The 121,896-nt window shown below is 42.1% G+C and overlaps 3 protein-coding genes across 3 annotated transcripts; all 3 read left to right on the forward strand.

Moving 5' to 3' along the window:
• The first annotated feature begins 7,767 nt into the window (after window positions 1-7,767).
• Window positions 7,768-11,089, forward strand: tnfrsf11b (tumor necrosis factor receptor superfamily, member 11b). Its single transcript, XM_083778486.1, has 4 exons — window positions 7,768-7,876; window positions 8,048-8,414; window positions 10,141-10,323; window positions 10,741-11,089. Exons 1-4 carry the CDS (start codon window positions 7,874-7,876, stop codon window positions 11,058-11,060), a joined length of 873 nt encoding a protein of 290 aa, XP_083634612.1. The 5' UTR covers window positions 7,768-7,873; the 3' UTR covers window positions 11,061-11,089.
• A 30,989-nt stretch (window positions 11,090-42,078) lies between these two features.
• Window positions 42,079-110,986, forward strand: carmil1 (capping protein regulator and myosin 1 linker 1). Its single transcript, XM_083780291.1, has 39 exons — window positions 42,079-42,415; window positions 49,393-49,490; window positions 58,428-58,478; window positions 65,207-65,266; window positions 68,035-68,156; window positions 68,703-68,800; window positions 68,983-69,053; window positions 69,259-69,332; window positions 70,969-71,044; window positions 72,018-72,106; window positions 75,128-75,222; window positions 75,969-76,055; window positions 76,728-76,831; window positions 77,539-77,616; window positions 77,705-77,784; window positions 78,728-78,832; window positions 83,105-83,174; window positions 83,478-83,559; window positions 83,667-83,766; window positions 83,876-83,930; window positions 84,767-84,939; window positions 86,372-86,440; window positions 87,203-87,296; window positions 87,712-87,810; window positions 88,374-88,502; window positions 90,846-90,968; window positions 91,338-91,513; window positions 91,990-92,077; window positions 92,233-92,391; window positions 93,371-93,437; window positions 96,196-96,455; window positions 98,537-98,655; window positions 100,870-101,317; window positions 101,671-101,713; window positions 102,192-102,359; window positions 104,225-104,362; window positions 106,246-106,398; window positions 107,604-107,746; window positions 110,660-110,986. The coding sequence occupies exons 1-38, from the start codon at window positions 42,376-42,378 to the stop codon at window positions 107,723-107,725; spliced, it is 4,263 nt and encodes a 1,420-aa protein (XP_083636417.1). The 5' UTR covers window positions 42,079-42,375; the 3' UTR covers window positions 107,726-107,746; window positions 110,660-110,986.
• A 1,253-nt stretch (window positions 110,987-112,239) lies between these two features.
• Window positions 112,240-120,876, forward strand: LOC310864709 (secretagogin). The gene is made up of 11 exons (XM_083773416.1): window positions 112,240-112,347; window positions 112,574-112,644; window positions 112,753-112,848; window positions 113,981-114,070; window positions 114,382-114,438; window positions 115,367-115,444; window positions 117,637-117,692; window positions 118,349-118,394; window positions 118,511-118,570; window positions 119,355-119,423; window positions 120,378-120,876. Exons 1-11 carry the CDS (start codon window positions 112,278-112,280, stop codon window positions 120,501-120,503), a joined length of 819 nt encoding a protein of 272 aa, XP_083629542.1. The 5' UTR covers window positions 112,240-112,277; the 3' UTR covers window positions 120,504-120,876.
• The last annotated feature ends 1,020 nt before the right edge of the window (window positions 120,877-121,896 follow it).

The following is a 121,896-nucleotide window of genomic DNA, read 5'->3' on the forward strand; positions in this document are numbered from 1 at the left end:
TGACAGAAAGAGAAGATGGGTCTGGCCACATTCATTAATATTTTATATTATGCACATGCCATGATCACATAACCATTATATGTAGAGTGCATGCTTTGATGGTTACAGTTTTATAATCAGTTTTGATGAGTAAACCTTTGTGAAGATCTTCTCAGTTCTCATTGTATGCTAGTTACTGCCATTCAGGATGGAAAATGAAATCCATTTGGATTTGGGGAGAAGTAGTTTCATAAGGGGCTGGTATGAAGTACTTGATATAAAGAGAACATGTTCAGTTCACTAGTCTACACTCTACACCTGCCTTCATCGGATTGTCTGTGTGGCAGGCACTTAACAAGCGATCGTTAACTGTGTCTGTTAGAGAGAGGGGCAGAGAAGAGTGGCTTTGCTCAACTTGATTTATACTTATATTCTCCACTCTGATGAAGGTACATGTTCGATAGATCATGCAGCCTTACTTATTAGCCTATATTTTAGCTATAAAAAAAAAAGGCAGGCGGGCCGCATAAGACGACGTCGCGGGCCGCATGCTAAAGGATGCTCGTTTAACAGATTAAATGTAATCAGCAGGGCGCAGCAGGGAATCGAACCCCATCCCAGTAAACCAGGAGCTCCATGCCTGTGCCAAAGTGCTTCGTTTGCGATGCAACGCAAAAACCTACCCTAGGAGCCCTACCCTACCAGCCCTACCCTACCAGCAACAAAGAATACAAAAACAGATCCTTACCGTGAACCATCACGTTCTTCTGCAAATGACAGGCGGTGTCCACAAGTTAGGGGAAATGGGGAAATGACGGAACCGGACGAAATTGTGGCAGTCGACGCAAAAGACACAACGCAAACGAGCGCAACAGCAGGCAGCCCGACGCAACCGCAGGAAGCCGGAACGCAAACGAGAGAAACACCATCAGTACCCTGCAGAACCACACCAGCGACAGCAAAGGACAATAAACAAGATTTGTACTCACTGCGCAGCAAGCAGCTCTTCCCAGCAGCAGCTATAGCGTACAGTTCCTACCTCAATGTCTTGTGCAGGGAGGGGGGCATCGAACTGGGAAACTTTACATGGGCTCCAGGGTAGGGGTCCTCGGAAGACTAAATTGGTGGGACTGCGGGGCCCGCGGAGACGGCTCGTCTCAGGGCCCAGGGCTACCTACACCACTGGTCTCGTGACTCTGAAGAGAAAAGATAAGTGTCATTAGTGTTATGTAGGCCTACATCACATTAGAAACACATGTGGCTGTATAGCCTTGTCAGCCCCCACAACCCACATTTTACAACTTAACATCCCTCCCCCAAGATTACTTTAATATACATTTTCCCCCAACTTTTAAAATATGTTTTTCCTTCAGCTTTGAATTAACTTTAAGCCCAACATTGTATTGTGAGTTTGTGACAATACCAATTTTACCCTGACAGGTCTGTAACTCTGACATGTTTAAACAAATGAACCCTTACAGCTCTGAGAGTGTACAAATGGAACCAAATGGACCCTGTCCATTTGTACACTGTCTCAAGAGGTAAGGGGAGATCTTGAAATGCAAGAGTTTGAAAGCCATTGTGAAAAAGACACTATGAGCCATATTGGAACAGTTACCTTAACTCTTGTTATAAAACATAACTCCTCAGTGGCATTCATTCACAGATGAAGTTCCCCAAACAGAATCATTTCAAACAAAGCTAAAGGTTTAAGTTTAACATTTAGTTACCTTCTTGCTACAGACAGACGCTGTGTAACTTGTTGCTACAGACAGTCAGACGGTGTGTAACTTGTTGCTACAGACAGACCAAACACACACCAGGAAGAATACATCAGAATGCTGCTTCCACACAGCTTTATATAGTTGAGGCCATCACAGGAGCCAATCAGCAGCCTGGCTCCTCCTAAACGTTAGGCCAATCACACGCAGTCACCACACTTTTTTTTCAATTCAAAGGAGCTTTATTGGCATTGAGAAAACAGACGTTTACATTGCCAAGGCAAAAAGCACAATACAACAAATCAAAACTAAATGTATACATGTACATTTGAATTGAAAGTCAGAATATTCAATAAATCACACACACACACACACACACACACACACACACACACACACACACACACACACACACACACACACACACACACACACACACACACACACACACACACACACACACACACACACACACACACACCAACAGACAGACAGCATATAAGCTCTGCTATATATTTTCACAGAATGTGTCCATAATGGAGATGCTAGAGTTCAAGTGGTTAAAATGTGATTTCTTTTTTATATTTTGACAGAGTTACCATGTCGGGGTCCCTCTAGTCTACTGTACTGTACTGTACTGTACTGTACTGTACTGTACTGTACTGTACTGTACTGTACTGTACTGTACTGTACTGTACTGTACTGTACTGTCACTGTACTATACTGGCACACCCGAAATCATCATATATAATATATAACCTAGCTTGAATCCCTTCAGGAAATGTGCCCAGTACAGTACATTTAAACCAATAGTTTCGACGGTCCTATATGCGTACGGTATGACCATATATGGGCATAGCGGAACTTTGATGACACTTGATGACTTTATCATCATACATGTTCGTCAGCTCACTTCACACAAGTGTGATTTGTTTTATAGTTATGTCTGAGTCATATAGTGACGGGCCACGGTGCACCGGTCCCTCTGCCGCCGACCCATTGGCCAATTTCAATATAGGATACTGTTTATTCATAAGCTGGTCCACCTGGCTCTCATTGACTACAATGCATTACATCGAACGACTGGCTGCTGTTTTCCTCCCAATGATGAATATGAATGAATCTGCCAGATGGAATTGCTGGACAGATGACCTTACTCCTTTTATAAAACACCTTGGAATCAGCTGGGAAGTGTCAGAGTCCTCCAGCAGGTGTCCCCACTTGATTAATTAAGACCTGTCACAAGCCTACCACAGCACATCCCTTGAATTCTTTTGTGGCAGAATAAGATGGACAAATGAACTCTGAGGATTTTAATGTGCATGCTGCTTAGGATGAGAGAGGTAAGAATGTAAATAATACCAAACTAGAACTGCACTCTGTCAAGTGCCTACTTGCTTGTTGCACGCAAGTACTGTCGACCGCTATAGTACAAACTGTCAAATCTCAGCTTCTCTGTGAAAGAACGTTTGAAATATTGAATTATTAGGTTTAGCTATTTGCTACGTACCTAGTTTTTGGAGGTAAAAAAAGTAGTATTGTATGGTAAAAGTTTCTAACTATAAAAGAAATGCAGTTCTATCGATTTAGAAGTGTCCTGGATCCCTTTTTAGTTTACTTCGATCTCTCTATAACCTCTTTGAGATCTTCTAGAATTTTCCAGTGAATACGTGTTTGGGAATAATAAGATCTGCAATCTTCCTCTTCTTTCTGTCTCTTTCAACAACAATTTCTTGCGTGTGTGTGTGTGTGTGTGTGTGTGTGACTGTGTGTGTGTGTGTGTGTGTGTGTGTGTGTGTGTGTGTGTGTGTGTGTGTGTGTGTGTGTGTGTGTGTGTGTGTGTGTGTGTGTGTGTGTGATGCGACATGGAGAGCGCCACCATGACGCTGATTTGAAAACTGTCAAGTGGCATTTCTTCCTCAGTGTAGTGGGAATATGCATGCACAGTTTCACCACAATGTGAAATTGTGTGACGGTATTCGACGGTCAAAGAGCCAGACAAAACATTCAGAAACACCACAGCCACAATGACTGTACCTTCATAAACAAGGGAACCGGGACCTAAACCTGTGGGAAACTTTCAATATTGTGGTTTCCCGTAAAAGGCAATACCGTAATGCATGACAAAGTAATCCCTATGCCTACAGTGCGGTTCAAAATGGGTCATTGGCTTGTTTATTCAGGTGAAGTCAGGGAAATACCACTTCATTATAGAAAACCTCTGAGCTCCCTCTTAGAAAGTCAGTCATGCGCACACTGCTTTCTCTGATTAGTGAATGACTGGAATACCTAACAGCATTACTACTTTCAATTATATTTCCCGGTTAAGTCATGCCAAAGACTCTGGAACTATAGTACATCATGTCCAAGGGTACATGTATATCAAGCTGCCACATGCTTCAGAAACAGAAGATAGGATCCTGCCCGTCAGTAGGAATCAAGACATTGTTTTGTTTGATATCAACTATGTGTTACTCCGCTTCTTGGATAATGTGACTCCCAACCAAAACTATAACTACTTAAAGTAGCTACCTCACGAGTTGATGCAAACTAAAATAACTGTTTTCATTCAAAAACATACGAACTCAATACTAGGATATGCATGTACATGTGAGATCTTTAGTTATTATTTTTGCAGTGATTATACTCTAATTGACACATTTAGTATGAAACCATTATATTATGGTTCTTTATTTAGCTCTTAACATTTCCTTTTCACATCAAAGGTTTACAGGTGAAAGAGATTAAATTAGTATATTCCACTATATTGTCAAGCTTGCTGGTCATACTTTCAGGTGATGCTCAATGTTAATCCTCCTCGATTGTAGCTCTGCTTTGACATGTACATAATAAACTGTTCCGGTACTCAGCAGCACCAATACATTTGAGTAACTTACCACAGGTTTGTCATGACGTAAATGAACATTTCCCCATGTTTTGTGTATCTCTTTTGCTGAAAGGAGGGTTTCATCAGTTTAAGATGCTTTGATTTTCTCTTCTTTTTCTAAGAGAATTTGAGAGCTTTTCTGCCTTTTATTGATAGGACACGCTCCCACATGTGCCCAATGTGGGCTGAGTGGGGGCCCCAACTTTGGCCTTTGATTTTAAACCAAAATGGACACACTTTATCTAAAGAGATGCAATGTAAACCAACCAACCTTGTGTTTACATTGTGGGGCTGAATGGAGTGGAATAAAACTAACACACAGATTTATGAGCAGTTAACCTCCGTTCACACTCACAGAAGGAACTGTGAAGCTGTATTTTTGGTTACTGAGATGCAGTCAAGGCTGAAACACCCTTTGTTCAATTGGACATTTACATCAACAGTATTATTCGGTCTCTTCTTGGGAAGATACGTAAACAACTGTTAGGTTACTTCCACCACACAGAGATGTTTACCACAGCTGAGATGTTTAGATGGTAATGACTTTGCTGCTGTGAGTGAATTCTTTAACCACAAAAAACATGTTGACCAGGCATCTATTCTTTCCCCCTCCTATTTTCCGCTCAAATCATGTCATGGTATAGCTTGTAGAGCTCATACCATGACATACCATGAAATATGAGAACATGACATGGTATGTTCTCATAAAATGAGAACATATCTCCTGAATACGGTTTAAAGAATTGATACCAACATACAATGAATGATTGCATCATCATGGCTCCCTTACTCTCCACTTCTCATTATTGTTTTGCTTTTAATAGAGGATAAGCAAGTGTAACGAGGGCCACCCATCACCATCTTCATTCTACAAATATAACTGACAATCAACTTAGAGGGCATAGTACTTAATGGCAAACAACGTTATGTTAAAATAATGACTGTGGTTGTGGAGATGGAACAAAGGTTTTCTCATGCCCAAACATAGCATGGAACAATTTAGTGAACGTAAAAGAATAACTCGCCCTCAAAGCAAACAAAAAAGGCCTGAGTTACAACTGTATTTGGACCACTTTTTTTTCCTCCATCCTCAGCGGATCTCTGACCTCAGTTTGAACCATAGCACCCAACTAAAGGGCCTGAAGGTGGTGAAAAACAGCCATGCTGTTTTCATGCTCAGAGTGGTTGCACCACTCATAAAATAAACATTGGGGATTATATCTTTCATGTACCAGTAGAGGGCACTTAGGCCTCACTCACACTGTTGCAACATTTGTCTTGTGTCTTGTCCGTGTTTAATGGCCTCCCCAATGCATTTCCAATGAGTCACATGGTTTGACAAAACATTTTTGTTTGATGGCTGTGTTGTGGAGGGGGGGCACAACAGACTTGTAGAATGAGAGAAGCTCAACTTCGTCATACAGGTTATGTTTTTCCTTCCTCCCATTTAGCCTATTATTCTGCTCCTCCTCAAGTGTTTCCTGCTTCTCTGTTCGATTAAAATGACCTAAGCTATACAGTATAATGAGTATAGGCTATATACTGCATACCTGAATGTATAATGAGCATAGTAGCCTAAACTTACCTCTCACAATCTCAGTGGGGATTCTACAGAGGGTGCAAAGGGGGATTGAATTGCAGTTCCTTTTTGTGTTCTTTTCTATGCACCTGGCACATAGTTGATACAAATGTCATGTTTCCTACAGACTAGGGGGCAGTCAATGAACCATGCCTCTGTCTAAAGCTACGAAGCGAAAGAGAAATAGGACTGTCTAAAACTAGTAATACTGTCAGTAATTCAAGTCATTATCCACAGAGAGTGCATTGTGTGCATGCCTTTAACAGAGGGGATATACTGTATGGGACTATTTGAGTGGTGTTTCCCTATAGCCTCGGAAACCCAGACGTTTTATTTCCTGGAAAGTGTTTCCCTGGTCCTGAATACACAAGCCAATAATGAACCAGACAGTATATTACTTTGTCATACAGTGTATGATACCAATACAATTGCTGAAACACATTTGTTTCATAAGGATCAAAATGTGATGCCATTTGGCATAGTAGTACTGTCACAGATGACTGAGATCAACGTGGATCATGCCGCACTGTTATTATAACCTGTCTTTTTCTATTGTCCAGATTTCTGTAATCATCATCATCATCATCATCATACTATCATACTATAATTCTAACAATGTCTGTCTGTCTGTGTGTGTGTGTGTGTGTCTGTCAGAAACAACGCCGTAGCTCCTCAATGCCTACACCAATCACTCCCACTTTTTTTTTTTTTAAGATATTTTTTTGCGGCTTACGCCTTTATTGATTTTTTAAGGGATAGAAAGTAGGCTGACAGGAAACGGGAGAGAGATGGGGGGATGACATGCGGTAAAGGCCGTGTCGGGTCCGGGAGTCGAACCCGCGGCACACCGTGACTGGATCACCAGTCCGGTGCCCAGACCGTTACGCTACGGCCTGGGCCATCACTCCCACTTTTCACACAGGCATTGACCATATGAATATCGATTTGACACATTAATGATTATTAATGAATTGATTAGTCAATTACAAACGCACCCGGGCGCAGTACCCCCCACGTCCACAAGGGGGGGCAAATATCTCACAACGGGTAAGGGCTAGTGACTATAATTAATGGTTGTATAGGCCTAAACTAAGTTCAATCCAGCACCATGGACAGCTCATTATATGTTTACTTGTAATGCAGAAATAAACATCCATGTAAAATAGATGAAATATAGAATAAACCAATAATTTATCAATTTACAAATTGGACCAGAGTTTGGGGAAATATTATTATGGCATCCCGGAACCCAAATCATCAGCAGATCCATTTCAATTTTGTCCATAAAACATATTTTATATTTTTTCAGAAAGCTTTTAAAGAATGAGCAAATAAAAGTGGTACTTTTATACATATATCCTACTACAGCATCTCTACAACGTCGATTCACGCTGTATACTTGGGCATTTTGCCACGGAGGAGACTCAGGAGAGGCAAACGCCGCCCTGTACACTGTGTACATGTACAGGCACGTCACTGCCTGGTGTGACAACATGGAAATGGAATGGTAGCCTAGTGTGTCGTGGTGTGGTGATGCTATTAATTTGGTTATTGCGTAGGCTACATCGATGACGATAACTATTTGTATTCGTTACGCCGATAAATAGAGCGAGCACTACCCCGACCATCCTTTAAAGTTAAACAACCAACGGATGCTACAGAAGGGTATAGGCTACCTCATTGGAGCTCCAGTGAACGCACTCTAATATGGTAGGTGAATCAGAATCGATCCACTCGCCTCGTATCCCTGTTTGAGATATTAGTGGAACACTCGCGAGATGTAGCCTATATAGATTTACCAAACAAAGTAACCCATATAGGTGCACCGCCACCAAATAAGTTTGAAAACGAACAGACTTGTGTTTGTCTCTTACTTTTTAGTTGTTGGTGTTGTTAGTGATGCTGTTGAAGGCGACGTGCAGCGTCGAGAGCCGCATGACCTTCCAGAACAAAGGGCTCATGGTGTGCGACCAGTGTCCCCCGGGGACATACCTCCGGGCATCCTGCACGGCCACCAAGAAGAGCGACTGCGCGCGGTGCCCGCCGGGCTCCTTCACGGAGCTGTGGAACCACATCGACAAGTGTCTCCGCTGCGGCATGTGCGAACACAACCAGGAGGTGAAGCTGCAGTGCACCGCCGATCGCAATTGCGAATGCCAGTGCAAAGAGGGTTACTTCTTGAAGAAGAAATATGACATCTGCGTCCGGCACAGCGATTGCCTCACTGGACATGGAGTGTTGTCTAAAGGTATGGCCTGCACGTTTGGCAACTCATCGTCAGTCCATTTTTAATGATCTTTGCCATGCCATATATACAAATGAACTATGAAGGCTTTTTCACTTGGACCCCCTTTTCATGTTTGAACCCTCGCCAACGAGCACCATGTTTTCAGTTCACAACAAATGAGTCGGACCGATCTATTCATCATCGTAGCCTACAGTACTTTCTTTGTTCATATTCTTTTTTTTTAATGAGATATGTGCTCAAGCCTATACACGTCTTGGACAGGTGCGTGTGCGCAATTACGCATGCCAAACTAGAACGGAATCCTATAAATGCAGGCTTTCACTGATTCAGTTATGCATGGCGGTCCCTGTTGTAAACGAGTGTAATGCTTAATCATGGTGTCGTCAATCAAAAGTCTAGGTGTTAAAGGAGAATTCCATGCTAGAATGCTTTCTTACCTTTCTTTGTAGTTGTTGCGTCCCCACCAAAGAGGTCCAGGTGTTTTTTTGTGCAAAAACTCCTTATTGGCTATTTTCCCTACCATAAACCCTAAATGAATTGCATTGCATTGAATGGGAATTGAATGGGGCTATGGGGTGTTATGCTAATTTGCTTATTTCCATCGAAAGAAGTAGTAAAGTGTGCCGCTTGGGATATTATTTACATTATGAAGAGAGGATATAGACAAAGAAATTATAATTTTGAGCGATGGTAATAAGCGAATTAGCACAACACCCCATAGCCCCATTCAATTCCCATTCAATTCAATGCAATTCATTGAGGGCTTATGGTAGGGGAAATAGCCAATAAGGAGCTTTTGCACAAAATAACACCTGGACCTCTTTGGTGGGGACGTAACAACTACAAAGAAAGGTAAGAAAGCCTTCTAGTATGGAATTCTCCTTTAACACACGTTGCCAGAAGAAAAAGCAAGGGAGAGCCATTCATATTTATTTTCATATATATACATTATAGGACTAAAGGATCAAGTTAGTCAGGAGTATAAATCAGGCTTAAAAAATATAATAGAATATAGGCATTTAAATTACATTAAAAAAATATATATATATTTGCGCATATACTGTAGCCTATAATATCAAAATTAACAATAACCATGGTGCTCTCAAATGAGACTTGTTGGACAGATATGATGGGGGGTTTCAAATTATGTGTCTGTCTGTCTGTCTGTCTGTCTGTCTGTCTGTCTGTCTGTGTCACACAACAAATTGTCTGTACAAGTAAAAGAGAATAGACAAATGTGTAATCAGAGCTGTGTTGCAACTAGCAACTTTGAAAAATGTGCTTACAAACCACAAGCATTGTCACAAATGGTTATAAATGTAGGTAATGTTGGCACATTGTTGTCATGTTTTCAAACTCTGCTTGGGTAGTAATCTGGGGGCAGTATCTGTGTCTGATGTGTTGGTATAGTGGGCAAGTATGGAAGTGTAGCTTGGTTTTCATCTCTTTCTCTTTCTCTTTATAGTGGGCAAGTATGGAAGTGTAGCTCGGTTTTCATCTCTTTCTCTTTCTCTTTCTCTTTCTCTTTCTCTTTCTCTTTCTCTTTCTCTTTCTCTTTCTCTTTCTCTTTCTCTTTCTCTTTCTCTTTCTCTTCTCTCTCTCTCTCTCTCTCTCTCTCTCTCTCTCTCTCTCTCTCTCTCTCTCTCCACAAACACTTTGCAATGTTTTGTTACAGTTGGGCTCATTAACACTAACGGATCAACCCATGCTAAATTGAAAATTCCAGGTACCTCTGGACAGGACACTGTGTGTGAAGTATGTTCCAGTGGGTTCTACTCAGACAGCGTCTCTGCCCGTCATAACTGCTCAGCCCATACAGACTGTGATGCCAGTGGACAGCGTCTGGTACTGAAAGGCTCCACTTGGCACGACAATGTGTGCACAACGTGTGAGGAGCTCAACACTCAAGGTAAAACAATGAATACATAATAATATAATTTAAAAATAAAAATATTAAAAAAGCCTTATGGACTATAGGGGAAACAGTATTTGATGGACTTATTTAGTTGGCAAAGGTTTTCTTGTTGCTCCTCAATACACCTCTTTGCCTTTTAAAGTCTTAACTGTAAACAAGTAAATCCATGGCTATGTTGAGTGTCCTGCCTTTCTTTCTTTTTGACCTGGCATTTGGTGCCCCCCCCCCCCCCAGCTTAGTGCAGGCTGTGCAGCCCCTCAGTCTAGAGCCTGTGCATCCATAGCCCAGTGTCTTTTGAATCTTCACTTTTTTGCATAATTTGAAAAAATATGTGGCCAAAGGAAATGTATGGTTTTTGTTTGTACAATTCCAGACCAGCACTGATTATTTCTGTCTATTCTCTTCTAATAGATGGAGCTGACTACCTCAGAAAATTCCTCCCCACCTTTTTCCTCCACCAGAACATGCAAGTCAAGCGACTTCGCCGGCTGGCCTTGAAGCTCACGGCCAAAGACGGCAAAGAACAGTTGCGTGAAAACGTCATGAGGACTCACCGCAGTGATCTTTATGAGCTGATAAATAGTTGGGTCCATAATGCAGGTACATATGAACTTCGACAGCTCTCCGAAAAACTCAGAACCATAGGCGCAGCTATACCTGCCACCAAACTGGAGAGAAAACTGACACGAATAGATGCTGCAAAGACCCTGTGTCATCAACACTCTAGTTAAGTTTACTTGAACCTTGTAGGTTGGCTATTTTTTGGCAAAAGGATTTGGAGTAGAATCTGTAGATGGAAAAAGCAGTCCAAGTACAGCTCTGTTTTACTATAAGACTAGAGGGTTTAAGTGGTTAAAGCCAGTTGCTTGCCTTGAATAATCAGTGGTGTAATTTAATTAGACTGTAATTAGTCCTTCTCCTGTAGCCAATCTCTCTGCCCTTGGTTTCCTGTGTCTCTACACCCCCCTGTCTGAAATAAAGAGTAGAACATGCCAAAAATGAATAAATATGCTGCCCTATTTCAAGATGCACTATTTCACAAGGGCTTTCCTGACGCTCCATTTAGCAAGAAAGAAATCATACATGAAGTTTGATACATTTCATACACACATTCAATATTGTGTCCATCCACACTGTGAAAGAATTGACATACAAAATACATTTTACATACATTTTGTAGTCTTCAACTGCTGGATATGTCCTTTTGGAGCGAAACTTGTTTCTAACTCTTCCTCAGTGATTTCATTTATAATTTATACATTTCCTGTTACGCATATTTATTATTTAGCCAATTACATTTAAGGTGTATGTTTGACAAATCTTGTGAAGTCATTTTGTTATGTTGTCATTATAGGTACATTTTTCTAATTAAAACAATATTTTTGAGAAAAGGAATATTTTTCACAATCGTCATTTCCACACACATGTGTTGTCTGGCGGTGACCACTTCTCAAAATACTACAACATATAATTTTAGTGTTTGCTCCTACACTTGGAATTGGAACAGTTCTACAGGTATGTGTAATGAAGTCTGACCATCTATGTACCTAAAATGCTTCAAAAGCAAGTTATTTTTTGCAGTATGACTTAAAAGCTTGTGTGCCGGAAATGTGATAGTGGCTGCTTTGGGATGTGGTAACATGGTGCAGCTGTCATTATAAGAGTCCCTTTTTAGAGGATGCTTTTATCCAAATAATTTTATATGGCAAACGTGTTTGCCATATGTACTGTATATAACTTTGAGCTTTACTGCCAAAGGAAATGTTAATGTTATGATGTCTCCACACTGACATTCACAAAACGTCCAGTTATTGTATTTCAAACACTTAACTGTAGTGTAGCACTGTAATGTAATGTAATTCAATAAAGTATTTATTGAATTGTCGTTAGTTGAGCAAGTTATATAACTCTAAGATCAGTGGTGGAAAGTAACTAAGTACATTTACTCAAGTACCGAGTACATAACGTAAATAAGCACTTTTTACTTTACTGGAGTAATTCCAATTCCTAATACATCTCGGATACAAATATTATACTTTTACTCCACTACATACATTAACCACTTCATTTTGGCCATTTGAAAATAGACGATCTACATTGTAGATTATACAAGCTCTGAATGCGTTGTGATGAGACGCACTGTGAGCTTGTAGATCGTCTATTTTCAATCATAAAATACAATTCATTATAAAATTTGAAATGGGACATTCTGCATAAATAGTACTTTTGCTTTTGGCACTTTAAGTACATTTTCATGCCAATACTTTTGTACTTTTACACAAGTACATTTTGAATTCCAGACTTCTACTTGTAACAGTATTTCTACATTGCAGAATTGATACTTTTACATAATTAAATATTGTGAGTACTTTCCACCACTGTCAAAGATCCATGCAAGCTGTTCAATGAATGCCTTATTGGAACATACATTATCTGCATTATCTGAATAATACACATTTTAAACCCAATCTTGTTTTCAATACGTACTTGCATATTGTTGTGACAAACATGAAGCACTTTATTTTAAATAAAACATGAATGCATTATACATCATCATCATCATCATCATGACCCAGTATAGCCTAAGATCATCTCTGAATGTGTGTGCAACGTAGCCCATGTTCAACTCCAGAGGGCCATTTGCTGTCAGCAACTGCAGGCAGATGAACCTCGCAATGAGGCACCCTGTGTACCTGTAATCAAATCTGACTTTCCACCATAAAATATCAACTCCTCTAGAAGGGAAGCTGAGCCATTGGATTTTGTGGCCTTTCAAGGTCCTTATACAGTAGGTTGAACGTTAACCTATACCAAACTCCAGCTGTCCAATTTAGTATTTCCAGTGGTGGACAGTTACTAAGTACTTTTACTTGAGTGCCACTGCTACCCTTAAGGGGGTCCGTACCAAATACGTGCAAGAAGCAACCTTTGTTTGCTCCAGTCCAAGGCATGCACTTGATGTTGATTCCCTTCCCTATTCACACATACTCGAGCGTGAATGTCACGTTAACTAAAAGAATAGCATTTTTTCTCATTGCTGAGCTCTGCTCTATATTTTGACGTTTTGCCACTCTGTCTGCACGCACACTGTGGAGTCACATGTCCCCCGTTCTTCAATACCTTCATCATTTATCTATAGGGAGGCAGGGGTGGACTTAGGACGTAACGGGCATATTCCCGGTGGGCCGCGACCGTAGGGGGCCGCTCAAGTTCTGATATTTTTTGGACAGGCAGGCAGACCAATAGGCGGCAGGCCACCGGGAAAGGTCCGGGCCTGCTGCCATTCTGCCAGTGCCTGGCTGGAGTGCCATAATGATCATTTCGGGCCGAAACACGGTATTCTTCCCTTTTACCTTTTTGGGAACCCTATAGACTCTCCCCTTTGCTTTGTTGTGTGCGACTTTGAATCAATTCAAAACAACACCATGGCTTATGCTATCACACTGTGAGCGCTCCCACTGTCTGCTTGCTGCCCTCTATTTATTTGTTCCTTATTTATTCATGCTTTATTTTCATTTACCCTTTATTTAACCAGGAAATCCCTTGAGATTAAAATGTATTTTTGAGGGAGATCAGGAAAACCTTCTAATTAATATCCTCAGGATTCACATAACTGTGGTTATAGCAGGAACAGTAACAGTGTTGTACTGCACAGTAGCTGTCTCAACATCCGTCCATCCAGACTGTTCAATGTCACCCACTGACACTGTGCTTATTCATTTCGCTAACAGTATCTGTGTGTGTCCACCCAGGCAGACAAGAACACAGCTGAATTGACACACTGTACACACACACACACACACACACACACACACACACACACACACACACACACACACACACACACACACACACACACACACACACACACACACACACACACACACACACACACACACACACACACACACACACACACACACACACACACGCGCATACCTCATACCAGGCACATGCACATACTGTACGCATATAGAGCAGGAAATTCATTTTGACTTTCCGGACATAACGCAAATGATGTCCAGTGAAATTTGATTAGCTGGTTTCACAATGACATAAGTATTTAGCCCTGAGGCGGGGGCACTGTTAAGGAGTATATAGGCCATGGTTTGCTGGTTAAACAACAGAAGGGTCATAAATTATGGGGGAAGAAATCACATTAACATTTTTCTGAGGTTGAAAATCAAAAGTATGTGGAGGTCGTTGGATGTTTTGTTTTTGTGTCTTTAAGTTAGTTATATGTAGGTGGTGATTTTCACTGCCCTGTGGTATATTTGTAGGCTACTCTCAAATGTAATATTTTATCTACAGAGATGATGCCTCTTTACCAACATACAATGCAAATAGCAGGCCATCTCATAGGAATGTAACCAATGTTCCTGACTTTTTGGAACCATTCAACCAATGTATCATGTTAATCAGGTCACTGAGGTAAACTGGCATAATCATTTTGACATGGTTTCGTTTCTATACTGTCCTGAAACTCAACTGAAACTCAAGCAAGGATGATTTCAGAATGACTTTTCACATCTGCTCAGTCACCTGGAATGTTGGCACTGGAGGAGAAAAACAAGGTTATGTTGCATACACAGATTTGTTTATAAAAACCATTGCAAGATATTTACTCATGGTGAATGAATAAGCCATCATTATGAAACCTGTGGGCCTGAATTAACCTTTTCGTGCGTCAAAAAGCACATGTCCGACTGATTCAAAACAAGAAGTTAACTCATGCACTTAGTTTGATTTAATACCGACGTCCACTAAAAGCTGAGCCTTTCCCGCCAAATGTAACTGTTTTGGTTGCAATGAATGATCCTACATGCTTTGATGTAAAGTGTTTTCACTGAAATCTCTGTTTTGTTCTAGTAGAGGCAGGCAGGACTGTTTAACTTAATTCCTTCCAAGAATCATAATATTATATATATATTACTTATAATCTCTTATCCACCCTGCTGCCGATCCACCTAATTTGATCAGACCTCCCTGCTAAATATGACCTTCCACACACATGCTATACTCCACGTACTGAACACACCCTTTGTTGTTACACCAAGATCTGAAGGCCGATTCTACAAATGTCTTCTAGGACATGGCTGGTGCATGTGGTAGCATGTCCTGTACCTCCAGACTCAGTTATAGTTAGTTGACTTATAACAAGATTAGTTCCAATGTATTTGCAAATATGGAAATGCCATGGCAAGTATCAGGAAATGTTTGTGATGTTTTCTTAGACAGCACTGCTGCACTGAACCAGCAATAGGGTATTTTAGTAGGGTATTTTTTTGAAACTCTGGCCCCAAACAAAATAAATTAAGAAATGTGTCCTGCTCAGTTCTACACGTGTCTAACACATGGCCTGCAATAATTTGAATAATAAATGATAAATGTTTGCACATTCATTTGCATTTTGTTTGTTCATTCTCTTTTGAATTTGATTAAAGTCGTCAGGCAGAACAAATTCAGTCACGTTGATTCCAAAGAAGTCAATGATCCTACGTCATGTCACAAGGGAAGTAGGCCATCCAATTCAATTTGGATTACACACATCGGGATCACATCATCAGCCATCATTAACTCTACACAAGTAATTACTTCAACTTTAAAATTAATTATTTAACACGTTAACAAAATAGCAGTGGTGGAAAAAGTAATTTAAAAAAAAGTAATTGTTTTACTTAAGTAAAAGTACCAATACTGCAATTTAGAACTATACTTCGTTACAAGTGAAAGTACGGAATTGAAAAAGTACACAAGTATCGGCATTAAAATGTACTAAAAAGTACTAAAAGTAAAAGTATTCATATTGCAGAATGTCCCATTTCACAAGTTCAAAATGTGTAGAAAATCTATTGAAAATAGCCAAAATGTATAGGGTTGAAGTGGTTAATGTATGTTTTCTAATCAAAATTAGTGGAGTAGAAGTAAAAGTACTGGAAATTGGAAATACTCAAGTAAAGTAAATACCTCTAAATTGTAATTCAAGCTACAAGAATCATTTGAGAAAAAATCTGATCCTACTAACGTTACTTGGATGTTTAAACAAATTAGCTGTCATTAACTCTCAAGACAAATGCTTTTAGTAGAGGTGATCCTAAAAGCATTTTATGATCATGCACAACAGTTTAATTTTGAACAGCAAAACGCTGTTCATATCAAAGTCCACAAGGTGGCGCCTTTGTCATAGTTATAGTCATCAAAGCCATAGGGATTATCCATTCCATATACACTTTATGGTAGAACAGTCACAATCACAATCTATATTATGCAAAGAGGGTTTTTCATTTTGTGAGTCTTAAATGCTTTCATCCATTAATTGTTCAAAGGTTCAAGAGTTAAAGTCTTTAATGTCCTGCAGGGGAAATTTAGTTTTCAGCTCAAATTCAGAACTATATACCTGCTCAGGAAACATGCTAGTCGGGAATGATGCAACTTGGGAATGCAAGCCCCACGAGTTGACTTTATCGCCTCTGCTTGATGGAAACCTCATATGTCCAAAACTGTTATTTTTCTGGATTCAAAAGTATAAAAAAATAGTAGCCGTTAGAAATGTGGCGTGCTTGCAGATTTGCTACTTTTGATGCTGTAGTGTAGTATGATCAATTAGGTCGTTATTTTACGTGGTGCAGCCGAACAAGTGTGACCCAAAGCTAGCTTGGTCAACCTGTGAAGCCCATGGGTCGCATTGGCCAATCAGGGAAGTACTGTAAATGGCGTCTACAGCCACAAAACACACAGAGATTCTGTGCGAGTGTGCGTCCTACACAATCTGTGGACCATTATCTGAAATCCCGGTTGAAGAGAAGTTTGTACGTGAAAACATGAACAGTGAACACACTGTCGTAATCGACAATGATACCAAAACCAGGACACACATAATTGTTATCAATAACACTGAATGATTTTACTGTTTACAATGCAACAACTGATTGTGTCCATGTAGCTCATTTAGTAGAGCTCTTGCCCTTGGATCACAAGGTCGTGTGTTCAAATCCGGGTACCGACAACTCAACCCATGAGTCTTATTTGTGCATATTGTTCTTATTGCGTATTGTCTTCTTTCTTGGTCCCGCCTTATCGCTACTTGCAGCTATATTCTTAATTAATTTCATTAGACCTTTTTGAGTGGTGCAGACACTCCAATGAACAGCAATGTGTCTGTCTGTCCCTATTGACCATTTGCAGACCGCGGCCAGATCTTGCCACATTTTACAAGAAATGCTTGAACACAAACAATAGTGGATGCGCAAACTTAGAAAACTCAGCTTCAGGATACAGGTCACGGGTACAGAAAGCATTGGCTTCTCCATATATGGCGAGTGGCGACTGCCAATTATTGCAGACACTGAACAGAATTTTGCCGATGCCTTAGCTCTCGGCTTGGGCATGCCTGCAATCTGCACGATTTATGGACATTACAGAGGCTTCCAATTATGAACACAAGTAGTTTACATATTTGTAGCCAAGCTACATCCTCCTACAAGCTCCATCCTTAAGACGCTGGTACTTAATCACCTTGGTAAGGAATGCCTCTTCCAGACTGTGGTCAAATGTACATTCCACTTCCAAAATGGTCACTCTACTGATCCTCATGAACAATATCTGGTGTATTAGCTGTGACATCTGAAAAGGCATCATTTTCATTATTGTGCATGAACATGGCAGTTGAAACACGTGAGTGCTTATACATTTTGGCAGATGATGAAACATATGAACTTATGTCCTTAGCTAATATAGGTCAACAATTCTGAATGTCGGAATCCTCTATGCTTCACCCGCCTCGCTGTGCCACTTTCCTACAGTGGTTTATTTAACTTTCTTACACCTTCCTGGTAAAAACAAAAAAGTGACCACCATTTTGACCGAAATTAATGTGTAAGTAAAACTATATCCATTCTACTGTATGAATAACTCTCTCTCTCTCTCTCTCTCTCTCTCTCTCTCTCTCTCTCTCTCTTGTTCTCAACATTATGTCTATCTATTTTAACCAGGGGGGCAGTCAGACAGATATTTTGTGAAGCCTGAAACTCCTGAAAGTTCATATAATGGCCTGTTGTGGCGCTGTCACTGGACCCAAAAAACCAATAGCCCCATAGAAGTCCATGTATTTGGGCCCAACTTCACCTAGACTGTATTACCTTAATAAACATGGTCATGAATACTTTCTGCTTCCAGTCACTAGTTTAAAGTCTCATTTCTAATGTCATAATATTCTTTTTGGAAAATGATGGTCCCATTTATAAAATAAATGACCATAAAGTCGCGTATGTTCTGAGGGGCGTGGCTACCGTTACAGTCTATGATCGGAAGTCCCCACCCACTCGAGTCAAAATAAAAACCAACGGAGAAGAAGGAGGGAAGTCCCGCCTCGTTGTCTGGGCAGCCAATGGCCAGCTGGGCCCAAACGGAGCCAGCCAATGGCCAGCTGGGCCCAAACGGATCTAGAAAGATGGCGACTTACAGTGCAGGAATAACAGGCTTCATTTTACGTCCATGTTAGACCCGATTTTTTACAGTCTATGATTTTAACATAATGAAGTGAAGTTAAAGTAACCAACATAGGCTACTATACATAAATGCAGTGAATGCCTGCACATACGAACACGAACACACACACACGCATGGACACACACACGCACGCACGCACACGCACACACACACACGCACACGCACACACACACACACACACACACACACACACACACACACACACACACACACACACACACACACACACACACACACACCATGCCCCCCGCCATCCCCACCCAGAAACAGCCACAGCCGAGTATTATCATCTTACTTGAAATGTGATGTGATGTCTTCTTACCCCCCCCCCCCCCCCCCCCCTCTCCACCCCCCCTATCCTTCTTCTTCCTCTTTTTCTTTCTTTTTTTCTATGATGCAAGAAAGATGTATTTGGTATGGACTAGGGCTACGCTTGCATGCGGGCCCTTTGTCTAAGACAAATTTCTTCCTCGGGAGACTAATAATGTATATCTCTATATCTCTATCTCACACACACACACACACACACACACACACACACACACACACACACACACACACACACACACACACACACACACACACACACACACACACACACACACACACACACACACACACACACACACACACACACACACCTGGACCCGGAATAGAGCACAGGTGTGAAATGTGTCAATTGGGCTGGCAGTATAGTTTCAGTCAGATATATTGGGAAATGAACTTGTACTTGTGTTGTGTGACCTTTTGACCAATAGATCACGAGTTGCTAAAGTTAAAAACAAGCTATGAAAGTGGATTCCGCTTCTTGTGGGCGCTTCTTGTATTCTTCTATTACTTTCATAGCTTGTTTTTATTTTTAGGCCTATTGAGAATAAGGTTAGACATACGTTTAAGGTTATATAGCCCGGGCATAGTTTTACTGGGGTTAAGTTTAGGAACAGGGTTAGGTTTTGGCACCGTTTTGCTGAGGTTATACGGTTAGGAATAAGGTTAGGTTACCGTTTAACCATTTAAGTATAGTTCCAGGGTGAGCCAGCACGACAGCTGAGCACAGCAGTTCTGCCGGTGACAACAACTGTTCTCATTCTGAGAGCACAGCAGCTCCTGTAATGATGAAATACAGAGCAGATCTCCAGCAGATCTCCAGTCCTCACTAGCTGAGTGATGTGTTTTTAACCACTTATACATAAACATTTACAAAACCAAGGAGGTATCTAACATCAGACCACTGTGCACGGCTCAAAAGGGAGCCTATTCAGCTGCCGAGGGAGTAAGTAAGTAGTCTTGGGAACCAATGGTTCCCGGACCTATAGGTCAAGATCCTATCTTTTGTTTCTTTATCTTGAGACAGCTTGATTATTCCCTATTTCTGCACGGTGCACAGCGCTCCAATAACTTTGTGTGTCTGTCTATCTCGCCAATGACTAACTTCGTGTCTGTCTGTCTGTCTGTCTGTCTGTGTCGCAGTTGAGCTTAATTCACACTGAGCACTGTAACTATAACAATAAACGTGTCACAGTACAGTACAGAGTACAGTACAGTATTAATGATTTTGCACAACATTTTCAGAATCCGACCAGTCCTTTCCACCCCTAACCTTCATAACATTGTCAACGCACTCATTTCATCCCATTTGGACTATTGTAACGCCCTCTATTCAACACTCAGCAAAGGATCCATACACCGCCTATACAGTTAGTACAGAACGCAGCTGCAAGACTAGATCACTGGAACAAGAAAATCTGAACACATCACCTCGGTACTGGCCTCACTGCACTGGCTCCCTGTACATTTTTTCATGATTTTAATACTGACTTTTAAAGCTCGAAATGGCCTTCCACCGCAATACCTAGCGGATCGACTTGAACCCCACGTGCCTGTTTGCCAATTAAGGTCCTCAAATGTAGCCCTATACTTGAGGTTCCAAAAACAAACCGGGTGACAAAGGGGGATAGGGCCTTTGCAAGTAGGGCTCCCAGGCTTTGGAACAGCCTGCCATCAGACCTGAGATTTGTTAGCTCCTTGGCTATTTTTAAAACTAAATTAAAGACCCACTTTTATAGGAAAGCCTTTTTAAACCCATAGACAATGTATGCTTTTAATTGATACTGATTGATTCTATTCTGCCTTGTTGTAAATTGATTATGTAACACTGTTGTTTTTATATTGTTAAGCACTTTGTAACATTGTCTATATAAATAAAAGTTTATTATTATTATTATCTATTATTAGTACAGTACAGTACAGTACAGTACAGTACAGTACAGTACAGTACAGTACAGTACAGTACAGTACAGTACAGTACAGTACAGTATGCGTACATATTCGGTTAAGTACACTACACTTACAGTACAGTATGAGTACATACTCATACTGTACACTGTACAGTACGAGTACTCTGTACTGTACGGTACAGTACAGAGTATAGTTGGTCACCCACAACTCTGGGGTGAGCGAAATTTAATTCAAACTGAGGAGTGCCAGACCAATCTCCCAGGGATTTCAGGAGTTCAGTACAGTACAGTAACTATAACAATTACAGTATAGTTGCATCACTCAGTTCACTGCACGGATGTGATTTTACTCTTCCTTTAACCATAGCTGCAACAAAATAGTACTATGCTTTTATGCATTTTACTTTGTGTTCATCTATTTAATTTTCTCTTCCATATTTTTACTCTTCATTTAAAGGCAACAAAGTCTTATGCACACCTGTATGCTCTGAGGCGGGTGCGTAGGCAGGGCTCAATGTATTCAGAAGAATGCACATAAAGTGCACAAAGACCCGCACAACATCTGCACTTGCATTACGAACTTTAGAGATGCCTGAAGAAGGTCTTTGACCGAAACGTTGCCTATAAATAAAGTTCGTATCAGATAATCAGACGGTGTGCGGGTCTACTGTGCACTTTATGTGCATTTGTCTGAATACTCTTCATTTAAACACATGAACCTTATCCTCCCTATTCTGGCTCTAACGTAATAATAGGCGAACATTCTGTGAAATGAACAGATCAGCTACTTTTGGTGAAGAGATTTAGATGATGGAGTAGGGGAGAAAAGGGACCTCGGTCAACACTGCAATGTTGAGAGCTTGCACCCATTATTACTTTGTGTGACAATAAAGTTTGATTGATTGATTGATCGATTGATTGATTGACTTTTATAATAGAAGTTAATGTGACCAAATTGTGGCACAGATTTTGTGATGGTCAAATAGGCCATGCATGGGCCAATTATGCAACCCTATTGTCTTTACTTCAGCGGTGGTGGCGGTGGCCAGGGAGGCGGGGGATTGAATAATAAACTTCGATCGGTATTTGTGATGACGCAAGTCATGTCACCATGCGGGTGAATTTACATTGTGATTCTAATGTGTTTGTTACCGCCTGTCTGCTGCCTGGGTCTGGGAGCCATGCAGCCTGACAGGAGGTATGAGCTGCGAGGGGGAGGGGGAGGGGGTCAGGGTCATTAGGCTGATGACCTGATCAACTAAATCAAAATGGATAAGAAAAAAACCCCAAAACTGTCTATAAGCCATCAGATGCCCAGTTTAGAAGAAAGAATGGTGAGGTGAGAAATGTGCAAAAGATAAAGGAATGCGAGCTTTGCAGCTACATGGCAGTGGTATTTGGTAGCTGTAAGGGCCTAGCCTAGATGTCTCCACTAAACCTAATAGCTTATGTTACAGCCTATCTTGTTATGGTTTAGTTTGTCCCTGAGGCAGCTAGACTGCTAGAGTATATAACTATGATTTATGCCCTGTGCTCTTGGCAGAACTACCATACCACCACCCGAGTGTTATTCTCCCCATGATATCATGTTACATAAAGCATAACTGGCATCACCATCTGAGAATATTGTCTCGACTCCTACATTGCCTGATTGATCCAGACTTCCACCACAGTTCTTGGCTGTTGCTACAGTATTCTTCAGGGCTGGCGTGTGTAGTGCTGTAGGTTATAGAGGCCAGCCAATGTGTGCTAATTTATACAGTTACCGTAACCCATCTCTGCTTATTCTTGTTTGGAATGAAGAAGAAAAAAGTGTCTGAGGAGCAGAGGAGGATGTCCAAATTAGGATTGGGAACATCTCAACAGTAGCTTCAAAACCGCTCTCAAAGGACACATACGGATGGCTAAACAATAAACCTGAATCCCCCCTTTCCCCTTACTCTATATGTTTCCTTTCCCTTTTTACCTCCTTACATGATTTCCTGTTTTTTATATAGAAGTGTATATTTGTTCGTCTCTAAATGTTCTGATGAATTGAAAATGGTGGACCCTGTTGTAAACGGTAACAAGACGACTCGCCCCGTTTCTGTTTTCCTCCCAGAATTTTCCCCAGTGAGGGGTGGGAGAGGCTGGACAGCAGACGGCTGGACTTTGAATTTCTCTAACTATAAACTTTCATGACAGCAGAACAGCCTAAGTACAAATATAATTTATGAAAAGCTACTACAGTGAAGTCTGTTCACAGAAGTTGTTGTAGGATATGTGGGGATTCGAGGTACCATTTGAGGGGGCAAATCCTTACATATACTAAATATTACTAAATTGTTTATAGGTTCAATATAAGTCAAATAATATAGCCTTTCCACAGGAGTATCTTTTTATATTTTTCCAAAAAGAATACAAACAGCCAATAGCATAATAAGTTATCCCCCTCACTCTGGAAAATTCCGGGAGGAAAAACAGGCAAGCACCGGGGAGAGTAGTCCAGTATTCGTTGTAAACAAGTGTAATGCTGCAGTGTGTCGTCCACAGTAACAGCCTTTGCATTGAGTTGTGCTTTCATGTGAAATGTACCCATTCTGCAAACTGTTAATAAATACTTCAATCAATCAATCAAGTACATGTGTAGGCCTACTTGCTGGTGAACTGATTTGATTTAATTCTGCCAAACAAATGAAACAAACATCATAGATACACCATTAATGTATCATATGTGATTGGCATCATTGAACCCACATATGGATATGGGTTCATGTGGGTTAAACTTCAAGAGAAGACCCACATGAAGCCATGCTGTTATATTGCCCAGTCTTGTTTTTATCATTTTTGGTATGACTTTGAATCTTTCCTTTGAACTGTAACAGGAAATGTTCACATGAAACTACAGAGTGAAAGCAGAGCTTGTGTTATGACAAGGCACTTTGACTGGGCCTGGTCTAAATGCAGGAGGAACACGTTTATACTCAGCAAGGATCGAGGGGAGGAGTTAGTTTAATATTGCATCACCGGATCACCCCATGGATAGTTCTGGATAGTTCTCCTTTGATTCTCCTTTATGAATAATTAAGAGGCCATGATAGAGTTCAGATCATGTTTTTTTTATAATAATAAAAAAAACTTTCTTTGTTCATGATTTGCACAGATATTGTTTTAGGGCCGCTAGCCCTTCCTATATACAGGTTTAATGTTTGTTTTTAGTTCAATGTTTGTTTTAAAAACGCCATTGACAATGAAGAGTTTAATGATTGTTTTTTGTGATTTTTTTCTTTAGCACTATATGACAACATGCGATACTGCGTTGGTGATACTGAGTTTCCCAGATTCTCTGGCAACATTGATGATGAAGCACCTTTTCCTGCATGCCTCTGGCTGCATCATGGTCTAAATACAGAATACGCACCTTTATATGTAATGAGGAGTAAGGACTGAGGGGGAGGAGTTCGCCCCTACAGCATTAAATCACCTCATTGTGGACGAGCCAATCACTGAAGAATCTATGATATGTGATGATGACAGACCTCTGTCTAGAGCCCTGCAAGCCCGTCGGGTTTGATTGATTGATTGAAATATTTATTAACAGTTTGTAGAATTTACAGTACATTTTAAGCACAAACTCAATACAAAGACTGTCAACTGTGAGTGGACGACCCAATTAAGCATTACACTTGTTTACAACAGGGTCCACATTGTTCAATTCATCAAAACATTTAAAGACATACAAACATTTAGAGACATACAAATAGACATTTCTATGTAGCTAAATTCATCATATGGGAAGCAAAAAAGGGAAAAGATACAATATACAGTGAGGGAAAATGGGGTGGGGGGGGTGGGGGGGGATTCAGATTTTACAGAGGCCAGTTTCGAATTGCAGCCATCCGTAGGTGCCCTTTGAGAGCGGTTTTGAAGGAGTCAAGGGATTCACATGTCTTAATGACTGTTGGTAGGGCGTTCCACATTTTGGTGGCATAGGAGCGAAAAGAATTTAGTCCCTTGTTTGTGCCGAATCTGGGTTGTACATGGTTTGTTGTACTCCCTCTGGTGTTGTGGGTGTGGACTTCGTTTACACTAAGGAAGTATTTAGACAGGTACATGGGTATCTTGGTGGTGTATCGAATCTTGTGGACCAGACCCATTGCAAGATGCTGTACTCTGTCGTCGACCCTAAGCCATCCCAGCCTGTCAAAGTGGGCAGGGGTGAGGTGGGTTCGGGGGGTGAGGCCAAGTAGGAGCCTGACCAGTTTGTTTTGGGAGGTCTGGAGCCTTGTTTTAAGGGCCAACCGACGGGGTACCGACGGGGTACCGACGGGGCCCGGCCCGGCCCACCAAAACGGGCCGGGCCCGGGCCGACTTTGTCACTGCCAAACGGGCCGTGGGCCGGGCGGGCTCACGCGCCGTTATATTAATTTTCCGATGTGAATTTCACCCATGCAGACTGGACTTGCTTCCGCAGCGCGGCAGCATGCTGCTGTCTGCTCCATAGTGACGACGTGACAATAACCCCTCCACAGTGTCCACACACACGCACACACACACAAGCACACTAAAATCTGCATGGTCAAAACTATAAAGACTTTGAAACAACGTGTTTTACATTCTATCTCTCTCGCTCCGCGCCTAAACTCTCGTCCTCTCTCTCTCCTAATTATTATGCAGCGCAGCTGTACACACACACACACTGACACACACACACACACACACACACACACACACACAGTCACACACCGAGTACTAAGTAAGTGTAGGTCTAGGCTACGGCTCTCTGACAGAATTCATTTCAGGAGATTCGCAGTCCGCACTCCGCAATAAAAACAAATTAAATACTGCGGGAGCATTATTACCACACAAAGTTGGATTTGTACATTGCAGAAACTGCAGATACATAACGTAAGTGTTCTTATTATTGTCCGTCTACTCTGGGTTTTATAATGCAGCTAGCCCCTTTCGGGACCCTACGTAAAACTTTTTTGATATTTTGTTGAGTTTCACGTTGGGTCCCTGCTCGCTAGTGTATTTTCGTATGGAAATTCCTAAATGCGGATGTGGAGATTCTCTCTAAAATAGGCCCCGCGGCATGTGACGCCATTATTTTCCTTGAGTTATTCTGAATTCGGTAACTTTAAGTAGCTATACATCCCGGTGCGAATATCTCCTGTGGCGCGGAAGCCGTTAAGTATTTTTAATCTTTGTTTGACCGATTTGGTCGCTTTATTTCTTCTTGTTTGTTTACCGTTTATTGTACCGCCTCCCGGTGTGCGGTTGGCTTGTGAGGCTACGTCCCTGCCTCTGATCTGCTGTGTCATAGCTATAGCGCCACTAGCTAGCCAGATAGGCGGTACAATGAGGTGTCAATAAACAAGAAGAATCCAAGCTTCCAAATCGGGCAAACATATATTAAAAATACTTAACGGCTTCCGCGCCACAGGAGATATTCGCAAAGGTATGTATGTGTACTTATACTTTACATATTCAGAAAGCCTCATACTGAAGAATATCGTCAAACAGCGCGGGGAGGCGTTTTAACATGTAAACACGAGCCAGTAAATGTTTTAATCAGGTGGCATGGACGACGAGGAACAGGACCCAATGCACTGGGTCGAACAAATGTCAGAAACTTCAGTAGCATTTGGGTTCTGCTTGGAGGGCTATAATGCAGCGTGAGTCCGCGATAGCCGATCTGCAAGCTCACAACGTGTTGCGCTGATTGACAGTGCACGTGCAGCAGCTACTATATAAAACTATAATTAAGTAGGCTACTTTTTAGTGTGATGTCTGTGTGTTATTGACTTCTTGTTCCTTAATGTGGGTTTATCAGAGCGATATAGTGCAGCTGTGAGTCAGTAGCTGCTGCTGCGTCCGTGCAACAAATGTGCACCAATAAAGCGGCCGCGGCGCGCATGCTATAGAAATAGCGTAATAAAAAAATAAAAAATGTCGGGCTTTTGGGCCGGGCCCGGGCCTATTCTGGACTTGACCAACGGGCTTAGGGCCGGGCGGGGCCTTAACTCCACGGGCCCGGGCCGGGCACGGGCCCATATTTTAGGCCCGTGCAGGGCTCTACCTCTGTCACCTCGATACACACAATGCAACAGGTGTTTTTACATCATTAGACTTTATTATTATGATTATGATTATTATGGTTATTCTTCTTATTATTATTATTATTGTATAACTGTAAAATATCCAATTCGTTATTTTATTTGTATTTATTTATTTTACTTTATTTTATAAACACACACCAGGAACAAAAAGGTGGGCAGGGCAGCCTGCATAAGGTAGTTTTTGCCTTGAATTTAATATGGAATCCCATGTTAAATTAAATGCATTAAATGACACGGCGGCAAGACTAACCATAGATAGATAATCCTCCCTGCTACAGGGTTACAAGGTAAAACAAGCTCCCACTGAGTAGGCCTACCACGTTGTTGTACTAGTCAAGTACTCACGTGACGTCTAGACTCTAGAGGACAACCTCCCCATGCAGTTTTACATGCAGCGCTGTGAGGAATCCCCAGAGGTAACCTTAGTTATTGTACACTGTCTAGTGTCTAGTATAATATTAAGCCTGGTGACGTGAGGTTAAGTAGCCTATATATAGTTAAGAGCACTATGGACCACCACACCGGCACACCACAACAACCAAGATTGCGGTTGCAAGATGACACGGGCCAGCAGTCTGCAAATGGTAAACCGACTTTTGCCTATAGCTATAGTTTAAATTAGAATGTTGTGCATCGACAAGATGACAATTCTTAATCAATTAAATATATTTGATATGTCTCCATTCTCCATGCACCATTGGGACAATGCAAACATATATTTTAATTTTATTTTTAGGAATTTATTTGTTAGATAAACATCCAAATTGATCCAATCAATAAATCATTTAATGCATTGAATTTTCAGATTTCCATTGGGTTGCTCTGCATCATCTTCAGTGGCCAGTCTTGTGGTAAACGATGTGTCACTCGGAAGAGGCTGGAACTGGAGGCTGCAATGTTTTTGACAGACCACTGGGAAGTGAGTACGTATGACCGTCCGAAAGGCACGAGGGAGATGGAGATGCAGCCGCAAACCTGCGCCAACTTCATCACAGCCCACACCTGGAACGAGGACCATAGCCACCGTTCTCTCTCCCCCTGGCGGTACAGGTAAGGCTGCCTTTATATAGTCACTGTTGTTTTTGGCAGCAACATTTCTATTTTAGTTTAATCATAGTCTTTGGAATTAAACTTAATTTAGTTTTAGTCACATTTTAGTCACCTGGAATGTTTTAGTATAAGTCTAGTTTTAGTCGACTAAATATCATAAGATTAAAATGTGTTTTGACGGGCCTTGATGCCGTCATAATGGCAGATTTTACACTTGCTGAAAATAGCCGATTTACAAGCTCACAACGCGTCGCGCTGCAACGCGTTGCGAGCTTGTAGATCAGCTATTTTCAGCATGCAACCATTAGTCCCTTATAACATTTTGTCTAGTTTTTATTTGTTGACGAAATTGTCAGTAGGCTATATTCAGTCTTAGTTTTAGTCATCATAGCTTAGTTTTCATTTAGTTTTCGTCATTGGAAAAAGGTAGTCGACGAACATAGTTTTATGTTTTATTCGTCGAAATCAACACTGGTAGGGCCTAGTGTTTAATGCATGCTCTATTGAGACATTTAGATCGTGTCAAAGGTCAATATTAAATGTATCCCCTGAATAAGCAGGCCAGTCGCCACTTTCAGCACAGGAAACCGGTTCAAATCTGGAGTAGAAGATCAAAGTTATATGGTGCTCCTACATCCAAAGTGCTTTTAAAATACTTTAAAGTAAAATAAATATAGGCCTAAGTAAAAGTAAATGTATTTATTTTTAAATATCAATGCAGTTAATAATTATGCAAAGACTAAGCACCTCTAAAAACAGAAATGCAATGCAATGCAAAATAAATAATAACACAGAGAAGTATCATGGTCAGTATCATGTCAGTATCATGGTCAGTATCATTGCCAGTATCATGTCAGTATCATGGTCCGTATCATGGTCAGTATCATGTCAGTATCATAGTCAGTGTCATGTCAGTAGATCAGTATCATGCCAGTATCATGGCTGTATCATGGTCAGTATCATGGCTGTGTCATGGTCAGTATCATGTCAGTATCATGGTCAGTATCATGGTCAGTATCATGGCAGTATCATGGTCAGTATCATGGCCAGTATCATGTCAGTATCATGGTCCGTATCATGGTCAGTATCATGTCAGTATCATGGTCAGTATCATGTCAGTATAATGTCAGTATCATGGTCAGTATCATGTCAGTATCATGGTCAGTATCATGTCAGTATTATGGTCAGTATCATGTTAGTATCATGGTCAGTATCATGTCAGTATTATGGTCAGTATCATGTTAGTATCATGGTCAGTATCATGTCAGTATTATGGTCAGTATCATGTTAGTATCATGGTCAGTATCATGTCAGTATCATGGTCAGTATCATGTCAGTATAATGTCAGTATCATGGTCAGTATCATGTCAGTATCATGGTCAGTATCATGTCAGTATTATGGTCAGTATCATGTTAGTATCATGGTCAGTATAATGTCAGTATCATGGTCAGTATCATGTCAGTATCATGGTCAGTATCATGTTAGTATCATGGTCAGTATCATGTCAGTATTATGGTCAGTATCATGTTAGTATCATGGTCAGTATCATGTTAGTATCATGTCAGTATCATGTTAGTATCATGGTCAGTATCATGTCAGTATTATGGTCAGTATCATGTTAGTATCATGGTCAGTATCATGTTAGTATCATGTCAGTATCATGGTAGTATCATGGTCAGTTTAAAAGAATAAAAGTCTGCAGCACAACACCATTGCTCCTCAGTGTTTTGTTTACTTAAAACAGTTATGACAGGTGAGCGTACACAGCGTCTCAGCATCAGGTGACATTATTTGGGACTCACCTCCCTTATAGTGGCCACAACATGGTGACGTATAGTGCAACAGTAGATTTAGACCCACCTCCCTTATAGTGGCCACAACATGGTGACGTATAGTGCAACAGTAGATTTAGACCCACCTCCCTTATAGTGGCCACAACATGGTGACGTATAGAGCGTTGCAGTCCCTCCCCCTTTCAGAACGACGAGTGGCCCAGGAAATGAATCCCAATCCATTTTTCCCATAGGCTTTTCTAGTATTTCTAGTAGTATTTATTAAGTATTTATTTAAAGACGGTTACGCCGCGGACAAAGCCAACTCGGATCGTGACAAATCATGACAATGAACACAATGTTTTGGGCCGATCAAATAATTTTAAAGAAGAAAAACAAAACAAATAGTGTTGTCTCCTGCCTTTATTTTCTTCTTTCTAATGATTTGATCTGCCCAAAATATTGTGTTCATTGTCATGATTTGTCACGATCCGAGTTGGCTTTGTCCGCGGCGTAACCGTCTTTAAATAAATACTTTAAGAAAAGCCTATGGGAAAAATGCATTGGGATTCATTTCCTGGGCCACTCGTCGTTCTGAAAGGGGGTGGGACTGTGACGCTCTATTGTGCAAAAGTAGATTTAGACCCACCTCCCTTATAGTGGCCACAACATGGTGACGTATAGTGCAACAGTAGATTTAGACCCACCTCCCTTATGGTGGCCACAACATGGTGACGTATAGTGCAACAGTAGATTTAGTAGATTTGAACACCAATCTGTGAATGAATGACTAAATAATTACTATTGTGGATATCCCACCACAGGATGTACAGTACAAGTATAAAGACATGTTAGCTAGACATTGTTTAAGACCACTTTTATTAGTTATTTCATTATATTAATATTTTCTGTAATCTAAATGTTGCATTAAAATGCATGAAATCCATTAAATCAATGGACGAAGTAACTGATTGGAAGATGAAGTTATGAAATAACATTGCAACATTTCTGTTCCAGATGCTCTTTTTTTTATTCCAACATATTTGTGACTGTGATTTTGTCTGTGTGTTTCAGAATAGATAAACAGGAGAACAGAATTCCACAAGAAATTGCCGTAGCTGAGTGCTTATGCAAGGGCTGCATCATCAACCGGCGCGAGGAAAAAGGGTACAATTCCGTGCCTGTGTATGTCGAATCAAGATTCCTGAACAAGACCAAATGCCCAACTGATCCGGACCGATATTCAATCAAGGTGTTTACTGTTAAAATCCCTGTGGCCTGCACTTGTGTTGTGCCCAGATAAGACGTAAGTTTGTAAGTTGACAAAACAGGGAATTCAATTATTATGATGCAATTATAGCATCGGCTTAAAGTCATTCTCTGTAACTCTTTAAATTAAATAAGCTATTTTTTAATATAACCTTTCACATAACTTTCACAATAACCATTCCTCATACATTTTTATGACTGTTTTGCGAGCCTTTGCCCCCCCCCCCCCCACTCCATTTATTTATTTATTGTCTCTGGACTCTCCGCCAGGCCGAAGGCATAGCCGAGCCTATGTTTTGCACCCCGTCCGTCCATCCGTCCGTTTGTGTTTGTGTGTGTGTGTGTGTGTGTGTGTGTGTGTGTGTGTGTGTGTGTGTGTATTTATCCGTCCGTCTGTCTGTTAGAAGCAAATTTCCGGCATCGCTGGAAACTGTGTGTGCACACACTCCCTGGATAGAGCCTCTGCCCCAAATTTCCATTTATAGCACCACCAGGAGGCCATTTTTTGCAAAACACATTTTTTTGACATTACTCCTACAGTCATCATGCAAATCAGTACATAGTATCTCTATATTCATTCAACCAAAAACCAAACGCACATTCCCACTAGGCAGAGGAAAACAAGCCATAATTTTCACATTTTCATTGTCCTCTTATAGCATTGTCCTGTTGGTAAACAAAATGTTTTGATATTGCTCCTACAGATGTTCTCCAAACATCATGTAAATCGGTACACATTATCTCTATAGTTATGTGATCAAGTTGGATCTGTCCGATATTTTATATTCCATCCTGATTGGTGACTTTAGAACATTGCTGGCCCACAATAACCTACGTGACCTGGCGGAGACCTGTGCTTTTGTTTTTATTTATTTATTTATTTCGTTATTTTTAAATGCATTTTATTTAGTTGTATTTTATTTTATTTTATTTCCCACAAAGTTGTTATTGTTCTTTCTAAATATCCTCAGGGCTAGGACCGTGCAGCATTTGTTTTAGAATGGTACTAACTGACCAGTAATATTTGGACTGTCACACATTATTTATAATAATGCTTTGATTTAAGCTATATGCTACATTAGGCATTGTGCCGGCTTTACACTTTTGTCAACCTGAACAATTTGGAGAATCTAGTGCAACAGCACTTTATGCTTTTCCTATGTGGTTTCACAGAACTCAGGTTAGTAGCCAATAAGCTAAAAGAGTCACAGCCCAGGAAGGAAAGAGCCTTGTGTGCTCCATTTAGGAGAAACAGGTGGCCTAGAGCAGGGGTTCTCAACGTTTTGGGGCTGGGGACCCCCAGGAAATGCTTTGGGGCCCAGGTTGAGAACCCCTGGCCTAGAACAGTGGCTCTCAAATGCCTATATAATATGTTATTATAATATTTGTGTTCCAGCTTGGATCAATGGAGCTAACATTAAGTTCCTGTTTATCTGTATCATTTTTGAAAAGAAAATTGAAAAGAAAAAATTAGCATGACCATTTTCTTCAACATATATATTTTTGTCAAACATGAACGTTATCATTATGTTATCATTTAAATATCAGTGTTTTTCCTATAACTTTATAATTGGTCCACATGCAATACCCTACTCTGAGAGTGTACAAATGGAACCAAATGGGTCAATTTGGTTCCATTTGTACACTCTCAGAGTTAGATTAACATTGATTTTACAATATATATTGGGGTCCCAGAGATAGAAATGCCATTGGGCATATGCAATACCCTATTGAATACCTATTGCATATCAATATTTCCCTGGGGGAAATTAAACGGGTTGAGAATCACTGCTAGAGCCGTACAATTCTCTTATGAGGGGTCCCTGGCATGTCTCTTCAAATGGGGGTTTGCGTAGGGGGTCCTTGACGTGAAAAGGTTTGGGAACCACTGGTTTAAATTATTGTGATGTTATATTAACAAATGTTGCTGAGGATCATAATGTGTTATTTATAATGCGTGAGAGGAAAAAATAGAGTCCGCAACATCGGTATGAAAAAAAATCAGCTCCACTGCTGAAGAAGATCCTAGTGACCAGTACTTCTGGTTGCTGTGGAATCTGAGAGTGGGATTTGCTTTATTTCCTCATTTCCTCCTTTTCTATGATTTTCCATGATGTTCATCACTTCATTATGAACAACATTTCAATTTTATTTTTATGGACGTATCGATATATATTGCAATATCGATGTTTCAGCACACCCCTAATAAGCAACCAGGCAGCTATTTAGCCCTTCTCCAGTTGCTTTGGCAAAATCTTTACGGATATGAATAACTTTATATTTGTTTAGTTTCTTTTATATATATTTCAATTTATTTTTATCATTGTTGTAGGCCAGGTTAAGTTATTCTTACAGTCTCCATTTGTTAAAATGTGTAGCCTATATATAGGCTACACCAAATATAGGCTGTTGCAGACCTATTAATAATAATGTTGATAGGCACATTTAAACTTATTAAGATGTGTTGTAAACCTTCATAAGGTACTAAAGTGTCTCTGTTTTAGGTATATTGTACACCGCTCTGCTGCTCACTTGTGGTTATTAAAGGTTTCAGGACATGAGAATACTCCTTAAAAAAGAGGGGGAAGTGCTAGTCAGATGTTTGTCACTGCAGGAATGAGGACTTTTAAAGCACTTCTAAGAAATGTTATGTTCAAGTTCATGCATGCCTATTGCCTGGATGTATGTGAAAACAGCATCATTATGGTGCTCTGTTCACACTACACATCCTGGCTTCTGCCTGTGAATTAAGTCTTATGTATTTACCTTTTTATGATATGATCCTATCTTGTATTCTTTTCTATGGACCTGAGTGTCTGCTAATAAAGATTGAATTGAATTCAAAATAAGGCTTGACAGATTCCATTTTTATTTTGTGGCCAAAATGGCTCTTTTGACCGTAAAAGGTCGTAAAGATCAGTTTTATGCCTGTGGGTGTTAACAGCCTCATCACATTTTGTCTTCACTCCACACTACACTCTGGCTCATAGTAGGGTGAAAAGGTCTTCACTCCACACTACACTCTGGCTCATAGTAGGGTGAATAGGTCTTCACTCCACACTACGCTCTGGCTCATAGTAGGGTGAATAGGTCTTCACTCCACACTACGCTCTGACTCATAGTAGGGTGAAAAGGTCTTCTCTCCACACTACACTCTGGCTCATAGTAGGGTGAAAAGGTCTTCTCTCCACACTACACTCTGGCTCATAGTAGGGTGAAAAGGTCTTCTCTCCACACTACACTCTGGCTCATAGTAGGGTGAAAAGGTCTTCACTCCACACTACACTCTGGCTCATAGTAGGGTGAAAAGGTCTTCACTCCACACTACGCTCTGGCTCATAGTAGGGTGAAAAGGTCTTCACTCCACACTACGCTCTGACTCATAGTAGGGTGAAAAGGTCTTCACTCCACACTACACTCTGACTCATAGTAGGGTGAAAAGGTCTTCTCTCCACACTACACTCTGGTTCATAGTAGGGTGAAAAGGTCTTCACTCCAGTCCACACTACACTCTGGTTCATAGTAGGGTGAAAAGGTCTTCAGTCCACACTACACTCTGGTTCATAGTAGGGTGAAAAGGTCTTCACTCCAGTCCACACTACACTCTGGTTCATAGTAGGGTGAAAAGGTCTTCACTCCACACTACACTCTGGCTCATAGTAGGGTGAAAAGGTCTGTGATGTATGAAGGGGCTAGCTCAGGAGTGCCCAAAAGGTAGATCGTGTCACAAAGGCTGTGCAGGTAGATCACATGACATGTCCCTAAAATATATATAATCTATCACTTGAATTAAGGTGACCTTGATTGATTGACATTGAAAAGGGCCTGTGAATTAAGTCTTATGTATTTACCTTTTTATGATATGATCCTATCTTGTATTCTTTTATGTATTTCTATGGACCTGAGTGTCTGCTAATAAAGATTTAATTGAATTCAAAATAAGGCTTGACAGATTCAATTTTTATTTTGTGGCCAAAATGGCTCTTTTGACCGTAAAAGGTCGTAAAGATCAGTTTTATGCCTGTGGGTGTTAACAGCCTCATCACATTTTGTCTTCACTCCACACTACACTCTGGCTCATAGTAGGGTGAAAAGGTCTTCTCTCCACACTACACTCTGGCTCATACTAGGGTGAAAAGGTCTTCTCTCCACACTACACTCTGGCTCATAGTAGGGTGAAAAGGTCTTCACTCCACACTACACTCTGGCTCATAGTAGGGTGAAAAGGTCTTCACTCCAGTCCACACTACACTCTGGCTCATAGTAGGGTGAAAAGGTCTTCACTCCACACTACACTCTGGCTCATAGTAGGGTGAAAAGGTCTTCACTCCAGTCCACACTACACTCTGGTTCATAGTAGGGTGAAAAGGTCTTCACTCCACACTACACTCTGGCTCATAGTAGGGTGAAAAGGTCTGTGATGTATGAAGGGGCTAGCTCAGGAGTGCCCAAAAGGTAGATCGTGTCACAAAGGCTGTGCAGGTAGATCACATGACATGTCCCTAAAATATATATAATCTATCACTTGAATTAAGGTGACCTTGATTGATTGACATTAAAAAGGGCCTGTCAGCTCAAACGCACAAAGCAATACATTGTTTCAAGAGTGTTGCACTGTTGCACACAAACGTCAGTATAACATTACAAAGTCAAATCTTTGCTTCTGGGAGGTCACTGGAACAACATATTTTCAGATGGGGGTCGGCGGCCAATTACATATATTTTGAGGGTACTTGACTATACTAGGGTACGTAAGTACTAGGGTACTTGAAATGCTTGAGCACCATTGATTAGAAACATGAGGTTTTTCAGAAAACTCAGGATTTAGAAGGCATTTGTAGAATAGTGGATTCCAGGGACCCCCAGGGGTCCTTGAGGGTGTTCCAGTGAGTCGCCAGCAATGTTAGTTAATACAACATCAAAGTCGGTTGAACCACTTCAACCTTGTACTGTACAGTCATAGACTATTTGAAAATAGACGATCTACAAGCTACAACACATTGCATCAAAGACATCTTGGAATATGGTTTTATTTGTCCAACAAGGTCCACGGCCAAATACATATTTATTTGCGGTCCGTTGAGAACCACTGCGCCTCGACCATTGCGAGGGGGGGGGGGGGGGGGGGGGGGAGATGAAGAGGCCATGGATAGACACATGAGGGACTCCGTTCAATGATGTATAGGGTTAAATTTAAATTGGTTAATTGACCTTTTCTGGGACTGATAATGTCATCGGAATCTGAAGCTTCACATGAGGGACTCCGTTCAATGATGTATAGGGTTAAATTGGTTAATTGACCTTTTCTGGGACTGATAATGTCATCGGAATCTGTTCAATGATGTATAGGGTAAAATTGGTTAATTGACCTTTTCTGGGACTGATAATGTCATCGGAATCTGTTCAATGATGTATAGGGTTAAATTGGTTAATTGACCTTTTCTGGGACTGATAATGTCATCGGAATCTGAAGCTTCAGAGCCGAAATTAGGTTCTGAGAACCCTATATCTGAACTGGGCCCAGCCAAAAAACGTTATTTTTTATATCAACAGTAGTGCCATTAGATAACATAATGTGGATGCAATCACTGCATTCAATTTAGCAAAAGTATGGAAGTGGGTGTATTATTATTATTATTATTAATAATCTTTTCCTATTTGGATCCGTAGCCACTGCCACTGGCAGTGGCACTGCATAGTTTGTCCATCTGTATTCTGTACCTGCATATATTGATGGTCATGCCTGCCTGATGCCTGTCATCTTGTTTCTAGATTTAAATATAAATGAGGCTTCTCGTAACAGAACCTAACAGTAGCCTAAATGTTAGCCTCACAATGTCAAACATCTCTATTGCAAAATGTTTGGAAAGAAAGGAAGTCCTCAGTCCCTAGAGGAGCTAGCCAGCTATACTGTACAAGTTGTACAGTACAACAGTTGCATCCTGAGGACTTTCATAATGGGCAACAATAGCCAGTGTCTGCTGTCCGCCGACATCAAAGGTCATAATAATTGTATTTTTTGCCGAATGGATTTTCATTGATTGTGCCCCATGTAGTCTGCTACTAATTTGTAATTTGGAAGTGAGTTGAAAGAAACTAGCTGTTGTTTTGCACTCTGCAGGCTTCAATACTGTGTGTGTGTGTGTGTGTGTGTGTGTGTGTGTGTGTGTGTGTGTGTGTGTGTGTGTGTGTGTGTGTGTGTGTGTGTGTGTGTGTGTGTGTGTGTGTGTGTGTGTGTGTGTGTGTGTGTGTGTGTGTGTGTGTGTGTGTGCGTGTGTGCGCGTGTGCATGTGTGGGTGGGTGGGTGCACTGCACTGCACTCACTTTTACACAGTATTATGGATTGGTAATGGTGCTAGTAGGCTGCCTGGGATAGTATTAAGGATAACCTTTTAATTGCACAAGCTCACCACACATTGCAACACGATGCATGGTGAGCTTGTAGACAGTTAAGGATCCCTGGCTATTGAGACAAATATTCCTTAAAACATTATACTTGTCCTCTATACCTAACATTTAAAGATAAAAACACCTTAAAGGACAACTTTAGTTTTTTTCAACCAAGGTTCCTGTTTTAGGTTGTTATTAGAGAAAGTAAAAGATGAGTGTTCATTTTTGAGTGGTGCAACCACTCCAAGGAACAGCAATGTCCGTGTTCCCGTGTTCACCTATGCGTTCACCTATGTTTTCATTAAGGAGCACCATAATGAGTACCAGTAGGGGCGCTGTTTGCCAGAAACAGAGAGCGGGATAGTGCTGCACTGTTGCCTGCTAATGAGAGAGAGATAGGTGGGGGGGGGGGGGGGGGGGAGGGGGGAGCCTATGACAGACAGTGTGGCTTCCCCCCAGTAGGCCCCCAGTAAGTAATGCCCCCGCCCCCTGTCAAAAACATCAAAAATCCCTAAAACGAAAGAAAAACTCCATGTGTGGTCCAGCCCTATATGGAATGCATCAGAGCCTTATATGGCTCTGGAATGCATGTGCTAGCCTGAGCTAACGCGTTAGGTTTCTGGTCTAGAGGGGCGGGTCGCGGCTGAGATTTGCGCACGCCCTGATTGGATCTCATCGATCTGTCCGTCACCCCTGGCCCCTCCTCTCCCCCCTAGTGCAGCGCTACGTCACATCATTTGGAGCGACGCCCACCCGGAAGGGTTGACTCCCACTTTTAGACCAGAGCGGCCAATGCGCTCCTCCAGGCTTTCAATTTTTGCACCAACAAAAATGAAAGCCTGGTACCGAGGCTATGCATGTGCTAATAAAAAGTATTTCAAATATTGCTTTGATGCTCATATTTACCTTAGGAAGTATTAAGTTGTGTTTTATTAGCATGCATTCCATACATTCCAAAGGGCTAGACCATATTGTATATGGTATGTGCATTCCATGCATTCCATACATTCCATGCATTCCATACATTCCATAGGGCTAGAGTAGACCATATATATTGTATAATTGTATACACATTTTTGTTATAGAGAGCAAGTATAATGTTTTACGGGACATTTGTCTTATTAGCCAGGGTTCCTTTTAAGTTCTTCACCTTCCACTGGTAGTATCCTATACCAGTTTCATTTAGTTTTAGTCACATTTTAGTCATTGATTGATTGAATACTTTATTGAAAAAAATATTTTCAAAAGGATAGAGTCACAAGAAAGCCGTTAGGCTTGTTTCCGCTGTGGTCCTCTTGGGGAAAGGGGAAGGGGAGCAACAGACAATAACCAAAATACCTTTTGTATTTTGCCAGAAGGCAAAAAACAAACACAAAAACAGGACAAATTCGTAAAACTGACCAATAAAACTGGATTTCTTTTCTTTTTTTCCCTTTCCCTTTTTTTTCTCCATTTGTGCTATTTATCTATTCTACACTATAAAAGTCAGTATACTAAAATAAAAATTAGGACATGTTATCGGCCAACCATCTTTTAATGTGGATTTAAAGTTTTCAAGGGAACTGATCACCTTGAGGCTGGAAGGCAAGCCATTCCACTGAACTGCTGCCGAGTATAGGAATGATTTTCCCATAATGTTGTGAAAAGGGCAGGGTTTGAAATCAGTAGGGCTCCCTCTGGTGTAGTGCCTGTGAGTATCACTAACCCTTGAAAAGTAATCACTGAAATATGTGGGTGCTACATTATTTCTAATCCTGTGAACTAGACACATTTTAAATTGGGATACTCTCTCCTCCACTTTAAGCCATCCCAGACTGGTGAAGTGGGCAGGGAGAAGGTGAGTTCTAGGACGCAACTTCAGGATCACTCTAACCAATTTATTTTGAGAGGTCTGGAGTTTCTTCTTGAGGGTCATAGAAATGCCAGTATACCAAGATGTACAGGCATAGTCAAATTGACATTGTACAAAAGCCCCAGCCAGGATCTTTAGGGTGTTTGTATCTAAAAGGCTGGATATTCTAGCTAAAGAAAATTGTTCTTTGGCTTACCTTTGAAACTACTTTTTGTGCCATATTTTCTCCTGAAAGCTTGTTGTCCAAAATGCACCCCAGGTAAGTAATGGATTCCTTGGCTGTCACTTCAAAGTCCCCCACCACTATTTTAAACCCAGGAGACTTCTTCAGTTTGTAATTTGACCCAAAGAGAATGGACTCATAGTCACCTGGGATGTTATACTATTAGTCTAGTTTTAGTCAACTAAATGTCATGAGATTTTAAGTCGACAAAATCTACGGTTGATTTAGTCAACTAAAGTGTATCTCGGTGGGCCTTGATGGTAAATGGACCTGCCGACCCGGAAGGGTCCATTTGGTTTCATTTTACACTCTCAACAGTGAGTAACTGTTAGCTATTGAACAAGTTCCATCTTACAAATATCTGGGGGTGATGATAGACGCCACCTTATCATGGTCATCTCATATTGACTATATTTGTAAGAGGATACAGCAGCGTATGTACTCCCTGGCCTACGTCGACTTAGATCGTTTGGTGCTCTTTTCTATACGTTTGTTGTTCAAATAGTGATGTTGTACTGTAGCACAGCCTGGTTTAACGGCATATCAATGGTATATAAGAACAAACTGTATAGCCAAATTAAGATCTGCGCTAAAATTGTTGGTAGGCCAGTTGAGGTCGTGTTACGTTCCTTTAAAGAGGCCCAGACCAAGAGCATGCTTAGACTTGCGAAGAGTATCTCTTCTGACCCCTTACATGAACAAGAAAAGGGAAACATTCAGATTGGGTGAAAAGGATGGCATAACTGCCTGGCAACAAAGACAAGGCTTTGTTTCATATTGGCTGTCCGTCTGTGCCAACTATCCGCGGCCGGCCCTCTGGGGACCCCCGTTTATAATGTAATCAATCCATCAATGATAATGTAACTGACAGTGTACAAATGGAACCAATTGGTTTAATTTATTTGGTTCCGTTTAATTTCAAGGACCCCCAGTTTGACATGCATTAGTCTACGGACCCCCATTTAATGGCATTTCTATCTCTGGGACCCCCAATTTATATGGTAAAACCAACCAATTTAACTCATGAGAGTGAACTCATGGTTGGTTCCAGACCATTTGTACACTCTCTGAGTTACAGACACATAAGGGTCCATTTGGTTACAAACTATCATTTACCCTCTGACACCCTCTGAATTTTCATTTTGTTTCACTTCATTATATCGCCAGAACATATTTTCTTAATGGGCGTGGCTAGCGGTTCAGGGCTGGAGCCAGGCTACCACCGAAACGCTTCCGGTCAGCCGATGGAAGCGTTTCGGTGGCCCAAACTGAATGCGGAAATGTTGGCTGCATATAGCCCATTTAGCTGGGGACCCCCTGGAACTCCCTCAAGGACCCCTGGGGGAACCACTGCATTATTATACCATATGAAACGGAACCATGGTGAAACGTTTAGCAGTTTCGGCCGGAACGTCGTGACTTTGACGTCACTTCCTCTATGCCTACGTCAGTTCCTGTACGGCAGCAGCAGTATGTTGATCCTTCCTCATCCATCCTTCCTCTTCAACGTCTCCCTTTTGATACCTGTCCATTTAAACTCTAGAGGGGCCTGCCCCAAAGTTATTAGTGCAGCCGGCGAAAAGTAGAGTTCTCAACAGGCCCGAAAATTAAGGCCCGGCCCTACCTGGGCCCTCATCAAACCCTGTACACTCAAGACACTGCCCCTGCTGCCACCCTTAGATCTCCATATATGGAGCTGACCAGGTTCTGACATTCCATATGTTCATCAAACCCTGTACACTCAAGACACGCTCCATATATGGCCAGTACAGAATTCATTCGATTATGTTGATCTGACCCCCGGCCCCCATCATGTCCATGCCAAAGTGCCAGCACTCGCTGCTCGCCTAGCAGTCTGCCATCACCCTGGCGGATGTGTGCACGCGGACTCGCCCTTTAGGACGAGGTCGCTTCTCGTAATTCGTAACATTGTTTGTTTGATTACCCCAGTGGATTTCAACCATTTTCATATCAAGGACCATTATTTATTCTGAGCCACGTACCACCATTTAGCCTCTCAGACCTAAAACTAAAGAATATTTTGTTGGATATTGATGTTTTCCACAATTCCATGCTGTATTGATGTTGGTACCAGTAGGACTCAGGAGAGATAACAGGCAAACGCGATAACAATTCTTCTACATTAAATTAAGTAATGCATAGATATGCCTATGTTTAACATAATGTAACTCTTGAGTGTGTAAAAACTTCTACCACCAGGTGTCACCCTTTCCATACTAACACCAGACCAACTTTCTTCCTTGTGTCCCTGAGAAAGGAAGGATCGTCGCTAGGGTTGAGCCCGAAGTGTGGCTTAATTCTTGCCCTGGCACTCAGCAGCACCGCAGCAGCAGCGAATGAAAACCAAAGTCACACCGAAGCAGAGACTTATGAGGAGTTTTGACTTTATTTCTCGTTTTTTTCCCCCCTAGTTGCCAGTCGGCAGTCGGGAAATGTTTGTTTGCGTAAACATGCGTAAACATGCGCCGGCGGCGGGCAGAAGAAGAGAGAATGGATGCACAGTGTAGACGAGAAGTAGCCAGGTAGTGAGAAAACTGGATTACACCTTCTTGTGGTCAGCGGAAAGGAGAGCTGCTGCTGGGTTTATCTATTTATTCTGACATCCACACTCACTGTGCAAATATGGCTGAGGATAAAACCGATATTCCCAAGGAATTGCTTGGTAAGATAATATAACTTCTCCAGTGTGTGTGTGTGTGTGTGTGTGTGCGCGCGCGCGCGCGCCAGTCATGTTATGTTTTGTTTGCGTTTGTTTCATAGTACAAGTACACTATGTGTTTTGTAACTTTTGTTTACCATAAGAATCCAGTGCAGCCTGCAGTGAAAGTGAAACTTAATTACTCTTTAATACTTGTCTCCCTGAGAAAGGAGAATTTATAGACCTAACGTGTTAGTAATATTTTCACTATCAATAATATGCCTAGAGTTGTAAGTGGTTTAGTAGAGCATATTGGTATTTCCATGCCCTGGGGCGTAGGTCGGCTACCTGAGAGTTCTTTCAGTCACTTCCTTATCTGATGTGGGGGATAGAGAAGGCTTTGGGCAGGGCTACAGCCTGTGCCTTGTTTTGAAATTCCTTGGAATTGTGTGATAATATCAACATCATACCGTCCTTAATGTTGAGGAGCTTTCATATTAGTCTGACTTGATCATGGCAGTGCTAATGGGGATCGTTTTGATCTAGTTGATTGATGATGGGTAGAGCATGTCACTGACAAGTTTACATGTTTGATGTCACAATCCCACTGGAACCATTTTTTAAGGTGTGTGTGTGTGTGTGTGTGTGTGTGTGTGTGTGTGTGTGCGTGCATGTGCGCGCTGCGCGTGCGTGTGTCTGATATTATTTTGTGCGTGTGTCTGATATTATTTTATTAACATTTTATAAAAAAAAGTTACAGCACTATTGTTGTTCGGTCGGTCACACCTCCATATATGGTCACACCTTGTGATATCATGCCTCCATATATGGTCACGCCTCATGACACGTCACGCCAACATATATGGCCGGCTCCATATATGAAGATCACGACACTGACCTCATCAAACCCTGGATTGCCAAACATGGAAAAGACACCTAGATCTGCATATATGGAGCCGGCCAGCAACTCTACATCTGACCCCCCCATGCCAAATGTCCAGCGTTCGCCCAGCAGTCTGCCGTCACCCAGGTGGATGCGTGCACCTGACCCGGCCTCGCTCTTTAGGGCGTCCCACTGGTGATGGTTGCAACCATAGGTTGAATTTCCTGAAAACCTGCATCTCCCGTCTGTCAGTCACCCACACCTCCATATATGGTCACGCCTCGTGACATCTCGTGACATCATGGAGACCCTTAGATCTCCATGACGTCACGCCTCATGACACATATACGGCCATCTGCATAATATGAAGATCAGGAGCTGACCTGTTCTGACATGTCAGAACAGGTCCCTCCCCGCCCGTCCTTCCTGTTCTGACATTCCATATGTTGATCTGACCTCATCAAACCCTGTACACTCAAGACACGCTCCATATGGCCAGCGCAGAATTCATTCCATATGTTGATGTTGATCTGACCACCCATGCCAAAGCGCCAGCGCTCGCCCAGCAGTCTGCCGTCTGCCGTCACCCAGGCGCAGAGACGAAGAGTTCTTATAATTGTCACGGGGGCCCGCCCCACTCATCTTACTGGTAACCAAGTGTGTCTCCCCATCTCTCCAGCTTTTTATTCTTAAATGTTATTTTTTGCGGCTTTCGCCTTTATATTATTTTTTATATTTTTTATGGAGGGACAGACAGTAAGCTGACAGGAAATGGGGAGAGAGAGATGGGGGGGGGATGACATGCAGTAAAGGCCGTCGGGATCAGGAGTCGAACCCGCGGCACACTGCCAGACTCGGGCTACTGGCCAAGGTGCCTGGACCGCTGAGCCACGGCCCATCTCCAGCTCTTTGTTAAACAGAAATTTCATTTTCAGGCGGGTTACAAATGTCACCCAATCAGGGGAGAAAACATCAGGTTCAATTTTATAGTGTTCCAAACTTCCAGACCAGTTCAATTTGTCTGCTCAAGCTTCTCTGTGTCATCGCGACCGCATGGTGGTCATGCGGAGGCTTTTTGCATGTCAGCTGCCCAGGGGCCCATTATCTCATGGTCTGCGTATGTCACTTAATGCACCTTTAATACTAGATATTACAATAGTGTTTGTTCAATAACATGGGTCTTCCTGTCTCTCCAGCTCTTTAGTAAACAGAAAATAAATTTTCAGGTCCGGATGCAATTTGATCCAATTAGGAGAGCGGACTAATGCAGGATACAAGTTATAAACAAGTGAAATTGAAAGCGATGGAAAAACAAATAAATGAGCAGACAAAATTGGAACTGGACCACAATTGTCTTTGACAGATAGACCCCCGTTACTTAACAAACACTATAGCAATGATTTATTATCGGAATATAAAGCCTTAACCTTTTAACAAACAATTACACTTGAGAGTGTACAAAATGGGACCAAATGGACCGCTGTGGGTCCATTTGAGATACAAATGTATATTAGCCCAAACACAAACAGTGAGGATTTTTGACTGTCTGCTAAACATGTATTCACCCCATCCGTGTTATAAATGCATCTCTGTTTATTATTTTTAGGAGAAAGAGAGCACAATGGATGTGGTTTTTATTTAGCATTTCCTTTAAAAGATCCCCTTTTCCCCCATGAGCACCAATAAGTGTAGTCTAGTCTTTTATGTAAGCATTGTTCGTCATCGCCAGGCTGAGTAGACACACAGACAACACAATCACCAGTCATATGCCCTGGCTGGTGAGGTTGACTCATGGACCTTGTGCTTTCTCTACAATGCTGGTGTGCTCTGGTGGTCACCAGTATCTTATAGTGTACGTATGTATACATACAGATGTGCCATTCCAACTCTACACGCTTTCCTGATCTTTTCCTGAAGGCTTTCTGAAAATGCATGTTTTCCCTGCAGATTTTATTCACTGATTAGCCTGGCCATTTCTACTGCTTGGCTACTGAAAATAAGTGTCCAGCAGAGGAACTCGTATACTTTCAGGGAATCGGAATAGAATGAACATATATAACACCTTGGAAAATGCCTCCCTTTCTCACTGACGACATTCTGTTTCTGACAATGTACTGAATGTGAAGTTCTCAAATTGAAATGGCACATGCCGTGTGGAATTGATCAGTGAATATACCGCTTGGTTGTTGTATGGTGGGTGACTTATTTTACATTTAACCCAATCAAGGTGGTATTATTGGGTTTTTAGTTAAAATGGTCAAGTTTATATTCTGCTAGTAGTCATTGTTATCCACGAGTTTCGAGTGTCCCATATGCTACTTTAGTGTCGTTCTTCTTCAGCCTGTGCAGAAAAGAGAACTTGAAATTTAGTATGCTTACAAATACAAAACCTGTTTTGGCTTTGATTAATGCCTTGGGCAAGAAAGGACAGTCCATTTGAATTTCAATACATTCAAATGTCTTTGATCATCAGCCAGTGTGCTGACATGACCTACAAAATGTAGATTATACTACTACTGTAGATTATATATGTAGTGATAATCCCAAAACTAAAAAATGAAATAAAATAAAACACAAACTAAAGCGTTAAGGCTCATTTATAGTCTGGATTTTCGGTGGTGAGGTGACCACCGAACCACAACATGACGTCACTGAGCCACGGTGAAGAGCAAACCACCGCTCTCCCCAGCCCTTCTCTCTGTTTTTACTCACCACCGCTCAACGTTATTTCAGCTCCGGTGGTCAGCTCACCACCGGAGCAGTGGTCACCTCACCACCGAAAATCCAGACTATGAATGAGCCTTTATTCATAGTCTGGATTTTCTTCCGGTGGTTAGGTGAACACCGAACTACAACATGACGTCACTGAGCCGCGGTGAAGAGCAAACCACCGCCACCGCCCCAGCCCTTCTATCTGTTTTTACTCACCACCGCTCAACATAATTTCAGTTCCGGTGGTCACCTCACCACAGAAAATCCAGATTATGAATGAGCCTTAAAGTTTAATAAAAATGTCTTGCTTCGCTGAAAATAGCTGATCTACAAGCTTGCAAATGTGATGCAAGTGCGAGTGTGTCGAGAGATGGGGAGTGACACGCGGCAAAGGCCGCCGGGCTCGGGAGTCGAACCCGCGGCACGCCGTGCCCAGATGGTTGAGCTAACCGTCCGACTCCGGGCCCACATTTATTTATATTGACACATCGCAGGTTTACAGGTGTAAAACAGTGGGTGAAATCCGTACCCCAGAATAGGAACGGAATGGTTAAATGTCGTTAACTTGAAGGCGGGACCAAAAAACAGAGGAAGCACACAAAAAAAGACAAGTGAGCTGGATTGACAACTGGATAGTAGGAAGCCCCCCGGCCCCCCCCAACCATTAAAAGAGCCATGTGTTTGTGATCAGGCTGCACTGCACTACGCTGTGTGTGTGTGTGTGTGTGTGTGTGTGTGCGCGCGCGCGCGCGTGTGTGTGCGCGCGTGTGTGTGTGTGTGTGTGTGTGTGTGTGTGTGTTATCCCGTACACAGTATGTTGTAATGTTTTGATCCTGCCTCATGAGCTCATGTCGGTCCAGGCTCACGGAGACAAGGAGGAGTATTCCACTATGATGTCATTGAACCTCCCGCCTCAGTGTGCGTGTGTGTGTGTCTCTGATGTTCTTCTACTACTGTTATTGCAGCCCTCACCATTTCTGACTTTTTTGTGGTGGATCCTCCCACTCACTCTTTCTCTGTCTCTGCTTTTCTTCTACTGTGTTTTGTTTATCAAAATGTCCTATCTATTTGTTGTTCTTTCTTTCTATTCACAATCTCTTGTTCTTTCTGTTTCTATTTCTCTCTCTCTCTCTCTCTCTCTCTCTCTCACATGCGCTCTGTAAGTCTTGTTTTTCCCCACTGTAACTCCACTGCCTGCCAAAGGTTTAAAAAACCCTTGCGTCTGCCTCGCTGAACTAATCCCAGGGTCATGCCTACAGTGCACCCTTCATCACCCTTCATCTCCTCCTGCTCCTCCTCCTCCTCTCTGCCCCTCTCACTGTCTCCCAGGGATAGAACACAGTTCGGGTTCAGAGCAATCTGCAAAAACAGAACATTATTGAACACTTAAGGTGTCCATTTGTTATGTGCACAATTGCACATACAATACTGCTAATGCATTGCAAGCAGTAAAATTGTCATACTGCAAGGCGTGCAAGCCCTGCTCAGCACTGTGTGAAATGGGGACACGATGGAAAGAATTCAAATAAAAAGAGTTCAAGAGAACACAGAATATATGGTGATAATGCAGTATAATTGCCGACGCATGCCACAGATGTATCAAAACACATTTTTAGTTAACCTGCCGGCTTGATGTAACCCTAACCTCACAATACCTATCCCTAACCTGAACCACTTCCCTCACATTTACCTTAACAATCCGTGAATACATAACTCCAATCCCCAACCTTTAGAATGCTTCAAAAATAAAAAATAAAGTAGACAACCCGTTTACATGGAGTACTATGCCCGCGGGCGGGCGGGCGCACACACACACACACACACACACACACACACACACACACACACACACACACACACATGCACATCATGTGGAGACTGGAGAATTAGCTAGCTGCTGCTCGTAATTCTGGACTGCAGAAGTTCAGTATGATGTGAAGAATTTGTGGAATTTCATGTCTACATGCAATCGGTTGGTTCACCGTGGCTCACTGTCTAGTGTCTACTGGAATATGATCCCGAAATATGATCCCATGATGAGTCAGTCAGGAAGAGCAAGACACAGCTGCACCTGTCCTGATTTGTCCTTTAATAGTGGGTTTTAATTTAGTTGCTGAGTTGCTGATTCTTGTAGCCGGGGAACTGGACTTTGTCATTTTGAGCTAGCAGTGTGTTGCTACGTGTACATAGGAATATTAGGGATTTGAAAGAAGGATAGGAAGTGAATCCATGCTATTTGCTATACATTTTCAAATGGCTTTCTGCAGGTATGGAAAACTTTGATTGGGGATCAAATATACGTATACTGTATATCAGGCACAGTAGACATTTATAAATTTTTTAAATTAGTCTTTATTGCCCAGGCCATAGCGTAACGGTCTGGGCACCGGACTGGTAATCCAGTCGCAGTGTGCAGCGGGTTCGACTCCCGGACCCGACACGGCCTTTACTGCATGTCATCCCCCCATCTCTCTCCCGTTTCCTGTCAGCCTACTGTCTGTCCCTTCAAAAATCAATAAAAGGCGTAAGCCGCAAAAAATATCTTAAAAAAAAAAAAAAAAAAAAGTCTTTATTTCTTTAAATATGTCGAATGTAGACGTGCTACTACCTTTAAACAGTGTTCAGTACTGTGTGTCGTTGGTTAGTCAACAAAACATGCCTCATGTGTGTTTGTTTTCTTAACCCCAGTGAAATTCACATTATCTAACATCCAACATCTCTCTCATCATCCAATCACCCAAACCTGGCCTTGCCTCCACATAGTCAGTGGCTTAATTGGAAAAGTTAGGAAATGTGACAAGAATCAGATGTCTGGGTGGGAACCCTGCATTGTAAACGAGTAGTTCTGTAAAAGTATCACTACTGTCTGCAATGTAGAAATACTCTGGTACGTAAAAGTCCGGAGTTAAAAATGCACTTGAGTAAAAGTACAAAAGTATTGGTATAAAAATGTACTCAAAGTACCAAATGTAGAAAGTACCCATTATGCAGAATGTCCCTTTTCAAATGTATTAAAAAGCATAAAATAAAAAGAAATTGCAAACGCATGCGCTGAGGAAGGAACACAGGAAGAATCCACTCTTAGGTGCAATTGGTCAGCTGATTGCCACATCAGCGAATGACAAGTGGGTCTTGCATAACATTGAATGAGCCCCTCGAGTATATCTGACTGAACTCCACAAGCTACGTGTCGTAAATACTCCAGTAAAGTAAAATACAATACCTCAGTCAAAAGCACTTGAGCAAATTTACTTAGTTACTTTACAAAGTTTACGCCACTTCAAAACACCAATCATCACACGTGATATTAAGTATACAATGTGAATACCTTTGTCCACCGCTGCTTATCCGTAACCTCCCCTCTGACCCATAAAGACCCTGTGACCTTTGACCTTTGTGCCCGCAGAGAGTGTACGGGAGGCGGTGGGCCGAAGGGTGAAGCTGACCCTGAGGAGGAAGGTGCAGCTGGAGACCAAAGGAGACAGGGTGGAGAACCGAGTCCTGGTAAGATCACACATCACCCTGGTGTCAGACATATTGGCCACTGGTACTAGTACCATTGGTGGTACACAGAGGAGTCGCCCAAAAAAGACAGACCAGTCTGAAGTGAGTGGTACTGTACTGTACTGTACTGTACTGTACTGTACTGTACTGTACTGTACTGTACTGTACTGTACTGTACTGTACTGTACTGTACTGTACTGTACTGTACTGTACTGTACTGTACTGTACTGTACTGTACTGTACTGTACTGTACAAGCCCTCCTCCCTGGCCTGTGTGTGTCTGTGTGTTAGGCTGTGCAACAGTGACACTTGGTTGTGAACAAACGCAATTTTCGTGCTCGGACAGACGGATCCAGGGACAGACCCAGGGACACACATAGCTGTCTATAGGAGTGGTTGCACCACTCAACAAAAAGACAAAGTGGAATGAAATATTTATATTACTACAGGTAGTTCTGGTTGAAATAGGCTATGCTGAACCTGTGTTCCAATAGAGGGTATGCGCACGACATCATCATCATACCCGGAAGTTATGCGGGAATGCCTACTGTACTGAGTGGCAAAAAAACTACTTTCTGGCCTTGACAGCCCATACAACCAAGCAGAAAAGTCCTTTCTGATTGCATTAAACGATGTTTGCCACTCACTTTCCCACTCACTTTATGCATGTGCATAAAACCACACATTGGACACACTTGGACCACTTTAACTTTAAAAAATTGCACATCTTCAAGCTCACAACTGTGCTGTGAGCTTTGTATATGTCGTTTTTGCTGCTACTTTTGTGTGACACGGTAGTGTAGTGTGACGGCAGCCTTTGCCCCTGCTAATATCCGACGCTGGTAGCAACACAGATGTACTGCAGTAGCATTACCAGGATTTCAAACATGCAGTAATCTACATAGTATATTGTACGTAGCTTCAACATGACAGAACTGAACAGAAACTGAATGTAATTTTGAGGTGACGGGTCATTTTTATCTTGCATGCGTAATAATAAGGAACAGTGGAGTGCATCTGCACTGTCCATATGAACTAATGATGACAATATGGTGTTTTACCAAGATCAAGATGTGAAAATTCTAGCAATGATCACATGATTTTATTGTTGTTTTTTATGTTTTAGATTTTCTTTATTTGTTTTGCAAAGCACGTTGCGCTGCGTTTTTGTCATGAAAGGGGCTCTATAAATAAAGATTAGTATTAGTATTAGTATTATTATGCTTTTCTGAAAGGTTGCTAGTTTCCTTTCCTTATTTTTCTCCTTCAGAGAGGTTTCAGCTGTGTCAACTCAACATATCTCCTCCACATTGCTGAGTAATGGCTCACTCACAAGACCATTGGTTGTGGTTGACTGCACGGCGCGTGCGCGCGCGCGTGTGTGCGTGCATGCATGTGTGCGTGCATCCGTGCGTGCGTGCGTGCATGTACGGTGGAGTGGAGGGAGTGGGGAGGTCAGATGTGGTCACTGCTGTTTTATAGCAATGTACGTTCTGCTTTATGAGACAATGGACTCCTCAGTGCTAATGTATCAATTTGTAACAGTCCGTTGTGTGGTTAGTATTTGATACAGTAGCGTTTTTACGACATTTCCAGACCTGTGCTTCCCTGAAAACTAGCCCCCAAATAGTTATGTGTACCCCTGATTCTACACTACAGTATACCTATCAGGTTGGGCAACCTTCTTAATTAATTCATTTCTATTCAATTCCGTTCCCTCCCATTACTTCCTGTTGCACATCCTGTTCTTGTCAAATATTCTCCATGTCGGAAAACCCGTCGGATTAATTAATTTATTACATTCTGGATACAGTAGCTGAGTAGCCTATATTCTCAGAGCACCCAGTGAGTCATAGTGTGATAACTGATAACTACAGACCGTAAATATCATTCAGCTTCCCTGTTTCTGACTGCAGCTCCCCTAAAGAAGCTTCTCTAGACACCTTCCTCTTTTTTTCCTCCATATTCTTACCATGTACAGTACAGTATTTAAGACTTATGTTTAACACCAGAATAATAGTGTTGGAAGGCACAAGAAAGGTTCTACTTCCTAGCCTGGCAAACCAGAAGACACATGACAATGTGATTGAACCCGACCGGGATGGTTCACCAGGCTACTTGCTGCAATCAATTTCTAGATCTTTGGAATGTTGTCTCCCATCATTGCTTCATTATGTGGGATATTATTGGTACAGTACAGAGTACTACAGAATACATACCTGTAATCAACACTTAACTGTAGACATTATATTCAGCACAGGGTTCTGAATTCAGGATGACGGTTAATGAAACCCTCTATACTTAGTCAAATGGACCCGAGTTGCTCTGCGCCCAATCTACAAGCTCACATATCTGCGAGTTGGGGCGAATGTTCCTCCGTCCAGAGTAGGGATGCTGGTGCTCAAGTGGTTAAGGAGAAGAGAACAATGACAGAACGGAGAGAGAAAGAGATTTGGAGGGGTGTGCTGTGCAGTGGTGGTGAGAGCGTATCTGGTTTCAAGTAACTGCTTGTCTGTCAACGTGCCGTGTGTGTGTGCGCGCGTGTGTGCGTGTGCGTGTGCGTGCGCGCAAAACCTCCACCTACCCCATTTAAGGTAATATAGGCTATGGAGCCCTGTACTTCCTGGTTGCAGATACTCTCTGTAACCACCAGTCTGTTTTATTCCAGATGTGAAAGTTGAATCGCTGCAAGCATACCACTGTGCTGTGGAAGGTGACTTTGCCTGTCAGGACTTGACTAAACAGCCCACTGTAGCTCTGTGACACACACACACACACACACACACACACACACACACACACACACAGGTATTTACACATAGTAGTAAGTACTCTATAGACTAGAGCGTTGCAGTCCCTCCCCCTTTCAGAACGACGAGTGGCCCAGGAAATGAATCGCAATGAATTTTGCCCATAGGCTTTTCTTAAAGTATTTATTTAAAGACGGTTACGCCGCGGACAAAGCCAACTCGGATCGTGACAAATCATGACAATGAACACAATATTTTGGGCCGATCAAATCATTAGAAAGAAGAAAATAAAGGCAGGAGACAACACTATTTGTTTTGTTTTTCTTCTTATAAATTATCGGCCCAAAACATAGTGTTCATTGTCATGATTTGTCACGATCCGAGTTGGCTTTGTCCGCGGCGTAACCGTCTTTAAATAAATACTTCATTTCCTGGGCCACTCGTCGTTCTGAAAGGGGGAGGGACTGCGACACTCTATAGCGTCTTCTTTCTGACCTGACGAAAAGGTTTGGGTGCTGGCGGTTTAACCAGTTTAAGCCATACTTTTTGTGTAGAAAATAGCTGATTACAGCTTGTATATGGAGATTGTGATGCCAGGCCAGGGTTAAAATGGTTAAACAAAATGTACCCACTTACCACTGAAAGGAACTTGTAGGTGAAACCTCAACACACACACACGCACGCATGCGTATACTGTATGTGTTGACCTGCTTGTCTGAACTAGTGATATTTTCTAGTAAAGCTTAGCCAAAGTCACTCAAAGTTAGCCTGGCTCCAGCCCTGAATCGCTAGCCACGCCCATTAAGAAAATATGTCTCTGGCGATTCAGGTCTGGAGTCTCTGCCTACGGCGGCGTTAGTGTCGTTCGGAAATCCGATCACAGCAGCTGATTGGCCATCAGCCCTGTCACTCGACAGCGTCAGACAACAAACATCACCGAAGACTGCCGCTTTGACAACGCCCATCCCATAAACTGCTGCCGTGGGGAGGGCTTTGAAGTCTGAATAATGAAGTGAAACGAAATGAAAGTGTCAGGCTAACCCAAAGTGTCCACTGCATCGGTGTCCACTGCATTGATGTGCAGTGGATGTATTAGCCCATATGCTGTGCCACATGTGTAAACCATTCACTGAACACACCATCCAAACCTGTGATGTGTTCTAGTAGGCTAACGCTTACCCGAACCCGCCCATCCGGCACATCACTATTTCCAATTTTCAATACTTTTACTCCACTACAATCATTTGAAGATTTTAGTTACTAGTTACTTTTTAGATTTACAGTTGTATTACTAAACATACCTTAACCACTTAAGCGCTATATATCTTTTGGCTATTTGAAATTTAAATAGCTGATCTACAAGCTCACAACGGGTTGCGAAAACCTGGCGATGCGACGCGTTGTGAAAACTGGATTTACATTTTGAAAACTTGAAATGTGACATTCTGCATGAGGAATGCTTTTACGTTTAGTGCTTTAAGTACATTGTGATGCCAATTGCTTTTGTACTTTAACTTAAGTAAATTCTGAAACCAGACTTTTACTTGTAACAGAGTAGATACTTTTGCTCAGGTAAAAACTCCCTAAATGAACTCGCCCCCCAGCTGCAGCCCCAAACACCTGTGGGCCGAACATTTTAAACTGAAAACACATTGCCCAGATTGTTCTGCTCTCAGCTATGTGTCTAGCCTCACTGGCCCCATCCTGCAGGAGATCCAGTATCTCATTGGTTTAGAGTCCCATCCATCAGGAGCAACTGACGCACGCACGCACGCACGCACGCACGCACGCACGCACGCACGCACGCACGCACGCACGCACGCACGCACGCACGCACGCACGCACGCACGCACGCACACACACACACACACACACACACACACACACACACACACACACACACACACACACACACACACACACACACACACACACACACACACACACACACACACACACACACACACACACACACACACAGACTGGCAGTTGTGATTGCATGTGGCCTGGAATGACCTCTCTCTCTCCCCTGTAGAAGGTTACATACCACAGCTGGCACAGCCTCCCGTCTCCTGCTGCTGCTCTCTCTGTCGGCCTCTCTCTCATATGTGTCTGCATCACTGGGCCTCATTCACTAACCTGGCAGTAAACAACGTCTATAATCCTGCTCGTAAATTTAGGTTGTAAAACTGTGCATTGGGATAAGCAATTCTGACGTTTCTCAGACGTGATTCACAGGTGTATCTAATTTTGTCTGAAAGTCACGAGTGCGCTCCCGTATAGATCATTTGCATTGTTCCATGCCCCATTTAACACCATAAATGGCAACAAAAAGAAAACGGGGAAAAAGAAGAAGAAAAGAAAACAGATCTGCAAGTGAGTCACACCGCATTGAAAACTTGTGCATCTGTTCTGTTGGGAAGCAAGTCCCTCGATCGCACGATGGATCTCCTGAACATTAATATAGTAATGTTCTCATGTCTAATAAATAATAAGAACCGTGGACCAAATAATAGGCTAATAAAGCGTGGATTGAATATTATTGAAACCTTTCTATTAAAGTTATTACCATTGTAATTGTTTTTGTATGAATAATAAGGCATTCTAATAACATATTCGAAAGGTTTGAGGCATAGAAGTCTGTTCCTGAGCAGACCTGAGTACAGTATGTCTGCCCAAAAATCACAGACAACAAAGATTGATGAATCAGACTCTTAACGTGGAAACCCGAGCTTTGTGAATGAGGCCAATTGTCTCTCTCCCTACATGGTTGTCTCAGTCTGTTGGTCTCTCTGTCACGTCTGTGGTTGTCTTGCTCTGTTCCTCACTTTCAGTTTGACTATTCACTTTGAGTCCAGTTTCGTATTACATTCTTGGGTGAACTCAAGGTGATATGCCTCGGGCCACACAGAATTCCCCCTGGCTTCCTCTCCGTCTTCACCTCCTCTTCCTCTCCGCCGTCCTCTTCAATGTCCCTTCTTTTCTTCCTCCTCCCCTCACTTCCAGAACCCCCAGAACCATAGTAGAACAGTGAAGCGGCCGTCAGCTGGTCATTTGACCAGGCTATAGCTATCTATTAGCTATATCTATTCAATAATTGTCCTCAATATTGAGACTGATCCCTTATTTTGGGTACTACTGTAGCTGGGTGCGGGGCAACTGCCCTCTCTCGTCCAGCTTCTCCTCCTTTCCTCCACTCATCGTTCCACTTCCTCTGCCCCTGCATGCTTCCTTCTCTCCTTCTCTCCTCTCTCTGATTGATTGATTGATTTATTAACAGTTTGCAGAATTACAGTACATTTCAAGTACAACCCAATACAAAAAAAACTGTTAACCCCCTTGTGGCCAAGACTACGTCAAGCCCATAGACTGCCATGTTAATTGACGTAGTAAATCAACAAATCCCTCCAAGCCAATGACGTTATCTGCGTAGTAGACGTACTGCCCTGTCAGTACGTCTTTTTATAACAAAATATTGCAATTGTTTGACATATTTTTAATTATTTTTATGTAATCTACCAAAAACCGGCCGAAACCCGCGCGATCGTGCACTATCGTGCACGCGCGCACGTCTATGTGATCCGCAGCAAAAAATGTGATATTTTGGGATGTTCCTGGCCGTTTTTAAGCTTAATCTGACTAAGTTATGACAAAGCTAATGTTAGTTTAGCAATCCGGACGGCCAAGCTATAAGCTAGGGGTCAAATTAGCTTCCTTTGTTTACCTCGTTTGACAGGAAGTGATTTAGCCAGATTTAACACTTTTGTCAAAATCAGAATAATGGAACGTTCCTGCCATCAGGTGGAACTTCTGGGTATTACTTTGAAATCGAAAGTAAAACTTGATGTATTGTATTTAGATCGCTGATCCCTCTTATTGCATTAAAATGACGAATTAAGAAATGGGGCATTGGCCAGCATTGGCCAGATTTGGCGACTTTTTGAATGGCAATCGAAAAATGTGAGATATGACCACAATGTCACGAAATGTCTCATTTTATAGCTCCAAGTCACTACTTTACAATGAAAAAATAATTATGATTATAGCTTGTTCCATCGTTTACTTATAAGCTTTTTAGTAGACCTTGGTTTCAGTGATAAGTCAAACCAAGGTGTACTAAAGTGCTTATAAGTAAACGAAGGAACATGCTAGGAACATATTTTTTTTTTCGGTGTAAACTAGAGATGTGCAGCTTTAAAATTAGATATTTCGTGACATTGTGGTCATATCGCACATTATTCTATTGTCATTCAAAAAGTCAGCCAAAGCTGGCCTAAGGCACAATAAGATGTTATTAAGGTTGGCAACTTGGCCATTAGAGGGTTTTAACTGTGAGTGGACGACACCATAAAGCATTACACTTGTTTACCATTTTCAATTCATCAAAAACATGTAGAGACGTACGAATATACACGACTACAGCATATACGGTAGTCAAAACAGGAAATCATCATAGAGGAAGTAAAAAGGGAAAAGAAACGTATACAGTGAGGGGGGGAAAGGGGTGGGTGGGGGATTTAGATTTGACGGGGGCCAGTTTTGAATTGCAGCCGTCCGTAGGAGAGGTTTTGAAGGCGTCAAGGGATTCGCAATTTCGCATGTCTTAATGACTGTTGGTAGGGCGTTCCACATTTTGGTGGCATAGGAGCGAAATTAATTTAGTCCCTTGTTTGTGCCGAATCTGGGTTTCACATGGTTTGTTGAACTCCCTCTGGTGTTGTGGGTGTGGACTTCATTGACATTAAGGAAGTATTTTGACACGTACATGGGTATCTTGTTGCTGTAGAGAATCTTGTGGACCAGACCCATTGCAAGATGCTGTACTCTTTCATCAACCCCAAGCCATTCCAGCCTGTCAAAATGGGCAGGCGTGAGGTGGGTTCGGGAAGTGAGGCCAAGTAGTAGCCTGACCAGTTTATTTTGGGAAGTCTGGAGCCTTGTTTTAAGGGCCTTACAGGTGCTGTGGTACTAGGAGGTGCATGCATAGTCGAAGAAACCTTGTACGATAGATAGATAGATAGATACTTTATTGAGCCCGAAGGAAATTTGTTTTGTCCAACAGGGTCTTCAGCTGTTTTTGTTGACCAGTGAGGAGATCCTGTATAGGAATCTTGTTCTTTGGTTGACTTTTTTGATTACGTTGGTAGCCATTTTATCACCGGAAAGATTTGCCTCCAGGATGGAACCTTTCATCTTTTCGTGTGATAATATTGTCACCCACTCTAACCAAGAAGCCATCTGCCTTGCTGAGATTGCTATTTGATCCTCAACCCTTTCTTTGTCCAGGAAGAGTTGACTGAGTTAAACCTGATGTTTTTCAGCACTGCCCTGCGTCAACGTTTATATGTTAAGAGACGCTTTCACACCTGACTCCTGTCAACTTGTCAAGTAGCGCCAGCTCAGTGTGCTTCTGCTGCTGGACTGACCACTAAACAGTAACATCTGAGGCATTTGGGCCAAAGACGAAAGACTTTCCACACCAGTGCATCTACCTCAAAGAACTCGAAGCCTCCGCTCCTCCAACACCCATCTTCTCCCCGTCCCCCACACCAACCTCCGCACCATGGGCGACCGGGCCTTCTGCCACACAGCCCCATGTCTGTGGAAAGACCCACCTTTTTAAGAAAATGTTCCTTAAACATGTTTTACCTAGTTTTTTAGCTTAGCCATGTTGGGTACCATGATGTTATTGATCACGCTTCGTTATGCCTACGCTTCTTTTATTGTATTTTATTTTTTGCCATGCTTTTAATCTTTGTAGCACTTTGAGATTCGTGAGAATGTAAAGCACTTTATAAATAAAATGTATTATTATTATTATTATTTCCTCAATTCCCGTCCCGTATTTTCCGGCTGCTCTTGGGGAATTTGAACCAGCAACCTATTGTCTTGAATCAACCTTTTAGGCTACTGCCTAAACCAGTGTGTCTTCAGATATACAGTACACTGTACTGTATATGTACTGTACTGAGTACAGCATAGCGGTGAAAATGTTCATGTCCAGTGGGGGATTAGTCAGTAATACACAGCTGCTGTTGTTGTGTTTTTGTTTATTTTCTTCAAACATGTATAACTATGTATTTCTACTATTTCATGAAAACTAGCTTTTTGTTGAGTACCTTTTAATGTCGATCCTATACCGTTTTTTGTATCTATCAATGCTGATCTCTTTCTGTTCTCTCTTCAGGCCTTGGCAGCACATAGAGCCTTTCTACTGACTGCACGGGTTCCCTCAAAGGTAAGAGAGAGAGTGTGTGAGAGTGAGAGTGAATGTGTGTGCAATGGCGTGCAGTGCGTAAGTTAGAATGTGTTTTGATATACTTGATGCCGTGGGATGGCCCTGCTCTGCAGCCTCTCCCAGTGATGTAGTAACCAGTGATCTAATGTCGTAATAACAGGCTGCGAAGGGATTTCTCTGAAATACTTTGAGTGCAGCCCTGAGCATAAATCAGATGACATTATGTCTGTCTGTTTGTCTGCTCATCAGTCTACCCTTCCTGTCCAGTGTCCACCCATCTACCGTGTGTGTGTGTGTGTGTGTGTGTGTGTGTGTGTGTACCCGTCTGTCTGTCGTGTCTGTTTTTGTCCATACACATTTTGTTGGTTGATGTGCACCGCATGCGTGTAATATTATGCATGTTCATCATGTCTGCCTGGAGGTAATTAAACACTGCATGTTTGGCCCTGCCCATTAACACAGCCCAACTTGAGTCAGTCCGGTTCAGCCCAGCCCAGTCCACTTTGATCTGGGTCCAAAATATGACAGCCAAGTTAGTTCCAGCCCCAACATGCCTGCGTTTCCTGGGATTCTGTACACAGCATACATGTGCTGGGCATGTGTGTGCATGTGCCGCGTTTCAAGCTTGTGGATCTGCTACTTTTGATGCTTTCGTGTGACGCTGTAGTATGAATGAATATAGGGCATTAATTTACTAAAAGCACAAAATGTTGGAATATTGAGGTTTCTTCCCAACAGAAATGCTATTTTACGTTGGATCTTTGTCGGTCATGTTCAGTTTGCCAGGTTTATCCTCTGCATCTACTATGCAGGAAGACATTTCAGTTTTCATCAGAATCGGTTTTATTTGTCACATCACAGTTTGCAGGTGTATTGACTAATTGATTGAATGCTTGGAACAGAAATGTGAACATCACATGGTACAGTAAGACATTAAGGCTAAAAGGATAACACAAAAAAGTCCTGGGGACTCGTTTCCATTGTGGTCATTATGTGTTCAATTCATCAATGAAATAATAACACAATAACACAACATCTCGTCATCAACGAGGAAAAAGCTAAAGTGGGCGGCAGTGAATGACACCTCCTTTCTATGGGAATTTACATTTATCTCCCCTTGTGGTAAGCCTGTTTTGAAAGAAACCTTGTGATTTACATATCTTAATGGATGGTGTCTACTGTCTGGGCATTCCACATTTTGGTGGCAGAGGAGTAGAATGAGAATGTTCCCATGTTTGTCGTGTAAAGCAGTGGGTGGATTTCTTTTCCTTCTTTTTCCCATGCAGCACTCCATCGTTTTGTAGCATCCAGTGAGAAGACAGAGGCAGACTGAGAGCAAAGGGAAAGAGATAACAAATAAAGATATATACAGTAAAAGCGAGAAACAGCCAAATCGAGGAAAAACGGGGCGAGGGGCGCCCAGTGGTATTTTCTATCATTAGTGAGGACCAATTATGAACGTAGGTTGGTAACAGTAACAGTTGGACATGGTAGGTTTCCACCCAACAGAGATGATATAGACAGTGTATGCTGTGAAAGCAGATATACTGTATAATCTACACATAGTATATTCATATTTAGCTTTTCTGTGTCTCCTCGAGTTGCCAAACATCCATGGTAATTTATTTGTTACAAACAACTGGAACAAGCTGTGTGTGTGTGTGTGTGTGTGTGTGTGTGTGTGTGTGTGTGTGTGTGTGTGTGTGTGTGTGTGTGTGTGTGTGTGTGTGTGTGTGTGTGTGTGTGTGGGGTGTGTACTCCTCTCTTCCGCCTCTCCCAACTTCTTCCTCTTCCTTCTTTTTCGTATCCCTCCTTGCCCCTCTCTCTCTCTCTCTCTCTCTCTCTCTCTCTCTCTCTCTCTCTCTCTCTCTCCTTCCTTCTTCCTCCTTTTCCCCAGCCTCTTCTTCCATGGGAATGTTTGCTCAGTCGTGCCCCAGCTTGTTCTTCTGGAGTCTCTCTCTCTCTTTCTGTCTATCTCGTGGAATTCTCTTCCCATGGTTCACAGTGGGTCAGCCCACAGAGCCTGTCCCTACACGCTCCCCATGGAGGGACGTCTTATGACTTCGACTTGTACGTTCTAACTTTATTTTCTTCTTTTTTTTGTCATTCCTTCAGCTACGTTCCTCTCCTCTCTTCCCCCCCGAACACACATGTTGTAGAGCAGTGGTTCTCAACCTGGGGGTCGGGACCCTCCCCACATGGGGGGGACATTTTTGGCTGGGTGACAGTAAAGTGACTTAAAAAATAAATGACATTAAAAAAGTCCATTACTGCATCAAAAGTATAAAATCTGGTCAAACAATGGCCAAATGGTCAAAAAATATAAAACAGAGACAAACCTTGTGAAGCTCGTGAGCTTGTAGATCAGCTATTCTCACAATATTTATCTGTGGAACCATGAGTCAAACTAAATGTAATGCCTCAACTCCTACAATTTTAAGTCCTATGGCCAGTTCAAATATGATTATTTTGTGGGGTCGCAGCCTGAAAAGGTTGAGAACCACGTTATAGATTGTCAGTCCTGTGTGTCTGTCATGGAGAAGAGCTAGTTGGGTTTAATAGGTCAAAGGTCAAGGTCTCAATTAACTACACAGCCCTATTCTTGGCATGTCAATAACAGGTTTACAAGCTCACAATGTGCAACGTTGTGAGCTTGTAGATGTATATATATTCTTTCATTTTTTACCATGTGATTGTGAACTTTTATAAAAATAAATTACCTTGCTGCAGTCTTTGAAACATTGAAACGACACCTTTAAGAAGCATTGTACCTGCTGCTACCCAAAGATCTGGTCTGGTCTGTCTCTCCTGCTGTCCCTCATCCAGTCTCTCCTCATGAATGTGCTCTCCTCTGATTGTCGTTCAGTCTCTCTGTGGCTATAGACAGGGATGTCACCATCATGACATTATACTTGACGATGAAGTTGTTGTGATTAACGTTTTAATTGTGTTTGTGGCTTTGAACATTGGAACGTGTCTGTTTGGCTTTAAGGCTTCATTCAAATCACAGGGCAGATGTGACGAGTGTCTGTCCTGAGATTTGGAAGTCTTCTTGGGTTCGATCTCCCTGCTTGGGGCTCAGCATCATAAGTCCCAGCTGGCCTGTGACATACTAGAGTCATGTCCAGGGGGTGAGGTGAACTTGTAAATCAAGCTGCCTCAGGCTACAGAAACAGGAGATGGGCTTACTTATTATATTATTAGTAAGCTTGTAGATTGTCCACTTCCACAATGTTTGGGAAAATGTTTGAAAATACATGAACGATTATGCAAAATAATTGTGATTCCTGTTTCTTTCCCTGGGTTTATAGAGCGAACATAAGACATCAAAAGTTAGTGTCTGTCTGTCTCTGTCTCTCTCTCTCTCTCTCTCTCTCTCTCTCTCTCTCTCTCTCTCTCTCCTCTCTTCACCTCCAGGTTGAACGTTTTGCTACTTGCTGTTGTTCTTTCCCACAGGCTGTGTTCACACAGCTGCATTATGGGTAGTGCTATCAGATGTCTCTCCATATGGTGGTGGGACTAGCTGCTCTCTCTCATAAGTGAGGGGGAGGGTTGAGCGAGACAGAAGTGAATTTGAGTGCAATAACCTGCAAAATTAACAAATCTAAAGGAGAAATGAAACACTCTTTCAGATGATCTACCATTGGAAAAAAGGAAAAACTTACTATCAGATAATTGAGCACAATATAAAAGCCAAATTACTGTGAATATGTTGGATAACAAGTGTTTTAGAATAGGCCTCTTTGTAACCTCTCCTTTTAATTATTCCCAAAGTAATATTCGATTACAGAGCCGTTCACAGATGCAAAGAGAACTGAACTGTGTTCTTTAATTTCCAATCTAAAAACATTTGGGCTACTTCCTCTTTCAGACTCTATTTTAACGTCTCTCTGGTGGCCTTTGGCTAATCGTGTGAATCATGCCAGAAATAGTATAAATGGCAATGCAATGCATTAGGGCCTAAGAGGCAAAGATGGATTTAACCACTAGAACCCTAGAATCCCTATTCTGGGCATGTCGTAAAGGGGCGAAAATTGGCAAACTTCCATCTGCAATAACAGATCTACAACCTCACAACGTGCCACAGAGTGATGAGTTGTGAGCTTTTAGATAGGATATATTCTTTTCACAGAGATTTGGAGAGGGAAGGAAGGGACTAAATATAGACCCCTGCGGGACCCCTATCAGCGAGGTGTGTGTATAGCGTTTATGTGGTTAAAATGAAAGCTGCACTACGTGATTCACATACAGGCGTTTATCACTGCATAGATATTAGTCTGGAATCTCTGTGTGGAACCTGCATTTCCAAGGGGTGGTTTAAAAGAAATGCCTCAAATTTGCATACTGGTTCCTCATTGGTTCCTCAATAGTACTACTTCGGAGGGAGTGAAATGCAATCACAACTGAACAGTGCCAGACCAAATCTGAGGGGCACTAGCCCATCCTATGCCCAGCTTCGTGTGTCTGTGTGTGCCCCATAGTGACGATTAGATTGGCTGAGGGCTTAAAAATTGAGGACAGAAAAGTGAGGACGCCAAAAGTGATTGGCCGGAATGTGATGATGTATGATGATAAGAGTGCCCCTCACTTCACACGAGTGTGATATTTTTTCTTTTGCCTGCCTGGTGGCTTAGCAAGTTAGTGCACAGACCATCTCGTGACTGTTGTGTATGATCACGTAGGCCGTGGGGCGCTCATTTACGAAAAATACAAAAAGTGAAACATTTTAGGAGGTTCATTCGAGGTTTCTGCCCGACAGCAACAGAGTAGAGTGCGAGAATCCGGGACCCCCCTTGTATTTCCTTGCATGTCTCTGTCTCCACTATCTGCCCTTGATTTCCTGTCTCTCCAGTCTCCACTCTCTCCTGTCTGAAATAAAGTATACAAACAAATGCCAAAAACTCTTTAATAGAAATGTACATTTTGTACGTTCAATACAAAATCCATTGGAAAGACATTATAAACGTAACCCTTGAAAGACATTCTCGGCGTAATACGGACAGCTTTTATTTGCATTGCTTTCCTAAAACAACAAAAATAATGCAATGGTACAGCGTTGCCTTTCGGACAAACAAACAAACAACAGCAACTGAAGCCCAACAGGGGTAGCAGCCAGGGCTACAGCTGAATAAAACAAACAAATACGGTACAACAGGAAGTTCTCTCAGTCAGCACAGAGTCCCCAACTGGTTGACCTTCACTGTGTATGTAGCTGTAACGGGGCTGGTTGTGTGTGTGGTGTGTGTGTGTGTGTGTGTGTGTGTGTGTGTGTGTGTGTGTGTATGTGAGAGAGAGAGAGAGATTGAGAGTGAGAGAGAGAGAGAGAGAGAGAGAGAGAGAGACACAGAGGGCCGTTTGTTCCACTGTGTGTACGGTCCCAGTGGAGAAGAGAGAGAGACAATACAGGAATTGAACAGCTGGAGAGGAGGGGTTACTTACTCTCTCTTTCTCTCTCTCTCTCTCTCTCTCTCTCTCTCTGTCTCATTCTTCATTTTATTCTGCCTCTCTTGTTCTGACCTCCTCACCCTCTTATCCTCCCACACTAGTTTTCTTTACCTCACCCACTCTGTTTGTCTACTCTCCCACCCACCCAACATCTCTCTGTCACCCATCCAGCTGTGCCTAGTAAGAAGCTGTGCGTGCGTGCATGCATGCGTGCGTGCGTGCGTGCGTGCGTGTTTTTGCAGAGAGAGGAGTCGCACTGTTCCAAACAGTTGTGCTCCTGGCTATTTGTGGCCTGTGCTTCTAGAAGCTGCATCCTGCAAATAGCTCCTAATCTACAATCTGGCCTAAAAGCATGAGACATTTTCTCTGAAATCAAGTCCAGAGACATCTAAAATTAACATTGAATCCAATCCATCCTGACAAATAATTGGAAGATCTTCTTCACGATGCTCAAACGGATGAATCTAATTGTTCTTCTCTGTTCCTGGCAAGTGATGTTTCCGGCAATCAGTTACACCACATAACATTAATTAAATGTCTGCAAAGTTTGTGGTCGGGTACATTGATACACTCCGGGTTTTACTTTGTAGTTTGCACTGTATCTTGCTCTCCTGCAAAAGAACTATAATGTGTCATCCTTATAATCCTTCACATACAAATGAGTTTACCCTCTTCTTTCCTTTTATGATTGTACCCTTTATTATTGTGTATCATCTCAAACGTCTACTCTTTCACTTTTGCCTATAATTCATCTATACACCTTGTGCTGTGTACTCATACAAGCACCTTGTATGAGTACACAGCATGTTGTATACTACAACACCTTGCTTTAGGGAGACAGTACAGTGCTGTACTATGTTTGTCTTGATGCATGAAACAAAAAACCCATGCATAAAGTCAGTATCACTTGATTTGCATCTAGTCGTACATATTGGCGACAGTGTAATATAGTGTACAGTGTAAAACCGGGAAAGCATCATTTGTGTAATTTTTTATTTTAGACGTTGGCTATTTAAAATGAACAGACTCGCCGCGTTTCACTTCCTGCTTAGTTTGTACATGAAAGTGTTTGAATTTTTTTTTAATAACTTTGAATTACGAAAAGTTCTGAGAACAGCAGATTTAAAAGGCATCTGTAGAATCGACTTCAGGTCTTAATGGGGTTCAAAACCATTGTTTTCCAGCTGGTTGTCACTTCAACCCTGTGTGGTGGTGAATTGCACCATGTCTCCACTGCTTACTTCAAATCTCTGTGTTTATATGGGATTTACCTGTGGTTTTAGGTGGAGCATTCCTTCAGTTACCTGGATCTTCAGGGGATCAGCAGCAACAAGTCCACTCAGGTACACACACACACACACACACACACACACACACACACACACACACACACACACACACACACACACACACACACACACACACACACACAGGCAGTGGTTGAGAAACCTTAGCATATTATTACACGACATCCATGACATTGCAAACACACTTGTCCACACATGGGGCAATAATAGTATTGCAAGTGGATGCAAAACACAAATCCCAACATAATAAACCACGGTTTAGAAACCTTATAATCAGAGGAATGTCCGCCAGGCACTTTTATTTAGCTGGCATTGGCAGCGAACAGAGCAATGTACACGTTTTGGGCACAAAGCTGAGGAAGGCTCTGTGCCAAAGCGTGAGCATTTCTCTGCATGCTGCCTGTGCCAACTAAATAAAAGTGCCTGCAGGACGTTTCCGTGAGTGCTGGTATTTCCTCTGACCAAGTCTCAACTCTCAATAATAGTCCCCAGTCCCTAATGGAGTCCTTTTGATCATTCTTCAAAGGAGAATGTTTGTTTACTATTGTGTCCCTACTATAATGAACGATAAGCTCACATTAAATATAGCCTCACTATATATATATATATATGATCATGAGGGGAAATAAAATGCTCATTTCCTTGTGTCATCACTTCCAATTTCATTTATTTATCTGTTCTCTATCCGGATTGGATAAAATTGGAACCCCAACCTGAAAATGCATGTTGATGTTCTGTTCTGAGACATGGAGACTCCTATACTGAACAGTCAGAACAGACACTCTGATTTGATCTCACTCAATGAGAATATAGACCTATTTAACAATGAAGAACATAGAAAGATAAGCTTATCTCACTTTGACCAACTCCATCATGTCCTTCAGGGCAAACAGGGCCCTCCAGTGCCCATGTTTTACTCCGCCACGCACGCACGCACGCACGCACTTACACATGGCGAGTAAAAAAATACTTGGAAAATGCTCTGCGTTGTTTTTCCGCAGTACATGTGTCGGCTGTCTCGAAACCCGTTTCAGCCACCCTGACATGGAGCAAACAGTTGAAAATAAATAACAATAATGATCAACAGCTTTCACCTGGATTCACTCGCTCTGTCAGAGAGAATTCATGGAATGAACTAGTACTCTTTATGTACTTTATAATAATTAATATTGCTTGCATAAAAGCTTTTAACCACATGAACCCTAGCGTTCAACCTATTGGCGAACGTCGTTAAAAATCTTTCTTAGCCGTGACGTAAGCGCCCCCTATACAGAGATACTTCCGGGTCCTATTTTTGAGTCGCTTTTGTGTCCCCATAGAGTTATACTGTGTCGCTCCGTTGGACTAAATCTGAGACGAAAACAACCACGAAAGTCAAATTTTACAGCTTTCCTTGCAACAACAAAGCTAGGGTCTCCCAAATCTGGCTGTGACAGGCCGTCTGCCCCACACTGAATAGTATCGCCATTTAATTTCATTGTGTCAACTAACTAGATCCTCATTAAATGCAAACTAGATTCAACGTACTCAACACTGCACACATACAGTAGATACATGAGTACAGTGGACTGTTACCACCTTCAATAATAGTGATAATAATAATAGTCTTTATTGCCTCACATCATATATTTTCTTTGTCATGGACACTTGTACAGAACATTAATAATTCTCCTCGAGTTGGAAGCATGGTGCCACTTGGACCCGGACATAACGTAGGACTACAAAATTATGTCGGACTTAAAGAATAGGGTTGGGGTGCCTATGGTTAAGGAACATACTTCAAATGCAGCCTGGCAGCGAGTTGCGAGTTGTTGCGGGTTCGATTCCCGGCCTTTGCTGAGTGTCACTCTTTGTGTCTCTCTCCCTGTTTCATGTCACACTCTATTATTCTGAATAACGGCAGAAAAATATACAGGGTTTAAACCCAATGTTTTTGAGGGGCGCTCCTATGCCCAGCTTTGAGTGTTTTTGTAAACCAGAAACGAGAAACACCTAGGGTGTTTATGTGGGTAATACCGGTATGTGTTTTTAGAATTTTTTTGTATTTCAAAAGTGTCTGTGATGTCACAGACACTGGCCTCACTTCCTTCATGCACTACATGTTGTCTCAGTGAGACAGCCCTCCCCCTCTCCACAAGGTGGGGTGAGTGCACTAAAGCATTATGGTCATTGTAGTAGTCAAACCCTAGTCTAACAGACAGAATTTCACATTGTGATACTGTTATCTACTACAAATACTATTAACATTGAGTGACTGGAGTTTCTTCGAGCGGGAAAATGACCCTTTAATTGATTAAGACCGGGAAAGCATGTAATTGTATACTTTTAATTCAAAAATAGCAGATATACAAGATCATAGCAGGTCAATTCATGAAACAATATGAGCTTGGAGATCTCCTATTTTATTTGTATCCTTATTGCAAATCTTTGAAAAATTTATATTTTTTAAAGCATTTTTTTTAAACTCAAATCTTTGCTTCTAGAGGTCCCTGGAACTAAATATTTTGAGATGGAGGTCTGGGGCCAAATACATATAATTTTGGGGGTCCTTGACATGAAAACATTGTCAACCACTGATATAGAAAACTGTTAGGGTTTTATAATGGGTTCAAGTGGCCTTGAGCAAGAGGCAGATTTCAGCCACTCTCTCCTCCACCTCTGCTCACCCCAACACAGGCTGGATAAGAAGAACAGATAATACAGGTCTGGAATGGAATGTTACATTTCACATTCTGCTATTCATCCCTGCATGTGTGCTCTGTCCTTCCCAACCTGGTTGCCGCTGTGTGTGCCGCCCCCTGCAGTTGGTTCTGGAGCACGACCGCGGCCAGTGGTGCCTGAAGCTGGCGTCGACGGAGGAGGTGGACGAGGTGGTGGCTCACATAGGGAGCTGCGTGCACCGTATCTGCCCCACTGGCTCACCGGTGTAGGTACCACACACACGCACACACGCGTGCGCGCGCGCACGCTCGCTCGCGCTCGCACACGCGTCACGCACCAGAGAACAATGTACTATAATCATCTCCTGTAGCATCAGGGGTATCTATTTGCAACAGTTTTCTTTCAGACAGTCTCATGTAATGGTGGCCCACAGTTGAATCCTGACATGCCAGTTCAGGGACACTGGTGTAGATACGACTGTAATTATCTCTGCTGATAATGTGTCAACGGATGTTTTAGATTATATATCAAAAACGGAAGCACTTTTTGACACTCACACACACACAGACACACACACACCTCATCCTTTTACACACAAAAACCCTTTTTCCTTGCTCCCTTGGCTTTTTTCTCTGTCCTATAATAATGTCTACTTCCCATACCTCCCTATCCCCTCCCTCTCTCTATCTGTTTTCCTCCCTCCATCTCATTGTCTGTCTCACTCTGTCTCTCTTCCCCCCTCCATCGTCTGTCTGTCTCTCTCTGTCTCTCTCTCTCTCTCTCTCTCTCTCTCTCTTTCTCTCTCTGTAAGGAAGGTGATGAGGAAGTTGAGTCTAAAGCCTGCAGAGAGAACGGCAACCCTGCAGTCCCAGTGGGAGGAGCAGGGATCCTCAGACCTCGGACCATGTGGTAACTGACTAACGTCATCTATTCAATTAACCACTAAAACCATTAAGACATGAGGAGGAGGCAGATTCTAGTTTCTACAAATGGCTTCTAAATCAGTAGTTTGAGATTTTTCAAGCTAAACTATCGCAACGTATGAAAGCAGTCCCCCAATGTTGTGATGACGTGCTGCTTATTGTTTTTAGGTGGTTTCTCCCATCAGTACTGGTGTGTGTGTGACCAGCTGGGTCTGCCCTACAAAGAGGAGGTCCAGTGGGTCAGTACACCATGCAGTATCAGATCTCTTCTACTGCTTCTTCTTGTTGTTTCTCCTTCTTCTCTTTTCTCTTTCTCCTCTTAGTCCTTCTATTGCTTTTCCTTCTGTCTTCTTCCTCCTAATGTGTGCTTGCTCTTATGTCTCTCTCTCTCTCTCTCTCTCTCTCTCTCTCTGATGTCTTTGGACCTCTGTGCACTCCCATCAGGATGTGGACACCATCTATCTAACACAGGACACCAGAGAGCTCAACCTGCAGGACTTCATACATCTGGAGCACAAGTACGTAGTGTACATTATAAACTGCACAATGAATCATGTATGAATGTGATTCTGATAAATTCCCCAAACAAAAACAATTTTAGCCAATGAATGTTGTGCCTATATTGTCTGTCTATCAGGTTTTCTGTAGCCTGGCATTAGCCAGACTGATCACACGTTCCTAATGCCAAGTTACAGTACATTTTCTGAGTTGTGTCTTGATAAGAATAAATCAATACAAATACAAAACACAGAACCTTACACTAATATTCATTGTTTGACATAATTTCTCCAACTCAGTAGTGTGGGGTTCAGCTGTCAGTGTTTTAATATACGGATATTGGATACATTATGTGGTCTGTGTGTGAATAACTGTCCTGTTGAATAGATACACATCTAATCGTGTTGGATAGCTACAGTAGTTTGCTAGAGGTTCACAGCTGTGATGTTCACATATTAATTTGACCCACCCCAATGAACCAATGAAATATATTAACAAGCACTTGTAACTAAATAATAACTACGTCGGTTCCATTTCCTGAAAATGAGGTACGTTTTAGACATGCAGACAGTACAAGGTTTCCACCAGACAGCAACAACATGCTACTTCACCATGTCAGGAACAGGTCAGCCAAACGTGTGAACACACAGCTGGTAGATAATGAATTGAGACCAATGACTGTAAGCCAGCTGAGCACACACCCTCTGTGGAGCAGACATACAAATACAAGAATTTCCAGTAAGACAGACAGACGTCAGCAGAGTAGACATCAAGAAAACTCCATTTATAAAGCGCCTTTATCCAAGGCGCTTTACATAGATTGTGCATCAATTCACCCATTCACACACACATTCATACACCGATGGCGGCGGAAACCATGCAAGGCACCAACCAGCACATCAGGAGCAATTTGGGGTTCAGTTCAAGGACACTTCGACACTAACTCTGGGGGAGCCCGGGTTCGAACAGGCAACCTTGCGGTTACCATCCAGCCACTCTACCCCTGAGCCACCACCGCCCATACTGTATGTACATACAACCAGACGACAGATTATTGCAAAAACAAACAAACAAACCAAAACATGTTTATATTACTCCTACACATTTTGTCCAAACATCACAAACGCTATTATCCTGGTGGAGACCTGGAGACAATTTCTAGTTTCTCATTTAGTCATTACCTTATGAAGCAATTGAAAACATGTTATAATTTGTGTTGTGGTCATAGACTGCGAAGAATTCCAATAATCTACTTAATAGATGTAACAATTATTTAGCTTATCTACTTTTATGCACAGTGTGTGTGCGTGCGGGAAGGCGCAAAGGTCAAATATGTGAACAGTGAACACCGCAGCTGTTAGATTAATGAACCACTAGCATAGCTATCTATCCAAGAGGATGTGTATTGTGTATCTATTCAACTGGACAGTTATTCACACACACAAACAAAATTATGTTTTAAACAGCTGAAGCTCACATTCAACGGGTGTGTAATTGAAAGAAAATAAGTAATCTTATTTTTTGTTTGTCACCTTTACTCCTTTAACTATAGCTGAAAAAAGTATTGTTGTATTAGTAAGTGCTAAAGAATACAGTATGCGATTCTTATATATATAAATGAAATTGCTATGTCTATTTGTTTTTGTTTTTTTCCAGGGATCTTGTGGCCATCATAGCAGTACTAGAGTACAACCAGTGGTTTACCAAGCTCTCCATCAAAGACTACAAACTGGTACAAAAAAGTGATTTTAACAACTTCTTATCTGACATAACATACGTTATATTTCAGTATATTATCAAGTGTGCAGAAACGATCATAGCCATACAGTAGTGCTCTGCTCAAATACTTAGTCCCGAGGCCCTAATGTAGCATAAATATTTTTGTTGGCACGTAGAGTCAGCCCTATCCTTGGTGTGGTCCTCTTGGCTTTGTTATGGAAAAAGTGGTTTCACTGTATTTGCAGGATATAAACAGACAGCTGAGTGCATGCATGGTGTGTCAATAAGCGGAAAGGTCATTATTTGAGTGAGCTGTCGGCACCAGATGCACACACTGTGTGTGTGTGTGTGTGTGTGTGTGTGTGTGTGTGTGTGTGTGTGTGTGTGTGTGTGTGTGTGTGTGTGTGTGTGTGTGTGTGTGTGTGTGTGTGTGTGTGTGTGTGTGTGTGTGCGATAGAGAGGGAATACATTTTGTTTTGGGTCCCGTCTGTAGAACGTTGCTTAGTTTCACTAATGGTCTTGGTCAAAATAGGATAAAAGTTATTATATGGAATCTATATGAAAACATATAGAGATGTTATATTTATAATATTGTAATCACATTCACCACTTGTTTAGTAAAATACTATATATATTATATATATCGCACATTGGTTCTCAAAGTGGGCCCTGGGAAATGTAGTCATCCTGGTATCTCTTTCCTAGCCAACAGATGTGTGTGATCATGTACTGAAGGTCTCTCTCTCTCCCTCTCTCTCCTAGCCAACAGATGTGTGTGATCATGTACTGAAGGTCTCTCTCTCTCCCTCTCTCTCCTAGCCAACAGATGTGTGTGATCACGTACTGAAGGTCTCTCTCTCTCCCTCTCTCTCCTAGCCAACAGATGTGTGTGATCATGTACTGAAGGTCTCTCTCTCTCTCTCTCCTAGCCAACAGATGTGTGTGATCATGTACTGAAGGTCTCTCTCTCTCCCTCTCTCTCCTAGCCAACAGATGTATGTGATCATGTACTGAGGGTGGTGGCTCGCTCCGGACGGCTGGAGGAGCTGGTGCTGGAGAATGCAGGGCTCAAAAGGTCAGGGGTCAAAGGTCATGGTCAACATGCCACATCCAGAGATGACAAATATGACTTGTTTTGATGCACTACTAACACATAGTCGTTGCTGATTATTATATTTCGTGTGTGATGGTTAAAAAATCAGACCAGTCTGAAGTGAGTGGTGCAACAGCGCCCCCCTGTTGGTACTCTAAACATAGGGATGGACATAGGGACAATAATAATAATAACTTGGATTTATATAGCGCCTTTCAAGAAACCCAAGGACGCTTAACAAGACAAAAAACTAAAAACAAAACTAGTTGCCAAAAGCCAAAGTGAACAAATGTCTTTTCAGTGCAGACTTGAAAGTGTTCAATGTGGGAGTCTGGCGGATCTCCAAGGGGAGAGAGTTCCAGAGGGCAGGGGCTGCCACGTAGAAGGCTCTATCGCCGAGGGTCCGCCGCTTTGCGTGACGGATGGTGAGGAGTTCCATGTCTGAAGACCTCAGGTTCCGCTCAGGGGTGTAGTCCTTGAGGAGGTCAGTCAAGTACTGTGGGGCAAGGGCATGGAGGGATTTGTAGGTGAGGAGGAGCAGTTTGTAGTGAATGCGGAACTTAACCGGGAGCCAGTGCAGTGGAGTTGTTTGAGGGTGGGGGTGATGTGCTGCCAGCGTTTTGTGCGGGTGAGCACTCTGGCAGCGGAGTTTTGCACGTACTGCAATCTGTCAAGGGACTTCTTGGGGAGGCCGAACAGAACACCGTTGCAGTAATCCAGCCGGGAGGAGATGAATGCATGGATTAGGGTTTCTGCAACAGAGTCCAGGAGTGAGGGGCGGAGTCTGGAAATGTTTTTGAGGTGGAAGAAGGAAGATTTTGTGACAGATTTGATGTGGGATTGAAAGGAGAGGGTAGAGTTCAGGATGACACCCAGGTTGCGTACTTCAGGGGATGGAGAGATGGAACAGCCATCCACCTGGAGAAGAAAATGTCCAATCTTCTCAAGCTGAGCCTTGGGACCCATCACCATGAGCTCGGTTCTTTTGCTGTTGAGTTTGAGGAGGTTGGTGGTCATCCAGGTCTTTATTTCGAGGAGGCAGTTGACAATGGACTGTGGAGGGAGCAGAGCGGTTGGTGTAGTACTGAGATACAGCTGTGTATCATCAGCATAGCAGTGGAACCGTAGATCATGTTGGCGGATGATCTGACCGAGTGGAAGCATGTAAATGGTGAAAAGGATGGGACCAAGTACAGAGCCTTGTGGCACTCCATGGTTTACTGGGGCATGGTGGGAGCTGGAACCGTTGTCGGACAGATATGAGTGGAACCAGGAGAGAACGGATCCGGTGAGTCCAAGGTGGGTGGAAAGGCGGTTGAGGAGTACGGAATGGGAGACAGTGTCGAAGGCTGCTGAGAGATCCCGAGACATTGCCAAAGCATTTTCGGGGGTCCCCGGACAAAAACGTTGAGAACCCCTGTTCTAGACAGCAGAGATATGCTGAGTATATTGACACTGTTAACCTAGAGTCCATTAAAATCCTATATCCTTCCCTCGTATGACACAAATAGTGAAAATAAATAGCTGATCTAAAAACTCACAGCATCTGGCAATGTGATGCATTATGAGCATGCATTAGGCTATTTTGTTTTCATCCACAAATTCGAGACGTCTCGTTTTGAGCTTGTCGATCTGCTACTTTTGCTCTTTTTGCATTTCAATCCTGAAAAGAAATAGTTTTGGACATATGAGGTTTCCACCCGACAGAGATGATATAGCTTCAGTTATGAGAGCGTCCCTCTAACCATTTGGCCAGTCCAATTAATGTTACTTATGACACAAGCATGAAAAATGTAAAAGGGATTGTTATTGTACAATTATGGCAATTATGAAAATGATCTTTCTAGGCTTTGTGGCATCACGTTGCACTTCCTGTGTGTGTGCGCCAATTACATCATATTTTGGCCTATAATGTACATTATGACATCATGTTACAAGTATCGACCTGTAGTGTACTGTAGTTAAACACAACATTGTTTTCTAGACATTGTACTACTATAATATCACACTAAAATGATTAAAGCTGCACTACTGCATCTAACCTTCCTCTTCTAGCACGGATTCAAACCCAGTTTCCTGCCAAGTGCTGACATTTTTATCATTATAATAGCGCTTCCCTGTTTGCACAGGAAATAGAAACTTGACCATTAGGTAAAAGTCTGTGTCAGATCCTTTGTCTAGGAGAGACATGACCTTTGACACGATCTAAATGTCTAAATACAACCACCCCAATACAAAATACAACCACCCCAATACAAAATACAACCACCCCAATTGTATAAGTCATGCTGTCAGCTGTTTCTTCATAAATCAGTGCTATGGAACACTGGAACAAAAACAAATATTGAACCAATGGAAAGTATTAAAAAGCGCTTCGGACAAACTCCATTGGACCCTTAACCCATTCTGACCTGAGATCAGATTCTAAAAATGTCTTCTACATCCTGACGGTTTTCTGAAAAAGCCAGGTTTCTATGTCAGTCGTTCTTCGATTTTTCAAAAATAGCAGACCTACAAGCTCGTATCGCGCCACTCGGTGGCGCGATATGAGCTTGTAGATCTGCTATTTTTCAATAGCTAAAGCATAACATGATGCCAACACCAAAATGGCTGCCCAGTCAGAATGGGTTAAATGACACCTAACACAACAGTCTAAACCGCTAACTCCACCACCTCTCCCCCTCTCATGCAAGTAATTGACAATGACAATATATATACTGTATATTCACAACAACAACCTTGATGAGGCAGTATTGCTTTGTTTTCCAAATGGTTTTCTTCATTTCCAGAAAAATGAACATTTTGGAGTTAGGTGGTTTCTTCCCGACAGCAGAGATATTGTATACACTACCAGATTGGACAAAATGTAATTGTATTCGTTCAGAAAAGTTACATAGTGGAGCTTTAACTTAAACGGTCTACATGTGATGAGCTTAATTATATTACAGCTTATAGCATTCTGTTACATGAACTAACTTTATTTTATTTTTTTTTGCCTTCCAGTGATTTTGCCCAAAAGTTGGCTACTGCTCTGTCCCACAACCCTGCCTCCACTCTACACACACTCGACCTGGCCAACAACTCCCTGGAGGACAAAGGTCTCTCTATCAATCTCTCTCTCCGTCTGTCTGTCTGTCACGCGCGTGTGTGTGTGTGTGCGCATGCATGCATGCATGCATGCATGCATGCAAAGGAAAGGAAAGGTACTATGTTTACCCAGGGTAACTGGACTAAGCTCAAGAACTTGTTTACAGCCAGGCCCTGCTCATAGAACATTTCATGGTAGAGGTTCAATGCCTTGTCCAAGGGCACTTCAGCGGTGCTAATTTTAACGTGCCGGTCCGGGGATACGAACTAGCGACCTTACGATATCAAGACCGCTCCGCAAACCGTTCGGCCACCGCTGCATGTGTGTGTCTCTCTCTTTCTCAAACATGTTTTCTCCACCTTTTGATTATAATATTAGTTAACACTATATTCTCACTAAAGCTTTGACCAAAAGTGACTATTTAACAAAAACAAAACGATAAAGGTCCTTAAACACTGGGTGCGATTTATGGAAAACCGACGCTGCGAGAACTCTGAAAAACACACCAGTCTGGAAGGACCTTAAATGTACTCACAAAATACATAGACACATACCATATAAAGTAAACGAACAATGCAAAATGCCAGGAAAACCAACCACTTGAGAATCTTATCTGATAATTAGGATCTTAAATCTCTTTTATTTAGCCTGTACTTAGCTTGAAACTAACACCTGTGTAGAGAGTGGATCAGGTTCCCCTCCACAAAGGGTGACGATGGGAGTGTTTGATTATGTGTTTCTCTTTGTGCACTGCAGGCGTGTCTGCACTGAGCTCCCAGTTAGCCAAACTACCAATGGGTCTGAAACACCTGAACCTCTCCAGGACCTCTATGTCGCCCAAAGGTAACAGCATGCAAACAAGCAGAAAACCAAACGGGAGTGGTTATACCTCTGCTGCACTGCACAGTTCTTAACCCAATTCTGACCTGAGATCAGATTCATACGAGGTTTCCGCCGGACACACACTGGTCTGATGAACCCATTCTGACCTGAGATCAGATTCTAAAAATGTCAGTCGCTCTTCGATTTTTCAAAAATAGCAGACCTACAAGCTCGTATCGCGCCACTCGGTGGCGCGATATGAGCTTGTAGATCTGCTATTTTTAAATAGCTAAAGCACGACATGATGCCGACACCAAAATGGGTGCCCGGTCAGAATGGGTTAACATCAATTTAACACTGCAGTGTAAAAAATATATTAATGTATGTAATGTATTAATATTTTGGTCACTCTGACATTTGAAATGGTCAGAGTGACCGAAACGTTGTATCCCTATTAATATCTTTTTGTAAGTGAAGACAGTGTGCCGGACTCCCTTTCGTTTGCTGTTCAAGTTCATTACTCCGACACCTGTCCAAAATGGACTCGTTTTACACTCTGTGTTAAATTGACATACACACGGACATGTAATGGAAACGAAACAAACTGCTAAACTGCATGACAACACACTGTGTGGTGGTGGAAACAAAATGCCCACCTTTCCTCCCATGTCCATTTCCCTGTCTTTGAACTAGGCGTGAACAGCCTATGCCAAGCCCTGTGTGCCAACCCTGCGGTCTCCACCACCCTAACCCACCTGGACCTGTCTGGCAACTCTATGAGGGGAGACGACCTACCCGTATGTCACCATTTAATCTCCTGCCTCGCTAGTGTAACCACAGAACCACATATGGAAAGAATATGCATTTGCCTATTTATGTTTGTTATTGATGTTAAAGGCCCAATCAGTGATACACAAGTAAAGAAATGGACAGCCGTACCACAAAAAAACTATTAGCAATGGACTGACATATTTTTATATTCTCTATGTTGGTTGACTCATCTCTTGATAGAACTATCACTAGAGGCAATGGCAACATTATTCACTGTATTGATACTATATTTGCTGTGTTCTGGGGCCATGATATGTTTATTGTGGTTAGGAATCTTTGTAAACATTGTTTAGTTTTTTTCATGAATCAATGCTATTGAACACCCTTTACGTCTGTGTGTTGAAAAAAATATTGATTCAAAAGCGCTTCTTCATTGGACCATCAAACTGTCTGCTAAAGCAGCTAACAGTACATTTTACGTCTCATGCAAGTAATTGACAATAAATAAAGTAAAAATACCAACTTTGATGAGGCACTATTTCCTGAAAAATGAGCATTTTGTAGTTTGTCGCCCCGACGGCAGAGATATTCTAATTTGATGATGATGAGAACGTTCCATATAGCAACAGGTGCAATTCATTCTCTTCAAGAATGTAATGTGAATATACTAGGTACAGTATATACATTATGTGCAATGCAATATTTAATTATTATTCAATCCCTGGCTGTATAGAACCTGCAGAGTTTCCTGGGTCAACCCAACGTTCTGGAGAGCGTGGACCTGTCCAACACCGACTGTTCTTTAGAGCCGGTAAGGCCGGGGAACAACACACGATGATCGTTCTTTAATGAAAACACAAGGTATGACAACAGCCTGCTCAACTATGTGCTGCTTCCAGGTGTGTGCGTCGCTGCTGAGAGGATCTCTGAAGCACCTGTCTGTCCTCAACATGTCCAGAACGGTGTTCTCACACAGCAGGTCAGACCTCTAACCTTTCAACCATGGAAATAAACTCTTCTGTGTGTTCTTAGTGCAGTGGTTCACAAAGTGGGGTCCGGGGACCCCCAGGGGTCCTTGAGGGAGTTCCAGGGGGTCCCCAGATAAATGATAGTCTGGAACCAAATGGACCCTTATGGGTCTGTAACTCTGAGAGTGTAGAAATGGAAGCAAATGGACCCCAATCTACAAGCTCACAACGTGTCACGTTACACGTAGCAGCTAACGTTGTGAGCGTTATTTTCTATTTTCGTTTCAGAATGTATTTATTTAAAGACCTGTAAGGAAGAGGAAAAACATTGTTGTACCCTGCCCATTTCTTCTTCTTTCTAATTTTTAGTTCGGCCCAAAAGATTGTGTTTATCGTCATGAGTTGTCACCATCTGAGTTGGCTTTGTCCGAGGCTTACAGGTCTTTAAATAAATACTTTCTGAAACGAAAAATGAATGTGAAATTCTCTTCCGGGCTGCACGTCGTGGGTGGGACTGTGACACTCTAGACAAGCCCAGAATGTGTGTTAGTGTGGTTAGAGCGTGTGGTCTAGGCTAGCCCAGAACCCTGTCTGTGGAAACTAATGGTGTGTTTTAGATATTTGGTGGGAACGTATTTAAAATTTCAAAGGGCTATATGATGGAAAAGTCACTGATCTTCTTTTTTTACAACCCAAACACTTCATTTTGAACGCATGTTTTCTCATCTAACTCGTCCATAAAACCTCACTTGAGACGTTTACCACCGTAGCTATAAAGTATAACCATGCAAAACAATCTATACTGTACATTTTGTTCATTACACTGTATAATATTTAACATTGCTACATATCACACCTAAATATTACTATAATAAATTAAGCATAACAATGGAATGAACTTTGCTGGGATGCCATGCATGTAAGTAGTGTTGTCTATTCTGTCCCGTCCTACAGGAAGAGTAAGGAAGTGGCGCCGTCCTTTAAGCAGTTTTTCAGCCAAGCTCAGTCCCTTACCTCTGTCAGTGTGTCAGGAACCAGACTGCCTCTGGAGGCTCTCAAGTAAGCCCACCAACCACTTTACTGTACTGTAATGTGTTGCATGATATTGAAAAGGCAGCAGTTGTATTGTGATTTAAGGCAGTATAGTGGTTTCTGCTCAACCACTGCTTTACTGCTGTTTTTACGGCATTGCTCTGCAAGAGGCAAGCCATCTATGAAAGGGTGTGTGTGTGTGTGTGTGTCCAGAGCTAATCTTGCGAACTCTGCACAAAACTACGTAACGCAAGTTACGAATGTAACTATGGTTATGTGAATGCCTGGATGACTGCCAGTAGGCAGTAAACAATAGTGAATATGCCTCTTGCGCTCCGCGCAGGTCAAGTCTTTATATAAACAAAGTCATGTGACGTGTAGGCTGCCCGTGCGTCCCGGTAGGCTATATAAGCACGTGACAGCCCACACCCGGCCTCTTAAGAATCTTCTCGCCCTGAAAGATTCCGAGTGACCGTTATTACTGGCAGTCATCCAGGAATTCACATAACCATAGTTACATTCGTAACTTGCGTTATGTTTCATTCCTTACTGACTGCCAGTAGGCAGTAAACAATAGTGGATGACTCATACCAGAAGTGTCACGAGGAATCGAACCCACCTACTAAACTGTCGCAGCTGCCAGTGGCAGGATCGCAGACGTCATTGAGGATCCAGAGGCCACATCGAGGCGATAGAACCTCAAGAACGTGCAAGGGGCTGTCCAAGACGCCGCCGCACAGACGTCCGCCAGTGACACCCCTCTCATCGCGGCCCAGGACATGCCAATGCCCCTGGTAGAATGGCCGATGACCTCGGAGGGGGCAGGTTTACCAGGTGCTTCATAAGCCCCTTTAACCGCATCCACTACCCAGTGGGATAGCCGCTGTTTAGACAGCGCGCCTCCTCTATTCTTTCCGCCGTAGCACACAAACAGTTGCTCTGAGCGTCTAATATCCCGTGTTGCCTGAGAGGGCAAGAAGTGCTTCAGCGCCAAGGAAACAGTCCGGAGTTCTAGCACATTGATATGGCGTCCTCTCCATCGAGAGCACCATACCTCCTGGACTGACCTCCTCTGCCATACCACGCCCCACCCTTGAGGCGAGGCATCTGTTGTCACCACCTCTTGTCTCGCCGGGACCGAGCCGAGAGAGTCTCCACTCAGCAGGAATGCATTGTCCCGCCAGCGGTGGAGATAACCAAGGCACCTGCGAGTGACTCTGACCTTGACCCGCCTGTGTAGACAGGGGTCCATGTGAAGGCCATTGAACCACCTCTGTAATGGGCATAGATGTAACAGCCCCAAAGGAGTGATTGCTGAGACTGCGGTCAGCATGCCGAGTCTGAGCTATGTTAGGACGGTCAACCTCGCCCCTGGGCGGAAAGACCGCAGGAGGTTCTGTAATTCTCTCCACCCTCTGTGCAGTCGGTCGTGCCTGCATCTATACCGAAGCTAGGGACATGCCGAGGAAGGTGGTCTGTTGCGTTGGGAGCAACGAGCTCTTTTCGAGGTTTACGGTCATGTCCAGTACCTCGACGTGAGCGAGGACTCTGGACGTCGCCTGTTCCGCCTCCCTGAATGAGGGGGCGCAGATGAGCCAATTGCCTAGGTAGGGAAGCATCTTCACTGCCGACCGGCATAGCGACGTTAAGGCTGCCCTCATACACCTTGTGAAGATGCGGGGAGCCAGAGACAGGCCGAACGGCCAACTGGTAGACTTTGCCTTGAAATGCAAGGCGGAGGTACTTTCTGTGCTCTGGATGTATAGGCACATGAAAGTAGGCATCTTTGAGGTCTATTACTCCATCATGGCCCATAGCACTTACCCTACCCCCTTAGATAGCATTTTCGTAGACTTAGATAGCATTTGATACAGACTTATAGCATGTTATGTAGACAGCACTATAATTGCATTGTATATAGTCATAGCACGCAATAGTACATATGTATAGCATAGTAGTATATATGTATAGTTTATATGTATAGTTTCATTATATAGATATTCCACTGTTACTTTCTTAGCTTACGCATGTTTCATGATAAATGCTTTTATGTGATGTATTCCCATGCTTTTTGTTCTTGCTTAATGTAAATCGCTCTGGATTAAGAGCGTCTGCTAAATGCCTAAATTGTAAAATTGTAAATTGTATTGTGGTGAACCACTCCCCCTGTGTGATAAATAGCCTGTAGGACGTCGACTGTGCGAAGCGTCCAAAACGGAAGGACCTTGAGGTACACATTTAACCCTCTCAGGTCTAGTATAGGCCTGAGAGACACCTCTTTCTTTGGGATCAGAAAGTAGGTGGAGTAGAACCCATTGTTCTGTGAACGTGGGTGAACCGTTGCTATTGCTCGTTTGTCCAAGAGCTTGGTCACCTCTTGAGACAAACACTGGGCCTTCACTTGGGTCTGTGACTGAAGTCAACCTGACCCGTGAGCCACATCATTAAAGTCGCCCAACTCACTCCCTGGCCCACTCTCCAAGATCTTGGACTGGGCGAGGAGCACAGAGAGAGAGAGAGTTCCCCAAATGGGCCATTGTGGCAGCAGAACCATAATGCCCTTGCCAGCAGGTCATCAGTGCTGCACACTGCGCACTGGGACAGCGGGTTCTTGCCTTCAGTGCCTCATCTGGAGAGAGAACCAGCGCCGCAATGCACTGGTCTACAGGAGGCATGCGAACCAGTCCATGCACTTCTGCCTTGTCCATGGAGGCCAGGGTCCTTGTCTCTGAGTCTCTGAGCCATCCTCAGCCGACCTCGCCAGGTGACCGCGCTCTGCGCGAGACCCACGTTTGCGCTTCACCTTCTCATCAGAAGGGACCCCAGCGGGGACCCCAGAAGGTGGGAGGTTTCCCTTGAACAGGAGGTGCTAAGAATTAGATAATATTAGTTTAATTATCAAACAAACAATTATAACTAGGTAAATTAGGCGAGTGCTGTGGGAAACCAGCAGCATGCGGCCAACACCCAGTGTGTGGAGGAAGCCCTTTTGCAACACTACTCTATGAGTGTTTGTAGCTAGCTTAATGTCAATTAGATACTTAACTGGGCAACCCCAGCGAGAGCTGTGTAGCCACAGAACGCATGGGAACCTCCAGTAACCAAAGTTTTTTTTTTTTCTCAAATTAAGTTATTTAGATTAATTAATTAATTAGATTAATCAAACTAAAATGTCAGACATTTAACTAGGCAATCCCAGCGGGGACTGTGCAGGCACAGACCATGTGGGAACCTCCAGTAATCTGAATGTATTTATCTATTCTTAATCAATTTAAGAATGAAATAATATTAGTTTATTTAACAAATAAACAATTATAACTAGGTAAACTAGGCGAGTGCTGTGGGAAACCAGCAGCACGCGGCCAACACCCAGTGTGTGGAGGAAGCCCTTTAACAACACTACTCTATGAGAGTGTTTGTAGCTAGGGATCCTCAAGACAACCAAAGAGAAATGGTGATAATTTGACAACCACAGCCTTGAGAGGACAACAATTTGCGCTCTCGGCAACAGCCACAGGCAGGATGTCAACACCACGACACATATAGTGTCTTAACAACTCTTTGGACCTGCAAATATAGAACTGATGTACATATTCTAGGAGCTACACTTACCTACGATACTCACGTCAGGTAGCGAGAAGTTCAAAGAGGCCGGGTGTGGGCTGTCACGTGCTTATATAGCCTACCGGGACGCACGGGCAGCCTACACGTCACATGACTTTGTTTATATAAAGACTCGACCTGCGCGGAGCGCGAGAGGCATATTCACTATTGTTTACTGCCTACTGGCAGTCAGTAAGGAATGAAACATAATTATGATTATTATTCTAGTAGGCTACAGTAGTACCTCCACTATGTATTATTTATTCAACTAATATTATTATTTACATATTTAACTTTAATAAGTCACATCATGAGGTTGTGATCAGGCTGAAACCTGGCCCGAGAACACGCTCATCCAAATGATCAGTTTTATTGTAATATGAATAAACAAACCATTTGCCAGTCAGTTGCTGCATAAGATGCCTGATAGTGTCTAAAATCTTAATCCCCAAAACCCCTCCCATGAAGACGACGTGTAAAACAGTTTGAATGAGGAAGAAAAAAATTCACCCTCATTCATTGGGCATTTCTTTGTAGTATAAAATCAGTTATAAATCAGGCTTTTGTCTCTACTGCTACTCTATATTGCAGAAGGCTTTGTTTTTTTTGAGAACCAGTCTGTTGAGTTTCTGCAGGCATGTTCTGTTCTGTTCTGTGTCCTCAGGTCATTGTTCTTACTCTGTTCTGTGTCCTCAGGTCATTGTTATTGGGTCTGGGCTGTAACCCCAACCTCAGTGAGGTGTCCCTGGATCTCAGCTGCTGTGAGGTAAACTGCCAAAGGGCCTTTAGCATAGCACCGTTCAATAAGCACAATATTAAGTGTCCCAATTCTGAGCATGTCATAATAAATGCGAACAATCCACATTCACAGTGTGTCACAATGCTTGTAGATCGACTGTTTGTGGCAAAATAAAAATATATATATTTGGTGTCGAGGGGAAAAAGGAGGGGACCAATCCGACCAAGTATAGACACCTGGGGGACACCGTAATTCAGCTCATAATTGATTTCTGACATTATTGTTTATTAACAAAAATAATGAACAGTCTTTGTTTTACTCTCTGCTCAGCTGCGTTCTGGAGGATCTCAGATCTTAGAAGGTTGTATTGCTGAGATACCTAACATCTCCAGTCTGGACATCTCTGATAACGGTCAGTATATCTGAGGTGCTGCATATATCCATTTTGTGACGATCTTGCAAACAGCAGTCGCCTCTGTATATTTAAAATAATCCTCAAAACTGTTGTGTTTTAATAAGGTTTGGACATGGATCTGACCACTCTGTTGGTGTGGCTTGCTAAGAATCGCTCCATCAGACACCTTTCACTGGGCAAGAACTTCAATAACATCAAGTCCAAGTGGGTGACAAACTCTTTTAAGAGATAAATCAAGACAACTCTGTTCTGGAACTCAGTCATTGGATCATGATCATTGTGCTCAGTGTCACCTTCTGTTTCCTTCCTCCAGGAACATGTCTCAGGTCCTGGACAACCTGGTACACATGATTCAGGAAGAAGAATCGGTCAGTGAATCTAAGAAACCTTGGAACCAGGGTTGTCCCGATACGATCACATGATCATTTTCAAATGATCGGAATTGGATCATGAGTAAAAAACTTGATCGCTAGTATCAATATTATATCCATATCATGATATTAGACTGGATATTGTCTGTGATTTTGGATATTGTACTATTGTATAAAAATATAAATATCGGAGAGGGAAAAATCGGAGAGGGAAAAATCGGTATCGACGTACAGATACTCAAAATCTAAAAACGTGATCGGGACATCCCTACTTGCAACTCATCTTTTTAAGCTCTCTATAATGAGCTTAATGGGAGGTGGGAGTGTTTGCTGGGAGAGTACAATCATCCAATCTGCTGGCTAAGCAACTCAAAGCAATGGTGAATACCAACCATTTGCCATTTTGGCATATTGTGGAGGCTCTACCCACACGTTTAGCTGCGTTGCTAATTAAAGGCATTAGAAATGCATTTTAAATTAAATGCATTTTCAAGGTTCCAATTTAAAAATAGCAAAAAAAAAAATCTGGATTTCAATTCAAATAATAGCAAAAATAGCTGATCTATCTGAGCTTGTAGATCGGCTATTTTTGCTATATGCAATGTGGAGTGAGTGGGGAAATGTAGTGGCCCTCTCCACCGTCAAAGTTTCCCACGCCTGCTGTAGTGTGATCAAATGTGGTGTTAATTTACGAAGAAGGAAGTCCTACCGCAGGTTACTTTATTGAAGTGAGTTCAACCATTTCAATTTGCGAAGAAAACACAAAAATATGGAGATAGGAAGCTTCTGCCCGACAGCAACAATACACAGTATATTTGAAATCTCTCCACCAGCCTCTGACCTCGCTGTCCCTGGCCGACTCCAGACTGAAGGCGGACCTGTCCATTGTTCTGAGTGCTCTGGGCAGCAACACCTCTCTGATCAAACTGGACATCAGTGGCAACAACATGGGAGACATGGGAGCAAAGATGCTGGCGAAAGCTCTGCAGATCAACACCAAACTCAGGTCAGCAGGGAAACTCTCGCTGTTAATAGTATTTACTTGAGTAAAAGTATTAATGCCACATATTAGAAATGCTCTGTTACAAGTAAAAGTCTGGTATTCAAACTGTACTTGAGTAAAAGTATATAAGTGTTGGCATGATCAAAATATCCTTAAAGCACCAAAAGTACTCATTGTGCAGAATGTGCAAGTTTGCAAAATGTATGACATCAAAATCTACAAAGTAACTAATAACTAAAGTTTTAAAATAATTCTAGTGGAGTAAAAGTACAATATTTAATTTGAGAATGAGATGTACAAGTAAAAAGTATTCAAAATTGGAAGTACTCCAGTAAAGTAAAAAAATACCTCAAAAGGATACTTACAGTACAGTACAGTACTTGAGTACACATACTTTACACCAGTGGAAACACTTTTAATTAGGACTAGGGCACAGAGGGCTTGAGTGGCAAGATAAGAAAACTTGGCACGGCAAGTTTATTTGTATAACAGCACATTTCAACAAGGCAAAGTGCCTTACACAGCATACATTAAGAGCATTAAGACAAAAGAATCTAGCATTCTTGACTCCGCTATACTCAGTGGAAAGTAAAGCCCCTTTGAGATACTTTCTCAAGGTCTTGCTGGATAAAATACTGTTAAATAGTATATTATAACAACTTAATAGTATTTAAAAAGCACACCCATGTGAAGTGAAGGGCACTCTTATCATTCATAATACATCATCTTACCTCATCTCATTCTGGCCAATCACAATTTGCATCCTCACTTTTTTTCTGATCTCACTTTTATCTTCAATATGCTCAGCCAATCAAATCATCCCTATGGGGTAATCAGCCAATCACAAATGTTTACACAAACCCGGAAAGTTGGGCATAGGAGGGGCTAGCGGCGGCGCCCCTCAATAAAAATCACAAATGTGAATTGAGGTGAGCCCACTGTTTTTATATCAGCCACATGATGTCTTAGGTCAACATTTAGTGCCCTATACAAACATTAAAGTCCATGAACATGGATGGCAAACGATTTACGTCATAAGTGCTCTAAAAAAACATTATAAAGTCCATAGACTTGGCTGCCACATGATGTAATCTTCAAAAGCCATGCATTGGAGGGGCTAGCGCCCCCTCAAAAATGGTTGTTACAAGAAGAGCCTGGTCAACAACTCCAAAAAGTCAATATTGAGGTCCTGAGAACAGTTTTGTTTAAATTGTGGCTCTCTGGAGAGATATTCTGAAACCCATTGTGTGTGTGTGTGTGTGTGTGTGTGTGTGTGTGTGTGTGTGTGTGTGTGTGTGTGTGTGTGTGTGTGTGTGTGTGTGTGTGTGTGTGTGTGTGTGTGTGTGTGTGTGTGTGTGTGTGTGTGTGTGTGTGTGTGTGTGTGTGTGTGTGTGTGTGTGTGTGTGTGTGTGTGCGCGCGTGTGTGTGTTTCCAGGACGGTGGTATGGGATAGGAACAACATCACCCCTCAGGGCCTACAGGACGTGGCTGCCGCCCTGGAAAAGTACGTACACTGTATACCCAAGCCCCCAGTAAGGCTATCCAACGTTGAAAATGCCACTACCTACTGGCGAAATGTGGAATTGCATCACTTTAATGGAGGTGAACGGACGTTCATGACGTCACGTGCGTAAGCCTGGACCTCAAAATTGAGGTCCGGGGCTAGGCTAGGCTAAACTTCCACTCGCTCGAGCCATTGATAATTAATTATACTTCCGGAAAACGTCTTCAAAACGCCACTGAGCAACTTCCACTGAAATGAATAGTGGGGGGTGGGGGGCGGGGCTAACGCTCCAGTTCGGTCTCTATCCTTTATAGCTCTATGTGTATACCCCTTTTTGTCCAAAAGGCGAACGTTCCCAGTGGTGGAAAAGTACTCACATTTTGTACTCTGTCAAAATGTACTTGAATAAAATGGTATTGGTATCAAAATGTAACAAAAATAGCAAGAATATGCAAGAAATTTAGAAATGCTCAAGTACAAATACCTCAAAGTTGTACTTAAGTACAGTACTTATTTAGTTTCTTTCCACCACTGAACGTTCCCGACCTCAATCTAGTGATGTCCCTGAAAAACAACGACATATTTATCTTCACAAAATTCCACTTTTAACGAGTTTCTAAAGAAAATAAAAAGTTATTTGTAGGCAGTCTCTAATCAGCTGGCTATATGGTATATTTGGAATCTCTTCTCTGCCTCACACTTGACCATAATTGATACGGTTTTTAATTTCCGCCACCAACCAGTTTCTTATTCCTTCACCAGAAACTACACCATTCGTTTCATGCCTATGCCCATCATGGACGCTGCCCAGGCTCTGAAGGCCAGCCCAGAGAAGACTGAGGACGCCCTGTTGAAGGTCACCGTCCTGTCTTTTATCACCTCGTTGTGAAGGTTAACTCTAGGATGTGCACACGAAAATGTGAATTCAGGGTATTGGTTGAGCTATGCCTTCAAAACACAAGATACTGATTGTATGTCATATTAAAAGTAGTGAAATATATATGCGATCTTGTCAAACAGCCCAAACATCTACAGGTATGTCTTGTGATCAGGTTCGTAAGCTGAATGCCTATGATAGTCCATAGTGCTGTACAAAACAAAAGTAACACCAAAAAGGTGTGGGTGAAGAACTTCACTGTTGTGTGTTTGTACATTATATTGTGCAAACACACACTCATGGCCAATTTACAATTTGTTTTACGACCACGTTGTACCATGATGTTTAAATCAGGCTTTACATACACAGATAAAACTATTATGTTTGTGTGTAGATGGAGCAGTACCTGTTGAGAAACCATGAGACCCGTAAATACTTCCAGGAGCAGGCCTACAGGCTGCAGCAGGGCATTGTCACCACCACCACGCAACAGGTAAAACATCTACACACTCATCAACAAAGTGAGTACTAATACAATGTGATATTTCATGTTAAGATTGAAACTAACAGTAGAATACATGTTCAGATGAAGCATCTTCCCATTTTGGGCGGGAACCCCTTTTGGTGTTAGCATTATGTTATGCTTTAGCTATTCAAAAATAGCAGATCTACGAGCTTGTAGTACTGCTATTTCTTTTAAATCGAAGAATGACTGACATAGAAACATAGCTTTTTCAGAAAACTGTCAGGATTTAGAAAACATTTTTAGAATCTGATCTCAGGTCAAAATGGGCTAAAACAAATGTCTTCAGCTGGTTGGTTGGCTGTATGTAAGCAGCAGGAAGTAGGAACCTACATTTTTAGACCGATAACTGATTTTAAAATCCTAATTTTACATATCATGCTAATTGTTTATGAAACCGAGCACTAGTGTAGGCTTTCACAAATTGTTGATTGGGAACAAAAAGAGGATGTAATCCCCGTGTCTCCTGTACTGTTGGTGCGTGTGACCCTGGTTATGAGGTGTGACCCATGCAGCGCCTGCTTCTGTTTTAGCTCATGGACACGATGTGTGTGAAGGTGCAGGACCACCTGAACTCTCTGAGGTTCACAGAGACCGACTCCGTCCAGGAGGACATGAAGGTGGCAGAGAACCTCATGCAGGATGCCAGGAACTCCAAGACGGTACTGAGAATCACACAAAATGAGACGGAACCACACAAGCCCTATTAGACTCCCTGCTCTGGGGTGAACATCTTGGGCTAAAATAGCAGTTCAACATCTACTACTAGCACAAATATGTGAGCTAGTAGATCGGGTAAGAGGTGTAGGTACAGAAGGGGGCGGGGGGGGGTTAGTTCGTTGATTTCTGTCATAATTTGACAATATAAAGTCTAAATATAACTCTACACACTATAGATACAGGCAACACGATAATTATTGGGATTGGGGAGAACATAACATATTTAAAGCAACCTTGTACACTAATGCTGTGACTGAAGTGACTAAATTCAGTTTTGTTTCTTCCTGTATGGAAGCCAGTCAATGATAATACATAATACATACAAAAAACGATGATTGCTGTTTAATAGTAATTTTACATTTCATATCACACGCCATTGATATTCTTGTAAATTTCACTCGCAAAAAAAATAATATAACTAGAAAAAGTGCGCTCCTCATTGCGTCAGTGTCAGTCGTGAGGTGCAGCTACTGTATCAGGACTCGAGGAAGTTGCAGGGGAAATAATTGTACCACAGAGAACTGTTAGTATTTGAGGCGGAAAATGGGATGCTTGATTTGTTGCATTTTGTTGCATTTTTGCTAAAGGGTCCCCTCACGCAAACTTTGGAAGACACTCCCAAGACAACCCATCGTAATGGAATATGAAAGTCAACACCCACTAAATCCTATTTTTTGTGTTCTCGATGGCAGCGAGCAAACTCAGGTTTGCCGTTTCTGTTGTCATTGCTGCTAGTTCCCACTTGATGTCGTGTGGGAGATCAGACTGCTCTAGACCGTATTGAACAACTGCCAGTTTGCATAACATCTTGAGTCTAGGACTTAAGTGTAAGATCTGTAAGATGAGTTGTGTCTGGGTTGCGTCTCTGTGTCCTCCTAAGAGGATGACGCGATCTCCCACCATGCAACTGCACACAGAAGACCTCCAAATCAGGCCTTTCCCCTTGGGGTGAACCTTCTTCCAGGAGAAGGTCTCAGTATTTAATTTCCACAGATCATTCAAGTACTGCCCTTGATCAAAGTTGTAGCCGCCAAATATGTACAGCTCTCCATTGTAGGCAAAGGCCGCATGACCCTCACATTGTTCTGGAAGAGGCGGTACAGACGGTGTGCTCAGCCAGATGTTGCTCTCTGTGTCAAACACTCTGATGAGGTTGTACTTGTCCTTGTCCTGAAGGTCCCCTTGGCCCCCGAATACAAACATCTTTGTCCCGATGATGGTGGTAGAATGACATCCTGAAACGCGCACTGGAGTGTCTCTCGTGTTAATTAAAGTCCAGAACATTGTGCTAGTGTCCAACTTGTAGATGTCATTGGTGAGTCCAGTCAGCCGGTGTCCTCCATAGATATACATGGCCTTCCGCAAAACGCAGGCGGAGTGGGCCCACCTCCCCTCCGGAACGTCCCCGGAAACCTGGGGCTTGAACCATCGTTGGGTGTCCACATCAAATGCATAAGTTACGTCCCAGTATTCTCCGCCCTGAATCCAGATGCGGTTGTCCTCCTTTATTAGCTTAAAGTTCACTAAACCCCCCTGGATGTAGATGGCATCTTCTATGAGCACCGCGGTGTGGCCGTGACGAATGGAGGGAACCTCGCCGGGACGTTCCCCTCGTCCGCTCGTCACAGGTGTCAGATCCATCCAGCACAAAGACAGCGTATTGAAGACGTGCACGTCAATTGGATCCTGGCCGTTGGTCTTATAGAGCCCTCCAAAAAAGTACACATTGTCCCCCACGGCCACGGCGGGACAGGTTAGCAAGTGTGGCTTTGGGTCATCGTTCAGGAACACCGGCCCTCTTTTCAGGGGCTCCGTCCAGCACGACATCTGACGTTGATCTTCTGTCTCTGTGTCTCTGTCTCTGGTCCTCTCTGTGTTTGTGTCCTGTCTCCGACTCTCTGCCCCACCCTTTAAATATCCTTAGTTAACTCTCTTCGGTCTCTCCCGATGTCTGCAACATTTTATATGCTTCCCAGGGGTCAGGTTTGATGTCAAGCACAACACAAACCGTTGCCATGTGTAACCCAGTAGTACAATCTGGGAACCCAAAATAGAGAGTGAAGACCGCATTTCGGCTTGTTTACGCTCTTTCAGCCTTCCTCTTCCGGTGGTGCTCCTTCGTACACGTAACGGGAATTGCCATTCAGCTGCCGAGCTGTGTGCGTGCGTGCGTGCTGAATCTGAATATTCCCCTCTCTCTCTCTCTCTCTCTCTCTCTCTCTCTCTCTCTCTCTCTCTCTCTCTCTCTCTCTCTCCCCCCCCCCCCCCCCCCCCACTCCCTCCAGCTCCTTCGTAACCTGTACCACCTGAAGAGTGGGGGGGTCAGGGAGCCGTGTGTGGGGGCCATCCAGGACAAACTGGAGTCCATGGCGGGAGAGGTCTCGGCGGTCATGGATGAACAACTACAGGTAGGGTTGTTACTGATGCTGCTTTGTGCTTTCTCAATTCAAAACAGCATGAAGGAGTGAAACAATTTGTTCCCTCTCTCTTGTTCCCTAACTCTCAAGAGTTAAAGATCTACAAGGGTCCCCAGACCACTGGTTGAAAACCACTGCTATAGATCAGTGAAGGCTGGAAAGGAGAAAAACACTGCCCTCTGCTGTTTCCTTTGAATTTGCAGCTCTGAAATCTGTTCTTGAGAGAAATTAGACGTTTGCCCCGGACCCAAAACCTGTGTGTGTGTGTGTGTATACAGTATATATATATATATTTATATAATAATAAACACATTCATTTCTGTCTCTCTTCTCCTCCCCCCCCCCCCCCCTCCCCCTCAGGCATTGCTCCAGTCAATGGTGGACACGGCGGAGAGCCTCTGTCCCAACGTGATGAAGAGGAGCAGCCTTCGTCAGGACCTGGTCAAGAACAGCACAGGGAGGATAACTGTTCCACGGAGCTTCATCGCCACAACGTTGCTGGAACAGTCGGGGGTGGACATCATCAACAAGATCAGGTGGGTGGATGTGGGTCGGAGTCGGAGTCCCGCCCCCTCTCAGAATGACGAGCGGCCCCGGAAGAGAATTCCCCATTCGTTTTTTCACATAGACGTTTCAAAAAGTATTAATTTACAATTATCACAATGTTTTGGACCCATCAAATAATTAGAAAGAAGAAAAACAAAAAAAAGGGTTGTACCCTGCCCTTTTTTCTTCTGTGTCTTTAAATAAATACCTTTTGAAACGTCTATGGCAATTATAATGTGGTTGTCCACAAAATGGACAACCACAGTCGTCTGACTCGTCTCTAGACTCTAGACTCCAGATAACACAGATAAGCAGGGCAGTCTGATGCACTTCATATGATCACATGCCTACTCCCAACGTCATGGGTTTGAATGTGTCTTGTGACCTGCTGTGTTGGATAAAGCAATGAGACGCTGTTATGTTTATCCTGATGTGTGCTGCGTGCGTTTTTTTGTTTTCTTTCTAGTGAGGTGAAGCTGAGCCTGGCGTCGTTTCTGTCAGACCGCATCGTAGATGATATCCTGGAGTCTTTGTCCCGATCCCAGCACACTCTAGTTAGTGACTTATGATCATTTACCCCCCCCCCCCTCTACTGTATGTCTAATGATCTGTCGCTTTTACATCCATCTATCCATCTCCCTCTTCACTCACTTACCTATCTATCCTCCCATTTCCATTTACCCATCCATTCTTCCACTCACCCATCCAGACAGACCATCTGACAGGGAAGGGCCAGCCGCTGGTCCGCCATGTTCCACCGATGGAGGCCGAGGTTCTGGACGAGACCATTCTCCAGCCTGAGAACCAAGAGCAGCACACCAGGGTAGTAGACCACGCCCACAGGCTGGAGGAGATGGACACTTGCATGGTAGTTTTTTCTGTTTTCTTTCTTTCTTTTTTATTTAGTATAGATATCTCCAAAGCTAACTTTATGATGTCATCAACTAAAGTGCTGTACAGGTCAAAACATAAGTGCCTAGTGGCACTAAATGACCATGTCTCGTTAGATATGTGTTTTCTTTTTAAATGTTTTATGTGTGGCTTTCGCCTTTATTTTATATATTTTATGGAGGGACAGACAGTAGGCTGACAGGAAATGGGGAGATAGATGGGAGGAGAAGACATACAGTAAATGCCGTCAGGATCGGGAGTCGAACCCGCGGCACACTGCCAGACTGGATTACCAGCCAAGGTGCCTGGACCACTGAGCCGTTAGATATGTTTTTAATGTATTTGTCATTGTTGTCCTGCATTTTGCCATGAAGATAATTATGTGTAAGTGTTGTTGCTGTTTTGTTGTTTATGAGACCGAAGACAAATTTCCACATTGTGGACAATAAATGAAACTAACTAACTAACAAGCAAACAATAAGACAGGAGGTGATCAAATCAAAACTTAAGCTAGTCTGTGATTAAAAGCCAAGCGAATAGTGTAGTCCAGTTGTTTTCGATCTACAAGCTCACAACGTGTCCCATTGTGTTGAGCTTGGAGATCGACTATTTTATTTGATTATTTTATTGTGAGAAAGAATTTATATGAATAATTAATTCAATAAATAATCATTTAAAATAAATTACCTTCACAAAATATGAATGCCAGATTGAAAGTGGGTTAAATATTTTTGTTAGGGTATAGAATCTGTTGGGAATTGAGTGCGCCCAAAGTACAGATATAATTAGTAAATTGAAAAACAATTCACTAATTATATCTAATTACACATAACAATGTGTGTTTCTTCTTAAAAATCCCAAAACACACCTCGACTTGTCTCACGGAACACCAGTGTGCCTCGGCACACCATTTGAGAATCACTGTTTTAATCAAATTGACTTTTTCTCCTCTCCAGATGACTCCTAAGTCTAAGAGGAAGAGTATTCTTGTCCGGATGCTGCGACCGGTCTCTGTGGCGTTTGGTGAGTCGCTGACAGAACTGAACTTCATACAGTGACACAACTCTGTTCTTTACTGTTCTGCTAGTCTCGCATGGCCAGATTGTTGCCTCCCACACATTTCAAATGCTTCCGGTCATAGTACAGTGCTCTTATCACGAACGGATGTGAAGCCTCCTCCCCACTAACGTTTAGTCTTTACAGCCACACAAATTGATCCTAATATCAATTAAAATCATTGAAGCTTGTATAGATTGCTGCTTAGCAGAAGTGGAAATTAAAAAATAAAGTGTAAAGACATTTTGTGAATGGAAATGACAGCTTCCTTTACTCGGATTTCGGGTAGTTCCAGACTCTATATATCATTCGGAAATTGTTGAATAGTTGTCTGGCTATGCGAGACTACTGTTACATTGTAACTATTTTTAGTATTTTTGCTTATGTTGATGTATGATTGTATTGATATGATACTGGTGAAGATGATCAAATATACTATACTAAAGGTCTGCTAACCTTGTTCCCATTTCAATCAAATATAATCAATACAATCAGATACAATCAGATACAATCAGATACAATCAGATACAATCAAATCAAACAATAAGATAGGAGGTGATCAAATCAAAAGTTTAAATTTAAGCTAGTCTGTGATTAAAAGGCAGTTCGGAAATGTAGCTCAGTTTCCACTTCATTTTGTGCGCAGTGGGTGCATAGTCTGTCTGTCTTTTCTAGGGAACCAGGTCTGCCTCTGACTGCCTTTGTCTATCACAATACTTCTCATTGAGTCTGTACTTTTGGGTTATGGGTCAGCTTCAGTCACATTGCTCAGGTACTGTATTCTGCACGGTGTATTCTCTTTTTAGGGCCAAACAGCATTCTAGTTTTCTCTGTTTTCGGGTTTCTTTCCAATGTGTTAGATAGTTTTCCTTTTGCTGTTTTATATTTGGTTTTCTATCTGGTGGCTCTGCCACAGAGTTCCAGGACCAGCTGGTCTTGGGGGCATCTCTCTAGAGTTTCTCTGTGTGTGAGTGCCTTTTTATAGAGTGCATCAGTATCACTTTCTTTTTGGTGGTTGTTAAATTTAAATGCTCTCTATTTTATTTTTATTATGGGTGGGTATTGTCATAATTCTGCCCCTGCATGCATTATTTGATTATTTCTGCTGGATCCGGAGAATGGGTTTGCAGAATTCTGTGCGCCTCAGGGTCTCAGTTTTTGTGTTTATCTCATTTTTCAAGATCTTGGTTTGCTAATTACTTGTCCCCAGATCTCACAACCATAGAGGGAAATTGGTTCCATCACTGAGTCCAGTATTTTAAGCCAGGTTTTAATTGAAATGTCTTTTTTGATGTTTCTTTTGATGGCATAGAAGGCCCTTCTTGCCTCGTCGTCTCTCAGGTCCTTTACAGCTTAGTTGAAATTGACTGTTCTTTGTTCTAATGGGATTGTATTTAGGAAGAATTTAAATATTATGGTTTTAGTCTTTTAGCCCATGTCTGGGAGAACCTGTGCAGGAGATCAAGTTGCTTCCTTGGTAGGAGACATCACCAGCAGATCATCTGCAAATAGTAAGCATTTGATTTCTGTGTTTGCTATAGGGTGTAGTCTCTTGTGACAGACTGTTGACTAACATCAACAGTTTTTCTTTGTTTTGCCAATGCCCAGATTGACTAAGCTAGGGTGATGCCTGAGCTGTAGACTCTTGAGTGTTGGACTATTACTTCTCGGCTTTGAGGGGGAAAAGTTTTTCAACTATATTTTAACTACGCATTTCCTGTTGTTAGTGTACATTGATTTCATAATGATGTATGTAGGTTTTTCCCCCAATGCCACTTTCCATCAGATGCTCGTGCCAAATTGAATCGAATGATTTTTTTAAAGTTTACAAAGCAGGAGAATAATTAGCTTTAGTTTTTGTTTATTTGGTTGTCGATTAGGGTGTTGAGGGTGTAAATGTGGTCTGTTTGGTAGAAAACCAATTTGTTGTGACATTGCTTTCTGTGAGAACATTTTGAATTCTGTGATTGATGATCATGCAGAGGATTCTTCTGAGGTTACTGTTTACACAGATCCCACAGTAATGATTTGGGTCATATTTGTCTCCACTCTTGTGGAGTGGTGTTATCAGCCCTGGATATCTGCACAGCATACTTTCCTTGGGTGCAGTGGTGTAAACTGTAAAGTAACATAAGTAACACAAGTACATTTACTCAAGTACTGTACTTTAGTAAAATGTTGAGGTATTTTTACTTTACTGGAGTGTTCCAAATCTCTTTTCTCTCTACTCCACTACATCTCAAAGGCAAATAGGCTATTTTACTTTTACTCTTTAAACATTAGTTACTAGTTACTTTGTAGATTTAGAATAGAAACATGCATTAACCACTTCATCCCTATATACATTTCCGCTGTTTGAAAATAGCCGATGTACTACGTGATGTGACACATTGTGAGCATTGTGAACATGAAAACTTTCTACTTTTGGTACTTTAAGTACATTTTGATGCCAATACATTTGTACTTTTGCTCAAGTACATTTTGGATTATATCTACATTGTATATCTACATTGCAGGATTAATACGTAAAACATGGGAGTACTTTTTTCCCCCAGTGCTTGTGTGATATATGTCTTGTACTTGCGCTTAGACCCTTCCAGTAGCCATTCTCGCCCCAATGTATTGTTGTACTGGTTATAAAACTCACGATGAACGTATGTATATACTGTATGTTGACAATAATTGAACGTTTCCTTGTGATCGGTGCGTTCCACTCATCAAACAGAGATGGAGTTTGACTTGGACAAGGCCTTGGAGGAGGTGCCAATCCACGTGGAGGACCCGCTCCCGCCTCCTCCCCCTCCTGCTGCACAGCCATTGGCCAGGATGTCGTCCTACTTTGGAGATCTTCCCCCTCCTCCGCCACCGGCGGACATGAAACCTGTCAGTTTCGGAGAGCTGCCGACCGTGGAGGTGAGGAAGCTGGAGCATCACACCAAGCTCCGCCCTAGACCTAAGAAGAGGACCAAGCCCAGCCGCCCCCCCGTAAGTCCACGCCATCACAAACAGCTTTGAGTGACAACACCAGAGGGAGTGCAACGAACCATGTACAACCCAGATTCGGCACAAACGAGGGACTAAATTATTTTCGCTCCTATGCCGCCAAAATGTGGAACGCCCTACCAACAGTCATTAAGACATGTGAATCCCTTGACTCCTTCAAAACCGCTCTCAAAGGGCACCTACGGACGGCTGCAATTATATGTTATTTATATGTAAATATATGTTTCTTTTCCCTTTTTGCTTCCTTTATGATGAATTCCTGTTCTGTTCTTTAACTATATAGAAGTGTCTATTTGTACGTCTCTAAATGTTTTGATGAATTGAACATGGTGGACCCTGTTGTAAACAAGTGTAATGCTTAATTGGGTCGTCCACTCACAGTTAACAGTCTTTGTATTGAGTTTGTGCTTGAAATGTACTGTAATTCTGCAAACTGTTAATAAATATTTCAATCAATCAATCAATCAAAACCCCACTGAGACCTGAGACCAGTTTCTATCAGAACAGTTTTCTGAAAAACCTACGTTTCTATATCAAGTGGTTCTCAAACTATTTCATGTCAAGGACCCCAAAAGTGTCCTGGGCCGTGGCTCAGCGGGCTGGTCCCGATCCCGATGGCCTTTACTGCATGTCACCCCCCCATCTCTCTCCCCATTTCCTGTCAGCCTACTGTCTATCCCTCCAAATATATATATATATATATATATATATATATATATATATATATATATATGTTGTTCCAGTGATCCTCAGAAGCAAAGATATGAGTTGAAAACGTTGTAAAAATTAAAAAAAGATTTGCGCAACATTATCACCCGGATTTCAAAAATATATCTGCTATTTTTCTAAAGTTTAAAATAATGGTTAATGTTGACACAGATGCATTCCACGACTTAAGGAATTAACAGGAATCAGCCTTATGGGGTCCATCCAGGGCAGGCCTGGCGCCAGCTTGAATATAGACATAACGTGGTCAATCTTATTTCAGCAAGTCAGTCGTAGGTCAATTGTTAAACTGGCAACAGTTTCACATTCACATTCACATTCATGTTATCTATCCCCAACTTAGGAACCAAATGGACCCTTATGGGTCTGTAACTCTCAGAGTTAAATTACCATTGATTTTACAATATAAATTGAGGTCCCAGAGGTAGAAATGCCATTAAATGGGGGACAGTAGCCTAATGCCTGTCAAACTGTGTCCTTGAAATTAAATGGGGTTGAGAATCACTGCTAGAGCCGTAAAAATCTTCTCTTATGGGGGTCCCTAGCATATCTTTTCAAATGGGGGTCCATGGGCTAATTAGTGTCAATTTGGGGGTCCTTGGCATGAAAAAGTTTGGGAACCACTGAGCTAGACTGTTTACATAGAAGAGTTGCCGCCTCGTTGATGCCAATTGGTACTTAGGGTTAGTCAATTACAGTGCGACTGTCCTTTTGGGAAGTGGGATCAAGACACTGCTCCAGAAACGGCAAACAGGCGAGGTGTCAATTGCCTTTATTTTGGCACCCTGTGGTTCCGGGCCTGTGCCAGGCTTTCTAACCTCACTTACTTAGATTTTGCTTTTAACTGTCTGTCGCAGCAAACGACAAAAGACACACACACACAAAACTCATCAAAATTATCCTTTTATAATTAGGTTCCTGCTAGCTCACACAAGTATAAAATGTACTTTTTGCCCAGAAAGGGATTTGTTTTCCACCGGAGTAACTTTTAGTTACTCCACTGCGCCCTCTACCGATATTGCCAAGAGAGAACCCTCATGGAGAAAAGTAATTCCTCCAGTGAAAACAAATCCCTTTCTGGCCAAAACGTATATTTTATACTCAGAGTGCTTCCACTAAGGAAAGTAGGCTTTCTAATGACACAACCCACCTTTGTATTGGTGAGTAGGTGAAACGTTCTTTTTATTTTCGTAACAGAGGAGAGCTTGGTCTGCGTTTCATGCGAGCCAGGAAATAGAACGGTCGCATGGCCTCAATGCAACGGCGGTAAAGGTTGGCTGTGGACCAGAGCTAGGTTCATGCTGTCATGCCTTTGACCTTGTGTTTTGCAATTGCAGAGGGCGGCAGACCGCAGCCTGGTGTCACAGGAAACCCAGCACAACGGTGTCGTGGGAAGAGTGGACGAAGGCCTGGATGAATTCTACACTAAGAAAGTCAACAACAAACTGAGCTTCAAGTGAGACTGGACTCTTTACACATTGTAGCAACTCACAATGCAATAACGGCTCATAATGTAATAATTGATATGCAATAAAAACGTATAATATAATAATCAGCTCATAATGTAATCAAAAAATGAGCGCTCAGGTCTCCACCAGGATGATTAGCGCTTTTGATGTTTGGACAAAATGTGTAGGAGTAATATAAGTAGTATAGGAATATACAGTATATACATATATATATATATATTGCAATAATCTGTCGTGTGGTGGTTGTAAAGTTGTACACATAATATTATCGGTGCAGTCATAGGTGAAAACATGAATTAGCCTGTTATAGCACCACCATGAGGCTGATTTGAATCTTTTTAAATGGCATTACTTCCTCAGCCTAGTGGGAATGTGTGTGCATAATTTCCAGGAAATGTCACGCTGTGTTCATGATTTGAGTCATTTAGTTCTAAACGGTCCAATCCTGCAAACTTTGGAAGGCAATCTTACACTGAAAGGTTTTACACTGCATATTTATTACCTCTGTTGACAAATGTAGACTTTCTTATGGCCCATATAGTTGAGAAAAGTCTTACACTGTCATATTTATTACCTGTTGACAGATAGACTTTATTTTCAAAACATGTTGCTATCTTTATTGTCTGTCTTTAATGCTAATTTACTAAAGACTTTTAAACATTATTATCCTACTCCTTATAGAGTTAAATGAATGATGTATGCGTCATATTCGTCCAATTCAGTTTTACATGTATTGTATAACTTGTCACAAACCAGACTAAAATCAGTGTGCCACTGTGTGTCACATGATATCTTATGATATCTTTATTTTATTTTTAAGAAACATTACTTTTTCCAATAAATGGCTCTACATTGGAACCATATAAAATATGTATGTTGCTTGGAACAATGTTTCTCTTGAAATAAAACAAACAAATCTTTCTGACTTTGTGACAAAATAAAACGAACAAACAAACAAACGGACCAGATCGAAAATATATCCTAGTCTAAACTGATCATGATACTGGCCATGATATGGACATGATACTGACTTCATCCCATTCTGACCTGAGATCAGATTCATACGACGTTTCCACTGGACACACACTGGTCTGATTAACCCATTCTGACCTGAGATCAGATTAAAAAAATGTCAGTCGTTCATCGATTTTTCAAAAATAGCAGATCTACAAGCTCATATCGCGCCACCGAGTGGCGCGATATGAGCTTGTAGATCTGCTATTTTTCAATAGATAAAGCATAACATGATGCTAACACCAAAATGGGTGCCCGGTCAGAATGGGTTAAACTGTTAACTTATGATACTGATACTATTAAGAGTTTATCTGCGATCGCACCAGGGATCAGGCGCTCCCCATAGGCCAGGGGTTTCCAAACCTTTTTCAAATGGGCCATATAAGAAAATATTAAAACACCCAAGGGCCAACTACATAATTTAGCTTCGGATTTAAATGATTCTATTTAACTATCATCATCAATATTTAATATCAATGGTCTTTTGTCAGGTGTGTGCTGTGAGCAAAAAGTGTATCTCTGCCTTTTTTCATTGCCAAATGTAACGAAGCAAGCAAGGTAAAGAAATTAAGAAATAAATAAATGCAAGGAACAAGGAACACTGACAAATACACGAGAAATGTCCAGGTTTAAAAACTTTTATGTAAAAATGTCCCATACTGTTGGGCCGTTCATAATACAATTCAGGTATGAAGCTGTGGGCCGTATAAAAGTCAACCCAGGGCCACATTTGGCCTGCGGGCCGCACTTTGGACACAGCTGCCATAGGCGAACCATTATGCAAATTTTCTTAAAGAACCATGGTTACTGAAGTAACCTCCAGAGTCCAGATACTGATCACTGGCCATGTTACTGTCATGATACTGTACATTTGTCAACAGAGGTAATAAATATGACAGTGTAAGACTTTTCTCAACAATATGGTTCATTATTACATTATGAACTTTTATTACATTATTTATTACATCACTATGTGTTAATTCATAAAGTAACACATTATTACATTTCAATTATTACATTATGAGCCGTAATTACATTATGAGCAGTTATTACATTATGAGTTGTTACACACATTCTAACATGACCTCACTATGATTACAATTTGATTAAAAAAAAAAGCTAATGCTAAATCAAAGAATGTTTATTTTTTTACCTCCTGATATAATTTGTGCTATCCTCTTTTCTAGACGGCCCACCCTGAAAGGCTCTTCCTCTGGCAGCCAGGACACCGCGGAGAAGAAACGTGAGTCGCGCAAGTCGGGCTTCCTCAACCTCATCAAGTCGCGCACCTCCCGCTCAGAGAAGAGCCACGGAGCAGCCTCCATCACACATCCTCCTCCGCCTCCGGTAGCCGAGGTGACGGAGGAGTCGATGCCCACGTCCCCCAAGGCGGCGGTGAAAAGTCCCGGGCCTACAGCCGTGGAACCCCCCCTCCAGGAGTTCCCCAGGGCGCCGTCCGAGGACCACCCCGAGCCACCGGAGGTTGCAGTGACTTCTGCTGAGCCTACGGAGGAGGAGGAGGAGGAGGAGGAGAAAGCAGGCCCCCATGTGCCACACCATTTCGGGGTGCCTATCATGGGCATGGACCTGCTGGCGGAGATGAGGGCTAAGCAGGAGAAAATGGCTGCGCACAAGGTCAGGTGGTGTGGAGAAAGTAAAGACATCGCCCTGTAACTATCGATTATTTTCTTAGTGATTATTCTGTCGATTACTTTATTAATACTATTAATCGAATGATCGAGAAGTGTTTTGTTGGATCGAACAAATCGAATTGATTTTTTTTATAATCGACTAAATTGATTCATCGGAATAATCACTTAATATGCGGTTGATAATAATTTTTAAAAAATCCTCAAAAAAGGAATTATTATATCCTGAATAGGGACAGCAAATGCAAAGAGGTTTGCAGAAATATTGCAAATGAATACTGACATGAACTTTTATTAATAATACACTTACATTTCATAAACTTTGTATCTATTTTCCAGTCTGAATCCAACTCCTCTCTGGATAAGACGGATGGTGATGCAGGTGAGTTACGGTCCTTTAAAAACTCCAGATTGTAGTTTATTTAATTGCACAATGATGCAATGTGTAATTATGGCTGTGTTCACTTCACACTGTTATGAAATGGGGTCCCCATGGGACCCCCAGGGGTCTTTGAGGTAGTTCAAGGGGGTCCCCAGCCACATGATCTAACATAGCATAAAGTTATTTTTAACCACTTTAGCTTATTTGGATAAGTGCCGGTCTCAAGCTCACAACATGTCGTGGCATGCGTGCGTTATGAATTCATGAATTATGAAACATTTTGAATACTTTTCCTAATGGGGGTCCCTGACACAAAGCTTTGGTGGTCCGCAGCCAAATACATATCAATTTGGGCTTATTTGACATGAAAATGTTTGGAACCCACTGCTTCGATACATCCATGTGACCTTTCCCCCCTCTTCCTTCGTCCTCTCGTCTCCTCAACTCGTCCTACCTGGTTGTGTCAACCAACCAACAGACAGTGATGACTCCAGACCAGAGCCGGTCCCCAGGGCCAAGCCCCCCAGCGTCAGCCCCAGACCCCCTCCTCCTCCTCAGGCCAAGCTCCCACTGGGGCCCCGCACCTCTGGACCCCTGAGCCCCGCCGGGCCCCTGAGCCCCAGACCCACCAGCACCTACAGCCTGGGTAGGGTTACACATAGATATATACACACACTGTTATGTGTTCTATTGGTCTGTTGCAGTGTTTCTGCGATAAGCAGACCTGTTATTGGCCACAAGTAAAGATCCCGTGTTTTTTCACCTTTTCTTTAAAAAAAAAAGTAATTTATTTTTTTATTATTTATTTTCACTATTGTTTCCCAAAACATTTTCAAAAACTGACATACAGAATGTTGGCTCCATTTACACACAGTAGGCAGTTGGTTTGCAAAATGTATTAAGCTACTTTACGTTGTGGACGTCTTGTGTACATTATACAGTACATAATTTAATAAATACTCTGTATGCTGTTGATCAGCCATGGTGAGATAACCGCTGTGTGTGTGTGTGTGTGTGTGTGTGTGTGTGTGTGTGTGTGTGTGTGTGTGTGTGTGTGTGTGTGTGTGTGTGTGTGTGTGTGTGTGTGTGTTTGTGTGTGTGTGTTTGTGTGTGTGTGTGTGTGTTCAAGATGCACTTGCCACCTTATTGAATCTCCTACACAAACACCTTGAAGGTAGTAAAACCCATGCTAGGCTGCTTTTTATTGATTTTTCCTCAGCATTTAATACCATACAGCCCCATGTCTTGGTTGATAAACTGGTTAACTCCTTTGGTGTAGATCCCTGTCTGGTGGGCTGGATTCTTGACTTCTTAACCAACAGATCTCAACGTGTAAGGGTTAATGAAATACTGTCTAGCTTCCTGACATCTTCTACTGGCTCGCCCCAGGGTTGTGTTTTATCTGCCTTTCTTTACATTCTTTATACCAACGATTGTGTTAGCCATTTCCAAAATAGATTCATCATTAAATACGCTGACGACTCGGTCATCGTCAGCCTGCTTGACAATGATGAGAACTGTCACGGGCAAGTGGTAGATGACTTTCTATCCTGGTGTGACAACGCCTTCTTGCAGCTTAATGTTTCAAAAACAAAAGAGCTATGCATAGATTTTAGACGTTCCCCACAATCCCCCCAGAAGAGTGTTGTCAACGGACAGACTGTAGATATTGTGCCCAGCTACAAGTATCTAGGCACAATTATTGATGACAAACTGAAATTCGACCTAAATACTGATGTGATGCAAAAAAAAGGTCAACAACGCCTGTACTGCCTAAGGAAATTGGCTAAGTTCAATGTCGACAAGACTCTGATGAAACTGTTTTACAGTGCCTACATCGAGTCCGTCATTTCTTTCTCCATTATCTGTTGGTATGGTAATCTCTGCATCAGAGACAAAAATTCCCTAGGGAGAATTGTAAAAGTGGCCTCAAAAATCATTGGCTCACAAATGAACGGCCTAGACCAGATCTTTAAGAAACAGGTACTTAACAAAGCCCTGTGTATCCGATCTGATGCTGCTCACCCACTATACGGAGAGTACATCCTTCTCCCATCCGGCCTTCGCTTGCGAGCCCCCTGTGCCACAAAAAACAGGCACAAACATTCCTTTGTCCCGGTCTCTATTCACACACTGAATGCTGCTGTGCGTAGATCGAGGATATAACCTTATGATGAGCACTTTTACTTTTTACTTTTTACTGTATTATCTTGTGCCTATGTCTATGCACACGCACTTTTATGACCTATCGCATAGCACTTTAAACGCCTGCACTTTAATGGTTGTGTGCACCTTTTACTCTGGTATCCGCTATGTGAACTGTTTGTTGTCTGTACTGTTTGTTTTCATTGTTTAATGTACTGTCTATGCTGCAACCCAATTTGCCCTTCGGGGACACTAAATAAACTTGAACCTTGAACCTTGAACCTTGTGTGTGTGTGTGTGTGTGTGTGTGTGTTTGTGTGTGTGTGTGTGTGCGTGTGCGTGCGCGTGCGTGTCTCTTTCTCAAAGATGACTCTTCAGAGAGTCCAACTGGTAGCCCGTCAGCCAAAGGACCACTTCCTGCTCCCCGCCTGAAGAGGGCACCATCGGACCAGGAGAGAGAGAGCACCAGTAGCAACAGCGGGGGAACCACCTCACCACTGGATGGTTGGTATCAGTCTCTTTTTCCCAGTGTTTCTGATGGTCACTGGCCAGCTACACAGACCGGCACTTTCAGTAAATGTACAGGTAGAGGGAGACACAGAGTCTTCATCAGAATCTGTCGGAAAAGTTAATCTATAATAAAGCCTTGACTGGGAGCTTTACAAAGTTACAGTGTGCAGCTTTACAAAGTTACAGTGTGCAGTTCTATTCTTCCTCAGGTGCACGGTCAACCAGGGGTATACCGGTGGTTGGGCGTGGTTGAGCACCACTCCACAATAGCTCAGAGCCTTTGACTAGTTGGGTGCAGCTGCATGTGCGCCCATGAGAGTGCATCCTCTTCGCGTATCGACCAAAAACAACCAGGTTCACCTCTCTTACCAATGCTTTCAAAAGCTGCCAAGTGTCAACAGCGTGAATTAACATGGGTATGATAATTAATGACCCTGGCTGGATGCATATCAAATCAGTGGACCATTGTGTGACCCGTTCAGTTCAGTTAATTTATTTCCAGCTCTTTTGGACAACACAAAGAGTGCATACGTTGTGCATAGTGCAATTTGGGCAAGACATAATCACAAAAAAGGAAAGGAAAGTTCAAGGCCCAAGTTGTCAAGGCCATTTTAACATAATAAAGAGTTGAAGATGCTGGAAAAGGGGACAGGGAGAAACAGTGCTTATTGAGCCCTACCCCTGGCAATTTTTTGCAAAGAATATTTAGAAATAACATTACAATAAAATGACAGTGATTACAGCACAATTCAAAATTAATATTATTTACACACGTGTGACCCTCGCTCTCTCTCACGCACACTCACCCGTTCAAGTACTGTACAGTAGGTGTACTGTACAGCCTACTGTCAGATGTTCTGAAGCGGTCCAAAGAGACCGTGTTGGATAATGGATTAATTAATTAAATCAAAGCGTTGACGCCTGCAAGGTAAATGTAAATGACAACACTAAAGTGTCCTCATTATGCAAGTAAATAGAATAACATTGGAACACTAGATGGTGGCCTTCCAGGCAGCCTCCCGGCACTCTGCAGCCAGTTCGAGGACAGTCTCAGGCCCAATCGCCGGTGGTACTGTGAGCTCTCGATGAGGTGCACAGATTTCACCTTGTTTTGAAACAGCCTGTCTCAAATCACAGAGCCTCTGCTCACCATGCAGCACCAGCATGTGGTTATGAGAGCTGAGCTACAGTGTGGGTCATCCAGTACCCCACCTGACAAAGGTGGGGTACTACATACTGTATATATACAAAACGGCAGACTGGGGTAATATTTCAACTAAAGCAGTGAACTGGGGATACCTTATGCGTATAAAATATTTGACACAGATGCTTTCCTGGTTTGAATGGGTTATAAGTGGTTAATCATACCAGTGATATATGATCTGTGAGTTCATGAATGTGATAGTGATATTTAATCATGTGGTCAGAACAATTTATAGAATGTGCTCCACTGCTACCAGGCAAGCACAATACCACCACTACATTGAAGTATAATCAAATAGACAACGCTCAATTTAACAGGGGCCGACTTCTCTCTTGAATCGACGTCTGCGAGAGTGTGATTGATGCCCACCCCGCTCGCCACTGGGCATCTGACTGGAGATGAGAACAAACAAAAGTTAACTACAACTAGGGTCGTAGTGTCAGGACATATGACGATACAGTCAGGTGTAATGGACAACCCTTTTAAACTCTAGTGCTGCAACCGTCGATTATTTTCTTAGCGACTATAGTAACGATTACTTTTATGATCGAATCAAATGATCTAGAAGTGCCATTTAAAAAAATGTATTTATTTATTTATATATACCGGTATACTCAGTGTTACACAATATGCTTTGTTCTCTCTGTAATCTGTTTTTCTTTTCTTCATGCAGTCGAGTTGACAGGAGATGGCAGCCCATTCGACCCGCCCTGTGAGACAGACAATCAGGCTGTTGCTGGGAGACAGTGGTCTTCTCTGACGAGATCACCCAACCCTCCTACTGGCGACGACGACCGCGAACGCACCAAGTCTCTGCCTGCCTATGGTTAGAGAATCTCATGTTACCTTTTTACATCATGGCACTAACACAGGTCTGACAAGTACACAGAGAATCATTTACAGGTCATTAATTAACTGAGGCTATTCATTCAAGCTGCACTAAGTAACTTTCCTCTTCTACCCCGATACCATTGAACTAATAGAGCCGAGATTTTTACCCAATTTCCTGCAAAGTGCTGACATTTTTACCATTGACCCATGGGCGTCACACCCATATATGGTGAGTACGACGCGACACCCCCACTCTCACAGATCTCTGATGTCAGCCCCCCCCCCCCACACTTTGAGTGGCTGTTTTTGTAGTTATTTTCCGCTTGGATGTCCACGATGCGTTATTATGATCCCACCGCAGTTAGAAAAGCCTTGCTGTGATTGGCCAACTCGGTTTCCCCGGCCTATATGAAAGTCTATTGGCCGTTGATTGTGTTCAATTTAGGTCAAAAAGATGGTAAAAACAAAAAAGAATTGCGCGCAAATGCACACGAATCGCCTCCCCACGCTCCACCCACCTTCCCACCTTCAGATAGCCTATACACCCCTGCATTGACCTGGCCAGATTGCTCAGGCCAGGGGATAAATGGTAAATGGTGCATTTATATAGCGCCTTTATCCAAGGCGCTTTACATAGATTGTGCATTACATTCACCCATTCACACACACATTCATACACCGATTGCGGCGGAAGCCATGCAAGATACCAACCAGCACATCAGGAGCAATTTGGGGTTCAGTGTCTTGCCCAAGGACACTTCGACATGTAGACAGGAGGAGCCGGGATTCGAACCGCTGACCCATGGATCATTGGACGACCTGCTCTACCTCCTGAGCCACAGTCGCCCCTAAATAAATCTTGACCATCAGGTCAAAATTTGCATCAGATCCTGTTTTAGTTGACTTTTGACAAGATCTAAAGGTCAGACAAAATACAACCACACCAAATGTATAAGTTTTGTAATTTTATTACCATGCTCTACCATACAGATTGGACAAAATTACATTGTATTCATTAAAAAAGTTACATGCACCTTTAACCCAAATTGTATGAAAAGTTTGAATATAATTTATGGTATGAAAATCTGCCCATATACCATAACAGTATACATGTACTGTAAGCTAAGTTACACATGGTTTTGAATTATTTTCCTGATACTCTGGCCCCCCCCTCCCCCTCCCCCTCTCTCTCGCACACAGTGAGGCCTCAATCTTTGGCAGACCCAGAAAGCCCTCTAGGAGAGGAGGGTGACCCCGCTGCTGATCTCAGGCCAGTGGATAAATCTGAGGATGACTCCAGTGATGATGTCCCTTCAGTGTGACAACACCTGGCTGGCACATCGGTAGCTCCACTGGGAGTCATAATAAGCCCCACATTGTTGCATTATCTGGTGAACTGGGCCATAGAAGACTTGGGGCTGTTTTCAATGCAATCCAAATCCCTGCAATCTTATAGTCCAGTGATTCTCAACCTGTGGGTCCCCCACATGATTTTGGGGCGGTCGCCAGGGGACAGTAAAGTGACAATTAAGGACTTGTAAGACCTTTTTAATACAAATATAATAATAATAATAAATATGCCTCGACAATCGACAACGTGAGCTTGTAGATCTGCTATTTTTACAATATTTATCTGTGGGAACTGAGTCAAACTGTAACGCCTCCTACAATTCCAAGTGCTTGTCGGGGTGGGGGGGGGGGCGTCCCCTGTTCAAAGAGGATTATTTTGGGGGCCACAGCCTGAAAAGGTTGTGTAAGGTTGTGAAAAGTACAATAGCTTGTAATTCTTTCTTTTGCAGGTTATTTAATACCCTTTAACTATATTTACACAATATAATAATATAATAAATAGAAGCCAATAATAAAATAAAAAAAATGTTTTTGTTCCTACTGTATAAGCACCAGTCAACATGGTGTCCAAAGGTCAACATGGCTCCACCTTCTTTAATAAATAATGCCTTTAGTCTTACAATCCACTAAAAGATAACATTGTGACTTATTCAAGTATGACAACCACATATCAGTGTGAAGTGTATTGCATTTTGGTTAATGCATTGTGGCTGAGGAGAACAAAATGAGCTACTGTACACAGTATATCTGATCAAACATGGGAGATGCAGGTTTTCATAGTAAATACGACCTTCGTTCGCAATAAAAACTGGTCAAACATTGGCTAAATTGTCAAATAATATAAGTCTCAAACATTTGGAAAATAGACTATCTACAAGCTCACAGTCAACTTAAATGTAATTCCTCAACTCCTACAATTCCAAGTGCTTATCAGGGTGGTGGGTCCCCAGTTCAAATATGATTATTTTGGGGGGTTGCGGCCTGAAAAGGTTGAGAACCACTGCACTAGATGACCGGGCATCAATTGACCATGTATTAGTTTAGTTAATTGGGATGGTAGTGGCTCTGAAAGTCCAATGTACACTTTGTTGTAAATATTTGTGTCGCTCACAGGAAATAACAGATTTTTGGTGAGCGGTTGTATGACAAAGTATAAATTAGGCTTAACTGCCAGGTTACGGGTTCCATCCCTACTCTCTTGATGCTGTGAAGCACCATTTGGCATACAAAGTATCTTGGATAGAAACAGATGTGACGGTCTGCTATCTCTTATCTCTTGTGTCTTTTACCTCGATTGATCCCCTGGCTGCAGGTTTGGCCAAACTGACGCCACATTAAACCCATTATGGTCTGTGTCAACAACTGTAATAGTATCATAACAGGACAGAGCAGATGGGGTTTCCTACTAGAGAATGGTCTTTGATTTGTTATACTACATCTCCATATCAAGTTATAAAACGTTAATCGAGTCAAAAGAATACCGTGGAGGCTGTGAGTTTTAGAGTAGATCATGTTTATGTGAAAAAGTGCAAATTAAGGACATGACTTTCGGTGGGGGAAATGATACTAGCCATAAACCAACTGCTGTCAACTTTCAGCTCTGTCTGGTAGCATTGCTTACTTAACCAACTGCTTTGGTTGTTAACATCATTTGAGGGGCCCTGAAAAAGAACATAATATGAGTTACTTTTTTAAATGTACCTGCCACATTCCAGCCACAATCACGGCCTCATTGACTTCCATTATAAAACCAAAGTTAAAGGACCACTTCACCACTTTTCAACCTACCTTCATATAATTGGTCCTCACAAATGTAGTAATGCCAAAAAAAGAATATCAGTTCTGACTGAACGGTTTTCACGAAACGCGGGAATCTGGTAGAGGGCCATGCCAAACCGTGACTATGTGAAGCCCATGACCATTGGCCAAAGGGTGGCACTATAGCACTCAATTGAAAATGCAAACTTTGAACCTGCATAGCTCATGAACCGTTTAACCGTTGGCAATGACACTTTGATACACATATATGTCTCCTCATACCGAACAACTTTCGTGTTCTGACTTTTGACCTCTGACCTTTCGATCACCCGCCATTTGAATGTATCTCCTCCCAGGATCTTTGATCAAAATGCACAAAAATGTCTACACGTGAACTTTGGACCTATACAGATAAAAAATCGAAAATGAAACCTTTGAACAGTCATAGCTCATGCTTTGTTTGGCCAAAATTCATGGCACTTGTTTCCTTGATTCATGGGGAACACATCTGTCACTTTGACAAGTAAGCTCCGCCCTCAGAATTTCGTGAAACGCCCTACACACAATCTATGGACCATTAACTGAAATCCCGGTTGAAGAGAAGTTTGTACGTGAAAACATGAACATCGAACACTGTAGAAATGGATAATGACGTGCCCAAAACGAGGACACACATACTTGTTACCAAAACACTGAATGTTGTTACTGTTTACAATGAAACAACTGACTGTGTCCAGATAGCTCAGTTGGTTGAGCTCTCGCCTTCAGACCACAAGGTTGTGTGTTCAAATCCGGGTACCCGTGAGTCTTATTTGTGCATATTGTTCTTATTGGGTATTGTCTTTTTTCTTGGTCCCGCCTTATCGCTGCTTGCAGCTATATTTTTCCTATTCTATCTGTGTCTCGTAGGAGGGCTGTGGGCAGTTCATAAACCTGTCCACCAGTGACATCATCGATGGGGAATCCAAGCTAATAGAAACTGTAGTGTAGGTGTTCTATTCCTGAAAAGTTGCAATGCGATAATGAAAGCCATCGTTGTCACGATAATACAAATCTAAATATATATATAAATAATAAAATATATATTTTAATCTTGTTTAAAGAAAATCTGCCAATGATGTCACTGGTATTTTTTTTGTCCCGTCCAGGCGCCTACACTGGAATGCGGTGTTGGCGTTCTCACTCCCAACTCGTAATTGCGTCCACTAAAAGCATTTAAGTAACCAAGCACATCAAATGTGGAGGCTCTCTTGGCGAGGAAGTGACTGTGCCAAGCGGTGCGAAGTCTGCTTCTGCCGACTCTGCACTGTTCAAGTTAAATACCAATAGGCAGAGAATCGTAAATCATCCATCCTCGCCAACATGCGACAGGACAGGTCCCATGTGGAGTCCTGTTGCATCAAATGGGTGCCGCATGGGGTGCGAGCCGCCCCACGTCCGAAATGGTTTAGAAATGACAGAGTTACTGTGTGGGGGTCCCTCTACTGGTATACCCTCTACTGTACTGTACTGTGCACTACTGTATTGAGACACCCGAAATCATATATACAGTTAATATGTGCGTGTGTTTGTGTGTGTGTTAGGTTGCGCACAGGTGGTGAAAAACAACCATGCTATTTTCGTGCTCATACCCACCCACCCAGCCAGCCACCCAGCCACACACATGGCTCCGTAAGGGAGTTATGTCAAAAAGACAGGAGCCAATGCCATTACAAAACACTGAATTATTTTGCTGACATCACAACTTAAAATCTAAAAATTGAATTACCTAAAAGCAATCTAAAATCCACTATCGTTTAAGAGTCTGCACATGTATGAATTGGTGATTTCTTGTATCTCTCATGTTGGATATCTTGGGTCCAGTGTGTTCGCATTCCTTGTTTGCCACTTTGCCGAGTAGCCTACCAGAGATTTTCAGCGAAGGCACTGTCTCGATAACAACAAACACCAAGTATATATTGCATATATATGCCTAAAATCTAATGTTGATAATTGCCTCAGATTAATAATTATCAAGCAAAATGCCTTATGAGTATTCCCATTTGGTTGCTTCTTGTGTTCCAGCGCCTTCAATTTGCTGCTGCTGCTGCACTTATCAATGTATTATGTACCTATGTAAATATGTATTAACATTTATATTGCTTTTAGTTTGTTTATAAGATGAATGAGTTGTATCTGACCAAACTGTAATAACTGGGGGGGGGGGGGGGGGGGGGGGGGGGCACTAATAGATTTATTATCAAGGAAGAGTACATTTGTGATTTGTCTATATACTGTTGAGCTTAATATCATAATGCATTTCATTAATATGGTGATGGTTTTCATTTTACTGGGAAAATATTTTTCATTGCCTTTTGATTCCTCTTCAATCAAATACTATGCAGTGTTTTGTTTACAAAACACAAAGTATTGGAAAGTGCCATGGTCTGTAAATGTGACGTAAAAGTTGTCAAATATTCCTTTTATTTGCTGGTTTGTATCAATAAAAATATTTTAATGGTGGAATGATATTGATTTGAGCTCCCCCCCCACACACACACACACACACACTCTCTCTCTCTCTCTCTCTCTCTCTCTCTCGATAACTGAATAGTAGTCATGTGACTATACCTTATGGCCTCAGTATGAGCAATCCATGCACGCATGCATATGCTGAGTGTTGCGAACTTAGCCTACTTTTTAATTACTGCTGGATAATCTTTACGGCATTTTAAAATTAAAACACCAGCGAGTGAGTGTTACTTTGCTTCGTTTATATAGGCTACCATGGACAGCTCCTTTGATAATTTGGACGCGGCAGGATTTTTACAAATCTGGCATCACTTCGATGTTGACGGTAATTATGTTTATGCTATTTTATAGTGTTTTATGGAATTACAGATTTGCGTCGATGATTTACGTAGCCAACGAGTTCCACTTTTTTGCGTTATCCTTTGCATTATTGTATATTGTATAAATTATACATCTGTGCTGTTTTGCAAACTGTTAAAGTATTCATGATGGATGGAAGGCTACTTTATTAACAGTGAGTGAATCAATGAAACAATGTTTTTGCTTTTTAGATAATGGATACATTGAAGGAAAGGAATTGGATGACCTTTTTCGATACATGTTTACGAAACTGGGAATGAAGGTAAGGGGGGGGGGGCATCCACTCTGAACAAAAACATGAATTAGTTAGCTATATTAATTAAAAAGTTGACAGAAAATAAACAGTCTGTGTTCCACGCGTTTCTTCTAGAAGGGTGAGATCTCCGATGCTGAAGTGAGCAGACTGAGAGACAGATTCATGTCTGCTTATGACACCACAGCTGATGGCCGCCTGCAGATCCAAGAGGTGAGAAAGAATGATTGAAGTTCAATGAGTTTGAATCGAGTCGGATTTAAAGGTAGGGTAAGTGTTTTTCTTTGGTTAAAAATAAATAAGTCGGTGTTAAACAGCTCTTTGATGTAGGCTAAAGTGTTTGTTCAGTAGGAGTTTCCATGTCTCTCCAGCTCTTTAAACGGAACAAACTTTCATGTTGGGACACACATTTTATCAAATCAGGATAGAGAACTCATACATCTGTATACTCTCTCCTGATTGGCAATTTTATTGATTTACCTGAAATTTTATTTTGTTTATTTAAAGAGCTGGAGAGACTCCTAGTCCCTGAAGTTACTGAACAAACACTACAGCAATTACCAATTAGGCTACTATCAGAATAGAGTGCCTTAATAAAAAATAAAAAAAAAGTTTTAAACAAAAGATATATCATTTAATCACTGGACTACAATTCCCTTAATGCTTTGGTGCACTTCAGGAAGTAAGTGAGTAAAAACCCCAGGGAAGTTTTTCTTGTCTCCCACACATCATTAAAATAAGATCTGGTCGCAAAAGGGATGTTTTCAAATCTTTTCATAATTCTTCCACAATTCTTCAACAAAGAAAAACGTCAAACATTTTAAATCTTTGAAAATATCGCTTACAATAACATGGTTAAACATTTGACTACTATTACAATTATAATAGCCCAATCTTTAGACCATTTTGCAATCACTAAATGCCATTGTTTTGACAAGCTGGTAAGAGTACGTTATTATTAGGCAATGAAAAATTGAGGTTGCCTTTCGAAAATGTCATTTATTCAATCACATTTTCCAAAACAATGGCAAACAGGTTGTCAATCACACGCAATTCACGGCAGGAAAGTTTACGTGTATGTGAATAAACATGCTTCAAGATAAAAGCAATGCCGTTTTAATCCATGCATAAGGACGGGTAAAATTAGAAAGTACGTTTTATTTTCTAAATTCCTAGTAACCTTTCACGGGCCGGTCAGAGTCAGCCAAAGAGCCACATTTGCCCCCGGGCCATATACGTAATGCCCAGGTCTGGTATAGCCTATAGTAGGCTACATGATCATACTACATGCTAAAATGTAGACAGATACTCTATGCAGTATATGTGCTATTTGTTTCTGCTGCAGTTGGCGACCATGATGCTGCCTGAAGATGAGAATTTCTTGCTTCTTTTCCGTCGAGAGACACCGTTGGACAACAGTGTGGAGTTCATGAGGGTGAGGTTCTTACTCACCTTAGGTATCTTATCATACGAGATGATAAGATAAATACTATAGCTTCACTATAGCAGCTGTATGGGAGCTTTACATGTTGCTCAAGGACACTCTTATTGACGCTCCTTTTCAAAGTATAAAGATTGACATAATGTATTCCTCTCTCCAGCCCATGCTCCTTCCATTAAACCTTGTGCACTGTGGGTTTAGTGTTGAAGTGGTTATCCATCATGGGTTATATCTTGTAACCTACTGCATTATGTTTCCCAGACAATGCGGTGAATGTTTCCTCCTCCTTTCCTCCTTGTATTCAGATCTGGAGAACCTATGACTCAGACAGCAGTGGTTACATCTCAGCTATAGAGCTCAAGGTATATCCAAGTGTGTTGCTGTCTAAAAACTATCACACAAAAGTAACGAAAATAGCCAATCTACAAACCTATGTGATCTTGTAGATTAAATATTGTTGTTGCTTTTCTATAAATAATTGAAAGTGGGTTTTATAAATATGTAACCAGAGAAAAGTATTAAAGGGAGCTTTTTACTAAGATAACTACCGATTGGATTCATTGATCCTTCTATTCATGTCCTGAAAATGTACAGTCTTGAACATACTGTACAAGCTTTCCACCCGACAATGAGGAATACGATATTTGTTCTGAGATTTCTGGTTGAAGCCATCCGAAGGGGCTAGTGACAGGCAGCACACAATGTCATTACTCAGTGTTTGTCTTATTTATTCTGCAGATCTACAAGCTCAAACCACGCCGCTTTCTTACTGCGTTTCGAACTTGTAGATCTGCTACTTTTGATTATTTTGTGTGAATCTGTGGCAAGTAGGCCTATAGTGTGTTAATTTCCCCCAAAAAACACAAAATGTTCAAATATGGAGAGATAAGAGTTTCTGCCCAACAGCAACGGTACATACTGTACACTCAAGGCCCGGGGGCCAAATCAGGCCCGTGAATGAATTATCTTTGGCCCGCAGGATGATATTTAATTGGTATTAGAACTGGCCCTTTGGTATATTGCACGGACCACCATAATACAGTCCCACAATGCACTGCGAGTGCATTGTCACGTATCGAGGGCCCGCAAGCGCAAGCATGCGTCTTCTCTTCACTATTGATCAGCAGTGAAAGTATATCACTTGTGGTCAACTTTCAGCTACAACCTCTACACAAAAATGGCCCGTGTGTTGAAACACAGTCCGGCCCTCGACTTGTACCAATTTCTTTATTTTGGCCCACTGTGCATGAGTTTGACATCCCTGCTATACTGTGTGTGTCCTATATACAGGGTTTCCTTCACGACCTCTTCCTTCAGCACAGGAAGTCCATCTCGGCTGAAAAACTAGAGGACTACACCGACACCATGGTAACAAGCTTTGTCTGTGTGTGGATGAGTACACTGTCACCATGGTGACAAGCTGGACCGTGTTGTTGTTTTGGAAGAGTGAAGAGTGAATAGACGGTGAATGCTTCTGATCGGGTTGGGTATTTCACAATGCTTTCCTCACCTTTACTTTGATACCAAAATGTCATGTCATGTCCTCTTCTGGATGAGGGCACATTTGAAAATCTTATTGGCCTTTTTAGAGCACGAATATTTTAAGTGTCAATCAATGGATCAGACACGCCTCTTTCCTATACAAACCCATTGTAACTTCAAACTCAATTGGGGGGTTCGAAAATGATTATTAAATTAAATGAATGAAAAAAGTTACAAGTTTGAAGTTACAATGGATTTGTATTGTAAAGGGGTGTGTCTGAATATCAGATATCTAAATACTGAATCAAGCAACTTAACAGCAGCATTCTCTACTCAGCTCTTCCTCACGGCTGTCAATCATAATTACCTTTCAAGAATCGCCGAGTTGTATGGCGTGGTTACTGTAACTAATGTGTGGTGAGTACAGCAGCTGACAATAGACCTTATTGTCCCACTGGGAAATTATTTCCCACAGCACTGTAATTGTTCAACAACAAAACATATACTGTACTGTACAGTACTGAGTACACATGAGCACACAATAATAACTTGGATTTATATAGCGCCTTTCAAGAAACCCAAGGACGCTTACAATAGCAATACAACAGCAATCATCACAGAAAAAGAAAGACAAGCGTTACACAGGGCTAACTTCAGCGTATAGCCTAGGGCAGTGGATCTCTTTTCATTTCAAGGACCCCCCCCTATAAATCTGTTTAGTGTACAAAAGAACCAATTGGTTCCATTTGTACACACTCAGAGTTATAGACCTGTAAGTGCTATTTAGATGCAATGGGTTGCATGCAATGGGTTTGTTGTTCGTGGTTAGGTGTGGGGAGCCCATTTACCCTCGCAGCATAACAAGTTAACTACTTGAACCCCAGCATCCCTATTCTGGGGATGAACATTCACCAAAAATAAAGTATATTTCCGGCTAAGATATCTGGTGTATAGTGGGAAAAGAAAAGTGCAGTTGCAGGTCAGGTCCGTTTTACAAAGCATAGAGGTTAAAAAGGTGGGCTTATGATGAGCTCGAGTTAACATAGAGTACTGCTGGGTTGATTCTGACAATAAGCCACTCCCATCGTGTGTGTGTGTGTGTGTGTGTGTGTGTGTGTGTGTGTGTGTGTGTGTGTGTGTGTGTGTGTGTGTGTGTGTGTGTGTGTGTGTGTGTGTGTGTGTGTGTGTGTGTGTGTGTGTGTGTGTGTGTGTGTGTGTGTGTGCGTGTGCGTACGTGCGTGCGTGTGCGGTCATCCATAGTGTATAGGTCACAGCTCCCACCTGTCTCTATGCATATAGACATTAAGTCCTAATTTATCCAGAGACCATATTAAACCTTTCCTCCACAACCTACACTGGCTCCACGGGCCGCCAAACAAAGTATTCATTACAAAATCCTGCTCACCACCTACACAGCACTAAACAACCTGGCTCTGAACCCTATGTCCCCTCCCGTTCCTCACTCAACATACTCAAAAGCCACCTCTTCAAGATTGCTTTCCCAGCTGAGGTCTGGTTAATATGTTCCCCTAGGCCCAGGCCGTAGCGTAACGGTCTGGGCACCGGACTGGTGATCCAGTCGCGGTGTGCCGGGTTCGACTCCCGGACCCGACACGGCCTTTACCGCATGTCATCCCCCCATCTCTCTCCCGTTTCCTGTCAGCCTACTATCTGTCCCTTAAAAAATCAATAAAAGGCATAAGCCGCAAAAAAATATCTTAAAAAAAAAAAAAAAGATGTTCCCCTAATCCATGCTTAACCTTTTATCGATTATTTTTAATCTAGCACTAGCTCTAGCGCTGATCTCTTACTTTTTTTTCTTTTCTAAAGCTGGTTCCTTACTTTTTCTTTATCTAAAGAGAGAACTAACTAGAAAAGCGCCATAACTAGAAAATTATGGCACTATTATTTAGAAGTACACTCTAGCAGTCTAGCACACTCTGTAGTCAGTGATGTCCATTAAATTAGACTGTGACTTTTTTTACATTTACCTCATTAACTGCTTTATTGCCTTTTTAAATATCAATAATGAGACGATAGACGCATGTGCTCCTTTAATCCTACCCTTTTCTTTGTAGATGAAGATGTTTGACAAAAACAGAGATGGCAGATTGGACCTAAATGACCTGGCCAGGTGCTGGTGACTCATCACTTCTCATCCTCCTTAGGAGATATTTTAAAAGCTTTGTTTATAAATTGAACTTTTCTCCTGCATGCTACCGGCTATATTAATGATAATTCCTTATTTGAATCAAGCCTTTTATTATACTTCAACATAATATAGTAAAGTTTTCCTAAAATAACGACATTAATTGTCAATGGTGTTTTTAAAACAAACATTGAACTAAAAACAAAGTCTCGCGTATTGCGATACTAATGCACTGCATGGATATTAGTCTCGTCCCTCTCAGTGTTAGATTTCTTTTCACAATGTCCCGCTCCATATTTGAATACTATTACTGGGCCCTGGTTTGGTTATAGCCTGGCAGTGGTTCCAGATTAATCTGGTTGGCCGTCACCATTTCGGGCGTGATGTCCGTGATGAGAGGGGCCAGACTTTTAATCTGCCTGGTATGGGGCAATATGCATTGCAAAGGCAGATGAAGGCTGGCTACGAGAGGCTAGTAAAAAACAGTACCAGGTACTACTTTTGCCCAATGGAAAACCAAAAGATGCAAGATAGATAAGATTCCTTCATCCTTGTCAATAAACATACATTTATTGACAGGTTATAAATTGCTGATCGATACATTTATTGTTATTCTACTCTTTCATATTGGCTAATTTCAGAATCTTAGCCCTGGAGGAGAACTTCTTGCTTAAGTTTAAGATGGACGTAAGTCATTTTGAGGTGTTTTTACATTTTGTTATGGACTTTGTAAGTTTGTGTATAAAAAATACCAATCAATGGGATGTGCACAATGCTTCTCTTGCATGTGATTGTTCTTCCAGGCGTGCAGTCAAGAGGACAGAAAGAGGGACTTTGAGAAGATATTTGCTCATTATGATGTTGTGAGTTCCACTTCTCATTATCTAGGTATTATCTAGGTAGTGCACTGCTTTACTGCTGTTATTTTAACCTCTTGACACACAGTGAATCTGCTGTATGTAAAATTCACACCTGTTTGAAGTGAGGGGCGCTCTAATCATCATACATCATCATCAAGAATGGTGGTCCCTTATTGGCAAAGGGTTCCCACTGACATACCCAGCCGATTTGTTCAGACACATATGACGTAAATTCTCCATTCATTGTCAATGGCATTTTTTTGTTCCGACAACACAAACATTAAACACTATAACTGTTTATAGGAGGCCTCAATAATGAATCTATTAACTGTACATTTAGCAACTTTTTAACTGTGGCCCACTCCTTCCTTACTATATTGTGCCTGACTGGATCTATTGTGTGTGCCTGTGCCTATTGTTTAAGGCAGTGAAACTCAAACATTTCCTAATCTTTTTTAGTAGCAGGGCACTCCTTCCTTACTATATTGTGCCTGACTGGATCTATTGTGTGCCTGTGCCTATTGTTTAAGGCAGTGAAACTCAAACATTTCCTAATCTTTTTTAGTAGCAGGGCAAAATACACAGCTATCAAACGTTTCTACGGAAGGCTGGATTGAGTGCATTCCTTTGTCTGCATTTACCCATTGTGTGTGTGTGTGTGTGTGTGTGTGTGTGTGTGTGTGTGTGTGTGTGTGTGTGTGTGTGTGTGTGTGTGTGTGTGTGTGTGTGTGTGTGTGTGTGTGTGTGTGTGTGTGTGTGTGTGTGCGACTGTGCGTGCGTGTCTCAGAGTAAAACAGGCGAACTGGAGGGCCCTGAGGTAGATGGATTTGTCAAGGACATGATGGAGCTGGTCAAGGTGAGATAAAAGGTTTTCTTCCAATCGTTCATATTTTGACCCATTATTTTAATGTTACATTTCTGCTTTTAGTGGCTTTTGTTTTTCGGTGGGGAAGTGGGGGCAATTATATTTGGGGGCTGAATTCAATCCCCTCCTGAGCACAAAATGTGTACCTCAGACGGGTGTGTGGCATGAGTCCGACATCCCAATAAGTCTTGCACTTTTTATGTCGCTCTGGACAAGAGCACCTCTTAAATTCCTAAATTGTAACTGTTGCTACTGTAGGTCGCAGTTTACTATCATTCCGTCCGGCAGTCACACCCCCATATATGGCCGTCAGTCCCTCACGCCTCGTGACACATCACATTCCACATATGACCGTCTCCATATCTGAAGATCACGACACTGACCTCATCAAGCTCTGGATACCATACATGGAGAAGACTGGATCATCACCTAGATCTGCATAAATGGAGCCGGGCCAGCAACTCTACATCTGACCTCAAACATCAAACCCTTAGATCTCCATAAATGGTGCTGACCTGTTCTGACATTCCATAAGTTGACCTTCCCCTTTTGACTTATACTGCACCTGTCCATTCAAACTCTAGACGTCCCAAAGTTATTAGTGCAGCCGCACCCAGCAGCCGGCGAAAACTATAAAGTTCTCAACAGGCCCGAAAATTAAGGCCTGGCCCTACCTGGGCCCTCATCAAACCCTGTACACTCAAGACACTGCCCCTGCTGCCACCCTTAGATCTCCATATGAAGCTGACCTGTTCTGACATTCCATATGTTGATCTACAGAATTCACTGGGGGGTGTAGTCTCAGGAGCTGAATGTGATAGCTTTTATTCATTAAAAAACCAATCATAGTGCTGCTTTAACTTAATTCATCTTGAAAAATACAAGTCGATGCAATATAGGCACCATAGTCAGCTTGTGATAACATCCCTCCCCCTGCCCCAACAGCCCAACATCAGTGGAACCGACCTGGATAAGTTCCGGAAGGCTCTGATGGGACACTGTGACATCAATGGCGACGGAAAGATCCAGAGGAACGAGCTGGCCCTCTGCTTGGGTCTGAAACTCAGCTAATGAAGAGTGATGCACAGAACACCATTAATAATTACAATTAAAACTGCCTATCTTCTTCCTTTTCCTTTCCTTGTTGTTCACTCACTTCTTGTTTACACCTTATGAGCGTATGAAGAAGTGATCCAATTATTTGTGTACACTCAATCTATTTTTGTGATTATGTTTGTGCTTTTGTGGGTATAATAATGATATAAAACTTGTAAACCTACGTTCCATGCCAAGTATCCACAGATCAGAACAATTTAAATAATACATATAATTTAATTAAAACAAACGAATTATTGTATTAGGAAGTCATTGCTGTGTTTGTATTATGAGCGGTAGTATATCAGTACAATATTGATGCACTAATGTAAAGAGTGTAATAGGTAGATTTCTATAATAACGCTTTGCTATGGTCGTTTTAAAATAGATGTTCATATTGTCCTGGAACTACACTATAGTTCATATTAAAAAATTAAAATAATGAAAAGAAATAGTCAATTTGATGTAGATTTGTTTTTGTTGTTGTTCGCTGTTTCTTTTATCCAGAGTGGAGAGTATGAACTCTCCCTAGAGATGGACATACTGTTATCAGTGTTGTTGGTTTCAACAGTCTAAAGCATCTACACTGGATCCGTTGGGGTCTGGAGTTTCAGGTATCATAATTGATCAACAAACATGCTTTAAAACGTTTTATTTAAGGGCTTTTGAAGATAGATCTGGTTTTGTTTGCTGCAGTGTACAGTATGTGATCTAGATTGAGTGGTTTTTAAAGTGGCCCCCAGGGTTCCTTGAGTGGGTTCCAAGGGAGTCCTCAGCTACTGTATGTTAACCTCTGTCACCATAATTCAACGCACTTCTACACACAATTATTCCAATACCATAAAAGAGTTAATCTGATTATTGTTTTTCCAAACTCTCAGCGTTAAACGTACATCATTTTGGAATGTACATAGACCCTACACTTAAAAACAACGAGTTGTGGCTCTTTGTTTTGTGCCTTTTGTACATTGCACGTGGTAGGAGTGACAGTGTGTGTGATGTATGGCTACACATTCGGAACACAGTCCGAAGAGGTTGTGAAAAGATCTACCCTTCCCTCTCTCTCCAGCATATAGGACCATAATGGATCTCCTTCTCAACATTACAGTTTCATGTTCACCGCACATGGCAACCACAGTATTCAAACGGCACCAAAAAACTAAATTGACTTAATGGAAGGGAGTGGTGCACCATGTCAAAGCACTCACCAATCGCCACGGACATACAGTGCAGACTAGAGCAAACAACCTGGCATAAGTGCAGGGTGGTGCTGAAAGCTTCTGTGTATGAGGGTTCATTGTGTGTGGCTGTGCTTTTGTTGAGCCTTGTTGTGTTCTGGATGCATTGTTATTGCAGGTTTATTAAAGCA

Source organism: Protomyctophum parallelum (assembly GCF_964188405.1).
Source record: "Protomyctophum parallelum genome assembly, chromosome: 1".
Taxonomy (NCBI): domain Eukaryota; kingdom Metazoa; phylum Chordata; class Actinopteri; order Myctophiformes; family Myctophidae; genus Protomyctophum; species Protomyctophum parallelum.

Bases quoted from the DNA above. Each gene is read 5' to 3' on its own strand.
- tnfrsf11b (XM_083778486.1), top strand. The intron at 8,415-10,140 runs GTATGGCCTGCA...TGAAAATTCCAG, and splicing joins ACATGGAGTGTTGTCTAAAG to GTACCTCTGGACAGGACACT. The intron at 10,324-10,740 runs GTAAAACAATGA...CTCTTCTAATAG, and splicing joins TGAGGAGCTCAACACTCAAG to ATGGAGCTGACTACCTCAGA.
- carmil1 (XM_083780291.1), top strand. From the start codon at position 42,376: ATGGCTGAGGATAAAACCGATATTCCCAAGGAATTGCTTG. The intron at 69,333-70,968 runs GTACGTAGTGTA...GTTTTTTTCCAG, and splicing joins TTCATACATCTGGAGCACAA to GGATCTTGTGGCCATCATAG. The intron at 75,223-75,968 runs GTCTCTCTATCA...TGTGCACTGCAG, and splicing joins CAACTCCCTGGAGGACAAAG to GCGTGTCTGCACTGAGCTCC.
- LOC310864709 (XM_083773416.1), top strand. From the start codon at position 112,278: ATGGACAGCTCCTTTGATAATTTGGACGCGGCAGGATTTTTACAAATC. The intron at 118,395-118,510 runs GTAAGTCATTTT...TTGTTCTTCCAG, and splicing joins TGCTTAAGTTTAAGATGGAC to GCGTGCAGTCAAGAGGACAG. The intron at 118,571-119,354 runs GTGAGTTCCACT...TGCGTGTCTCAG, and splicing joins TATTTGCTCATTATGATGTT to AGTAAAACAGGCGAACTGGA.